Source organism: Neolamprologus brichardi, chromosome 6, assembly GCF_056152115.1.
Source record: "Neolamprologus brichardi isolate AB-2024 chromosome 6, ASM5615211v1, whole genome shotgun sequence".
In the NCBI taxonomy this organism is placed as follows: Eukaryota; Metazoa; Chordata; class Actinopteri; order Cichliformes; family Cichlidae; genus Neolamprologus; species Neolamprologus brichardi.
The window spans coordinates 4,173,860-4,318,038 of NC_142109.1; the positions used below are offsets into that span (position 1 = coordinate 4,173,860).

Here is a 144,179-nt window from a genome sequence, read left to right on the forward strand (position 1 = left end):
TGTACTTAAATCAATCAAATAATATATACTATGTCCAGCTCCCATACCTGTTTTATCTACCTGTTTGTTTATAACTGTTTTATTCTTGTCCTTTGTGTTTATGCTTGTGACGAAGTCGCAGCAAATAGAGGCTCGGACAGCGCCTGCATAGCTGTTACTGAGCTGAGTTATATAACTACCATACCACCCCCAACTCTCCACCTCCCCTCCCCGTCTTTTTTACGTCTGTGCGCTACCAGTGACGTGCGCATGCGCTAGGTGTGAAGAGGAAGGAAACATGTCGGTAGAAGACCCATTTTTCGTTGTGAAGGGGTGAGAAATGAAAACTAAATGAGACGTGAAAGTTCGCGTTGTTATAAACTAACTACAGCTTTTAGCGCGTTGAGTGTTAGTTACGCGGGGGTGTTGCTATTTTTCCCCTCAAAGCAAAGTTATAACAGAGAAGTTAGCCTAGCAGCTAGCTCTAGCTAGTTAGCATTAGTGCTACTGTAGCAGCTGCGCAGAGGGGCTCAGTGAGTTTGTTTTTTTAAATCAGAGCGACGCACTCAGCACTCACTGAAATCCGTTTCTACCCACACCCCACTTGGCTGTCAGTGAAAACACCGGGCCAGCTGTGGGACTGGCTGTGGTCAGGCACTTTAAAGTCGTTGCGAAGTTAGGAAGCATGGGAACTGGGGTTTGTTTTGTTTAACTGAGGGGCGTAGCTGCAGTGCTCAGGTCGGAAAACACCCCTGTACTTTAAATGATTAAAGGGCGAAGTCAACTGGCTATGATTTTCCGCGCTGATAATGTTCCTGTTGTGTGTTTTTGTTCAGGGAGGTGCAGAAGGCCCTGTCTCGAGCTCGGGGCCTGTTTGATAGATGGGAGGAGCTGTTGCAGGAGGGGACACAGGTGAGCCTCGTGGGCTGACTCACGTGGTACAAACATGCTGTCAGGATGGCACACAACTTATCAGGGTCATCAGGTGTCCATTATAGTTTTAAATATTGTAACTGGAAATAATCCTGCGTTTATCGAGTTATCATGGCATCTAATTCACTGCTGTTTGTGTGAGGTTTATTTTCTTGCAGTGTTTTTAATAGGATGTGTATACTGCCCAAAGTTTTGCAGGGCCTTAAGGTATCTTGGACACTTAAATATTTCATAGGAATTAAGGGGAACTGGTATGCACATGTCCAATTTTTTTCCATAAATGTTTGGACAAGTATTGCATTAAAATAACCCTTAAACCCCCGCCTTTAACCCAATTTATTTCTGCGGAATAAAATTATTACTCATTCTTATTGATTCGACTATAAAAATGTTTTCTCTGCTTTTGTTTTTTAAAGTTTTTTTCAAAGTAGTAGTTTTTTTGTTTGTTTTTTAGCATTTTAACCCTCCTGCTATGTTGCGGGTCAGATTGACCCAGAACAGAAGAGATGTCATCTGCATGACTTCAGAAAACGAGAAAAATCAAAATTATAAAAGAATAATAATAATAATGGATTGCATTTATATAGCGCTTTTCGGGGCCCTAAAAGCGCTTTACAGTTCCACTATTCATTCACTCTCACATTCATACACTGGTGGAGGCAGCTACAGTTGTAGCCACAGCTGCCCTGGGGCAGACTGACAGAAGCGAGGTTGCCATATCGCACCATCGGCCCCTCTGGCCAAAAACAAAATTGTAAAATAATCAATGCCAATTCTGACACTTTTGGATGAGTAAATTTGCCCTGGGTCAAATTAACCCAGGAGCATAATTGGTGTTCCTGGAAGCCAACATAACAGGAGGGTTAAATGTAATTTTAACTAGAATCTGCAGGCACTACAACAGTTGTCCTCAAACTCTTTGTGCACAAGGCCGACTGAACAAAAGTTCAACCACAGTATTTCTGTTTTACCTTCAGCTAAACTACTATATTGCTATTCATCCATCCAGGTTATATAAGACACTTTAACTCAATCAAACAAATATACCTGACTAAGCGTTAGATCCTGTGCTCTTTAAAAGTAGGCAAAGCGTCTCTCTGGGAGGATATTACAAGTTCCTGTTTAGCTTGTTTGGCACTGTGTAAGCATTAGTTAAGTCCCCTTAGCAAATGAAACACTATAGTAATATAGTAAATATAAATATAAAAATAAATGCTATTCGTTAATTTTTATGCAGTTATAGTGAAAAAGTTTGGTTGACAATCAATATAAAGCCATACCTGGAGTGGACACACCATTTGGGAACCACTGGGATAAAAAAGAAGCAAAACATCTGTTGATGATACAAATATGTAAAATGTTTTTTAGGGATGTCTCTAACATTTATACTCAATGCATTTCTTTTAATGTACTGCTTCAGGCAGTGGATGTAATTTAAGATTAAGTCGCGTCATTCAGTGTGAAATGTGTTTAAAAAAAGTATTTGCAGGTTTATTTGAGTTTCCGTCTGTTTGTTTCAGGTGAGTCGAGATGAACTAGACTGGAGCGCCAACGAACTGAGAAACTGTCTGAGGGCCATAGACTGGGACCTAGAGGACCTCAGTGAAACCATCAGTATCCTTGAAGCATGAACAAATGGCTTCCCAATGCCCCACAATGCCACTGTCATCATATGATGAGCAGTATTTTTAAAACAAACAGGCTCTTTGTGCACACTGTCTTCCTGTTTCCGTCCTGCTTAATCAGATTAATCTCCTAAACTGGAACCGTTTTAGTTACATAATAATTTACCATAGAAGTATTTAAAAAGTCGCTGTCAGCACTTAGGAACATATCAGGAAACACTGCTGATGGAAAAGAAGAGAAGGCAAGCTTTTATTAAATGCATGAACTTCTTGTGGGGTTTTTTGTCATCACTGATGGAGACGGATTAATAAGTGTGAAATGAATCCAGGGAATCAAGAGGTTGTCAGAATACCTGAAATTTAATGCAATACCTGGTCAGCACCATAACACAAGTCCTTCTAAAAGCAGGTGTAATTGCACAGCAGTCATACCAAAGCTGTCTCTAGACACTGGTCATCTGAACATTCATGTATGAATCAGCCGTCACATCTGATTTTGGTGCCATCTTTGCATTTGTGAAATTCTCCACAAGGTTTGCGTTAAGTACCATGTATCACTACACAAGAGGTGTAGCACTGATTGAGCCATTTTGTTTGTGGGTCCTTGACTGGTTCAGGCATCGTGGAGTCAAATCCAGGGAAGTTCAGACTGGGTGATAATGAACTTCAGGAGAGGAAAGATTTTGTGGAGCGAACCAGGAAGTCTGTCCAGGTAACTTCAACCTGAATTCATTTTTTTTCCTGTTTCCACACTCTTATATATTCAGATATCAAGTCCTGTGGTCTTTTTTTTTTTTGTTGTTTTTTGTTGTGTGCTCAATAAACATTTGTGAATGACATGAATAAAACATTGCAGATTGTAGATGGAACAACATAGTTGTCCTCTTCTTAATTTATAGCAGCTTTTTGATACGGTTGCTTTAAGTCTCAAAGGTGTACCTGATAAAGTGATATCTGCTTAAACATGATAATCTGGAGTTTTGTCAAAAATCACTCTGCATTTACCCTTGAATACAAAACATTTAGTATCCAACATGTTACACTGCTCACAAAAATGAAAGGAACACTTTAATCAGAGCACAGCATCAACTCATTTAAACTTGTGGGGTATTGATCTGGTCAGTTAAGTAGCAGCGGGGTTGTTAATCAGTTTCAGCTGCTTTGATGTTCATGAAGTTAACAACAGCTGCACTAGAGGGGCAACAATGAGACAACCCCCAAAACAGGACTGGTATCACAGGTGGAGGACACTGAGATTTTTTAGCGGTTAGTGTCATTACTGGAAGTATGAGGTGAGCCTGGACACTGCAGAGGTTGCACAGATAGTCCAGCTCCTCCAGGATGGTACATTAATATGAGCCATTGAAATTGCCAGACGTTCTGCTGTCTCCCAGCACAGTTTGACGAACGTGGTGGAGACGTGGTGTCCAGGAAACAGGCAGTTACTCTAGGAGAGTTGGACAGGAATGTAGAAGGTCCGTAACACATTAGCAGAACCAGTATCTGCTCCTTTGTGGAAGGAGGGACAGGATTATCACTGCCAGAGCTTCCAATGACCTCCAACAGGCTACTGGTGTGAATATCTCTGACCAAGCAATCATGAGGGTGGCCTGGTGCAGGATGTGGTCTAGTGGGTCCTGTGCTCTCTGCCCAGCACTGTGGAGCCTGATTGGCATTTGCCTTAAAAGACCAGAACTGGCAACTCCACCCTGTGCATTTCACCCTGAGTACACGTGACAGACGTGAAGCAGTCTGGAGAAGAAGAAGGAGAACATTACGCTGCCTGTAACGTCGTTCCGCATGATCGGTTTGCTGGTGGGTTAGTGATGGTTTGTCAGAACGTCTTTGAATTCAGCCCTTTGAAGGTTGATCATTTTTATTTCCATCAAACGATGGGGCGTTTTTTCATTCCTAACATGATACCCAGTATCAGTATAAACCCACATCCAGCAAGGTTTTTCTTTTTCTCGTTGAGCTCTGATGTAATTTTTTTGAGCCACGTAGTTTACTGTCCAAATTTACAAAAACAGTTTTGTATAATTCAGTATAAAGTGAGAAAAGGTGGACATGAGCTGTCTCTGATCATTACAAATAAGTACATTTTGTAATTTCAGAGTATTGTTCACTCTTGCCTAAACATAAAGTAAATGAAAATGAGAAACTAGATTTACCAGTATTTTCTTTGCTTTGATGACTCATAAGTTGTGCTCTAATCTTCTGCAACGTACAAACACAGTGTGACTAACAAACACTTATTTTGAACAGAGTAATCATTCAGTGGGGTTTTCCAAAAACTACTTGGCGTCAGGTGATCTAGACCTTATCTCATAAATGGTTCAGAAGTCGTAGTACTCCCAGATCCATCAGAAGCCTTTTTCAAAAGAATATTTTTCATCTAGTATTATAGTAATAATTAAAAACAAGCTATTCTTATTTGATTTTAATTAACAAGCTTTAGCCCTACGCTGAGGGTATAATGTTTTATTTTGAAATCGGTTTCCAGTAGCTACAAGTGTTCTTGATGGAGCACAGACAGCTGCTTCCCTGGAAGGCCGCCGCTGTCTTTGCAGCTCCAGTGTTGCCAATAAAGTAGAGGCAAAGTCAAACATTAGTCAAAGCAGCAGCTCCCAAAGCCGAGCAACACTTGTTTTTTCATTTCCCCTGTTTCTATTGTAACCACATACACAGTTTCTACCTGTCGACATATTTAACCGCGCTGCAGCTGTTGAGCTCCTGACTTTTAATTAATTTAAATCAGTGTCCAAGCTGTAGGCACAATGGAAAACATGAGTCAGTTTTTAACACGACTTAACGGCAAAGGTGGCATTCTTAAAATAGGCCTGGAGAACTGAGTCACCGGAGCCAAACAGAAGAGCTGCGCTGTGAAGGAACAAAAGACTTTCTGACGTTTCGATTTGCCTGACAGCGATTCTGGAGCAGCACAGAAAATCTCATTAATGAACATGTCTGCACTGAGGCAGCCTTTAAAAGGAGCTTTCTGCTGCTATTGGGACAAATTGTGAAATGAGAGGTGTAATTATTTGTGTTTTGCTTTTTGTGTGTGTGTCTGTATAGGACATGAAGGATCAGTTGTCCAGCCCTTCTGCTGTGGCTCAGGCAGAGAAGAAGAACAGACAGGTTGGTGAAGATGTAAACATGAAACAAAACACACACACTGTGTACACATAATATATATATATATATATATATATATATATATATATATATATATATATATATATATATATATGTGTGTATATATATATGTGTGTATATATATATGTGTGTATATATATATGTGTGTATATATATATATGTGTATATATATATATATATATATATATATATCCACACTACTGGGTAAAATGCAATTTGAGGTACAGGGTCTGAATTGTGGAACTCCAAATTAGCGTACTTCTACATCTACACCATCTGTTTTCACCTGTCGTGCACAGGACCAGGTAAAAATCTGGTCGTGTAATCTGAGCTACACTTCCCTAGAAATATGACTAAGCTATTGTGATTGTCTGAATCTTACATTGCATTTCCGTTTACTTTCTCACCTCAGTTTTTACCCCTCAGCCGTAAAAGGCTGATGGGGTATTGTCACCCCGCTGGGTGAGCAGGTGCTTGGCCCGAACTCCCAGGTTTGAGAATTCAATAACTCGAGAATGAGGTGATGTAGGATTTTGAACTTCATGTCATAGGTGCAGCTAGGGCTGGGCTATATCATACCGTTCACGGTAATACCGGTGTAATTTTGGGTAACGATAGGAAAATGAAATATCGCGATAGAATATGTGTAAAACGCGCATGCGCAGTGCCTTTGTTTACATACGCACATGGCGGCGACGCAGAATGAGAAGAGCGAAAGTGGATCGTTAAATGAAACGGATGAACCAGAATTGGTTCGTAAAAGTACTGCAACTTCAGTGGTGTGGAACTGGTTTAGCTTTTGTCCGTCAGATACACAACTAAGCACGATTTTTGGTAGAGCATGCTAGCGGGCCGTCGTTATTACTGTGTTGTTTGGAAAATACTGAACACTTAAAATCAATCCTTTGATTTTCCTGAAAGTCGACAGTGCCCCTTATAATCCCGTGTGCCTTATGTATGAATTCTGGTTGTGTTTACTGACCTTGAAACGATTTTATGTGTTACACGGTGCTCGAAAATCTGTCAAATGTTTTAGTACGACTTTGCTAAGCTACGAAGCCGCACCGCTTGATGGATTGTCGGAGCATTACGGCTATCGTAGGCAGGAGCCTCGCGGAGTGATACGTACTGTGCTTCAACATAATATTACCGTATTGTGTTTTAAGTTTTGTGGATATTATACATGGTTATGCTGAGGATATGTCGGCCAGTTTCCACTGGAAATGCCTTTTGGTTAAACTGTCAGCAAGGAATTTGCATTTGCACTGTTAAATTTTTATATAACTTTAATGCACATAAAAAAACAGCTGCTTGTTTAAGTGAAAATACATTGATGGGGGTTTTTTGCACTAATAAAGTTGTGGAATTGTAAAGCATTTTGTCTAGTGTCAATTTTATCGTCAGTTTTATCGTTATCGCAAATTTTCAAATGTATATCTTGATAAATATTTTTGGTCATATCGCCCTGCTCTAGGTGCAGCTACTAAAGATCTCAGATGAGTTTAAATCTCAGTGACCTGGACCTTAAGGTCTAAGGTCAACTTCTCCAAAAAATCTTTCGAACACACAAAATAAATCGTGAAAAATGTCACCTGGGATTTTTAAATTAATTTCATAGGTGTATTTACTAAAAGTTTCCACAATTTGTCTTTTTGGTAACATAAGACTGAAGTTTGTTACACTGATGTAAGGCGTCTGCTCTCTCAGTGTGTAAAAATGGGGGGGGGGGTTTAGTATTTTTCTGCTTCCTTCTTCTGGTCCTGCTGTTTTTTCTTACTGTTTTTCTTTCTACTCTATTAGTTTCTTAAACTTTGAAAACAGGATGAACAGGCACACACAGGAAACAAAATTTGCCAGTGTCCAAATATCACAAATGTGCTGGTTTTACATGTGTGCTAATTCTTTGAAGAAAGTAAGAAGGTTTCTATGAACCTGGTTAGGGATGTTCGATATAACATATATATCAGATGACGATATAAAAACGTCTATCGTTTCATTTTACGCTATCGTTTGTTTTGTGGTGTCGCAAAATAAACTGTTTACGGCAATATTTTTTCACCGTTTTGATGGTCACTGTAGTGGCTATATTAATTTCTTAAAGTTCTCTCTTTCTCTTATGTTTAATATAACCACACTACGGACGGACAAGCGCCTGTTTTTATGCGTTGTTGTTAGCAACAACGACGGTGTCCGCTTGTTTATGTTCCACATAAACCTTTCACAATTAAGCTCAAGATCCTGTTGAGACTTTTCAAAATAAACTGAATCACGTGAAAGAGCAGATTATTTACGGATGAGAAGTAAAAAAGAGCCGCCAGGTGCTAAAAAATCAACCTTAGACTCAAACGTTAGAACAGGCTTTTCCCCGCAGCACGCCGTGTGATAAATACTCACAAAGAAAACGGCGGCCGTTACAACTTATGTCTAAAAATGTATCGTTTCATGCATCGGTTAAAACACTCGACTCCAGCTACATGATGCGCAGCTGGAAACACTTCCCGCAAGACGAGCTGCCCGAGATTCACAGAATTTACAGAAAATGTTACATTTTTGTGATATCATTATCGGACGATAGAATTCTTATATCGGGATATGAGATTTTGGTCATATCACACAGCCCTAAACCTGGTAGTAAGTCCACTGCTAACTTTGGCTGCTGCAGCTTCATATTTACTTTCAATAACCTTGGAGTGTGTTTTTTGAGAGAGAGGACCTGACCCTTCACTTCAGTTTATTATGTTCTTTATGCCCGTTCATTCAACACGAGCCGCACCTTACATAACTCAGAAACGAGCCTCGCTGTAGTTCACACGGACACCGTTATCATGGAGGATTTCTTGTTTTTGTTCTATTGATGATAAAGCACGAGCTATATTAATGGAGCACAATGCTACTGCAAAAGTTGCTCTACATTAGCTGAGAAATCCTCGCTTTTGTTGTAACTTTAAAACAACACATTTCAAAGAGGCGTTTGTTGTTGCCCCTATTCAGGATTTTTTGGTCTTTGCTTCGTGAAGCGCTGACAGACAGATCAGTTTCCATCTGCCACAGAAAAGGAATAACTGCACCATCTTGTGTTTTGAAAAGCTGTCAAACTCCTATTGTTCCAACGATAATTCTCCTCTGGAAACTCCTACAGCACACAGACACACAAACATACACGTACACTCCCGATTTTCTGCAAAGGCTGAGTCTCGTGTCTGTGTTTGTCCAGGCTCTGCTGACTTCATCGGGCCAGGACAGGTCGACAGGATTGGAGGCTCATCTGGTGTCTGCAAACTCCAGATACATCCAGGAGCAGCAGGAGCAACAGCAGGTAAGAGACCAGCTGAAGCTGAACAGATGTAGAGCCAAAAAAGAGGAAAGCAAAAGCCTCAGGTGGGGGAAACGTGAGAAGAAAAAAGGGAAGGGACTAAAGGAGATATTGTTGTGTGACAAATGATTACATGTAAAACGAGGATTCATGAAAAGTCCCGTCAGAATATTTTGTTTGTTTGTCATGTGATAGATGACAGGAAAGCTTTAATCAAACGATCACACAGAAGGAGTGAAAGATAAGGATTGCTGCTGCAGCGTAGCAGTGAGGTGAAGGAGACGTGCTGCAAAGTGTCACACTGAGTGAAGTGAAAGACAGTATGAGCTGTGGGTTTCTACTTCCTGCGGTGTGCGCTGATATTGGTGATGAAAGTGTGTGATCACACATCCTGTGTCAAGTTGTGGTATTTAGTAAGAAATAGTGTTTCTTCACGTCTTTTTTTTTTTAATGAAAGAAAAGTTTGACCTTTTGTTTCATTACCTCAGCGAGGATGTGGTCTCCTCTGCGTTGACATCACTGCGGGGGTTTGTAGCAGTGTATGATTTGGTTCATTTTTTTTCTTTAAACTGTTAGTGTAGAGATTCTGAAAAGAAGCACCCTCGATAAAAACTGTTCACTGAGACACAAAAAACATGTTTTTGTGTCTCTCTGCGAGTTTCATTCCTCAGAAATGTGATTTAAAACACAGCGAACTATAAAAAGTAACTAAACTTTACCGGGAACACATTCATGGCCTGTATGTCTTTCTTGTGTCCCCACAAGTGTTGGCATCTACATCTAAGGGTGAAGATCTTTAGGCTAGGATTAGGTTCAGGTTAGTTGAAGGATTATGGAAAATCTTCAGTAAAGAGATGTAAGTCTGTCCTTTGAAGTGACGGGTGCATGTATGTGTGTGTGTGTGTAGTTGATCGTGCAGGAGCAGGATGAGCAGCTGGAGTTGGTGTCGGGCAGTATCAGAGTCCTCAAAGACATGTCTGGACGGATCGGAGACGAGCTCGATGAGCAGGCCGTGTGAGTACACATGCACACCTTTGAGAGCTTTTCCTCGGTTGGCTGAAAAAACACAATAACACATAAAGTCGTGTCCCAGTCATCATATGCTCTTTTTTTTTTAAGATGCCTATAAAAAATGTCACATGTGTGACCGCTGAGTTAGGACTGAATACTGAATGTATTCGTAGCCCCACAGTGTTTACATCCATGTTAAGCAGCACTTCAGGATTGTGGGTTTTGAACACACACACGCGCACCTGACAGTCTAAACCAGGTTCAGGTTTTTGTTTGATGTACTTGATCTAAATCCTGGCTGGATTACAGGCTGGGGTGTGTCCAACATCACCGAAAAGCACCTCTTCCACTAAACTTTTTACAGCTTTGTCCATTTATATAATAATGTCCTATCAAAAGCCTGCTGTAACTCCCTGTAATGAATCCAAATGTTTAAAACAAATCGCCAAAATTTGTTGAAACTCGAGCCGCAGTCCAGTTTGATCAAGACCAAGGTCAAATCTTTTGGTCTTGATCTTTCTCAAAAGCCGTCGTTTTGCCTCAAATTAAGATGATATGACTTTTAATCGCAAAGGCAGCTTTTCATTGATCCTCTTATAATCTCGTCCACATCCCTGCAACAGCCAGGCCTTTGTGAGGTCACAATGTGCAGACGCTGATGTTAAAGTTCTCGCGGTATCACTCGTTTTGTTTTTAGGATGTTGGGGGATTTTGGAGATGAGATGGACCAGACATCGTCCCGCATGGACTCTGTGCTGAAGAAGCTGGAGAAAGTGTCTCACATGACCAGCAGTGAGTTTACACACAAGCAGTTATATTTTCTACATTCACAGAAAATTTACCTTCAATTAATTTAGTTAAAGTGACACTGCCTGATTTATGAATTAAATCAGTCAGAAGTAATCAGAAGTGCATTTTAACTGTGACTCTGTAGACCCTGAAACAACAAAGAAAATAAGCCTGACAATAACTTGAGTTCCTTCCAAAAAAGAGCGGTGTGTTTACTGTCATATTTTATGCTGCCTAAAGGTCGTTTTAAGCTCTGCGACACTGTAGCGCAATGATGTCCTGTGCTGTGTCTGTCAGGTCGGAGACAGTGGTGTGCCATCGGTGTCCTGGTCGCCATCCTAATCGTGGTCCTCATCCTCTTCTTCGCACTCTGACATAAGCAGTCTATGACCTCTCGACCCCGTTCACAGACTCCTCCCTGTCTGGATGGCTGGACGGTTACAGAGCCCCTCCCATCACTCCCTTTCTTCGTGCTGAGGGGAAGCTGATCTGCAGGCTATAGCGAGGATGGATCCTCCACTCCACTTCAGCCATTCTAGTGGGGAGGGCGCTGCTGGTCTCTCATCAGCACAGTTTAACACGGGGAGGGGGGGGGGGGGGACCCTGGTGGTATTATGTCTTTTATTTTGATGCATTTTGGTTATCATTGGAGTTAAAGGTACTCGGGGAGGACTGCTCCTGTTGGGTTAAAATCACAAATCTGCTAAAGTTCACTTCGTTTTAAGCCAGCAGCAGTATCATGGGGGAGGATTTTCAGTGTTGCCTTAAATCTATTTTTATACCATGTTGAAATGTGCAGTTTGTTTGTGTGCCAAGATGTAAATCATGCTGGGAACTTACTCCTTACTAGCAGTACTCAGCATCGGGCAGGTGTGCAGGTTTTCCCTCCACTGATGAAGAGTTTAGTAAAAAGTGCTGCTGAACTGTGTGTGTGTGTGTGGGGGGGGGATCTTATGGATCCTGGTTTTGCCTGTCAGATTCATTCCGAGTCTCTTTTACTCAGCAGACAAATGATTCATTTCCTGCTCTGATAGTGATCTGCCACAGAGAGGCAAAGGCCACCTTCCTTCGCACCCCCGCAGACATTTGAGCACACGATTGGCTAAGGCTTTGTTACCCTCACTGGGTGAAGAGAGAAAACCTTGGCTTCAAGCGAATGGCTCTGCCTCTTTTTTATTGAAAAGCTTCAGCTAATGAGCAGAGGAATAGTTGCTGGGCAGGATGTCCCCACACAGCCTAGATTTAGGCTTAGAGCTCCCTCTGCTGGAGCCTGAGGCTCATTTCTATTCTTTTGTGTCACGTCAGGCAGCACTACCCACACTGAGGTGTGTTGCAGCGCTGTGTAAATGCTTCGACTTGCTTTTTGTGTGTAAATGGAAATTATTCTTGTACAGAGCATCTGATTTTTAATCCTGTGTGATCCAGATATCTTCACTCAAGCTTTAATCACCCAGTTACAGAGAAAATGAACTCTTTGTTTTGTAGGTCAGAGGTCAGGTGCCTTTGCCTGTTGCAGGAGTGGGTAAGGCTGAAAGCATCTTTACTGCCAGAGCTTTGTGTAAGTTAATGTGAGCTCTTGTCCCAACTTCAGAAGGGCAAGTAGCTCAAAAACCGGGAAACGTGTCAGTCTGAAACAACACGGAGGCGTTTGAATGTAAAGGCACAAGAAGAGAACACAGAGCGTCCGTTTACTGTTTCACTTAAACCTGGGAATTGTTTTTACATGATTATAATGTAACGGCACATCAGACACGTGCTTGACAGGTTTCATGAAGTGATGGTGCTGAATTGATTGCAAATCTGATTGTGCAATTACAGCACTCAGTGTGTTGGTCATTGTTAACTAATCTGATCTGTGCAAACTGAAGTATTAGATGATCACTCCCACCGATCCTGGTTTTTAAAGCTGGGTTAGGTGATATGGTTTTGGTTCATTACTCCAAAATAACTGTACAGCGTATTATAACTTGCAGGTAGTCAGAGAAGAGACTGGACCCATGCACGTCCTGTAGATGTGTTTTGTGCCATCAGGACACACGGGGGTAGAGAAGTGAGGAAAGGGACAGGAGGAATGAAATCTTCTGTGTTGGAAGTGGAATGTGGTGGACTCCTGTTGTCTTGTTTTTAACCCAAATGAAGCGCACACACCCGTGTGCCTCTGGTGGGAGGGGCTTTTGCCCAATGCAGCTTTAATGGTACTAGCAGTAGATTATTTCAGATTATAATAACTGCAGTTAACATCAGTGCTGAACTCCATCTAGCACACATTTACACTAATCAGCCACAATATTAGGACCCCCTCCCTAATATCACATAGACCCCCTCGTGTTGTCAAATCAGCTCTGACTCATCGTGGCATGGACAACGGGAGTCTGGGGGATTAGGATCTGGGGAGATTGAGCTCTAAGTCACTTTTTGTTGCCTTCTCAGAGTATCAAAAGGTGGATGGCACGAGTTAAAATATCAGCCACACGAGCAGCATGGCTAAAGGTTTAAACACGATTACGTCAGTGATTTTTACTAACCTTCGGTTCAAAACTGCTAATGAAAGTAAATATTCAAAGTGCCAAAGGTCCCATTTGTATTTATTCTGTGTGAATGACCAGCTATTACAACAAGTATGTTTTGGATTTTTGGATGTAAATGTGTAAAATACAGTACTGGAGCCATCGCGTTTTTCACACATGATGTTTGAGTATGTCATTGTGTTTTTACTGCCTCTGCTACAAAGAAAAAAAGGGCAACATTGGTGACAAAGTGTAAACTTTTCCTGTCATATACACTATATGTGAAGAACAAGTGAAGGGAAAAAGCAAACTGCATAAAGTGACTCACACAATTGTTCTGTTACTGGCATCCAGAGATTTTTTTTAAATTGCTGATTGTGGTTATAAGTTTCATTAAACTTGAAATGACCGAATAACATCCTGAGTGTTTATCTTCTTTGAGGTGCTCCCTCGGCGTCTCGGCTGTGTGTCTCGAGGACGGCAGTTTGGCTTCCCTTTTGTGATTTGTTCCTCTGATAAAAGCTTTCACTGGATTGCAGATGTTTGAGTTTTAATTGAGAAGCACTTTGCAAAATGGAAACATCCCTGCGTGTTATTCTGAGAGCCACACGGCCATCATTATGTAAAATTACATTTACTTTAACTGTGAGGAGCGCGCTGCTACTCCCCGGAGGCTCTGTGAACTGCACACATCTCTTAAAATAACCAGACGGCAGTCGGGAGACCGACACGTTCGTGCGTGTTTCAGACATCCTGTGAAACTGGGAGAGGAGCTGATGGGTTTTATTCGTCAAGCCGAAGCTGCTCAAACTGTGAGCACATTTTTCTGTGACAAATGCTAAGCCACCTTTCAAGATGGTGTTCTTTATCAATTGGGAGAGCTTACATTAAAAAAACACACAGGAAATGGGACACTTCAATGTTAGGGAGAAAAATATTAATTGTGCCTGTTCTTTCCACTGTAAGAAGTGCATGTCCATCTCATGTGTATAAGTGCAGCTCCAGATGCTTTTCCACCAGCCTGCAATATTAAACATACAATAGCACTTGCTATTTATCATTGTATTTCCATGACAACGAGTAATAAAAAGCATTGCCCCTCATGTTTGTGCATTTCAGGGGGTGCAGCTGCTTACCTGTGCACACAAAGGCCTCCTCCCACTTCAGATGCATCCTGGGGACTCTGCAGTTGCTGCTAAGATTGTTTATTTGAATTCATGTTTATTTTCAAAAGGCAGCCGTGGAGTCTGCCTAAACTTGGCTAAGAAATAAGGAGGAAAAGCCCTATGTTCATAAAATGTGTGCAAACAACTGAATTTTGTTGGAGAATAAGGTGTGGAGCATTTCTGTGGCGTAATGAGTTTAGTTTAGGGTTTATTTAAGACGTGTGGTAATAAAGTTGACCCCTTGGACTGCGTTCAAACCTCCACCCCGCAACTTGAATTTCATTTTCAGACGAGTACAGCGAAGGCTAGAAAACTTATGTCTGTCCAGTGTGCTCCATGTCTGCTCAACTAAATGCAGCTAAAGCGAATTGCATCGACCCCTTCAGAGGCATCACAGTGTTACACAACACCTCTGTGACAGTTTTAATTTAGCCACTGCACAAGTGTGTGGATCTGCTGAGGGATAGAACAGCTGTGAAGGCTGTGTTCTCTGAAGAAAGAAGTGTTTGCACATCTGTGGGCACACATCACACATCAAAGAGTGCAGATTCACTCAGTTATTTTTCCTCCTTCCTCAGTTGACCACAGGGGGGCGCCATAGGCAGTCACATGATTGTGTATGTTTTATTTGCCCACTGCTTAAAAGTTCAGTGTAAAACTGACTTCATTAGCAGTTTTGGGAAAATAAATTATTGTATGTTTCACTACCCAATGGCAGCACATCTTCAGCTGTGTCTGGGAAACTGTTTATTCGTTTCAGTTTCATTTAAAGACAACACTAAGAAGTAAAACGCAGCAGAAAAACAGTAAATAATCATGGATGTTGACCTCTGGTAGAGCAAGTTGTGATGTCATAAACTGTAGGTTTTACATCTGCATCTTATTACTGTCGCTGTTAGCATGCCCAGACTAGCATTTCGTTCAAAACGACCACTTTTACAGATGCACTCTCTCACATTATCTAGCACAATTGTTTGCTGAGTCTCTCACAAAACCCAGTACTCACATCATATTACTAATATGTATTTACTTGATGGAGCATATTTCTGTTAGTTCACTACCTAAGACTCCAAGCTTCTGCTTTTATTTCTTATTTCTAACCAAATGTAACCTCTTGAGCTGAGTGTCTGTCTGCAGTTCCTCTCATTACCACTTGAGGCTCCCCAATGACACCCATTATTAAATTAAAGTTTACATCCTGGTACAAAAAAAAGGTTTTCATCTCTAAAGCTAATTTCAAATATCATATTATGAGTAAAAGATGAGGTTTTTATTTGTATATAACTCACCTGTTTGGATTTTATTAAGGCAGAAAGTAACTGGTACCTGTGATTGACAGGTAAGCTACTACAGGCAGCTCAAGCTACTACAGGCAGCTCAAGCTGCTAGCTGCCAGCCTCACCTCTGCTATTTAAAGCCACCAACTGAACCTCTCGACCATTTTTGTAGGAGTCCTTGAAAAGAAGTCTGTGCTTCACTTTTGGTTATTAAGGTTTTATTATTTTAGCAGTCTGTTACTTGTGTTTGAAATTCAGAACTGTTTGGATTAGCTGATAACTTGGCACTCCACTCAAATCATGCCCTGCTTTATCTGTTTTACTCTAAATAAGTAATAATTTACCAAATAATCATACTGTAATGAGTAGGACCACAATAATGTTTACTGAGGGTTGAGAAGTGATGGCATGCGCACATTGCTCAAGAGTTGGCCACCATATTGGATGTGATACAGCCACGGCTGTGTCAAGGAGGTTTTTGCCACCTAGTTGGGGGCATACACGTTTTTCCTTAGCAACGCATGGTTGCCATGTTGTTTGACCAGTCTGTATGCCTCTTTAGCAGTCATTTTCCCAGCAGCTGCCATTAACATCCACCAACCACTCACAACCAACTGGAGAATACTAATTTTTCCTTCATGACTGGCGGTGGCCAGATGGTCATGGACCAGTCCATAACCCCTGCGTGACAGAAGCCTTATTCGCTGGTAGGATCACTACCACCATGATTGTCACGCATCCAAAACGGTAAATAAGGTCATTACGTTACTTTAAAAGGGACACACACAAGTGGCGCTCCCTGCTGACCGATTGCAGGTTTAAGGTACTTAATTTCAGACCCATGTCAATATGATAAACATGGGACCTGCATATACAGTAGTGGTCACACTGAATGAGGTCACATGTTTTTAAAGTAGCCACCTTTGTGGAATTTGATGCTTTTTGGACAAAAGTAAATCGCAGCGAATAAAGACACAACGCCGCTGTAAGGTCAGTCCTGTTTGTTACAAACCTTTTATTAAGATATTCAGATTTCTTCCTCATTTTTAATCAGTCTGGTTTCTTTTTCTCTTTACAGTAGTTAATGTGCAATTATCTTTATTACTGGGTCACAGTTAGGAATTCACAAAGTTATTGGCACTTGGAACACATGAGGGAAACACTGGCATGTACAAGGAGAGCAGGGTGGGGGTGGGGGCTGATTCGAGGGAGGATCTGGGCAATCATCCATATGGAGTTCAGGGGGAAGAGGGGGCAGGGCTTGGGTAAAGGTCTGTGGGGAGAGGTGTGTGTGTGGTGGGGTGAGGTTGGGTATTTTTCTTTGACATCAGTAGATGCTACTGCATTGTTTTTGTTATTTTTATATATTTATATATTTTTTTAAACTTCCAAAAGCTGTCATTTCACTTTTCCTTTTTTTTCTGGGCTATGAAGAATAATAAAGAATAATACCTCATGCTGCGAGTGCACATCTAACAATCAAACTTTGATAGTGCTTCTATGTCATAATGTACAGTTTATATATTTATATATTTATAGTGGAAGAAAAAAAAGGAGAAAAGAAAGATCTGCAGACTGTTTTCACCCAACAACACCAGAGACAAGAAATAAAACTTAAAAACAAAAAAAAAAGTCATTCACGGTTGCTATGATCATATGTAAGCCCCGCCCCCGTTTCTGAAGCATGATTCTGAGGTAAGACTGTGTTGACATGGACTCCCAGCTTGTGTCCCGTTTCTGTAAAAACCCTGCACTGTATGCATTCAAATGGCCCGAGAGCGCTCTGCTGAGGCTCCTGGGTTTGTTCCTGAAAAACAAAAAAAGTATGTACCTGCTTTAACGGCAGCCACAGCAGTTCAGAAGCTGCTCGCAGCACTGAGATATCTGTGGGGATTAAGGTCTGCTATGGCTGAGAGCTCCCGAGGTAAACTGGTACTTTTTCTTTTTTTTTCTTTTTTTTTTGAAAAACTGCATCAGCGACACGAAGACGCACACACGCACACGTGTCCTGCAGCACCTCCAGAGAGTGTGCAGGTGCGGGTGCGAGTTTCGGCATCTCAGAGGTTTGCCTGTTTTGTATTCATGTATACATATACAGTATATATATAGATATTTATGCATCTGTGAGCATGTGTGTTGTCTCTGGTGTGTGGGGATTTGGGGAAAGAGAAGAGTAAATGTTTCTGATAGACGACTACAGACCAGCAGACAGCAGGAAAAAGACTCGCGCAGCTCAAGGACCGAATCGGAGGTCGGGAGAGGGGGTGAGAGAGGTCAGGTCCGCTACGCCGAGGAAGAAGTGGAGGAAAGCTGGCTGAGCAGAGGGATGGAAGGCGAGACACAAACCAAGAGGCTTCACTTCAGGATTACAATCTTGTATCGTCTTGCGTCCACTTCCTGTTCACTATTCTCAAGTTTGGCCCATTTTTAACCACACAACAAAAGTGTCGACAGTCTCAGCAGGGCCCCTACACAGGAAAAATCCACCCTCGATTTCTACAACTTCGACTTATTAAGTGTTCAGACATCCTCTGTCTTTTGGGGGCTTCTGGCCTTTTGTCCATCAGTTTTTGTTTTCCTTTCTGGAATATGTTATGGCTTTGTACTTTGGTTTTGTGAGTCTATAATCCATACAGTTTAGAAAGAAAACTTTGCTCTTCAGCATTAAACCTGCACTAGTGCAAATTTGTTCAAATAGTGACAAACCATCAGAGAATTATCTCCCTGCTGGGAAGTAACTTATTTAATACTCTACTTTTTAACTATTTCGCTTCTATTTTGTATTCTTGCACCACAAAACACTTCTTCACATTTACACTAACAGGTGCACTCAAAACTGAAAACGAGTAGAGACACCAAACATTTGGTAGCCAAGCGGAGGATATGTTGTTAGCACAGATAATGACGCTACGGCTAGCTAGCTAGCTGGCGAACAGTAGCTAGCTTTTTTTCCCATGAGCATTAACATTTAACGTTAACATCACATGTGCAATGTTAATGCCCTGTTTGGTATTTATGTGTTAAATAGTCCTGACTGTAAAAGAATTTGGTTGTTAGCATCATTAGTGCAGATACTGACAATTGTGCTAGCTAGCTAAACAGTACTTTTTTTACTTTAATGCATTAATGCCTCGTTTAATTTTATGACTGTTAAATTGTTACAGTGACTGTAAAATAATATCATTTTTCAGCATTTCAACTATTTGTAAATATCTTTTTAAAAATATTCGACATATCATGGCAGCTACAGTGAAACACTGGAATCATCATTTTTGCTAACAGCCCAGACACAGGCTTTGTTTAGCAGTTATAAAGCCAAAATTTTCAAACAGTAGACCAAAACCAAAGCTAAGAAAGTTGGCACAAGGGAGGATTTTTCCTTTCGTATTTTGACCGCACATTAAACATTTGTTGAACAAAAAGTGAATACAAGTGTCAAAAAGATAATACAGTGTCCATGCATCAGATAAACTGGATGGAATTTTTAGCCCAAAAAGACACTCGAGTACATCTGAAAAAAACTTTCTTAAAAAGTTCTTATCAATTTGAATACATATAATTGGTTTTACTTTCAAGCTCAAAACTCTCGATTGACCCTGAACCAGTAAACCATCAAATTCTTGTTATACGATCGTTCCTCTATTGGTGATTTCTTTTGTTCATTTCCACTTCCATATACGTGTAGGAACCCTGTTTGAATCAGCAAGACCAGACTTCACCCTTTGTTGGTAACCCTTACCCAACTCCCACCCACCCACCTACCTACCCGCCTGCGTTCCATTGCAATCCATTCCCACATGGGTGAAGGATGATCATAATTTTTACACTTTACAAGAGAAAATAAACATACAAAATAAAAAGGGAAGTACAAAAATGTAAAAACAATTCAAATAAGCCCCCCCAACCCACCCCAAAAAACAAAACCAAACAAAACTCACATTACATCTACAATTGTCAACCTTACATCAACAAACGTCCCTCTTCTTATGCCGATATCCAAACCACAGACAGGAAGTGACACGGTGAGTGTGCTCGGAAAGGTGCAGAGGGCTTTGGCTCTACTTAACAATTGAGCTCTTGCCCAAAGGTGCTTTTCTTTTCTATTTTTAAGGGGGGAAAAGATGACTCCACTTTCTCCATGTCACTTTTGTTCCTCGCTGTGGATCGGACGCCGAGACAAAGATCAGGAATGAAAAACATGTGGAGTGACTCGTGGATGGAGGATGGAAGCAGGGAAACGGCTGCAGTGCTCTTTTCTTTTGGAAGTCATGTCGGCAACATTTCAATCTGCTGACAGCTTTTATTTGGCATCGCGGACATTTTGGCAGGTTTGAATTGGATTTGTAAAATGAGCAGCAGTAGCCTCCGGCAGGCCTGCTGTTAAGGTGCTCGGATAAAAACAGTGATCGAGACTCTTTGATTACAATCATAGCTTTTGTGGGATCACTGTTTCTTGGGATCCTGCCACCTGGTGGTTTTGGCACTTACTGCAGCTTCTGAGCCTCCCCCCCCCCCTCACCAATTCTCTGAAGCTGCAGTAGCTGTAATTAGCCCCCAGGTGGTGTTTTAAAGAGGAAAAAAACATTCAAGCAACAATAGCTTATTCTTTGTGGAAAAGCTGGTCCTAGAACCAGATCAAGTAAACTTACTTTGGGTCGATTTGTGGTGTAAGTTTATGCAGGCTTGGCAAAGACTCTGATCTGAATTATGCAAAGACAACAGCGAATAAGATTTCATCCATGAAAGGACAGTTTTTTTAAACAGACATTCAGACGCATTGCCTTAAAATGATGTGAGCCCACCACAGTTTTGTTTGCCTCAGCTCTCCATCCATTTTTCAGTCCGTCCTGATCATGTCCCGACAACGGCTGCAGTACAGTAAAAAACAAACATCTGGTCCAGCATTACACCGCCTCTCCAACCCTCCCCGCCCACAGCACCTCAATCATACAACAATCGCAATGCAAAAATATGTGGTTCTCTTTCTCTAAACTATTTTACAGCTAACCAGCTTTGACTCTTTTTTAACACAACTTGGCAACTCTACATACAGGTGTTAATGTCTTATTAGTAGCATCTCCTTTAAAAATAACTTTCAAAAACTACAGTACGCTTGCTCGAATGTAAAAAACAACAACAACAACAAAAAAACAAACAAACACGATGAAAAAAAACCTGTAAAACTCAAACAACCAAACTTTTAGCACTTTGCTCTGGCCCCGCTCAACCTCGAGTTAGAAAACTGTGCTCAGGCATAGCTGCCCTACAAAGGGGCAAAAACTGCAACTGACTTTAAAAGGTCAAAGGTGACAGATGAGCTTTAAATCTTATATGCCAAAGAAAAACAACAATAATAAAAAAAGATATTCTGTGATATACAGCCTATCATACTAGGACGTCCAAGGCTTACTGTTCAGGTTCACACAGTTTTTTTCTCTTTGCACATCTAAGAGTGTTCAAAACTTCTGTCTCGTCTCTCCGTAGCACTCGGCTACTTGCTTGTAACATTCCCTCCGAAACGAAGAGTAAATAAAACAGATATGAATAAAAATATTCCTTAGCTCTGCTCGCTGGAAGTACGCCAACTTTACAGGGACTGTGAAGTTCTGGACCGATACCCAATGACCCATTCAGATATTTTTTTCCAACTGTTAATGTTTTTTTTTAATTATTTCAATCTTTGTGCCAAAAATCATTATAAAACATAACTTCCCTCTTTTAGAGCCTTTCAGCTCTTCGGTGTCTTTTTGAACATCTTACCAACGGAAATTAATCGGACAACAAATAAACATCGATCACTGATATCTGTACCTGCTGTCACCAGTCAACAGGGTTGATATCAACCATTATTTGTATATTTTAGAGCATCCATATGAATCTATCTTGAGAATCCTGGTTCTGAAAGCCAACTCGAGCCTCTGTGCACCCAGCTGACTACCCAAACCTCCAGATGACCAGGTCAAGCACCATCAGACAGCAGTAACTCCATCAAAAAGCTTCCCTCTAATCACGACTCCTGCACTTTGTTCTCCTGCCTGCCTCTGTGGAAAATTTAAGACATGCAGACTGTTGTGTTAAAACAACGCTGTAGGCTAACGGCTGCCTCAGTAGCTGCTTTTGGACCAAACCAGACCTACCAGTCTTTGATCTGGTTGCATTTGCACCAGTAATACAAACTCTGAAGGGATGTATTTCCCAGGCCAGTGCTTGGTAATTTCCAATCACCTCCTGTTGTGGTCTTTTCATTTCCTGTAATCTCGTTCTATCTAGTTTATCACTTCTATGCGGACGCCCGGCAGCAAGTTGAAGGGAAATGCTAGCAGAGACTATGTATTCACTTCATGTTCTTTGTTTCAGAGAGGTTCGAGACAGCCTGGACTTCACTGTCAGTTCACTTCTCTGCATTTTGGTCCATTTTTAAGGCTAATATAAGGAGCTGTTCTTTACATGCCAAACCTTTTACCACCATTTACTTTTGCTGGCCCTGCATTTGCATGTTCAGCTGCTCAAAGTACACTTACATCCTGACTAATCACATTACATTTTCCTCACTGAAAGTTCCCCGAATTTTGAGGAAGAACTTAATTCCCAGGAGGACATAAAGAAAAAAGACCCTAAAAATGGAGCTCTATGAGCGACGAAGGCCCCGCAATTTGTGTAAAAAGTGGGGTACATCATCCGTTGTTCCCAAAACTAAGGTACAAAAGCAACTAGTATCTCCCAACCTATGATCCTGTGTAGGATGTTCTTATATGAAAAGGATACAAAACCTCTCTCTGCTACATAATTACACATATTATTGCTTTTTTCCAAATTCTGAATCATTCAAGGACTACGTCTAGAGTTCTCCTTTTTGATGCCACTTCTGGGACAGTCTTGATGTTTCTACAAACAATTTGAAAGATTTTTTTTTATTTTATCCAATTTGTGTCAGGAAAACAAAGAACTCTTCATTACAAACTTTCAGCTTGTTATCTCATCTTTTAACATTTAGCCAGTGCAAGATTGATGGAACGACAGATAAAGATTGGCCGGTGCCATCGGGAAATGTCATCTTATTTGTCGATGGGCCAATGGCGGTCAGCAAGGCAAATATTGATACAGTGGTGCATCCAGAGCCCTTTAAACTGCCTTGTTCAAACAGTCCAAACATCCAATGATATTCAATTGAGCATCACCGAGGAAAGGATGAAAACAAGCAAATATTTACATTTGGAAGCAGAACAGAAGTGGGAACCAGTGATCCTGATGATTCAGCTGATAAACTGATTCATGCTATGGTGATCGATTGATCATGTCAGCTCTGGTTCTTGCACACAGTTTGCCATATAATGAATATGGAGGTGATATTTTGCTTAAAGAGGTCACATGTAGAAAATAAAGTTGTGTTTCAGTGTACTGTGAAACACTGTAAACTCACACTGCCCCTTATTACGAAGCTCAAATGGCCTCACGCTGTCACACCATCACACTGCAGTGCTTTAAAAGAATTCAGCCAAATCTGTTTCTGGACATTAAAGGTATTACTTAAATATTTTAAAAATTAGTGCAATTTTAACTTTGTGGGGTTAAAAAAAAAAAAGGCGCTGAAAGCTCACGTCTTTATCTGGATCCCCGTTGGCGTCCACTAACTGGGTGCTCTTCTTATCAAGCCTTTTAAAGAGATTTAAGCAAATCTACCGTTTATTCATTCAAGCCCCAACCCCACCCTTCTGCAAAATGTCACGCTACATAAACAAACAAGCACCTAAGTATTTATCGTGGTGGCACAGGGCCACGGAGAGACAATCACCACGTCCTCCTCCCTGTCATTAGTCTCCTCTCTCTTCCTCTCTCCTCTCACTCCTGTGTCTTTGTCTGGATTGAGGCTTTGCTCGTGTGACGGCAGAATGCCGCAATGCCTCGTCTGTCCTGGGAGATTCTTAACAAACATCTCCTCCTCAAGAAGAACAGCAGCACCGCCGCCGCCTCCCCCTCCTCCTCCTCCCCTTACCGCTCAAGTCTTAGATAATTATAATTATTTCTCACTTGGTCACTTGGTTCAACGGTCTGGTTGATATTCACCTCATGATTGGCTGCGTCTCTCATGTGGACACTCTGATTGGCTGGCCACAGCAGCCAAGGGAATATGGGGACAGATAGACCTTCCTCATCAATAGTGTGATTATTAAAAGGTGCAGTTAAAACAAAAGAAGACAGTCGGACCACAGCGTCCACGCGCGCACATACACACACACATACACACACACACAGCACTGACGTGCCCGGTCAAATGTACCTACGCCCAATTAGTTTCAGATTTGCATTCGAATAGCTCATATGTATGCACACACGCACGCATGCAGCAACATATTTGGCAGCCTGTTCTCTTGTTGTTATAGACAGCTCACCCACACACACACACAAACACAGATTTACACACACAGACCCACACACAGAAGTGGATACAGATATACAGGAGGGGAGAGTTTGGCAGGGATTTGCATTCTGTGAAGAAAATGGAGTCGAGACAGAAATGAAGCAGTGGTCGATGGAAAATGATGGTTCACGTAATGAAGCAACAAGGGACCCACACTATTTAGCTGCTTCCTTTGTGTGTGTATGTGTGAGAGCGACCTAGGGCGGCAGCAAAGAAGAGAGAGAGAGAGAAATGTATACATAAAGAGGCGGCGAGACAGAAAGATGTAAACAAAGAGAATGGAAAACAGAGAGACAGGCGAGGACACGGAGAAAAGAGGGAGGGAAGAAGACGAGAGAAAAAACAATCGAGAGATGAAGAGAGGGGTGGGGAGAGGAAGAGAGGGGGGTGGGAAGTGTCAGAGTCCTGGCTGCAGTTTTGCTGCTGTCCCATGCAGGAGTACAGGATGTTTAAAAGGCAGCAGCAACTGGACATCTGGGAGGAAATTTGTAGATTAAAAAAATCTGAGTGTTGGAGATTTGCGTTACTTAAAAGTGATTTTTCTGTTTTTAAAAAAATATCCAGGAAGAGTCGAGCTGTAGTCATGACATGCAGCGTGCCCGCAACACATCTGCACGTTTGATATCATACACACATACAGACTCTGTGCTGTGTATATGTCACTCTGCAGGTGTGTGTGTGTGAGACAGGGGGAAAAAGAAAGGTATGCCGCTCTTGGAGGCAGACAAAAACAAACAGCCACTCATCTCAACCTCTGTGCACATACCACCCACACACCCACACACACACACACACATACACACACACAGACCTTGCAGAGCTGAGCACCCAAACCACCCACACACAGTGACAGACATGCGCAGTCGCCCCATGAAGCCAGACACACACGTATGCAGCACATAGATCGAGACGCAGACCCAGCCTGGCATAGGCATGCGCATTACACACACACACACACACACACACACACACACACACACACACACACACACACACACACACACAGTACCACTGTCAAAAGCTCTTTCTAGTGAGGAGGCAGACATTAACATGCCATAAATGGAGATAGAGGGAAGCGAGAGGAGAGGAAAAAAACTGCATACATACATTAATATGCGCACACACACACACATTAAAAGCACACCCACACATTCTGTTCGCCCACAGATACACACACGCACACAAAGCCTTTACAAACAGCTCCCCAACCCACCCTGCAAGAAACCACACACACACACACGTACATACACAGCCGTATGCATGCATGCATTCACACCAAATCATCCGAGCGTCCCAGCCACCACCCTCCCCGCCCTCCCCCGCTCTTCATCCGTCCCTCTTCTCTACGGAGGCTTACACTGTCCTCTCCTTCCCTCTCCATCTCTCCCAGATTTTCTTTGATTCCCTCATTTAAGACTGTGCTCTTACACAAAACACTGCGAATGAGCCAAACCACGGAAAAAGAAAGCAAAACAAAAAAAGTGCAAACTGCCCCCCCCCACCCCATCCTATATCTTTCTCTTTTTCTTTCCTTGTTTATATCTCACACTTGTTCTGTCCCCAGGTATCGAACTTGGTAGAGTCTCTGTGGATCGTACCATGTGGTCCATCACAGAGGGTGGGGCAAGGCGCCTCCCCACTTCCTCCTCTTGGCCTTTAGGTGCTTGTCTCAAGACTAAGGGTTCTTTGACTAATAGCCTTTGATTTACATCTAAATATGTATATTAAAAAAACAAACAAACACGTAAAAACATCTTTCCTCATAAAACAGGTTTTAAAAAGCAGACAAATTTTTTTCATAACACTGATCTATAAAAACTGATTTTCGTTGCTTTTTTTGGTTCCACACTAAGATCTAAGGGTTGTTTCTGCGTTTCGCTTAAGAGACAGTCTGACTACAGACTCTTTGCTTTGCGTGTGCGAGCGTGTGTCTGTATGTGTGTGGGCGGTGGGTAGAGTCACAACAGCAATATGAAACTGTGACAATGATATTAAACAGTTCAAATGTCTCCACTTGCCCACTTCACTAGCATTAAGGTGCTTCAGGTTTCTTCTATCGCAAAAACACGGGCCACGTATGATTAGGAAAAAGAAATAAAACCTGTGTCCCGTTTGGGTTTTGCCGTGCTCAAAAAACAAAAAAATCCACATTTTTGATGTGTCTGTCACAGTGGAAAATTGAAAGTAACGCACGCAGGAAGACAGGAATTAAGAAAGGGGGAATATTTAAAGTGACAAAAGATTTTAGCAAAGCCTGACTGACACTGGGATTTAGAGGAACAATGAAAACTGAGATCAAAGATGCATTAATCTGCTATTTAGGTTTGATACTGGTCTGATCGTGGGCTGATCCATTTGGTTCCATTCTTAATTGCTCTGTGTTTCGAGCCTGCTACTCTTAACTTTGACTAAATCTAATAAAAAGTTCTTCCGTCACTCTCATTAGGTTTGCTTTAACAATTGTTAGAAAGCTTTTATTAAACTTGGAGTAATGTAATTTGACCTCACCTGTCTCTTGTCAGCACCAGTCGCAGCACTATTTCAGTCTTGATTCAGTCTCAAGACTGAAAGAGTAGCATCAGTGCACGCCTGTGCTGTCTATTCAATTACAAGTTATAGCAGGATAAAGATTTTCACATATTTCTCTGGATGTGCAGGTATATACAGTCTCAGTCCTCTCCATTGCAGCACCAAATGTCACACTGCAGTTCACCTCACTGCCAACTTAGTGACTTTGCTGGAACAAAAGAACCACCTACAAGAACTCCCCTCAGAGAGTCAGATGCATCTCTCTCCTCCTGCTGCTTAGCGAACCACCAACCAAAGTCTGCGCTCTGCGTGATACAACAATGCATTTCACAAACTAGCTAGCACTGCGCTCTGAGACCGCTAAGAATATTGTAAACAATAAAGTGGAAGTCGCTCTCTTTCCCTTTCTACATCGCTTCAAGGATGATTTTCTTTTTCAATAAAGAATAACATATATGGAAATACAGATTCACCTGTGAGGCCAATATTGCCCAATCAATATGTATCAGTCAGGCTCTAGTCATTAGTTCATTGTTATTGATTGCCACTGCTTTGATTTGAACAGGCAAGATTAAAGGACTGAAATTAAAAGCTGGTTATAAAACAGACTGAACATCCATTTCAGACAGCACAGTGGCATTGATGATCAGAGTACCAGTGGGACTAAATCAAACGTTCCTCTGGACCTGCACTCAACTTCAAACTGAACAAGAGCAGAAAGCCCTTTCCAGGGTTTTCTTGATGACTGTATTCAGCTGCGTTGCCAAAGCTGAAGGCCAGTTTTTTTTTTTGAAAAGAAAAGATCTACTTCTGCACTCTTGTTCTTTTTTTTTCTTGAAAGCTACCACTCACACACGCAAGTACCAAAAGCAACCATGACTGCAACGACTTTCAGGGTTGTTTCTATGCCAACATTTTTCTCTGATTTCTATCATTTAGCAGCTTTCCTTTTTTTTGTCATTGTAAGCACTTATAAAGCCAGGAATTTCACTTTCAAACAGACGCGCACAACTTTGAGCCACTTTTCTATCTGCTGCATTCTCCTCAAACACAAAATGTATCTGAAACGTATCGCTTCGATGCGATTCCCCTTTAATTCCCACGTCGCTCTGGTGTACTGTAGCTGATGCAGCTGACAGCCCCCAAATGCGTATTAGCGCATGTATGTGTGCTCACTGCAGTGATGGGTGAATGAATCGCCCAAGCGTGTGTGAAACGCTCTGTCTGGCCTCCCTCTCTCTCTCACACTCTCTGCGGCAGCACAAACTGTGCGGCCATTCAGACGCACACCTACACGCGCGCACGGAGCCGTGCTGCTCGCCATGTACCGCCGCCTGAATTAGCACCTTTGTCCGTGCCAGGCGAGCACATATCCAGGCGGGCAGAGCCTGAGGAAGCCCGTTCCGTTAATATTCTCAGAGAAATCAATTTAAACATGAGCTGACATGAAAAGAGCACCGCCGCTGTATCCTCTCTCTCTCACACACACACACACACACACACACACACACTCAATTTGTCACTAAGCTCACAGGCAGAAACTTGCTTTAAGACAATTCTCGACTTTCGTTCAGATTTTTTTTTAAAAAGGGGGGGGGGGGGAGTTAAACAAACTTAGAAATTGGATTCTAGCTTTTTCTTATTTTTCTCTTTTTTAAAATAAAGCCACACCGTTTTCTCAGTCTGATACATACAAAAACTTAGTTCGATTGTACTCATACCGCAGGAAATAACACAGTGCATTTATCACACGCAAACTCTTTTACAATCATCGGTAACAAATTTCCTCTCCTTCAGGAGTCTCGGCAAACATCACACACAAAGGTGACAAAAAAAACAGAAAAAGTAAACAAACTGATATTTTATTTTTTGTTTTTTTAGAGTTTAACGGCCAAAATGTGGGGAAGGTTTGGGAGGGGGGGGGAAGGTTATTGATTAGCCTTTAAACTCGCTAACAAATCTGAACATATCACCAGCCAATCGAAAAGCTGCTGTCCAAGTCAGAGCATTTCTCTGAAGACCAGTAGGTCAGCTTCCCGGCATGGCCAGCTGGGGTTAAAGAGCAGGCTGAGGTCGAGGAGATCATAAACCATGCCAATATACATATTAATATTCATTTCAACCCCTGACCTCACCGAGCCCAAACTCTCAGAGAAGCTTTCATCTGGCAGATGAAACAAAGCAAACCAAAACAACAAAACAAAAAGGGCTCGGCGCAACCTCACTCAGCTGCATTTCGAATGCTTCGCCACGCATACATTCAATATCAAAAACAACAGTGTTACCGAAGTTTGGAGAAGGAGCCGTCGCCTTCTCCAAACTGGATTACCCCTCCCCGCCCCCCTTCCCCTAGGGAATGTCTGTGATTATGGTAAGAAAAGGTTTTTAGTGACAGTACACACTCTTAAAAACAAAAAATAAAGGCTGAAATCAGGTTTCTAAAGGTTGCAGAAGGATGAGGAACTGGGGGGGAGTGAACCTCCTTCTGCTACCTTTCACCATGGTTTTCCATCTCTCTCCACAAGAGCATTCAAGAACAAACTGCAGAGATTCATTCTAAGCTGTGGAGACAGACAGAAACGTGGACAAACAAAGGAAGGCAAGCAGAACAAACTGAAGAAACAGATCCCCAAACATATAGCGGGCTAGGGGAGGAGTGATTACTGTCATCAAGACCAGAGTGGCCATCGTTCTGTTCTCATCACCCCAGAGATATTCCACCCCTCCTTCCATCAATCTGTCCATTCTATCTATCTGTCCGTTCACTCACTCAAAACAAAGTGCTGCTATCTCCCCCTGCCCCCTGCAGGCCGTCTGCCGGCGTGGCTCCGCTTCCCGCTTCGCTGTTGTTGGCTGCTGCCGCTGCAGCCACGGCTTCCAGTGAGGCGGGGTCAAAACCTTGCTCCGTCCCCAACGCGTCGGCCTCCATCTTCACGCTGTCGGCCAGGAACGCGGAGTAGGCGTCGCTGTCGGCCATCAGCAGTTTCAGTTTGGGGATCCAGCTCTTGCGGACAACGCGGCGGGCGTTGGTGCACATGTCGGCAGCGATGGCGTTCATTTCGCTCTCCTTGAAGCTCGGTGCGAAATTCTGGCAGTAGACTGGAGCGAGGCAAAGAGTAAGTAAAGGGACAATAAGAGGAAATGAAGGGAGAGAAAAAACATATGGCAGAAACGCATTAGAGGCTAAATTCTAAAGCTGCAGCTTTGCATACCTGCAGCTTCAAGATCTCACTGACATGTAATCATAGACTGTATATAAACATAGGCCAGTGTGATGTCATTGATTTGTAGACTTTAATTTTGAACAAAGGGCAACCTCTGGGTACATCATCTCTGGCTCTCTTCCACAGCATGTTTTTTGTTCTCTCTTCCTTCTCTCACCTTGTAATGCACTTTATTTTGGGGTTAGTGATGCGTCCATTAGGTGCCTGCAGGTTGTGCAAAATGCTGCAGCACGTCTTTTAATTGGAACACTGGAACAAAAGTCTGAGCACATTACCCCAATTTTAATTTCACTCCACTGGCTACCTGTACATTTTAGGATTGTTTTTAAAATTCTCTTATTTGCTTTTAAATCTCTTAATGGCCTGGCCCCCCCCTACCTCTCGGAGCTACTACAACCATATACACCTGCCCGTTCCCTTAGGTCCGCCAATCAGCAGCTCCTTAAGGTACCGAAAACTAAGTATAAATTTAAAGGTGATCGTGCTTTTGCTGTAGTTGCTCCAAAGTTGTGGAATGATCTACCTTTGCATGTTAGGCAGGCCTCTTCTCTTTCTGAATTTAAAAGTCTTCTTAAAACATATTTATTCGCTGAAGCCTTTGGCATTGATTAGAGGGGTTGACTCAATTTGTTTTAACATGTTTCAATTAATTTTGGTTTTTTATTTTATCTTATCTTATCTCATTTTAATTTTTATTTGCTTATGCTATTAGCATGTACAGCACTTTGTGAACTCTGGTTTTATGTTAAAGTGCTTTATAAATAAAGGTGGTATGGTATGGTATGGTACCCAAACTGGTCCCTGAGCCTGGTCCTGCTGGAGGTTTCTTCCTGTTAAAAGGGAGTTTTTCCTTCCCACTTTCACCAAAGTGCTTGTTCATAGGGGGTCATATGATTGTTGGGTTTTTTCTCTGTATGTATTATTGTAGAGTACCTTACAATATAAAGCACCTTGAGGCGATTGTTGTTGTGATTTGGCGCTGTATAAATAAAATTGAATTGAACTGAACTGAACTTGAGGCTGCCTCCAAAAGCAATATCATAGACTCCCAAGCCCAATTTGTCTTCTGTAGCTAATGTACATTTTCATAACAACTGTTATAGTTTGCCCTCATATTTATTAGCGTTTAAAGCTCTGGGTGTGCTTGCTTTATGTGACTATTTGATGCTGGTAAAGGTGACTGTAGCATCCAGCTCTCTGCTAGGCCTCAGAGCCACTAATTTGAGTCACTTAACTGGATGTCCAGACATGGAGTTTTGGTGTTGGTGTACTTTGAGGAAATTCTACTATAAATATCTGACAAGTCTCCTTGCTTTCTGTGCAGTCAATTCAGTGAATTGAGTGAAATTTTAGTGCGTTATTTGTAGGCTATTTAGCATTAATTAGCAGGTATCTGTATCTGGGCCATGTCCAGTGTTGGTCAAGTTGAAAAAAGTAATCAGTAACTAATTACTGATTACTTCCTCAAAAAAGTAATCCCGTTATTTTACTGATTACTTATTTTCAAAAGGAATTAATTACTTAGTTCCTTAGTTACTTAGTTACTTTTTAAAAACACTTAATAGGTGATAAAGCGATAGATCTTTCAGCCCAATTCTACTTTTTCTGCATAATCCATCATACAAAATGTAATCAAATGGAAAAGTCGCTTTTTAAAACTTGTTTTATTGGTTTTAATCTTTTAACTTTTAACATCAAGCAAAAATTTAATTATATGCAACATTCTTTGACTTGAAGAAATTAGTTTAACATTTAAACCTATTTTCTGCACATTCCAGCACATAAAATAAAATATTTTTTGTGTTTACACTCAGTCTTTCAAATAGATGCAAGTAAAACACAGCAGAAAATAAATAAAATCAGAGACTAGCGGTCCTGTTGCTCTATTTTCAACTGTAAAGCAGGAGTAGGGCAGGCGGAGGTTTACCCTGGTGCAGGTGTGCCGCAGCGGTCAGTGGAAGAATCCGCGAGTTTCTCTGTGAGTTTCCCATTACGTCGTTGCGCACTCGGTGCTTGCTTGGAAGTTTAGGGGTTTTTTTCACTGTAAAAAGAAGTTTTCTTCCCACGCACAACGGACGCTAATGTTTTTGTCACTTTTTATGGAATCAAACTCAAAGTAAGGTCAGTACTTCCAGGCTTTAAACGCTGCATGCTCATACTCTCTCCTGCACTCGATATATTGTCCGTTGTTGATCTGCACACAGCTGTTGTCACGAACGTCGCACTCGCTTACGTCACTGTCATGAGACATTCTCGCAAAAAAATCACGGTTTTAGTAACGCAGTAACGCAGCGTTCCTACGGGAAAGTAACGGTAATCTAATTACCGTTTTTGCAATAGTAATCCCTTACTTTACTCGTTACTTGAAAAAGTAATCAGATTACAGTAACGCGTTACGCGTTACTGCCCATCTCTGGCCATGTCAATGACAATCCTTTGTGCTAGCGTTAGTTTATAACTGAGCACATTACCCTCTTGTTTAAATGTGGTCACTTCTTGCTTCAAACTGAAACAGACAGCGGTGACCAAAAAAGCTAACATAACATTTCAAAATGGCACTTCACAACACAAAAGGTTACAATGGGTTGTGTACATCTTTTATATACACTCTATGATGCAGAAGCCTGAACTTTGACATTTTAGTCACCAGAAAGCATCGTGGTCTAGCACATTGAGGTTTAAGGCAATTTCATTTCGGCTTCACTTTTCCAACCCGACGGCTACGTCCATCTTCCTTATACAGTCCATGTTTGTAACTCTCAGTATACATACACTGTACGTCTTCTGTATGACTCACATTTGACAGCATGCAGCACTCTGTTGTCCAGAGGTTTACGACTGGGATCATTGGTTGAGGAGCGGATGCCGGTTCCACAGCTGTTAGCCAGAGTGCTCCTGAGCAAGTTAAAACAAAACAAAAATACACATCAACACATAAAATACTTGAATGGACAATGCACATCTTTGTCTGCTGTCAACAAGCGCAAAAATGATCAACCATAAAATCTTTATTATATCAGTCTTACAAAAATAACCCCCCAAAATCAGACACTGACCTGTCGAAGAACGCCGCCAGAAGGCGTCTGAGCAGCACTTTGTGGCGGGTGCCGGCACTGACGTGGCAGTTCATGAGCTGGGCGCGGGAGATGAACACAGAGGTGCCGCTCACCAGTTCCAGCTTCTCAGCCGGGTCTCCTTCCTCATACAGCTTTGGGTGGCAGCGGTTTCCGATCTGGCTGATGAGCTCGGCGGGCAGCGATGCTAGTTCCTGCCGGGACCGCCCCCCTCTGCCCCCCCGCCCACCCCCTGAGTCTGGGGCTAAGTCTGGCAGAGCCTCCACCCGCTCCCCGACAACTGAAGAAGGGAAAGATCGAGTGTTACCTTTCTTTTTTTTTGCAATGAGGGTTAGGGATCATTTAAAAATGTAATATAGTAGCAACAGCTTTTCAGCAGTGATACAAAACTTCTAAAGGGAATTACAAAGGTGGCCAGCTCTCAGATGTTAAAAAACTGGATGCAGGCCGTTCAATCATACACGTTAGCCATAAACTTTTAACATCCAGTTCTAAATGTACTTCTGTTAATGGTCCTTCTTGTTTGAAACCACTGCATATTTACTGTAAGCACATGATGCTGCTCCTTCGAACTTTTCAGTCTCAAGTCTGATCCTAAAACATTCAATAAACAACAAACCTCGCTGTGCCCCAGTTTCCAATTCCTGCATGTAACAAAATACCGTTCGACCAACTTTATACACCATCCATTCAAACCTCCATGTGATTGTCCTCAAACTAGTGATCAAGCAGACCATAAACAGCTCACAAACTTAAAGCAGGACCACAGCTTTCAGCGGTTTCAGTGTTTTGAACATTTCGCTCTCGCTAACATCCTCCACTATTGAGAAAGTTGGATAAACAAACTTTCCACCATTCGTATTCGTAAACACACTACAAGCGCTGCAGAGATCAGAGGAGGAAACTTTTAGACGGAGCTGCACAGTAACCCTGGAATGAACTCACCCGCTGATGCGTTTATCCTGCTGTCAGCGCTTACCTGCTGCTCCGGCGTTCAGCATGCTGTACATGGTGTACATGTTGCAGATCTGTCTGTACTGCTCTTCAGTCTCATCTGCTATATCATCCTCCTCCTCATCGTCGTGGTAACTGATGGGCGAGTCGCTGGTGTACATGCTCAGGGTGCCCGGGCTCGTACCCTCTGGGGTCCCGCCGTTGTTGTTGTTATTGTTGTGGTTACTGTTGAGCACAGCTCCTCCCACTAAAGCGCTGCCTCCGCTGCCCACCAGAGAGGCGTTAGCGGCAGGTCCGCGGCCAGAGACGTCCTGGGTTAATGTATTGGAAGAGGACGAGGAAGAGGAGGAGGAAGAGTAGCGTGCGGCCTTCCTCAACCCGCCGCCCCCGCCCCCTCCTGACCCCCCTCCCCCATCACGGTTACCCCCCTCCCATAGCCGCTTGGCCACAGGGGTGCAGACCACAGAGTAGGGAGAGCCCTCCGGCTGAGGAAGAGAGAGGGGGAGAGAAACATGCTGGTTATAAACCAGCGCCTGACTGGAACACTCAATAAAACACAGCAATAAACAAATGTCATTTCATGGTTTCGTGGCTTAGAGTACAAATGGTACGTTTCCCATCTCAAGCAGCATCAAACAAATATCACTGGAGGTTCTGGCAGCACGTTTTTAATGCACATATTGAACAGAGGTGCCGGCCTCAGCTGAAACAGAGCACACATGCTCGTTATTAGAAATGATTTGACTGTAATGAAGCGAGATGGGTTTGAGATAAAACATTCATTCAGCCACTCATTGTCAGTTCGTCAAACGCCTCCCGCTGACCATCTCAGACAGGGGAAGATGTACTTCTTACAAGTACAAAATTCCAGGTCGCTACGGTCATAAGTTTATCAAAAAAGGATTTCAATAGATGAAGGTGGGTTTTCTTTTTAGTACAATAGAATTCAGCTATGTAGAAATGATCTTCGAGCTTCTTTCTGTGAGGCAATATTGCTAACCACTGCACCACCATGCTACCCTGCATCCCCGTTTGTAATTCAAAAATTCACACTGAGAAAATGACAATAAACACAAATCACAAATTCTGTATATATTATGAATGGAGTTGTTCTGGTAAATGGTAAATGGCCTGCATTTGTATAGTGCTTTTCTAGTCCCTAAGGACCCCAAAGGCTTCACACTACATTCAGTCATTCACCCATTCACACACACATTCACACACTGGTGATGGCAAGCTACATTGTAGCCACAGCTGCCCTGGGCCACACTGACAGAGGCGAGGCTGCCGAACACTGGCGCCACCGGGCCCTCTGACCACCACCAGTAGGCAAACATGGGGTTAGTATCTACATGGTACATGGTGTCATACCCTGGGAATGTCACACTGATGGTGGATGCTTTTTTCTCTATTCTAGCTTTAACATCTCTGAAAGTCTTTATCAGTTTTCAAGAATATTATATGCCTCGTGTGTGCGAAGCTGTGAATTCAATATCAGTCATCTAAAGGCCCCCAGATCTGCTGATAATGATTGGACATCCTAATATTTTAGGGATTCTCCATACTCATGAAGATACAGTATAATACCAGCACCACACCCATCTCTTAGTATTTTTTAATGACAGCATAGATCTGAAATTTTGCATAAGAATTTTCCCAGGAATTTTTCAGGTCAAGTTAAGATTTTTTTTGTTTTGTTTGTTGCTTTTTTAATTGAGATGAATTGAGATGGAAGGGCACAAAGGCACAATTTCACACAGCCAATAATATGTAACTGAGCTATCAGGAGTATCAAATATATGACCCAAAGGCCAGAATCAGCCTTGGAAATCCAGTCCACTGAAGGCTTTGCAGAGAATGAGAGCATGAAAATGAAAGATGCGGTTACATTTTCTGCAATCTACGACACGTGTTCAACTGTGGTACTTTCTGGAATATAATGTGTTGCAAACCCTCAACCTTATTCATCGGCCTGCCTCTGCTATCTCTGCATATCTATGGAAAACTAATGCCCATTGCCTTGGTACATGATACATTATCATCCAAAGATCGTTAAATACAAGAACAACAAAAATAAAAGGCTGTGCGGACACGTTTCTGTGATCTATGACTGTGGCGTGTAGTTTTGGCAGCGGAATGACTAAATGCAAATCTCAGGGTGTTCATTTGCTTTATATAAAGTTTATTATTTAAAATTCCATCCAGCCATCCATCCATCTTCTTCCGCTTTATCCGGGGCCGGGTCGCGGGGGCAGCAGCCTAAGCAGAGAGGCCCAGACCTCCCTCTCCCCAGCCACCTCCTCCAGCTTATCCGGGGGAACACCAAGGCGTTCCCAGGCCAGCCGAGAGATATAATCTCTCCAGTGTGTCCTGGGTCTGCCCCGGGGCCTCCTCCCGGTGGGACATGCCCGAACCACCTCAGCTGGCTCCTTTCAATGTGGAGCAGCAGCGGCTCTACTCTGAGCCCCTCCCGGATGACTGAACTTCTCACCCTATCTCTAAGGGAGAGGCCAGCCACCCTTCGGAGGAAGCTCATTTACGCCACTTGTATCCGCGATCTCGTTCTTTCGGTCACTACCCACAGCTCGTGGCCATAGGTGAGGGTAGGGACGTAGATCGACCCGTAAATTGAGAGCTTCGCTTTTACACTCAGCTCTCTATTCACCACGACGGACCGGTGCAGCGTCCGCAGCACTAATCCGTCTTTCGATCTCCAGCTCCCTTCTCCCATCACTCGCGAACAAGACCCCGAGATACTTGAACTCCTCCACTTGGGGCAGGAACTCACCCCCGACCCGGAGTGGGCACTCCACCCTTTTCCGGCTGAGAACCATGGCCTCAGATTTGGAGGTGCTGATCCTCATTCCCGCTGCTTCACACTCGGCTGCGAACCGTTCCAGTGCGAGCTGGAGGCCCTCATCTGATGAAGCCAACAGAACCACATCATCCGCGAAAAGCAGAGATGAGATTCTGAGGCCACCAAAGTGAAAGCCCTCCACCACTTCGCTGCACCTAGAAATTCTGTCCATAAAAATTATGAACAGAATCAGTGGCGGAGCCCATCATCCACCGGGAACGGGTCCAACTTATTGCTGGCAATGCGAACCAAGCTCTTGCAACGGTTGTATAGGGATTGAATGGCCCGTAGCAATGGGCCAGACACCCCATACTCCCACAGCACCTCCCACAGGACACCCCGAGGGACACTTATTATTTAAAATTAAAATTAATTACATGAAATGTGTCAATAAATAATCAAAATGTACTTCTTTACACTAAAAGAAAAATGGGAATATTTGTCTCAAATATGAACTCCAATGACGTTAACACTCCTGATTTAACAATCACATAAATAAATCATAACAGAAGCTGTAACAGAAACTGATTAATTGGGCCCAACTTTTATTAAAATAATTATATTTAATAACCAGCCCTCTTGCTATTTTTCTAAATCGTCTGAAAATATCTGATGATCTGCTTTCTTGGCACTATTTCAATATTCAATATTTCAGTCTCTGTTTGGTTTTTTTGTTGTCGTCTTTTTAACTGTGAAAACAAATCAGTGGTGGAAAAAGGCTGACGTCTACAGGTTAACAATTCACTTACAGAAATGTTAAGTGAAAATAAGAAGTAACATGTAATATATCAGCTTTAACAAGATCGCACGTCTCACACGCAACTAACGTTAAATCTGCCACTGATGGGGAAACGCTACACCTGACAAATATGATGATGTTTGCTTATCTATACCAAAAGGGTGATGATGATCACACTGCCCCTAAAGAGATATGCAGATTAGCAGCACTTGACATCACATGAAAACTATTTTTGGAAATCACAACAGATGCTTTCTTCCATTTTCAATGAAAAGAAATGAACATATCCAGTATATATACTTCGTTATTAGGGTAATCTGACTCTACCTGAAGCTGAAGTAACCGAATAAGGAGTCTGACCTTTAAAAAAAATTCATGTTCCTCCCTCAGAAAGTTTTTGGACTCTTACTTCATTTCAAGATTATGATTCGTCTGCCAAAAAAGAAAGAAACGACAAAAACATGTTTGTGTAGCAAGGCCCAGAGCAAACCTACCTGCTGTGGCTGTGGAGCTGGCTGAGGTGTTGTGGCTATATGTTCAGTCTTCACCTTGGACACGAGGGGAAGGGGTGTCAGGCAGGAGGCAGGCCTCCCTACAGTGGCAGCACCGATGCCAACTCCGCCCACTCCCACTGTTTGAGTGACGGGGCTCTGAGGCTCAGAGGATGGGGTCTCCTCGGTGTGGAGACCCTGGGAGTCACAGCTTGGAGAGGAGACCTGGTGTGGGGCAAGTTTCATGAATATGAGCAAAACATATTATGCCATTAGAAGGGTAAATCTCCTGTAAACATAATGTATGTCTGATATTTACTCAAATCTGACGGCAGCACTGAAGACAGGTAAAAAGAGACAGCACTATTAAATATATACATATATTAAATATTTACTGAGGGAAACTTGGTTGTTTGATGGAGCTGGGCTTAACATTTCTCAAATAAGGTATCAAAAATGTGTCTAGCACTTAAATCTCAGGCAACACATGGCAGCAGTGGTGTAATAATTTAGTAATAAAGAACATAAATGATGACATTAGGAAGCATCCTGAGCTTGAACAAATGAAACCAACACTTGTATTACAAAACCTGCAGTTCCTCTAGTGGACAGCAGAGGCTCGCTCCAAAATTGAGTTGATCCTCTGTCCTAACATACCCAAATATTAAATTTCTGAAAACAATCCTTAAAAGGGCGATTCAAAAAACAGAGCTGGAGTCTTTGCATCACTGTTTTTATGAGGCGGGGGGAAAAAATCACTGATCTATTCTTTTTCTTTAAGGCTTAAAATTAGGGGTGTAGCTTATGTTATCAGAATATTTTGTCATTTTATTAGAAGTAACTAATAAAAAGTCTGTCCAAGAAGTTTGCACTTGGCCTCAGTTAAGAAGAAACTTCTGTTTTATTTGTATGTTACTTAGCACTAGCTAGCTAATCTTCTATACACGATCTATGGAAATGAAAAAAGTAATTCACACCTGAAGTTCATGTATAATGGTACAAAGAAGCCAGAAACAAATGACCATACAGCATTTACTGTAAAGCCATCAATGAGGCAGTTAACGCTACAGTAATAGTTTATCAATAAAATAGTAATATCTGAAAAATATGTGCTGATTAAAAGGTTAATATGTTCATGTTATTGTGGTTACAATCTAAAGCAGTATAATCAAATTAAGCGAAAAGTCCTGGAGTTCAAAATTAACAGTCTCCATATTATAATGCTGAAAATAATTCTCCTTAATGTATGAAACATTCACTTTAGTTTCACAGAAACCAAGGGGAAGAAAAAACATAAGGCAACTTTAAATCTAGTAATCATGAATCAAACATGGGCATCCTGGCTATTTAACATCACAACACTACTGGGAACTAAAAGATCGTTCATTTTTAGCACTATTTGGTCATTGTATTAACAATTCTATCAAAAATTTCTGCCAAAATAGCTGATGGAGTAAGAAAACTACAAATAATGAACATTTTAGGAACAGTAAACTGATGAGATTGCACGATATGACTGTTCTAGTATCAAATCTTGTTGTATTGATTGTTTTTCTACTGGTCTACTAGCACATCGCTGGCATTTTATCAACTCTGTGTCTAGAGGTGTTAAGTGGAACTTTCAAGGAAATCAGTCCCGCTCATTAATATGCTAATTTATGCAGCCAGGCACTCCAGATCTAATCAGATCATCTGCTACTATAGAGGGAACCTGTAGTGTCAGTACGACGTTTCAATTATTCTCGATTCACGAGAACGTGTCTACAAACAGAGACGCCCCCATCACAACATAATGCCACGCATAATGTCACGCACAACAGGTAACACGGCGGCAGCACACAGAAACGGCTATTTTTACATCTGCTTCATTTTGATTACATTTAAATAATCCTCATATTCACAGAAGTGTTCCTATGGATGCTCTGCTACATTTGCATTCAACTTTAACAGATGTTTAAATGACTCGATTTGTGATTGCTTCATTATCAGCTTACCTTAAGGAAAAACTCAGTGCCTTTCTCCATGATCTGTTGGATCTGGAGGAAGCCGGCGGTGTACATGAGCAGAAACTGGTCTCCCACATTCATGCTGAGGCGCCCCGTGTAGCAGAAGGCCAGGATCTGCTGGAAACTCTGCGGCTGCACGGCCGGGGGTAGCTCCACCACCGAGCTCTTCCCCCCAGCATTGAACAGGTCCCGGAAGTAGGAGCTGCTGGCTGCCAGCACTGCACGGTGGGCCTGAGGGGTAAACAGCAGGGGTAGTGAAGTCGTAAGGGTTTAAAAATACATCGACTCCGATGCAGTAAACAGTATATATCAACATCCTTATCCGGAGATTTGCACTTGCTCATGTTTGTTGTCAGTAAGGTAGAAGACATAAACAAACAGGAAAGTAGTAACAGAAGAAGACTAACACATTTTTATTGTTAATCTCTGGTTGAATTTATTTTAATGGAAAGCATGAAAATTGCATTCTGTTGTAAAGGAAACTTCACGTATTGCTCAACAGTAACTTTTGAAGCACTGCCAAAATTAGTGTCTTCAGGTTACGATGTCAAATTGCACTAAACAGTCCAAAACTAACAATTTATTGACTGATCAGGAGAGGCAGACAAAGGAAGCTCAAAAAATGTTGAGACTATTAGTTTTTGACCTGAGGCATCGTTTTTTTTATCCTACCAAGAGATTCTCACCAAAATCCTGACACTACATGCACAAACAGTACTCCAGGCAATTCATCTGCACATTCTGGCAACAAGGAAACACGAGGACCTAGAATTACCAGCTTGCCGCTGTGTCTCTCAGTGAACAGAGTCAAGCTGCATTTTACATCCGTGCTTGTCTAGACTCATACGTAGAAGACTAAGGTTGCAGTGGCTGAGATTTTTCCAGTTCAAATACGACACCTTGGCTTGGGTTATCTTCCAGTTAGTGAGTAGCTGTCAGACACCAATGTCAAAATAATAAGCTGTATTCACTCTGAGGAAGAGGCTGGGAGTCAGTCTTTATGTGTAAGCCAACATCAGGCTCTACTTAAACACTAACTTTGTAAAACAAACTGCGGCAAATAAATACACCCAAGAATAGAAATGTATTGAATTGGTATGTCATAGTAATTATAAGCATGTGGAGTGGAGCTGACAAGAGACAGATAATGTGGAAATATATTCATGTGCAAAAAAAGCTCCCCAACAAGTGTTACACTGAACATAGTGAGAGAGAAGGGACGGCGATAGCAATGTCGCTGTCAAAGCTTCTCAGTCCTGTCAAGTTATATGTCCATGCTGTGCAGTTTGCATTAAGTCAAAAGTTACTGCAAACTTAAAAGAACACTTACTGGTGAAACGTGTGAAATACCTCCAAACATACTGCCAAAAGTATTCGCTCTTCTGCCTTCACATGCATATAAAAAAGAGTTCTTAATCCATAGGGTTTGATATGATATCAGCTAGGGCTGCACGATTAATCGTTAGAAAATCGCGATCTTGATTCATACTTATGTGCGATCTCATTTCCAAATGACAACGATTTAAAAAAAAAAAAAAAAAGACGACGACGATTCGCATTTTGATCCGGGACGTAATCTGCATGAAAACAAGCGCTCACTCTTCCTGCTCAACAAATGACAAGGGCGGAGCCTTATACCACGTGATACAGAAGCTGTGCCGTGTGACGCTAAAATTAGCAGGGAAAAAACAACAGAGAGCACGTCAGGGCTGACGAGAAAGTGACTGGAGAAAATCCGTCCCGGTCAACCACCCAAACATCAATAACGGGAACCTTATACAGCGTTCCCCATACCCGTCGAACTCCCGCAGGCACAAAGAAATTACGGAGGCTATTACTTATCACCTGACCAAAGATATGGCTCCATCAACACTGTGCAAAACAAGGGATTTAGGAAAATGATCAACACGCTAGACAAACGCTACACAGTGCCGTCCCGCAACTATTTTTCTATTGTTGCACTACCTGCTCTATACACGCAGTGTCGAGCAACGGTGGAGACGCAATTTCAAGCAGTACAACATTTTGCGGCAACGACAAAATGTGAGACATTTGCTGTTTTTATGTTTATTTACTGTTTTTATGTTCAGTCTCAACTGTTACAAAGTTGATGTGCAGTTAATAAATGCAATAAATATTTATATTGGAAAAGAAAATCGTGAGAGAATCGTGATCTCAATTCTAAGCAAAAAAATCGTGATTCTCATTTTATGCAAAATCGTGCAGCCCTAATATCAGCTTCAATTTATCTGGGAGGGCTTTCCACAATATTTAGGAGTGTTTATGGGAATTTTTGGCCATTCTTCCAGAAGTGCATTTGTGTGTTCAGACACAGATTTTTGGATGATAAAGCTCACAGTCTCTGCTCTAATTGTAAAGGTGTCCTACGAGGCTGAGGTCAGGACTCTGTGCAGGCCAGTCGAGTTCTTCCACACCAACAGGAGCAAACAGAACAACACAGAGTTGACTGCAAAGAATAGATGACTCCCACAGATCAGTTCGCTCACCTTGATAACAACTCACTAACAACTACATCCCTAAAAACAACTATAAAGGAATGTGATATGTGACATCAGTGTCATTATCTGTCCATTGATGAAATATGGCCACAATCTCTTCTTCTCTTTTTCACTTATGATGTTGAAAAATGAATAACACTAGTGCTTTTGCATTTGGGTCATCCGACATAAATGTTGTCATAATCAGTAAAAGTTTTCTTGAGTTACAAGCAAAAACATCTTTTGAAATGTCACCGTGACATTGAGATCCTTTCATACTTTAGTGAGAGTGCACATTTCTGCCAAATTTGGAGAAATTCAAAGTAAATAGATTACAGTAGAGAGTTGGCAATGAGAGTAAGCTAAGTGGAGACATAAAAAGATAAATTACTTTTAACTTTAAATATGCGCTTTTGATTCTGCCTGTATTCAGGTCAAACAAAAACGTCGTTAGCTATATTAGTTTGAATGAAGTCGTCAAAAAACTGAATTCTGACCTTGAAGGCATGTCCCTTGACGACCACGGAGACGTCACAGTAGAGGCCCTGCAGCCGCTGCTCGTTCAGACACTCCAGGACATTGTTGCCAAAGTTAGGGATCGCCATCTGCAGCGTCTGAGCCATAACGCTCTGCCCAGCACCACAGGGTCTGCAGGAAGTAGAAACAAGTTAGTGTGTGGATAACAGGAGCACTGGAAGGTTAAAAAGGAAGGAGTGGAGGAAAGGAATTATCTGGAAGGAAGGTAGATGAAGGGATGATGGGGACATACAGGTAATTGGCAGGAAGGTCAGGAGAGTTGGGAATTGGTACAGGAAAAAAATGAGACGTGATGGAAAGGAGACGATAAAATGAGGCAGCGTAACAGGAGCAAAGGAAACCAAATAAATGAGTTATGAGATAAGAGCGCAAAGAAGAACTGGAAAATATGCAAAAACACAAGCAAGGCAGAGTTAAGGAGGGACGACAGAGACTTAAAATAAAGAAATGGGGTAAGTAAAGTGTATGATGATTAATGAATTAAGTATTTGGTAAACAACTTTAATTCAAAACTCTATCTTTCAAATGAAACAGAATTTGGGGCCACCAGCCACAGTTACATAAGCCTTTATCTTTTTTTCTTTAAAAAAATCCCTTGTTTCATGACATCTAATTCTCAGTTAATAAACTGTTTTGGTGGTTTTTGGCCTACTTTGTTATTTTCTTGTCGTTGCTTCCCAGTCAAAACACAGCCTCTTACATAACTCGTCTATTTCACTCGTCTTCGTCACATCCAACAAAGAAGCTTGTGATCAAAAGTGGAGGAACTGTCAAAGTACAGAAAAGGAATAAAATAAAGCAGGACTTTATCTCTAAAATCGGTGTTTCTCATGACTGAAGTCAACACTTTTTTGGTTTTGTTTAAAAATGCACAATACAAACACAGAACGACTCGAACGCCAAGTATGACAAAGCAGAAGTAAACAGACGAGAGCACAAAGGTGAGTCACGACTCCACTGAACAAATACGTTATATAGAGGATCGTGGCCTCCGAGTGATGGATGGTGGCCAAGCTTAGCTGACACGACAAGTATTTGGAGCGCAGCTTGTGGTAAGGAGCTCCTACCCTGGCTACAAACCCAAACAAACCACTAATAGGAAACTGATTAGCCTCGTTCCTCCACTAGGAACGAGGCTCGCAGACCAAGCCTAGAACCTACACACCAGCTTTCTAACTCCAGTTCTCCTCATACATTTGCGGGAGTGTGTACAGTGATGCAGCAGCAGACACATAAAGGTTAAAAAATATCATATATACAGCTTTTCTTGAGGTTGCTCCCTTCTGGGGCTGCACCAGCAGATGATCTGCTTCCCTCTCACCCTACTCCTAAAATCCTCTTCTGTCACACAAATACACAAACTCCATGTCCTCTTTCACTACATCCATGAACCTCCTTTGTGGGATTCCTCTTTTCCCCCTGCCAGGCACCTCTATATTCAACATCCTTTGTCCAGTAGATCCACTGTAGGTGTTGTTCAAACAAAGACTTCTTGGGATTCCCAAAGGGTAACTACTTGAGGTCCACCGATTTTTCGGCGGGCTGATATTATCGGTCAATATTAGCCATTTGGTCATCTATTGGCAGACAAAGGAAAATACACGAAAACTAACTGATCTGCGAAGCATGGGACAGAGCATTACAGAATAAATAAATTTAACATGTTTTGTTAAGATGTGTCTGAAATAATAAAAAACATACTTGCAGATATATCAGATTTTTAAATCACCAAATCCATATCAGTCTTAAAAATCCTTCACTGGTGGGGATCTAGGAGCTGTTCCAAGACCTACTTACCTTGGACAGCGTTTTTTCTGTTTTCATTTTAACCACTAATAAAAATGCTAACATGACAAAATGGCATTTGACACTGCAGCAACAACAACAACTGCAAGGAGATAAAGCGTGAAACACCCAGTATAACGTCACTTTGCTACATGTGGCGTGGACAGAACAGTGCAGCTGCAGCAGTTTCTTCATTTTCTCGCTGCATTGCTTTACCCAGTGCAGAAACCCAACATAGCAATTTAACATGAAATGCAAGCTAAATTTTTAGTCAGTGTTGCATGCTTTTTTTACTTCGGTCAGCTACATGATGATTCGCTGATATTACACAACTAAACTTTACGTGGATTATTTTTGTCAGTCATCAGTGCTGCAGCAGTGTGCAGTTGACCAATCACTATATATGTATGTATTTTCTTTTTTAGTTCCAACTTTAGGGAAATTATTTTACATCACAAGCGAGACCTTTGAGTAACTTAGGCTACGTTCACACTGCAGGCGAAAGCGCATCAAATCCGATTTTTTTGACCCTATGCGACCCATATCCGATCATGGTATGACAGTGTGAACGGCACAAATCCGATATTTTCAAATCCGATCTGGGTCACTTTCGTATGTGGTACTGAATCCGATACATATCTGATGTTTTAGAAAGCGACTGCTGTTTGAACGGTCATGTCGCATTAAATCTGTCTTTTACGTCACTGACACAAGACAGACGCCAATTATCAGCGCCGGAAAGCGCCCGAGAAGACATCGCAAACACTTCCTGGCCATGCCGTGTAGATGTTAGTGAAACTGTTGGGAAGACAACGTGAACATTTTATTTGTACTGTATAATCTGCAGATTCTGACAGAAATCTGCAACTATCCTTTGAAGCCCCGTCCTCTCTAAAACAGCAATAAGGATCATTATTAGGTTATTTACATTATCATGTAAATAACAAAATAACTTAAAGCAAAAATTGGGAAACGTAAAGTCCGAAGTCTTTATATTAAGGGCCATCAGTCAAACAATACTGTTTGCTCTGGGTCTAAACAGAGCGCATTGTGTGTGACGTCTTCTTTTGCGCATGCAGGCCGCTTTGAGCGTTCACACTAGAGCGCGTTTGCTGTCGCATTTTATTTGTAGTGTGAACAAGCAGACAAAAAAATCGGATTTGATCAAAAAATCGGAATTGAGCATTAAGACCTGCAGTGTGAATGTAGCCTTAGACTTCAGTCATACAGGCCTAGAGACCAGTTGGCAACAACCTGGCAACCTCTGCTTGTAGTTTGCAGATGTTTGTCATTTGATTTCAAAGCTGCAAATAAAGTTGTGTTGCAAACTGGAAAGCGAGAGGGTGATTTCAAAGCAAAGGTTGTAGCACTGAGGAACAACTTCTAAGGCACTTTTTTTTTTTTTGATTGTCTCCTGCTTTGTGAGTAGCTTGAGTAGCAAGTCAACATCTTCCACACAAACTATTGCCAACTGCAACAACCTGCTAGCAACCAAAACAACAGCACCACATGCCTCTTTGAAGCAAGGTTCCCATTAAGAACTGCGAGAAAAACCTCCCCAGCTTGCCATAGAATACACATTTTTTCCTTGCGACTAGAAGTTACCAGATGGTTGCCTAGTTGGTCTCTAGGCCTGTATGACTGAGGCCTTACTCAAAGGTCTTGTGATGTAAAATACTTTCCCTAAAGTTGGAACTAAAAAAGAAAATGCAAGAGGTTCTCAAGGGAACTAAGAACCAGTGCCACTTGAGAAATACCTTCAAATGTTTTAAAGTATCAGATTTCTATGCCTCTTAGCTTATCAATTCCTTTATCAATGCCTGCAGGTGCTGGCAGTGTGCACTTTGATTGCAAAACAACCTCATACACATGTCTAGTGTTACCACATAAAGGAGTTATGGCAGAGAGGAAGAAGTGGCTCAGAGCATGACTTGATTTCACTAATAAAAATGAGAACAGTTCTGGTTGTTGCAATGACTGCAAAGTGATTATTTCAAGTAGGGATGGAAACACCAGCAACATGCTGAAACATCTCACACACAACGTGAGCTTCACTTCCATGTATGTGACGCTCTAAATACATGCAGAACAAGTGCTATTGCTACTGTCGCCCAACAGTGCTGCTTAGTGGTAACTGGCACTAAATAAGCTGAAATATAATAACATTAGCACCGTGCTTAAAGCTTAAATTGTGGGGCGACTGTGGTTCAGAGGGTTGGGAAGCTCATCTTTAACCGGAAGGATGCCGGTTCGATCCCCCTGCTCTCTCTGTCCTGGTCCTTGGGCAAGACCGCCTACTGGTGTTGGCCAGAGGGGCCGATGTTGCGATATGGCAGCCTCGCTTCTGTCAGCCTGCTCCAGGGCAGCTGTGGCTACAACTGTAGCATCAGTGAGTGAATGAATAGTAGAATTGTAAAGCACTTTGGATGCCCAGAAAAGCGCTATATATTATAAATTAAAACAAATGCCACACAAACATGCTCTCATTCCCTCCACCTCAGACGCTGATGGATAGACTGATGTTACAGCTAGCATTAGGCAGTACTCTGTTTGGGACTTTAGATAATGAAGTTGTTCTGACAAAAAAACCTCACTTTACTCATTTTCTCACATAAAATTGAGCCAAGAATTGATAAAGAACCGGATCAATAAGCACATCACATTAAAGAAATCTACAAAATCTTATCAATTCCCATCTCTAGCCTTGACACAAAAAACTACCTGCCATTCAGAACGGGAAAAGCGTGACTGATCCATGTTGCTTATTTGAACTGTCACAGGAATGTTAATGGAAACCTGGATGTAATAGCATTAATCATCAAAGTGCGCCGATGCAAAGAGCTTCTAGGGTAGGTACTTCAATTTCTGGTAAAAGTTTTCAATATCTGGATTCAGATTTTTTCATAACAACTTACTGCCAAACACGCCTGTCCCTAGCACGTTTCAAAGCCTTTCAGTGACTTTTTAAAAAGTCAAAATCATTGTCTCTGGGACAATGAATCATGTACTATTCTAGTCTTCTTAACTCTGATCTAATATTCATCACACATCTGACAGAACTGTTGGATCACTTCATCAGCTGGAATCAATAGAAAAAACATCTTGATAATAAGAAATTGCTCACCTGACGTATATTGTAATCTTGAAAAGGTCTAGAACGCTGTAGGTCATTATTTCTTAAAGTCTGATTAACCTCCCTCACTTGAGGTCATAAACAGATTGAGTACAGTTTTATTATGTAGACACATCATCAAATCACAAAGAGCTCATGTTATAGAAGCATATTTATTCATCTCTGGTTTACAATAAAAGAAGACAATTTGACTGTCATTAGCTACTTTATAATACAGGCTCCTTCACCACCACGCCACATGGCCTGCTAATTGTGGCTTTCTTTATTCATTTATATCACCTGACTTACTGTTTACTTTACCAAGGAATGGCAGAACTGGCTTTATGCCTGAGTACACACCGTACTCAGGTCTTAGGTAAATGTTAAAGGATTCAAAATGCCACCATCTCACAATACAAAATGATTATTTGGAATGTAGGGTATTTTGCCTTAATAACCAAGAACAAACTTCTGGCAGACTAAATTAAGTTTAGCTTTTATATGACAAAATGGATCACATGTGAAATGTTAAAACTGCAATAAGTAGAAATCAAAAACAGGCAACCCCCCCCAAAAAACAACAACAACCACAACAAAACCAACATGAGAAAAACCAATAAGAAAGACAACAAACATAAGAACCACAGCTTTTCTTCACCTTTGTCTAGTAAAAAGCCATGGTTATGCACATGCTCTTATGCCATGTCATTTGCCTTCGAACAGGATTCGAAGCCATTCTGCATTAAGTGAACTTAAAAAATGTCTTTGCACAGTGGATTTTATTAAAATTTTCTAGTTAATGTCAAATATTCTACAGCCTGGTCAGAAGTGAATGTGGGCTTTTAGGAAGTGAAAAAAAGCAATGGACAAGGGGTGCACTGGATTATCATACTGTTTTCATAATTGATGAAGGCCAAAGTGAAGTTTGATTCATTCCCCAGCCTTACTTTTTGCTATTTACTCTCAATCTGGGTTTGGCCAAAGTATTCCATCTAGATTTTCTAAAGCCAGAGGCCAGGCTTAAAACAGTAAGTCAAACTCCAAGTATCTCCAGTGATTACAGTCATGATCTGATTTAACAAGTGATTTGTTGTGCAGCTGTAGTGAACAATATTAAGTCAGCAAAGACAAATGCCGAATAAGAAATGCTGATGCATAACTTCCCCAGCACTACACTTTGGTAGTTATCCATTCAGCCACGAGTGAACAAAGAAGGGCAGAGGGCTTATAGCCTTATAGTATAGTTTTTTTTATTTCACATTTCTGTATACTTTTTCATATTTATATTATGTTCATAGCCTGTACATAGCTTGTACTCACTACAGCCTGTACATACATATAGTTATATTCATAACATACTTCATACCGTGTACATTATAACATACCATAATAGACCCATTTCTGTAATATACTCACATATCTATATTATTGCTAATATATATTTGTAATATATCTATATCATGGCTAAAGCACTTCTGGATGGATGCAAACTGCATTTTGTTGCCTTGTACCTGTGACATGTGCAATGACAATAAAGTTGAATTCTATTCTATTCTATCATAAACAAAATGTATCCCCTTACAGGAAATTCCATCGCCACTTAACTCAAGCACAATAGCCCTTTTTAATGCTCATAAATGGCAAATACATGTTTAGTGGGTGGAGCTCAGTTGGTGACAGAAAGTGAATGTTTTCCAGTTTCATATCTTGTGGGAAAACCCAGCAAATGTACTGGAGACAATTCACTGACGTACCAAATACAGCAGGAGGCAAGGCCATAGCATGTAGCTGTAAAAGACGTAGGCTATGGACTTTCCACACACTACCTCTGTTCTGAAGAAGTAACAGTGAGGGAACAAATTGTGGACTTTTAGATCCCCTGAGAGAAATCCTCTATAACCACATAGTCACGTATCACATTGTTCAGTCTACTGAAAGTGGCAGCTTTGCAGTTGCTTTACTAACTACATTTCTAACTGTGCCTTTCTGTGTGTTTAAGATCTTCTATCTTAAAAATGCACTCAAATTCTGAATAGACGTGTTCACTTTAATCTGCTTATTTAAGCGACTAGCAGCAACATGGCAACCAGAGACCAGAGAAAGTCAATGACATTCAGCGACTTCAAACAAAAGGAGCAAAATAGCAGCTACAAAGGGGGGAGGGGTGGGGGGGTGGGGGGGGGCGGCTCTCAAATAAGGTTGTCTAAAGTTCCCAACATCAAAAGTTTTATGACAAATGACATTTTGTTGTTTCAATTTCAATGACAATAACATATTAAACAGATATCATAACCTGGCCAGTACACATACTGATGGCACCTAGTGCCTATGACTAATAATAATGTAATATTGTTAATGTTGGAACTAACATTATTCCTCATCGCTAACATTAAGATATCACAATGCTCTTTGTCTAAAAAGTGTTACCTTTCTCGTGAAGTCCCAGACTGAAGCTGAGAAAAGGCAACAATGGCTTACACTCCAAATTGGTCTACAAACACAGATGGAAATCTTACAAGCAAGCACGACATGGTCCCAAGTCTGTAACTGACAGACTGTTGTGACTATGCTGGACAGCTTTTTCCTTTGGGTAATGCTGCTAAAGCAAGCCACCATCAGTTCGTTCTTTCTACAGGAAACCAACAACCAACTTGATTTGGTTCAAATGCAGTGATCCGAGTGTAAAACAATCTGCCTACTTCACAGTGCACTTTATTCCTGAAAAAAACTATCATGCAACAAATAAACCTACAAACGGATTGGAAGCACCACTTTGCAAGGAAACTGGACATAAACTGATGATAAATGGGCAGAAAACCCCCAAATACTCATACAATACTGATACCATATATATGTCCATGTTTTTCTCTTGTAGATAAAAAAAAAGCTGACCAACTGTCAAAGTGTCAACAACAAAGTTTACATAAATTAAAAGTGAGTGTGTAAAAATTTGACTTACACCTCCCAATTCAACTCCATGATCCAAGCTGCTGTAGGACAAACATGTTTTAATCAGCCAACATATCAAGAACATTAAATTTAGACTGTACCCCATGAACGCTGCGGCCAGCTGGCATGTTTCTGTAACAGTTTGGACCCGCTCTGCCCCGCAGTTTCTCCCTATCTATGAAAAGCTATCAATCCATTGTTTACCTCAGCTGTCAATGCTTGTTGAAAAGCATCTACCCTTATTTAATCTAAACGAGGCTGTAAAACGTTGTGAAAAAATATGGTCAGTGTTTCAAAGAAGCTCACTTCTATCTGATGACAGCCATACCGCCGTATTGTGGTTTTTGCCACAATAGCCGCTGGTAGTCAAACTATCCCTGAAGTAACTTTGTTGGAGTCTCTGGAGAGAATAAACTTCCATGAGATAGGAAAGTGTGATTTTTAGGGTATTGTGAGGGAACATGGTGACTTCCACAAACCACAAACCTACTCCTATGTATTTTAAATTTATATTAATGATTTTTTTTAATTGACTGATGTAAGTTTTTAAGTTTAGGAGAATGCATCAATTAGTTGGAAGACATAATTGTTCACTAATGTATGTATATTGATGAGTACAATTTTTTTTTCTATTAAATAACCTCAAAAAATGACTAACTCCACTGTTAAGGGGTGGGTTGTTTTTTGTTGACTTGCTCTCTCACAATAACACAAAGTGGGTAAAAGGCAGACATACAGATTTCTATGCAACCAGATTCAGCCCAAAAATCGGATCTGCAGCAATACCTCTAACTTTGCTGAAGTGGTGACAACAGCTATAACTTTGTCATAAGAACAAGCCAAGACACATGACAATGCCTCTAGTTCCAAACCCACTTAATAACTGCACATTCAGCATAGAGCCCAAAAGTGACTAACGCTTTAATCACCGGGAGTCCTTCTGGGAAACGTTGACAAAGAAGGTTTTGCAAAGGTTAACAAAACAAGAAAATTACAACTTTTCACAAACTAACCTCACTCCTGGAATGGCTTCCATCGAAATTACAAAACAATACCATATCTGGAGGTGGATTTTTCCCTTTAAACCATAACTCCTTCAGTTGAGCTTCTCCTTGGCCGGTAATAAAAGGCAGTGGCTGTACTGTGTGAAGCTTCCAGGTGTGAATGTGAAGCAGGGTGCTGCTCTGGCATGCACGCTCAGCAAACCTTCACTGGCTGAAAAATAAAGGGTGAACAAATTGGACTAAAGCAGTCCTGAGCTCCTGCCTTCCGCCTACATAAGGGCAGCGCTGAGAATAAGGGGCCATCATAATTAATTATGTTTATAGTGACTAATTAAATCTGATTGATGCAGGCATGAAAACTATGACAGTGGACTGAAAGGAAAGAGTAAAATGTGATTACTTACAACTCCACTGCCACACATTACATCAAAAGCATTTTAATTTTTGTTTTAATGAGGCTCGATCTAACCTGCACAGATCAGCCTTGGCTATCAGCATTTTTATATACAGATAGACAGAGAGATAGATTTCAACAATAGCCACCACATAAAGTGGAATATAATGCCTTAAAATTTCAAAATATTACTATGTTTATTAATTGTGTAAACTGCTCGACAATATAATTACACTTAATTAATTGTGCAGTCCTGTTCTGTACGAGGACAATTATGATCACAAACGGATTATTGGATTGGGAGCACTCTGTACAATTTGTTCTGTAAAAAACAGTCTCATTATATCGGGTCTCTGTTACAGAGTGCATTGTATATAGGTTAGTTTTCTCCTACCTTTTCTTTTTGAATCGATAAAGCTTTGGCAATAAGAAAGTTCGTTTCTGCCTTGCTATTGTACCTGGACACGTTATTGTGGCTTGACAGCTTGTGTCGATGTAAAGAAATCAATATGCATTGAATAAGTACAATTAAAATTCAACTGTAGAGGCTCCGAGTGATATTTACTCAGCGCAATTTGGGTCCTATACAGGATTTGTTTACACGCATTATTTCTACTTTAATCAGAACACAACGATCTTACTGGGAAATGTGGGTCGTTGTCTTTACAAAACAGTGTTTTGATAGCGAAGAAAGTCTAAAAATGACTGTTTCTGATTCTATGGCACTAAAAATGCACGATCTGCTCCGCTAACATCTGCACTTCCCATGGCCTTGAGCAAGCAATTGAACTGACAAATGTCCCAGTGGAGCATCTCAGCGACCAATGGTGAGATGTCTGTGGCTGTTTCCAGGTGTAAATATGTGCAGTCGTATGAATAATAAGCAGCTGCCAAGACAAAGCATGTCTGCTGAAAAAATAAATAAATAAAATCTCCCCACAGTATTCGAAGACAAAAAGAATAAAAATAAAGCAGCGAACGCATCGAGTGACAGTGTGCACAGTTGCTGATAATGACAATAATATGCTGGCGATGCTGATAAAAGTTTCAACATTTTAAAAGCAGAACAGTTTTTTCATGCAAGCTGGTTTCCATTCACACTGCTTCATTGACATGTCATGTCACACAGGGATATGGTACCAGGCACCTTTTGCTCCTCACAGGTCAGAGGTCACAATAACTTCCAAGAAACAGAAAAGGAGAGTTAACTCACACTACTTGACCCTTGCCCTGTATTCCCCATGTGCCCCACTATGTGCTTTGACTCCACAAGAAAAAAAAGTGTGTGACTGCGTGTGTTTCAATCATCTGCAACTTTGAAAATTGTTTTCCAGCACCAAAAATAAAGCAATATATATATATATATATATATATATATATATATATATATATATATATATATATATATATATTCAGGTTTATGCAAACTAACCACATGCTGCTGCTAATACCAAAACACCAACATTAGATTACCGCAGTCATTTTTCTGCCTGATAATAAACCCGAGCAACCACGTGAACACGGGCTTTTGATATCAATACCAATCACTGCCTAATCATATTCAGTTTCCTGGTTTGGGGAGGTTAAAGGTGGCCTGTTAGCAAGTAGCAGGCTAAAGCTAAGGCTAACACTGGCAGAAGTAAAACAGTTCACACATGCACACAACTCACAAACAAGGCTCCAAATCACGTGTAATAAACGCCAGCCTTGGGTGGCCTTTAGTTTGCAGCCGTTTGGGGCTAGAAATCCTGTATTTGCCGAAACTCGTGAGCAGACAGGCATCACAATGTGGCTATAGTCGTAGCCTCCCTTGAGCACGACTAGAGCAGAAACTTCAAAACCGAGATATCATTTATACACATTAATTATACATCAATTAATCTCACATGAAAGTCTCGCAGAGTCTCGCTGGCGGACGCCTCGGAGAGAAACAGCCCGCCGCCACCAGCGGTGCAGCAGGGCAGTCAGAGCGGGCAGAGAGCTCTCGGTGCCCCGCCGTGTGCCAGCCTCGATGCCCGGTAGAATTTGGGAGTCCTCAACTGGCCCGGGCCGGTGTGTGCGTGCATTCAGCGGAGGGAGGGGGCGAGGGAGGGGGCGGCAGCGGAAAATGGACAAAAAAAGGAGAACGAGAGAGCTCCTCTTTTTTATTTTTGAATGTCAATGATGGTTTTTAACTGCCCTCAACACACACGTTTATCGTCTGGGGGACCAGGGGTACGAAATATGGCACAAAAATAGTCGGGGGAGGGGGGGTAAAATATTCAGCAGTTCCCGTCTCCCCTCCGCTCCGTGTCAGCGCGGTGTGATGTCCGTTAAGACCGAGTTCCCTCCTCCTCCGGCCGAATGGCAGCTACCGACATGGGACAGACACGCGTTGTTCCCCCTCCAAAATGTCGCTTATGCTATATCACAGCGAATAAATGCTTTATTGCATCTCCACCAAAAAGCGGACTCGGGAACCACGCGGGGCTATCTTCACTCTAAGGAACTAAGATTCTTAAGGTATTTTTTAAAGGAGAAGCGGGGGGTCTACAGCGGAGGGCGATCCTGGCACTCCATCTTTAGCCGACATCAACAGGTCATCCCGGGACACAAATGCGCTGCAACTGTGGACGAGACAGACGGATGGATCCGGCATGGCGAGAGAGGAGAGGAGAGGAGGGGAAAGGAAAGTAGGGGGCTGGCTGTAAAATCTTAACCCATTTACCGACAGCAGCCTATGCCATGAGATTACACAAATAAGCAACTACCAGCGTCGTTCAAATGCAGCAATGTCTAAAAGGAAGAGGGGAATAAATGCACGCCTCGCTCAAACCTCAGGTAGTTTCTGAGAAAGTTCAGGAATGCTAGAGAAAGAGGAGCACAGGTCTCAGGAGAAGACAGTCGCCCAGGGGCAGCCCGAGGCGACGAGTGAGTGGTGCCGGTGTGAAGTGGTTAAAGTTTTGGTCTGTCCCCAATCACCCATCCCCCATAGGAGCCAGCACAACTTTACCACCCCACTCCCCTAAAAAACAATAGCCTAACCTCCACTTCAACAAAACGTCTAAGTCCCATACACCACCCCTCCATCTAAATTCACCCACAGAAATGTAAGCACATACAAACACGCAGTGGTGGGCACGGGCAACTAGCAAACCCGGCCCCCCAACCACCCTCCCCAACGGGCCGAGTCCGAACCGTTACACACGGTGACCCGCCGAGCTTCCACTCACCCCTCGGCTGTGTTCGCTGGAAAGTGTTTCAATGGAGGAGCAAAGCAGAAGCGGTCTAGTGTCTCCCTCCGCCTCACTACAGACACTCATTCACTGTGACTGTACGCCGTGAACCAGCAGCGGAGCACGCATACACATACATTACTTTGCGAGCGCGCAGGATGTCGGGGGTGCACGCACGCACACACACGTGCCAGCGAGAAGAGCGCGGAGCTATCGAGGAGGACGCAGAGGAGCAGAGCGGGGATTTTTTTTGAAACTCTCCCTGGGGTTGCAGACAGATCGCAGAGCTACCGATGGACAGACAGACACACAGAGGCTGTATGCACTATTTTATTGGGCACTTTGTTTACTGTGTGCTATATTGTCAGCAGTTCACAGGTGCCTAATCTAAAACGACTAGCCCACCTATTGATGTATTATTAGTGTCTTTACATCAAAAAAGTCAGAGTTGCATGATGTCATAACTTCAAACCAAAGTAAAATAAAAAAGTTTACCTCAGTGGTAATCAAAATAAACCTCACCAAATCTTTAATTTGTCCCCAAAGCCTTTAAAAACAAGTTAAGGGGTAAATTATAGGCTCGCCCACACACTCACTCTGTTTTCATTCAGTGCAGACAATGCAGAGCAAAGTTTACATTTTTCTGCATTTAAAGATATAGCGATTTTTTTTCATGTCAAAATGCATAGATATTTTTTCATCGCTTTTATTCGTTTTATGCAAGGCTAAACTGTTTTGTTTTTTCGTTTTGAAAGATGGTTAAATAAGACAGAAATAATTTAGTAAGCCGGTAGAAATGCATAGAAATACAGAAATAGTCACACGGGTAATGTAAATACAGATGTAGCCCAACAGCAATAAAACTGGCGGTAATCAGATTACATCCGAAGGAATAACGGATCACGGGTTCGAGCCCACGCGCCGCTGCGGGCAGGTAGACTGCCAGCGTCCCCAGCCGACCCGACCGTCTGAGCCCCACCCACCAGTCCACCCACTCAACCCCACTCACTCACCGGCGTGTCTTTGGTGCTGGAACCAATTCCCCTCCGATGCCCGACACCGCACGGACGTGAAGCCTGCCGGGCCGGCGGTTCGATCCCCGATGTCTGATCTGTACTGAGAGTGCGTCTAGACTCCGGGCAGGTGAGCCCTCCGGGGCCTCCAGGCGCTGCGCACAGTGAATACTAAACAGGATGAGACTGCATTCAGGCACGGCACTGCGCTCCCCGCTCTCTCTCCCTGTCATGCCAAATACTATTAACTCTATAATTCTCCTGTGTCAGATGTATAGCGCCACGCTCTCTGGGCATTCATTGTCACAGCGCCCCCATCCAGATGTTCAGGCTCGTGTGCGTACAGTAGAAGCAGAACCCTCTATTTTTTATTTTTCCTCTCATTTACAGTCAACCATGTCCCATTTTGTGGAAGCTGGCTGCAAACCGCTCAATAAGCAGATGGTAGATATTTGATAGTGAATATGAGAAAGCCTGCTGTATAAGCAATATATTGCTTTTCAGTGTAACTCATTCGCTCTACTGTTCAAGTTGTAACCTATAAAATATTTGTAGCCAGGTGAAATACAAACAGCACAGAAAACAAAAAACATCTTTAGGTAATCATGTATAACTTACACTTCACCGGGAGAGCTGGAGCTCTGTTTCAGGAATAAAATGGTAACCATTGCTGTACTTATTTTATTTTAATTTCAGGTTGTTGGGTCCCCCCCCCCCCCCACCACCACCACCACCACCATCCCAAAAAAAAATTGCTTACATTAAAACACAGCGTGAAATCTGTGCCGAAAGCTCACATGCCCTCTCTGCATGTCAGCTAAAGGACAATCTCAGGATTGAGTTTGACAGTGTGTTCATTTAGACTGATGTAACAGTTATATAAATGAATAAGATTGTGGGAATTGTATCAGATATTTATATATGGCATAGATGTTGCCCGAGGCAGTGTTTATGCAAAGTTTCATCAAGATTGGTTCACTTGTCTAGGATGCAATAGTGAACACACAAACATACATATACTACAATCATCATTATCATAATTATTTATATTATTTTCATTATCATTATTATTAGTAGTAGTAGTATTAGTAGGATTGTTGTACAATGTATTACGATGCAAAATGTGCAATACTGTAATAATTCAGTTCAGCTATTTTATTGTTAGCACATGCAGAAGACTTGTTAATGTAAAAAAATATAGTGAGAGAAACTGTACTTAAACCAGTAATGGCTTTAACAGTTGTTACAGTACTCTTATAGCTACAAGCTACAACTGTGGTTTGCCTTCACCAGTGTATGAATGTGAGAGTGAATGGATAGTGGTAAAGCGCTTCGAGGGGTCCCAAAAAGCGCTATATAAATGCAAGCCATTATTATTATTATTATCATATAGCATGCTGTAGTGTACATTTCCATACATCTTATGCTTCAGTAGAGCTGTAGGTGTAGCAGAGCACCTTGTTGAAACCTGAAAAAAACATGCAAGTATTTTATCAAAATAATCTTGGCCTCAATGCGGGCTCGTAGTAAGACTCATAAAAGTTGTTTATACTTGCAATCAGCTGATTTTGAAGGCATTTTCTATGGCACACATTCAACAACGTGTGGAAACATTCCTCTGAGATTTTGGTCCATATTTGACATGACAGCATCACACAGCTGCACGTTCATCATGTCAGCCTCCCATTCCACCAATCCTGAAAGTTGTCTACTGGATTGGGATCTGGTGACTGTGGACACTACTTGAGTACAGTGACGGATCTGAAGGATGGATCCATGCAAAGATGCCTCACACCAGACAGCATTTTTCCAATCTTCGATTATCTCAATTTTGTGAGACCCTGTCAACTGTAACCTCAGTTTCCTGTTCTTAGCTGACAGCAGTACAGTCTGCTGCTGCTGTAGTGCACCTTCTTCAAGGTTTGACATGTTGTGCATTCAGAGATGCTCTTCTGCATACCTTGATTTTAACAAGTGGTTATTTCAGTGCTGTTGCCTTCAGCTTGAAGCAGTCTGGCAATTCTCATTTGACCTCTGACATCAACAAGGCATTTTCACCCAGAGAACTGGGGCTCACTAGATATTTTGGACATTGAACGTGAGCAGGCTATCTTGACCATATCTACCGGTGTGAATGCACTGAGCTGATGTCATGGGATTGACTGATTCAAAAACTGAATTTACAAGTAGATGAAGAAGTGTAGCTGATAGAGGCCCAGTGAGTTTATGAATTACAATGTTTTCAGCATGTTTTATGCTTTTAAATAATGAGTACAAAGTGATAGGATTTCTGCAGTGGCAATAAAAGATAATCGAATAAAGCACAAGCATCTGAAATAGGACATAACTGTCTAGGAAGTCGGGCTTATTGTAGGGGAGATCATGCTTGCTAGGAACTGCTGGGTTCTAATGTTCGCCACATTATCTGAATAAAAATGTCGTTTTTATCTACTGAAATATTAACAGACCCGCGTTTGCTGTGTGGTAATTAGATTGCCACAGAAGCACAAAACAGAGACAGTGACACAGTGACCCTCTTCAGGACTGCACTGCTGATATTGTGCAAAAAGCCCTTGTAGTTGGTGCAGCTACAGCTTTCCAGCATTGTTCTCTATAATAAAAAATAAGACAGGAAATACATACTCACAGTACCCTGGGTGTGACAGCATTGTCATCTGCAAGAAAATGGCAAGAGCAGCACAAATGCAAGCTTTTAATTGTCTCATCATTGTCACACAATAACGACCTACATTTCATTAACCGCTCCTGTACAACGCGTACAGCCGCTCGGCACTGACCCGAGCTGACCTTATTCTCTCTAAGGCAGTTTTTTATCTCCTCACATCATAGGTCTGAGTTAATCCATAGGCTATGTTTAGCCTTTTCATCAGAATGCATCACTAACTTCGGGCACGGTGAGATTAAATTAGATTATTCATGATGTGTTTTCTAGTTTCCTCGCATGTTCACTGCGGGGGAAAGTAGGCCACTTTGCGCAGCGGCAGAGCGATAGACCCTCTCTCTCATGTGTCCTCACGTTACACTGTTTCCCTTACATTACACGGCTGTAGGCGGAGGTTAGGGGAGGGGGCGGGGAGCAAGCCTTTTTAGCGCTCTCTTTTCTGCCCGCGCGGGCCTCCGTAGAGTCGCTCGCGTCAAACATGGCAGCTTCCATGTGTTAACGTGAGAGCGAACCGCAAGCGGTGTGTAACAGAGAGTAAACAGCTAGCACAGGGGTGCCCGTTGCTTTGGAAACAAAATAATAAAACTTCCGAGAAAACAGGAGAGCCAGTGTCCACGCAAAGGAGGTGACACGGGTAAAAGCACTTAACCTTTTCTTATTTAGCCTAGCTAGTCAACATGCTAATTAGTTTGCGGCGATAACGTATGTTGTCTGCAGAAACGTTACCGTAGTAACATCCGTTTCTGCTCCGTTTCAACAGAGCAGAGATTTACTCACTGTTATTTTATTGAACGACTGAACTGTAGAAGCTACAAAGGTGAGTTAAAAGTACATTTTAGAGGATATTTCATATTCAAGTGCTGAAGGAGTCTTAATCCATCAGTGACTGGGCGAACCTGTACTCGGCAGCAGCTGTGTAAGCCATTTAAAAAGTTAAAACTTCTTTGGGGACTCAAAGGATACCATTAACGTTTTGATGGGCACGATAAACCAGTGTGCTAACATGCATATGAATGTGTTCATTCACACTCCAGTGAAAGGAAAGGCTCGGGTATGTGGCTTTTTGTCACATCACAAATGAAATATGAGTTTCTAAGTTCGGTCAGAAAACCTATTTACCGTTTAAAGCTTTTCTAAGAACACTAAGAAAATTGCACCTCTCACTTTCATTTATTTTTGTTAATCAAAAAAGTGATTAACAGCTGCTTAGCTGCTCATTCAAAGAAATCAGCTAGAGATCATCTGGTTAATGGCAGAACACCCATTGATTCTTCAAAAGCATGAACTCCAGACGAGTCAAGCTCTACTGATGTGGTATTGTCATGGTTGTAGTGTGTGCTGTCTCACACAAAATCACCCATATTTTTTTGAGATCTGATGACTGCCAAGGCTGTAGTGTACCATTAAGAATTGCATGTAACGGCTCTTTATTGAAGGTGTGCGTGATTCAAGTCTGTATTGAGGAAACTGTGAGGTTGTTCTTTTTTTACGCCAATATATTACTTAAGACATTTTAAATGTGTGTTTCCTTGCAGCCGTTGTGGCTTTATGCTGGTGCGGACAGCCCGGCTGTTCCCCTTCATCATCTCCCATCACCTGCATCCCTCTCGCACACATTCAGCCGGACAGGGATTTCGGTGGAGTGCAGCTGCTGCTAGCAGGGGAGTGAGATTCATGGAAACTGAAGTTCCTGCCTCTAACCCTCCAGCTGCATCTGCTGAAGATTCAGCAGATGGCACGGGCCAGTCCGCCACTAGCTCTACAGGTGACCAGGAGAAGATGCCTTCTGTGGGACTGTTACCAGGAGAGACAGTGGTTAAAGAGGGAAAGGCAGCCATCTTGTTCCCCAGTGCCAATGAGGTGTTTTATAACCCAGTGCAGGAGTTCAACAGAGATTTAACGTGAGTATGAACTTCGCCTTTATTGCCACTTGCAAATTATCCACAACTGTCTCCATGTTAAAAGAAAAACTGATTTCAGGTGGAACAGTAACAGTCAGAGTGTGATTTAGATAAAATAAGGTGTCTAAATCCAGGGTTTTCCAGGCTCATTGAGATGTGATATAAGCATGTTTTGACTATGTCATTGACACTTTATGAAACATAGTGTGTATATTAAAGAGAGACAAGGCCCCTACTTGTTGGGTCTATATGTCAGAGAGTTGGACAAGCTAAACTCTGTAGGTATGTAATTAAGACTGATTTTTGTAGCTCTGATTAAATCTAATAATAATAATGGATTGGATTTATATAGCGCTTTTCAAGGCACCCAAAGCCCTTTACAATGCCACTATTCATTCACTCTCGCATTCACACACTGGTGGAGGCAAGCTACGGTTGTAGCCACAGCTGCCCTGGGGCAGCCTGACAGAAGCGAGGCTGCCATATCGCGCCATCGGCCCCTCTGGCCAACACCAGTAGGCAGTAGGGTAAAGTGTCTTGCCCAAGGACACAACGACCAGGACAGAGAGCCCGGGGATCAAACCGGCGATCTTCTGGTTACAGATGCGCTTCCCAACCCCCTGAGCTGCGGTCGCCCCTAGAATGCAGCTCTGTACCTACTCCTGTAACCTGTGCGGTAGCCTTAAGTATACCCTCCTAACATTGACACTAAAGTGACTCAATGAACTGTGACATGTGCGTTTAGTAGGAATATGTGGTGTAAATAGAGCGTTTTGTTTAGCACAAGGATATTACTTCTGTAAAACAAATTACAGCAGGTGGTAATTGTGTCTAGCATGGCCATTATACTAATAAAATAGCTTGTATTCCCCAAACATATGCACTGTGAACATATGCAGTTTCTTTATTTTCATGGCTCACATGATCCATGCATTGACTCTGTCCTGAAGTCTCACTTCTTCCTGTGTTTCTGTTATAGTAACTAGTGTTTAATTAATTATCCAGAGCAACACAGACACAAACCAGTATACTATCCCAAGTGCAAAAAGTTGGGACCCTGTGTAAAATGTAAATAAAAACACATTGCAGTGCATAAACTGAGACATTTTATTAAATTATTTGCTCATTTTGAATTTTATGGCAATTGCACGTCTTAAACGTTGGGCTGTGGGGAATAAAAGGCTGGAAAAGTAAGTGATACTATAAAGCAGGGGTGTCGAACTCCAGGCCTTGAGGGCCGGTGTCCTGCAGGTTTTAGATCTCACTCTGGGTCAACACACCTGAATCAAGTGATCAGTTCATTTTCAGCCTCTGGAGAACTTCAAGACATGTTGAGGAGGTAATTTAGCCATTTAAATCACCTGTGTTGGATCAAGGACACATCTAAAACCTGCAGGACACCGGCCCTCGAGGCCTGGAGTTCGACACCTGTGCTATAAAGGATCACTCGGACAAACATTTTTCAACTAATTAGGTTATTTGGCAACAGGTCAGTAACATGATGGAGAATCAATAAAGCATCTTAGAGAGACAGTTTGTCAGAAATAAAGTTGGCCACAGGTTCACCAATCTGAGAAAAATCAAAATCCAAAAAATCTGTAAAATTACAGAAATCTCTGTGCGGACTGGACAAGGCCATAAATCATTATTGGATGCCCTCAGGCAGCACTGCATTAGAAACAGGCATGTTTCTTTTATGGAAACCACTGCGTGGGGTCAGGAAGACTTCCAGAAATCAGCGTCAGCGGGCTATCTACTGGCGGTTAAATCATGGGATGAACATGCTCCCAAAACGCTGCCGTTTTAGGGGCCAAAGCAAATGGGCTGAGCCAAAGTGTAAAACTGTTCATAATGTGCAATTCTGTTTGGGAAAACGTGAACGCTGCATCATTTAACATGGTAGTAGAAGAGTCCCTGTGCTGAAGTGGCCTGCCTCGGGGCAGGATTTCACTTTCATCAGACGGTGACGTCGCTGTGGCTTCATCCATCCTTTATGTACAGTAATAATCTGTGCTTTTCCTGTCATTTCATTAACAAAAGTGTGTTAATTAATAGAAAAAAGTCACAAAAACCCCTGAAATGCTGGTGACTTTCCCTGGTCAGGGAGAAGATTGTTAAAAATCGCTTCTGCAGTGGCCTCAAAAGTATTTGCAATGTTAAACAATCAACAAACTTCCTGAGCTTTGTTGACCTTTCTTTTTTACAGGATGAATTTTTAAGAACTTGCCATTAAAAAACAAAAAAAAAATACCATACCATAACGTATATTTTTTACTACTGGCCACATAGAGGCACAATCAAGACCTGCTCTTTGTTCTCAAGAAACCATCTAGATTCATTAAATTTGTCTTTTTGCAAGGTAGTTTTGAGAGACGAACACTTCAGAGCAACACTCAAGACTGAAAGCCTAAAACCTTCAGCAGGACACGGCTGCTCTCTTTACATAGAAAACTCATCACTCAGTTGCAGTTTGACAACCTTGTTTGAGCATCTTTGGAAAGATCCAAAACTACAAGAAACTACAGGATTTGTGATTTTTTTTTTTTTCTCAAATTTTCTTATTGGTCTTTCATCCGTGTGGACACATCTCCCATGTCACAGGAGATGTGTCTGAAGTCCTGAGAGTTACTGCTCTGCCTGGACTCCGTTCTCATTTTTCTCTCACGTGTGCGTTTATAAGTAAACATTCCCTTTCTTCTTTCCAGATGTGCTGTGATCACAGAGTTTGCGAGAGAGCTGCTGGCTCAGCGAGGGGTGAAGGTGGTGGTGCCAGGCGAACAGGAGAGGGTGGTGGTCTCTCTGTCAGAGGAGACAAACGAGGCCGAGGCACAGACGGAGGAGAAAAACGGATCAGAGGAGCCAGCTGTAAAGGCAGCTGCGGGGGAGAAATGTGAGGTATGTAAGAGTGATTTATTTATGTATTTTTTAGTGCAGTTGCACACCAACAGGCTTTTATTGCTATGTATGAATACAAATGCAGGATTTTAATGGTACGTGTATCCAGCTTCTAGTTTAGAAGATTTTGTTCATGCTTACGATCCAGAACCTGATTTATTCACGTGTGGAAGTTAAATTAAATACCATCTGAAAACATTTGGCTCCAATAAAATGACCTGTTGACCTGTAACATCACTCCTCACACAGGAAATGACATTAAAGACTTTAGGATGATAATGAACATGAACAAGGCAGAACAAGTGGTGTACTTGTATTTCTATGTGAATGGTTCTGTATCTAAAAGCCAGGTATTATTACTGCCCAGAGGGACCTCCCATGCTAAAATCATATGCACTGGTTCCAGTGGAAAATCCTTCATAAAGGCCAATTTCACACTTTGGGGGCCACAAGTGGTTGAGAGGCAATTGGATCATTTTCAAGAAACTTCAAAACATGTCATGAAGTTGAAATAATCTCATTAGTGTCATTAGACTGAAGGTTTTTGTCTTTGTTTTGTTAATTAGAACAGTTGCTGTTGATCCCAGCTTTCCCTGAATACAGCTCTCACATTTTTTAATTAGTTTCAGTTTCACTTTGAGTTGATTAATTCTCAATAAGGAAGGAAAAACCTGAGAGCAGCGACCAGCTTCAAAATGAAAATGTTTTTTTGAGGGAATATGTACACAGAGGGAGCAACGTTTTCACATTTTCTGTTCCAGCAGTTGTGAATCGACCTGGGAAAAATAAAGAGTTGTTCCACATAAGTAAACATAAAATCCTCCTCAGCACTGTTTCTGTGTCTTCCAGTCAGAGTCGATGATCAATCATGAGCTCGGTGAAGAATGTTGTTGTTAAAGAGTTGGATTCTTTTTTTTTATTGTTATTATCGAGTTATTGGAGACCAAAATGAAGCGAAATGAGAGTAAATGTAGTTGTAACTGTAAACTTGCTCTATTTTTTAGCATTCTTATAGAAGTGTATTGTGAGGTGAGACACAGATATTGGATGAGAAGCCCTGGCTAACAGTCTCCACTCTAATTCATCCCGAAGGTGTTCTGTCGAGTTGAGGTCAGGATTCTGTGAAAGCCAGTCAAGTTATTCCACACCAAACTCGCTCATCTATGTCTTTATGGATTTTGCTTTGTGCACTGATGTGCAGTCATGCTGGAACAGGAAGGGGCCATCCCCAAACTGTTCCCACAAATTTGCTTGTTTTTATACACCTGTGGCCATGGAAGTGATAGGAACCCCTGAATTATATCAGAGACTACTACACCATATATCTGGAAGATGTGGTGTATATTCAAAAATGTAAAGCAACTCTTTGATTAAAGAGCTCGTAATTTTTGGTCAGCAATGTGTAATTTTCGTTTTCAGGACTTGTTTCTGTTGCTGCCAAGAGGCCAAAAAGTGCGTGTGTGTGTCTTTGTGGAACGTTAAGTGTGTTTCCCCAAACTTTTTGTGTCAGCGTGGTCTGCGTGTCCTGGAGGGCCTAGCAGCATCTGGTTTGCGCTCGGTGCGTTTTGCTCTGGAGGTCCCAGGCCTGCAGAGCGTCACTGCCAACGACTTCTCTGCTAAGGCGGCGGCTCTGATCGCCAGGAATGCCCAGTACAACGGAGTGAGCCACCTGCTCCAGGCCAGCTGCAGAGATGCCAGGTATGACTAGTCAGCATGTTCTGCTGCTTTACTTCCCACTTTGATCAGCTCCACTGTTCAGTACCATCTTCTTTCCCCCCATACTTTTCTTGTTTCATTGTTCTTCACTTTTTACCTTTGACCTCCCGTTCACATTTCTCATGAGCATCTTTTTTTGTTGCTTTCATCCAAATTTACCATTTAAAATAGATAAATAAAAATTTCTCTCCCGGGTTTTAAACACAGCATGCTGATGTATGACATGCGAGCGAAGAAGGATCGCTATGACGTCATTGATCTGGATCCCTACGGTAGCCCGGCCTCTTTCCTGGATGCTGCCGTTCAGTCTGTCAGTGAAGGAGGTGGGTAGTTCACCGTAGCAGCTCCTCTAGGTTTCATCACTTTCAGGGATGTGGAAAGTTTCAGATCACTGTTGTAACCGCAAGTATTTAACTAGTGCAGAGGCTGCTGACACATGCATGTATGCAGTCTTTTAGAAAGCCAACAGCATGGTGCATGTGTGTGATAGACTAAATGTTAACTGGCTGAAAGTTTCAATTAAATGTGATTTTTATAGGAACAAATCACAACAACAGCCACCTCTAGGTGCTTTATATTCTAAAGTAAAGATCGTACATTTAGGAGCTCGGTCAAGTGCTCCTTGCCAGCGTAATGGCCTGTTGTATGTAACCCAATACTGGAGGTAGAAGCTGACACCACACGGAGCTGTTTTCAACACTGCGTTTCATCTGAATTCAGATTACTTTTCAAAATTCAGCATAAAATCAATTTGGCAGCTGATCAGAAGTGGGCGAGAGATTGTTAGCGAAATAATTCTTGTTTGGTTTGATCCACTTTAAGTGTCAAAATCACAAAGCAAAGAATAGTGTGTGTGTGTCTCTCTTTTTGTATATATGTATGATGTCTAATCTACACAGTTAAGCCGCCACTGCAGGTTTATAAATTCCATTCTTTTAGATTTCGATTTCGATTTCTCATCTTCTCGTCTTCTCCCCCCCCCCCCCCCCCCCGTCTCTCAGGTCTTTTATGTATAACCTGTACAGACATGGCGGTGATGGCAGGAAACAGTGGAGAGACTTGCTACAGCAAATACGGTTCAGTCTCCATCAAAGCCAAATATTGTCATGAAATGGTGAGGGCACGGAGTATACACACACACAAACAAACACACACACACTCTCCACGCTCACTCTCAGAAATGTGAAAGTGACACATTGCAGTACATGTACAGTCATGTTTGCATTAGTGTGTAAGCATGCAGAATGTATCTGAGTGAGACGGTGACGCTGTAAGCAATCGTACGTTCAATTTAGCCAAGTGAGTTTTCGTGACGTCAAAAACAAATGATATTTTATTCTCGTTGCGATCGTCTGAGGTTATAATCCTTCAGTGTGTACACTTTGGGAAAAGAAATAGCAAAGCAATGATTGGCTACCTCCAGAAGTTCCTCTTCTTGTGGATCATCTCCAGCTCCTCTATTTTGGACCGCAGATGGTGACTCTACTTTCTGTTCAACCTGAAGGCATCAGGCCTGCACTTGCTTCAGGTACAGCCGTCACCAGCTGCAGTCAAAGATGCTGGAGTCAGAGGATGAGAGACTCAGAAGTGACTGTTTTATTGTTTGTAATTAGAAAACTCCCTGAAAAGCCTTCAGTTGATCCAGAATGATGCAGCGAGAGTACTGACAGGGACCAGAAAGGAAGAGCATATTTCTCCTATTTTGGCTTCTCTTCACTGGCTCCCTGTTGAATCCAGGACATAAAAGATCTTTAATAATCATCCCCCATCTTATCTTAAAACTTTCCTTTTTGATAAGGGATAAAGTTAGGGTTGGATCAGGTGACCCCGAATCCTCCCTTATATATGCAGCAATAGGCCTTGGCTGCTCGGGGCTTCCCCTGATCCACTGGGTGTTTCTTCTAAACTCATTATGTGTTTAATTATTAGTAATTGATTAATCTTTGGATCACGTTCACACTATGCCTTTGTCTCGTCTCCCCTCATCCCAACGGGTCACAGCAGATGGCCCCGCCCCTCCCTGAGCCTGGCTCTGCTGGAGGTTTCTTCCTGTTAAAAGGGAGTTTTTCTTTCCCACCATCGCTAAGTGCTTTCTCATGTTTTGTCAGATTTGTGAGTTTTCTCTGTATTATTGTAGGGTCTTTACCTTTATAATATAAGGAGACTGTTGTTGTGATTTGGCACTATATAAATAAAAATGAATTGGATTGAAATTAAATATTAGCAAAATAACAAAATATATGCAGAAAATACAGAAAAAAGTAAAAGACACGTAAAATATCTCTATATACCACACAATTTTATATGTTTGAAAAGCAGAAGGATAAATTTTACACTTATTTGATGAGTGAAAGTCACGACTGTTACCTGCCTGTAGGGAAACATGAGACAGGAAAACCTGTAGGTGGCTTTTTAAAATAAGGGTGAAGAGCTTATTGAGTCATCTAAGTCAAACATGCAGCTGTCTCAGTGGGATCCAGATGGATAACAATAAATTACACAGTATACTTGGGCAACCATCCAAAGAGTCGTCATGTAGGCAACGCCGTTCGTGTTGAATATTTTCTTTGGCAGAAATACAAGAAAAGAGCAACTGGTGAATGTGTTTGCACCACAGCCAGAACATGTGTGGTGTTCTCATGAAGGTCTTTTCTTCTTTTTCCCACCTTCTCATGTGCTCTCATGATCTGATTTCATGCTGCATATAGCACAAGTAGTTTTCCACACAGTAGTAGAATTCACACTTTCTCTAGCTGTGAGTGGCAGTAATGGAACATAAATGCAAGGATCATTAAAAAAAGCTCATAAATCTATTTGATCTGATGAAAAAGAAACCCCTCTGCAGCCGAATAAAACTTCTTATCCAACATAATTTCCTCACATCCCTGTAAACGGATCCGAGATGTTTTCCAGATTTTCACAGCAAGAGAAAAAAAGTGCTGAATACATGCCTCTCTCCATCTTTGAACTCCAGGCTCTGCGCATCATCCTGCACAGTTTGGACCAGAGGGCAGGAGTGTACCAGCGATACATCCAGCCCCTGCTGTCCGTCAGCGTCGACTTCTACATTCGAGTCTTCGTCCGCGTCTTCACAGGACAGGCTACAGTCAAAAACTCAGCCAGGTGCTCGCTCACACACACACGCATGCACTGTCTGCTAACAAAGGCTGATCTATCCTGTGTGATGAAAGATGAATGATCCTGAAACTGGGTCACTGCAGGAACAAATGCACAAAGTAACAGCAGCAGGGGGATTTGTGAGGGTAAAAGTAAAGTGCTAATAGAATAATAGAAATCTGGGTACGTGACACTAAAAGATGATATTGTGACTGATGTGCTCAGTATTGAAACACAAAACGACACTGCAGTTGAGTCCTGTCTCTCTTTGTTGCAGTAAGCAGGCGCTGGTGTACAACTGTGTCGGCTGCGGGGCTTTCCACTTGCAGAGAATGGGCAGGAGAACGAGCAACGGAAAACAGTGAGACACTAAACACGCTGCTGCTTCTAATGAGGTTCTGTGTGTGATGGTTCAGTCGAGGTGCGCTCATCAGCGAACTGGCGGCTTGAAATAAAGTCCTCAGTTTATGGTGTTTCTGTAAAATAACATTCTTTTTGGATGTAAAAATCTTAGGTTGAACTCAATCAAAAGGTTGAGTTCAAGGAGCCGTGGATGGACACGTTTGGCTAAATGCTTTACTATTAAATGTGAGGTTTGCTGTTCAGAGAACCCCTCTGTGTTACTTGATGATCACTGCGTGCGGTAAAGTCGATGTCTGTTTGATTTCAGCATGAAGTATTCTGCTGCCACCGGGCCACCGGTTGGACCAGAGTGTGAGCACTGCGGACAGAGACATCAGGTGATGCACAAACACGTCACGTCATTCGCTCTGGGTTACAGTTTTTGTTTTGGTGGTTATGGCAGAAATGTCCCACTTCTCAAGCATATGATCACTGATACATTCACAGTACTTGGCTGGGCCTCCTCCTTACCACATATTACTGTATGGAGGCGATCAGCTTTTGGCCCTGCTGAGGTGTTACTGAAGCCCAGGTTGCTTTGACAGCTGCCTTCAGCTTGTCGGGTGGATCTTCCTCTTGAAAATACTTCACAGATTCTGTGTGGGGTTTACGCTAATCGAGCACAGTAATAACATGGTTGGCAAACCATTTGGTACTAGTTTTGGCACTGTGGGGAGGTGCTAAGTGCTGCTGGGAAGTGAAATTAGCATTTCTATAAAATGTGTTAGCAGATGGAATAATGAAGTACTCTAAAATTGCCTTCATTGACTTTGCAGCACAAGTTATCAGAGTGTGGAAACTGTGGATTCACTTGAAAAACATCAGAATGTCGAGTGTAGTGCTGGTTCATGCACCAATCACATCAGCTGATCTTATGTTTGTAATACAGAGCACAGTTTTGAAGCTGTTTTGTCCCACCTAAAGTTTGTGGGCATCTGTAAGTTGCCTAGCAACCCAACTCCACCTGTTGTGCTGTGTCCAGTCAAATCAGTGTGGTTGTGTTGTCATTTATGGCTGCTCTGTTCTCTCACCTGGGTTTCCACATGACCGGTCCCAGAACAGCACCAAGTGGCCACATAAATGACTGCTGATGGAACAAAACAGTCTGACTGTAGAGGTTCTGGCTGAAATGTGATTCTATTGTATTTGGGAACAAATGTAAAGGTAGCTGACTTTTTTCCCCATTAAAGTTTTGTTAAAATGACTTTAAAGTCAAGGGTGCAGTGGCCCACTTAAAACCAGAAAAATCCCACAGGGACCTCCCAAACTTCAGTTTTCACTCTAATCTAAATACAAGAGAGAAAGATGGATTCATTGAAATTTTCATCCAAGAAACATAAACGACTCTGGCTGTTGGCTATTAGTTGCTAATGCTACCCAGTCACATGCACCGTGTTAAAGCAACACACCTGCCAAACGGCATCAACTTCAATATAATAGCAGTGAATTTAGGTTGGAGTAATGAGTAATATCACAAACTAACCACCTGCTATTACCAGCTTTAATTCACTTTTTTATTGAAATAAATAAATTAATATAAATGTATTACTGTACATACACGTAAGTTCAAGCTGACTACCTGCAGTACCCTTGCAACTCACCAGGGGTCCCCAGCACACACTTTGGGAATCACTGACTTAAATGGTTTAGATGTCCATAAACTGGCCTGCTTGTTTCTGGTTGTTACTGTGTGGGCATGCATAAAACTCCAGTTGAAGCCTCTACCTCTCCTCTTTGCAGCTGGGCGGTCCGATCTGGGCAGAGTCCATCCACGACCTGGAGTTCGTCCAGAAGGTTTTGTCTGCCGTGTCGGGGAACCCTTCCAGGTTTGGGACATCTAAACGCATTGAGGGCGTGCTGAGCATGGTGACTGAGGTACTCATTCCCTTTCTTATATATGCTCTCACTGCTGGAACAGGTGCTATTTAATGGGATTGTCCCGTGGGTGTGGTTGGTGGCGTTAGCCGGCTTTTTGTTGTGTGAGATAGACTGTGATCACGTTTCAGTCGTAGTTTCCTGTCAGACTGAAGCTTCATTGCCTGTGACGTGCTCTGTGTTTCAGGAGTTGGAGGATGTGCCGCTTTATTACACCGTGGACAATCTGAGCAGCACGATACACTGCAATACTCCACCCCTGCTCCAGTTTAGGTACACACACACACACACACACACAGTTTGCATCAACTGATGGTCTGTATGCATTTCTTAAAGACTTACAACTCATGCTTTCTTAACTACAAAATTAGTTGTAGGTTGTAAGCTGCGACCACACAGGAAGTGAGCACTCGATGCATATCACTTTGAAGCAGTATGCAGCGGTTATTTCACCCGCAGTCATTTTTGATCGTGTTGTTGTCGAGTGTTGTTCACGCGCTCTCTGACAGACGATGAACTCGGCTGCTGCACCAAAGCCCTGGATCAAATTAATAAGAATATTTTGATTATTTTAAACTGTCAATCATACAAAGCTCCAGTATAATCCTTAAATAAAAAATATAGAGTTGGAAATGAGCATAGCTGCCCCCGCTTTAAAGCTCTCATCCATTTATATCTAACACTGAGTCTGTGGCACCTTGTTGTTTAGGTTATTCTCCTGCTGTGCATGTGTGAATGTCCACATTTGTTTGTTTTCAGTGATTCCAGGAGGAAAAAAATATCTTACCCGTGGCTTTCCGTTTGTCTGTCTGTAGGGAAAACCTTCCTCCTCTCACATTTGTCACAAACTGAATCATCAGAGCATCCTTCCTCTATCTCACTCTTTTCAGGTCTGCTCTCCTCCATGCTGGCCACAGGGTCTCCCTCTCTCACGCCTGTAAAAACGCCATCAAAACAGACGCTCCTCCTGCAGCCATCTGGGACATCATGCGATGCTGGGTAAACTTTACAGGAGAAAAAGAAAAGCTATTTTTAGTCATCCTGAACACAGCCACACGCTGTTGTTGCTTAAACATTTCCATGTCCACCTGGAAATGTCGACACTAAATAAAAAATGAACATGCTTATTCAGAATCGTGTAACACATTTAAAGTCACACATGCACGTTTGATGATCTGCTGCAGGAGAAAATTAACCCTGTAAAGAGGGAGAAATTATCTCCGACCAGCCCCGCATTCAAGATCCTCTCCACTGAGCCCAGGTGAGCCACTTTGAACCATCAGGAGCACATTTACCGCTTTAAAAGATTTCACTGTCTCTGAAAAATGCACAGCCTTAACCTGCAGATCTTTGTGTGTTTGTAGCTTTGAGGCCTGTTTCACTGTAAGGGAGGACGCCAACCCTCAGTCCCGTAAGCGCCACCTGACCCGGTTCCAGGAGAATCCTCAGGCCTTCTGGGGACCCAAAGCTCGCGCCAAAGCTGGGTAACCATAACAACAAGTTTGTTCGTTTTTTTTAATAGTCCAGAGGTCACAAGTGTCACATGCTGATGTTTCCAAAGCAGCTAAAATGTGTGTCAGTTGAATCAAGAAGTACGGTGGCCTTGAGTGGTCAAACACACTGCAACTTCAGAAAAAACACAACAGAAATACGAGGGCAATCCCAAAACTAAGATCTCCAAAGCAGTGGTAACGTAGAGAAACTGTTCATACGGCTGTTTGCCACACTGTTGTGATTGGTGCTTCCTCCACTCCCGAACAAGCATGCGCAGCTTCGCTGGGACGCTCCATCTTGGCTTGGCAGCCCTATGAAAATGGAGCTCTTGCTGAACGCTTCCACCAAGTGCGTGCAGTGCACAACTGTGTTTTGGGACTGAAAGGGGGTATTGTTGGTTGACTTTCTGCCACAATAAATGCTGACAGGTACTGTGAAACACTGAAAAAAAAACTCAGAAGGGCAATTCAGAACCAGAGAAGAGGAATGCTGAGCAAGGGCGTAAGCATTCTCCACGACGACGACGCGTCTGCACATTGCTCGCCAAATTGTCACTCTCCAGCAAAACTTTGGTTGGAACTTCACCCACCCATCCTACAATCCGGACTTGGCACCCAGTGACTCCCACCTGTTGCTAAAGTTGAAAGAATATTTGTCCAGAAGGTGATTCTGTGGCAGCAGCAAGCGGGTACGACATGGGCATTGTAAAACTGCCACAGCGTCTACAAAAATGCAGGGAGTGAAATGGTGATTATGTAGAAAAATAAATAATTCTTTAACCTTTAAAATGATGTAAATATTTCTAAAACGATAGGTGACCTTACTTTTGAGATTGCCCTCGTAGGAAAAAAACCCCAAACCTTAAATACCCCGAATTAGTTTAATTAGTTACTTAAAGTAGTCCTGAGTTTCTCTTTGGAGAGGAAAAAAAAAGCGGTGTTCATGTTCTTCCACTGTTCTTTGTTTCTTGCACATGTTGCTCCTTCTATCATCTCCACTTATTTATTTTTTTATTCTCTTTTCTCTGGTTTCCTGTTAATCTTTCTCCTCATTTGTTCCACAGTGGTGGAATCTCTGCTGACCTGCAAGACAAGAGGAAAAAGTTCCAGAACAAGAGAAAGAACCAGATCACAGACTCTTCTCAGCTCAAGACTTTCCCCTGCAAGAAGTTCAAACAGGTCAGATTTACTAAACACGACCTAAATACACCTTTTTTTTTAACATTAAAAACTCTTAAATAGCGCTTTTACCTGCATCCCACTAAACTGAAGGTGAAGATGGTGACTAGCTGGTGAACATAGCATAACATTTTAGTGATGACTTGGTGGAGACCAAAATGATGCTGTTCTTGTGGCTGCTGGGCATTTAAAGCTAAGAGGCCATCTTTGCAAAAGGCTGCCCACCCCAGGCATGCTCAGAGGGGTTTTCTCTGTAGTGCTGTAGGATCTTTACCTTGACATATAAAATGTCATGAGGTGACCGTTGTTTAAAATAAAAAAAATCATAAATAAATTATTTTCTCACAAACTAGGAGTACGTGAAAAGGGTTTTTGCCTGTTTAACATTTAGAACTATGTTTGTGCACAGCACAGTAAAATCGTTACTGTTGCAGCAGCTGACGGAGTCGCTGCAGGTGAGGATCGCTTCAGCAAGTCGGGTTCTTTATCATACTGTTGGCACACACAAGTCCCTCTGAATTAAAGGCAGGCAATTACCTAAATACTAATTAGTCCCGTAAAGTCTCGATGTCCTGGGCGGAAAATGAAACGGCAGACTCGTGCTGACGAATTAGTCTTCTCCATAGGTTGCTTTGGCAGGTCGCCACACACTGCTGGTTTCCTGCCAGAGAAGCTGCGCGCTGCCTCGGCAGCCACAGCCAAAACATACTGCTGGCTGTTCAGACGTTACTACATCAGAATCCAACAGCTTTTATGAGTATTTCTTTATTTTTGTCTTTCAGGGAACATGTACCCACGGAGACGAGTGCTGCTACTTCCATGACTCGGAGCAGACAAATGAACAGAAAACAGAGTGATGACTCTATATTTTTCCTTTATTTTAAAATAATCTTATTTGTGGAATTTGAATGGATGTTTGAATGTTGCACAGCAGACTGTTTTGGCTTTTAAAAGTTACTGTACATAACATTTCCATGATTTAGTTCTATGCCAGAGGGTTTTTTCTTTTTGACTGTCAGCCTGTGTTCACACCAATAAAGTCATTGCTGTGAGCCTGTTTTTGATATTCATAAATAACATCAGGTGGACGATTATAATCTGACACACCTTTGTCACTCAAAAGGTCAAATCGTTATGAAAAGCACCTCTTTGTTTAGGTTGTTGTTTAGCACCTCAGCAGCCATTTAGCTTCTCACACTAAAAGGGGAAAAAACCCCATCAAAAAACCCTTTTTGATCATCCGAGGCTTCACATCGCTGCATGGTTGAAGACACGCTGGAGACAGCAGGCACAGATGACTGTCACTGACAAAGGTCTGTAGCAGCAACAGCACAACATCTGTTCTGATGACAGATTATCAGAAGGTAAATGCTGCTTCACTGATTATACACAAGATTTGTGGCACAAACACGAGGGCAGGACAGTAATGATGATTGATTTTTATTATTAGCTGCTTCTTGATAAGTAGAAAAATCAAAGTATATACAACATGGCAGAAATGCAAAGATTATATTTTATTGCACATATCACTTTGTGGGAGACGATATTCTGTTACTGCAACAGCACAAAAAAAACCCCACAAATATAAATGTTCTCAAAAATGTTAAAGGCAGCTTTAACAAATTCAGACATTCTGTATCAAAGTCTGAAGGCATCCTTAAATGACTTTTGCACAGGTCAGTCCGGGCTACAGCTGTGATCCGATTTTAAGTCCTAGGCAGCGTGAATACAACTTCTCATTCATCTTTTTTTCCCCTAAAAATCCTCAATTAATTAAATCAGCCACGTAAACAAGCCACAGGAATGTCAATATACGATAATTCATCTTATAAAATCTCATGTGTGATTGGCTATCTAAGGTTGACTTTGAGAAGGAACGTTCGGATCTCCATTGGCCTTAAGGTCACCTCCCACGTGGAGGGGTCTTGAAATGTCTTCAGCAAGGGCTTTTCTCCTGGAAAACAGACACATTATGTGAGCACAACTACAAACGACACAAAGTGGTTTTAGTTGGTTAATCTTTAAACACGGCTCAGTGATCAGCAACCCAATAACATGTTGAGCTCCAGAAACACCTTGTAGTATACACCACATTATAAAGCATATCAATCTGTTTATGACTCTTTATGGCTCCCTGCTGGCTTAATTAGCACCTGCAGGGAAACTGTTAAGTCGATGACTACAATCAGAGATTTAAAAGGCATCAGCAGATTTCTATCAGCCCAGCGCTCCTTCAGTGCATGGTCACCTGCCAGATGTTGAAAAATCCAGATGTTGCCAGTCTTTATATTACTACACCGACAAATGTTCCGATATAAATAATGTAATGAAATTCTGACAACAGTAAACAAAGGCAAATATCAGGGAATCCTCACTATGGAAGTGTGATTGAAGAGCAGCGAACTACAAAGCCAGAATAACGGATTACTGAATTATATTAAGTGCAGTATATGTTTGCAAATAAGTTTCGTATTGAAGCCATACATTAAAAAACAAAAACACTGAAGCGCAGACTGTGCACTTCATTGTCACTGGATTATAAATGTATTCAGTTGGTGATACAGAAAATGTGTAAATGTTTATATACTTTATTTTGCTGCTGCTACATTTCTTTCACACAGCTGGAACTGCAGTTACGAGCGCACAGAACACGTATCATTTAATCTATTAAATTATTTTCACTTTGATCTGACAACGAACCAAAGTGATTTCCACAGAAGTTCATACTTTGTCTCTGAGATTTTACCACCGACCTCCAAAATGCACAAAGCGCAAATCAGACTGGAGAACACATCCAGCTTTGAATCTAGGGTGACATTCAAAACTGCAGTGGTGTACTAACTGACACAACACTGGTGTCCTGTACCTTTCTCAGGAGTCCAGTCAAAACGTTTCATCTCATCTTTCCACTGATTGGCCGACAGGTTCAACTCAGCCACACCCAGAACCTCCAGAGTTGAAAACAGTTTCTGCACAGACAGGAAAGACGATGGGATTAGTTACAACAAAATGACAATCCACTGCATTGACAGATGATCGTACGGTCGCTTTGAGTGTAACAAGGTTTAAACTGTTTCTGAATGTCTGACCTGCAGGTTGACTGTGACTGGCTGAGAGCTCACTTTGCTCTCTGAACTCTGGTACTGATGCTCCAGTCTCAGCAGCACTGAGTCTTCATCCCACTGACTGAGTGTCAGCAGGTGGACAGCAGGGGGCAGTGCAGCCAGGAGCCCTGAGAACTAAAAGACAAAGACTCCTCACTCACAGAAACCATGCCTTTAAAAAAAAAAAAAATTTAATGTATTCCAACCACATTTTCTATAAAATTACTACATAAAGTTGATATGAATTTCGACCAATCACTGGCTCTGAAAACATGTCAGCAGCAGTTGGCGCTAAAGGCAACACAGCTTAACTCAGTTCCCCTGAGAGCGAGTGAATCTATGTCTAAAAAATGCAAATATGTACACAGCAGGACAGAAATGGGTTATAACCAGCAGCATAGACAGTTGGAGACAATGACTCAAAACAAGCAGCAGACTCCCACAGGAACAGCCTGCAGTTTGTCTGCAGGTCACAGCACTGTACAAAGCTTTTCTTAAGCTTACACACAAGAGTTTAAGGTGTTTGAACAGGAACCTGCAAGATGGAGGCCAGCTGGTTCTTGCACTGCTAATATTTCAAACACAGATCACATCACCGGGAGTCTTGAGACCCGATTAGTGAAGTGTGTTAATAACATGTCTTTAAAATACATGCAGTATTTGTACAAGTACTGTACGCATGTCCACGTGATTGGGTGAATGAGTAGAAAGGCGCTATACAAGTACCAGTCCGTTTACCATTTACATACCTCCAGCTGAGTGTTTGGCTTCAGATCTCCATCAGTAAACGTAAGCAGCGGCTGCAACACCATCCCCTCTGCAAGGGGGCGGTGCGTGTCGGCAGCAGTCTGCGGGGGATCGAGGGTGAGCAGGAGGCGGCCGCGGACCACCAGCCCGTCTGGGAAGATGCCAGAGATCTCGTTGAGAGGTTCACCAACACCACGGAAATCATCGTGGAGCAGCCGGCGGTGGAGCTGAGGGTGAGGAGGTCGGATAGAGAGACTTTAATAAGAACTCCTTGTGTGCGCTTAGATGGGGTCGACATGCTAATGGCGATGAGCTACGACTTTATGCCTCACCATGATCTCCAGTGAACCATTCTGGATGCTGCCTCCACCCTGAGAGCGATCCGTTACCACAGTGAGTTGGTCCGCATCATCCTGAAGATACACAAGTGAAAGGAAAACATCACTTGTGATAATTCATAGAACTAACAGTCAATGCTTTTTGTTGCTTGTCTCTCCAAATGGAAGCTAACAAACACACAAACCTTGATATAAGCGCGAGAGTTGATTGGGTAGTAGTTTCCAGCAATGGGCTCTGACTGTTTCAGGTTCCAGGTGGGCCGGAAGTCTTTCCTGTTTGGGGGGGATGGGACACACACACACTAAGTGTACGGAATTGGATTCTTTTAATGTAAAACTATCACATAACTGTACAGCTGTCTTACTTTGTATATAATCTGTAAAATACCATCCAAAACAACTGCAACAACTTTAAAAGGTTAAAATGCATGCAACTCTTACTTCCTCTGCAGAACTTCTCTGCCGTTGGAATCAGTGTAGAAATATTCAGAGGTTTTGATACTGGTGTCCAGACGAGTGATCACCTCCTTCCCCAGGCTGTCACTAAAAGGTCAAGACAGCAAGTGTGACGTGGGTTAAAGGTGGGTGGTGTGGGGAGTATTTTGGCCAAGATTCCTCACTTTTCCTTGAATTTATTTCTCTCGCTCACAAATAAAAAAATAAATAAATGACTAAAATAGACCTGAAATTATGAGCTAAAGCTATTCCCCAGTGGGTGTGCATGGAATCTTATGGTCTAAAATTCCCTCTTTCCATGTATTTATAATCTGACATGGGGAAAAGGATAACAGCGATCTAAGCCAATCACTTGCTATGATATGAGGAAATATTTAGAAGGGCAAAACTCTGCCACAATATTGCCCCATATGAGGTTTTTCTCCCCTGGAAGATCAATTGACATTAAGGCACTGAGCTTTTAGAAAGGTTGAAGAGAACAGAAATTTCAACAACCACTTATCTCTAAAAACATCTCCATCACATATGTAGTGTGCATGTGTTAAACTCACTCTATCGGCACAGGTCCCACAGTCCACTCGAGCTCCAGAGCTCTGCTGTCAGCATAGAGACGAACCACCTGAGACACCCAGGGAGCAAACCACTGCCTCACCTCCTGCACCACTGACGTCTGAGGATGAGAGCATTGCAGTACAAAATTAGACGCTGCATATTAGCCTCTAAACAGGGAGGTAAAACATGTTGGCACGTTCATTCTGACACCCACACATATAAAATGACAGCAGCCTATAATTTAGAAGTAAACTGAATAACAGTGTAAAAACAAAGCTTTGCTATGAGGAATCTACGTCCGGATATGAGCAAACATCTCTACCTTAATGATCTCCGTCTTGGCCGTCCGGCTGATGATGAAAGGTGTGGAAGAGTTGGGTCTGAAGATGTAGGCTCCAGAAGGCTGCTTGCTCTCTACGTTGTTACCGTCACTGGCGTTGTACCTGGGACGTTTTAACAACACATCATTTGGAAGCTCAACTTCAAAAAAAGGGTGTTCATTTTGTTATTTTTAGAAACACTAACCAGTAGAAATTCTGTGTCAGTTTGATGCTCTGTTTGGTCTCCAGATTGTTGAGGCTGCTTATCAGACCTGTCTCAGGGTCAAAGGTCACTTGTAGGTACTAGAGTGCACGAAAACAAACAAAAACAGTTCCTTTTTCAGAAGATTTTGTTTATTTATTTGAATATTTTGGACTTATATGCTGTGTTCTGACCTTATTCTGGATCACTGGGGGTGCGCGCTGCTGTGCAGGTGCAGGTGGAGGTCCGTCCTGGATCAGGGCCACCGTGTACGTGGTGTAGCCCAGAGGAGGTGCCTGAACCTGGAACACCAGCTCATTGACTGCAAAGCCTCGTTGTCTTCTAACTTCATGAGTGGCCTGTGACACGTGAACCACCTTCAACGCAAACACATTATCGAGTGTTATCTTTGTTTATATTGAACATGTTGTTGAATGATACAAAAAAACAGTGCTGTGAAAAAGTATCGCAGACTTCATTCTCTGAGATGAGATCCATCTATATCTTGTGTCTGACAACTGCACAGCTTGTTTTGGATCGTCTCATACTTGCTGCTGGCACACATACTGACCTGGCAGTCCACCGCTTTGCCACTAGCATCTGACACGCTGTACGCTGTTCCATTGACCGGCAGCCTGACGGGCCAAGTGACGGGCCGAGCGAGAGGGTTGTACACATTGACTGAGAACTGAATGACAGACAAAAAGACAAGCGAGAGAAAGGCAGCGTGAGCATTCAGTCTTATCTGTAATTACACAGAATGTATTTACAATAACTGTAGCCCAGGTTTTTTAGGCTGTACACCTTGAATACGCTGTTTGTTCCGAGGATAAATCTCAGAGGGTCAGAGTGTTCAGAATTACATTTAAGATGACATATTATGTTTTTTTTTTATTATGTTACCGGTGGATGGTTGTTTAACATGGTTAAACATGGTTTAAATGACAGGATCAGTGCATGTACAAGTAATGCTTATGAGCCAAACCTTCAGATTTTAAATGCTCACTTTCAGACAGGATAGTGACTCGGGCACGCAGCTGTGACTCTACCCACTTGCTGTTCAAATGTCTTGATGCATCCTCAGTCATCCAGGTAAGGAAACTTTAAAAATTAATTCTGTTCATCTGGACGTAGAGTTTTCAGTGGGAGAAAGATTTCGTCACTCATCCAAGTGACTTCTTCCGTTTCAGCTGACCGCAGGTTTCACTGATCACATTAACTGGGTGGACCATCACATTAGGTTCACCTGGGAGGTTATGGCAGGTTAGCCTTCTTAGACTGTGAGATTTACACCAGTAAAGGGGGACATTTAAAGTTAATGTGTACTGTAAACAAATGCTCATGGGTGAGTATTTAAGGTTTGACTCTCATCATCCACTGGAGCACAAACTGGGTGTCATCAGGACGCTACAACAGACACAGCGGCTTTTAAACCCCAAAACACACTATGCAAAAATTGGTCCACCCCAAGGATCGGGTCCCCCGACACAAACAGAGTAATATTGTGTACGCTGTTAAGTGCCAGGAGGATTGCCAGGATTTATACATCGGGGAAACCAAACAACCTCTGGCGAACACAGAAGAGCTACCTCGTCAGGCCAGGACTCTGCAGTCTATTTACACCTACAGGCCAGCGGACACTCTTTCAATGATGTACACATCCTGGGACATCCTGAGGAACGCTGGTTTGAGCAAGCAGGCCAGGAGGGGGCCTAAGGGTACATCTTTCACCATCTTACAATGCTGTGACTGCAGCCATTCCCCAACTTTCTGTGAATGGTACTCATGGTCATTGATCAATGATCAAAGGCCGTTGATCAGTGGTTGTTGATCAATGGTAATGACAATTTGCATGTTAATGATCAAGAAACTGACCTCACAGCAGATTGTCCCTTCAGTGGGCTGGTTTCAGTCATTATGCAAATGTACTGTTTATAAGATTGAGGAAACCTGCAGTCAGCTGAGTCTGAAGAAGTCACCTGGATGAGTGACGAAACGTTTCTCCCACTGAAAACGTCACGTTCAGATGAACAGAATCAACCTTTTTGGGATTGCTGTTCAAACCTTTTACCAGTGGGTGGTAATCAGACAGATGACTCTAAATTGGGCTGCACTAGTGCAAAGATTACTAAGGATTTCACTGTAAATCATGCAAATCTACTTTAGTCAATTCCAAAAATAAAGATGAGTTGGAAATGAGTAAAGCGGGTCCCCTTCAAAGTCTATTTTCTGTGTTTTTTACCTTCTTGCTGGATTCAGTGAGAGGACACACGCTGACGTTGAGGTTATCACAGTAGATCCGCTCAGCAGACAAGCCGCTGAGAGCAGCCAGACTGTTACTGACTAAAACCTGAAAGAGAGACAACAGTTAGACAAGAAACCTGTGCAAGAAAGTTTGGACTGAAGAACACTTTCTGCTAAAGACATGATAATATATTTTCCTGTACAGAAAATGACAAATTTAGCACAAGTAACTTCTGTTGGGTAAGATGATGTACTGTGAAGCCTGGAGTACCTGACAGTGTTGCCAGCCGTTAGCAAGCTTCCTGGCGTAGTCATTTGCTACGTGTTGCTTTTCTGTGCCCGACACAGCGTCATGGTGCTGAGCCACAGCCATGGCTTTCTCTACCAATGAAAGCAGCCGTCACTCAATCTCTCGTCTGACATCCAATTGGTCTTAGTAACACAAATACAACTTTTAAAAAGGTATCCATATTCTTAACCGGTTCACCACTTCACAGTTGTGGGGAGGCTGGAGCCCATCCCAGCTCTCCTACATCCTGGACAGGTCCATCACAGGAGTTGCACATGAAGACAGCCAACCATTTATGGTCATGCTATTACATGTTAACCTAATACTTAAGTCTTCAGACTGTGGCAGGAAGCCAGAGTACCTACAGTATGCCTGTGCAGAACCCACTAAGGAGACACAAAAAAGATTAAATCAAATCTTACTCATCGTCTGGCTTTCACCTTCCCCAAAGGGTCCTTTCCTGGAAGCTGGACCACCAAATACCTCCAGCTGGTTACAAGTCTATTATGAGGAAAAAAATGTAAACACAATTTAAAAAGTCACACATGTATAAATTTTCCACCATTAAACCTACATTTCCACATCTTAAGGTAGTTCTATAGACGCAGGATACCAGTGATAGCTTTATTAAGTGCCAGCTAACACTGTGTTTCATGCTATATATTAGCATTTATTTGCTTACAGTTCATGTTAAGAGTTAGACAAACTTTGTTTTCACAGAACAAAATTTAAAGCTTGTTAGTGTAATGTGACAATGTTATACTTATCTAGCATATGTCATGCTAGCATTCTTAAAGTTTGAATGTTAGCATGCTAACTAGCATCTACACTAAAACAATAAAAGTTTTCTGAAAGCTCTAATGTAGTGGGACAGGACTTACAGTTACAGAGGTAATTACAAAAAAGCAGAAGTTTGAATGTTGTGATGTTGTCAACACAAAGTGTAATGCCGAGCACACTGTAAAATCAGCTGTAAAATCGCCCCGCACAAAGTAAATCTCAGAGTACCTGCAGGTTGCTGTTGCTGATCCTCTCATATCGCTTCAGCGCTGGTCTGCTAGTAAAGTAGCCAGTCCAGAAATCATGAGCGTCGTCTGCATAGGGGAAGAAATCATCTGTCTTCAAAGGCCTGGATAGAAAACCAATGGATTTAGCTGACATTAAAATGCACAAGACGACACTTTTTACAATAGCGTTTAACACCAACAGTGCTGCTAGAACAAGAAAACATTATCCTGCCCCTTTAAAGTTCACAGTACCAGGTGAGGTTTGCTCGGTGCAGCTCCTGCAGGTAACAGGACGGTGTAGAGTAGAGCACGTTGACTTTGCTGCCATTTGCCTGCCGGGCGTTTACATAGCGGATCAGCTTGTCCAGGTTCTTGTACCACAGGTTGGCGTTCTCATATTGAAAGTCTGAGCCCATGGTCATGATGATGTGGTTGGTCTTATAGACCGTAGACTAAAAAAGGAAGAGGAAATAATGCTTAACAGATTAAACTAAACAAAAAGGAAGAAAAGGGAAGAGAAGAGTGAAATTAAACAATTGACACATCTCTTCAATCACACACACCTCACACTATTCAAAGCACATTTATATGATGGCTAAAGTGGTGAATGTGGATTATTAAAGGAGGACATTGCATTACACTATCTGTAGATCTCTTTATTATTGTGATCATGACAGGTTCATTAAATAAAACCAGACAGGATGAGAAAAGATTTATGGGGACCTGCATGAAGATATGCTGACATTACTTGAAACAAGAGGTTCCTACTGAAATTTTACATGTCATGTTAGCTAGTCACAGCTGTATATGAGCTGGGATAAAAAGCACAGCATCCCTTCTGCTTCCTCTTTTTCTAAATCAGAAAGCGTTGTTTGTTTTCTTTTGATTTAACATGAGCATTTTTTTCATAGTGTTAGTTAAACATGCGGTGTTAAGAACACCACGTGACTGATAAATCAGTGTCTCTGTGCGCCAGTGTGGACTTGTATCCAACCTGACTGTTGGCGATGACGAGGAAGCGTCCCACCACATCATCAACATTATAGTCTTCAAGATCAGGATCGTCTCTGATAGGTGGGTCACTGCAGAGCTGGTCCCAGCAGAAGCCCTCAGGAGGGTTGTAGCCATTAGGAAGGATCCCTGTTGGTTAATGGCGGCAAACGGTTAAAAAAAATAATGTGACACCGTCCTGTTGCTGAGTCCAGAAGTTATTAACATAAAGGGATGAAGAAAGAAACTTTGCATACCAGTAAAGAGGTCAGCCATTGGAGGAGTGAGGCTGTCGGAGGCTCTCCACAGAAGCTCCTGCTCCTTATTCCTCATCCTGCGAGCCCGGTCTTGATAATCTAGACGACCAAAGAAGAAGCCATCAAATCCCATCTGCAGCAAAAGACAGACAGGTAATGGTTAAAGGAAAATCCAATGGAAAGCCAGTGAACTAAATTGTGCCTTCATGTAATAATGCAGCATTCTGGAAATAAGCCCATTTGATTCATTGCAGAGCAGCAAATCTGATACAGCCAAAAATTTGTTTCTCGACGTGAACGCTACCTTCTAACTCTAATTAGCCTCAACTTTCTTCTTTAACTGATAAATTCTCCCATTTTAAGTCTCACTAGAGATCAGGCCTTCCTTAAGGTGACCAATTATGCTCATCCTTCTATTCTGCCCTGTACTGCTGATATGAAACATGGCCAAAGTTTGAAAGTGTGACAGTGAATGAGCTGAGCAATTCTGAAGTGTGACTCGTGCAAAACTTGAAGAATAAACATAAAGAGCTATGCAACCTGTGCAAACATGGAGGCATGTTCCCGGGCGTGGCCAAAGGGGTCGATGTGCCAGGCGACGCGGGGACGGCCACAGGCTCCAAAAGTCTCATTAAGGAACCTCAGACCAATGGTCATCTGGTCAATGACGGCGCTGTAGTGTGTGGCAGCCTCGTCGCTCATACACCAACCACCATTCACAAATTCCAGACGGCCTGCGGGAGGAGCAGCTTTTGGTAAGGATGCACTGAAACACTTAATGCAGCTGTATAGTACTGAGTGGGTATTTACCTTCGTTAACCAGCTGTTTGACTGTCTGCTGCATGCTGGAGCTCTGACTCTTCCACCAGCGGTAGAAAAAGGCCGTCTCCACATAGATGAACCTCCTGTCTGGATTCTTCAACAACTGATCCACAACTGAGTCCAGGATGTACTGAACACCAGCGTGCTGGATGTCATTACGATCTGCGCACACAAATGTGCACAGATTTAGGACAAAAGAGATGTTATTTTGTAAGGCAGGAGTCAATGCTTCAACAAGTGGTCAGAATTTAGTTGCTGTGTGTCACAGTTTGAAAAATATTTATTTACACTAACGTATCTAAACAGCAAGAAAGTAAATGTGCTCATCTGCATTCATGCATATGCCCAAACAAACCACCCTCAGTGCAGATGACTTCTGCTTACATATTAACCCAGACTGGAAATCAATATCAGATGATGGTCACCTGCACAACACCTGGCCTTACAACTTACTATAAACAACATGTGACATTAAAATATGCAAGCTCGACAATCAATTGCACTAAAAGCATAAAACTCTAAAGCAATGAAGAAGTAAACTGTTGCAGTAAACAGTACATTATGAGGCAGCGTGAAATACACGACAGAGTATAAAATGAAACGAAGATGTTTTAATATCGTCTTCTGATACATCTCGACAGTGGCTCGGGCCCCTTCGGGAGTGGGGTGCCCTCGGTCTCTCGGCCTGGGGCTCGGTCACTCTAGCACAGCTGGCTGCCGGCAGAGCTCACGGGCACGTTACTGCAACCCCCCCTGGCTTCTGCTCCGCGGCTGCTGAGTGACCCCTCATCTGGACTCTCCTCAGCTCTTTCTGGGATGGTGGTGCAGCTGCCCCTTTGTTGGTCTTCCTTGGTCTCTTGTGTTCTGAGGGTCTCTGGATGTCTGGGGCCTGGATCTCCTCCATACCTGCTTCATGTACTGGAGGACGGGGCTGTGGCTCCCCACACCCTCTAGCAGATCATTACATGAAGGAACCTTTTAAATACAAGCGCGCTCATGCTCACAGGTGTACACACGGGTGATCACACACACAGTACACCCTTTTTGGCTCCTACCTTAAAGCACACTGTGCGCTGTCGATCTTACGTGCTGCACAGTAATATTTAATATTTAGTATTTACTGTTATATTCACATAGATCATCGTGATGTTGTTTATTCTATTACTCTCATTTTCTTCTGCTTGTTTTCTTTTTTCTTTCTCAACAGGTGATCCAGGAAAAGAAAAAGAGAAAAAAAAAAAAGGCGATGAAGCAGATTTTCATTGTCTCTTCTCTCTATCTCTTTTCTCCTTTTTATTTCCCTCTCCTTCTGTTAACTTTCTTCTGAACATTTCTTCTTGTTTTTCTTTCCCGTCCCCGAGTTCAGTCTGGCCTGATTACAATAACTTAGAATAAAACTAACTAATAAAGATCAAATAAACTATGACAATCAAGTGGACCAGTATAGCAAAAGGCCCACTTGGGAAAGTAAATCTGTTGGGCATTTTTCTTGGCCTTCAGACAATAATTCTGATTGCTACAGTGCCAGACAGGACACACAAAAAAGAAGAAAAAAAAGATACATTTCGACATTTTGCACATTCCCAACAACAGACAGTGGTTCGAACATGAATGATGGCTGTCACTCCAGTTCACATTCAAATCAAATCCAGAGATTATGTGCATGAACCACCATTAAAACACATCACAGGGCTTTAAAGCAGGAGGAAAACGCTGCTGGTCACAAGACCCACAATCACTTGTAGCAGCAACCAGGAAGATATTTAGAACCAGTCAATAGAACAGATTAACTTGCATCAGCAGAACTACTGGAGTAAATAGAAACATATGCAAACATTTGACAGAGTAAACACAGAGCAGGAGGTTGGCTAATAGCTTCACAGTGTTCTGTATGTGTCACACTGACCTCCATAGAAGTACTGGTCCACAGTCTTGAGCCAGCCAACGTCATCATGTGTGTGCGGGACCAGGTGGACATTCAACATGCCCGGCTTGGTGGCATGACATGACTGCACACAGACACACACTCTATGAATACAGCTGTGCTGCTCTGTCGGAAGAGTCATAATGTCGACAAATATTCACTCCAAAAAGTGATCGTTTGCCAAAAACTGATTTCTGGTATTTACCAAAAAAGGATTGCTCGTATTTAAACTGCTATACATAACTTGTTAGTCTATAATATGTGAAACCTTTATCAAATGTATCCCTCATGAATGATACAAGTCATCTTGAGCCACAAACAACATTCCTGTAACAAAGTAGAAGCTGCAATCAGTTTTTGGCAGTGACTTTTATATATCCTTTATTTATGCAGTAAAAAAAGCTTGTTGACATTAAAAATGTGTTTTTAAGAAGAATCTGGCCAAGAGGACAGCAGATATTGAAAGACATCTAACAATAGTTCTGTAAACATATTTTAAGTGGACAAAAATGATGGAATTGCTGGTAATGTAAGTACAATAAGACAGAGTTGAAAAAGATGTAACTTTAAAATGTTATATCTAACCCCTTTGTAAAGCCTGTTGACCGACGTCTATTTACCAACATAGGTAAAGATATTACACATAAAAACACAGGTAGACATTGGAAATCAGTTTTTGGCAGGCGGGCACTTCCTTGTATGTGAGCACAGTCATGTGAGTGAAACAGAAAGTAGCGCTAACAGCTGCACTGAGCTTTTTGACATGTACCTTAACCCTAACACATGTAAATAAAATACAAAAGCGCGACATAAAGTAGCTAACCTCGTATCCGCAGGTTGGAACGTCTGTTTTCTTCTCGCCGAGAGGAAAACTTAAAACCACGCTGAGGATAAACAGGAGAGCTGTAGCCAGCTGCTGCAACCTGCCCGCCATGTTGGAAAACAACCCGAAAATCATGTGACATCTGTTTATGTTGAGGTGGGTCACGTGACCGTCACCCTGTCTACCGCATGGCTGTGGAAGCTGGAGAGCACAGATTTGTTTTCCCTCCAATCTGACTTGAAGGCACTGGGAAAAGTAAGCGACAAAACGTATCGGCGGAATGAGAGGACTCAGCGAAAATAAACATAAGTTAACATGACACACTAAAACACTGACATTTTTTAAATTAGTTTCATATATATATATATATATATATATATATATATATATATATATATATATATATTCATATATATATATATATATATATTCATATATATATATATATATTCATATATATATATATATATTCATATATATATATATATATATATATGAATATATATATATATATATATATATATATATATATTCATATATATACATATATTCATATATATATATACACATATATTCATATATATATATATATACATATATTCATATATATACACACATATATTCATATATATATATATACACACATATATTCATATATATATATATACACACATATATTCATATATATATATATACACACATATATTCATATATATATATATATATATATATATATATATATATATATATATATATATATATATATAGATAGATAGATAGATAGATAGATAGATAGATAGATATAGCTATATATATATATATATATATATATATATCACTGTACTGTTTATATGATAATAAACAGAACAGTGATAATAAACAAAGAAAGGTAAAAAAAAAAAAAAAAGAGTACTGACTCAGGACTCAGCGAAAATAAACATAAGTTAACATAACACACTAAAACACTGACATTTTTTAAATTAGTTTCATATATATATATATATATATATATTCATATATATATATATATATATATTCATATATATACATATATTCATATATATATACACATATATATATATATATATATATATATATATATATATATATATATATATATATATATATATATATATATATATATATATAAAAACTAATTTATATATATATATATATATATATATATATATATATATATCTATATAGATAGATAGATAAAGCTATATATATATATATATATATATATATATATATCACTGTACTGTCTATATGATAATAAACAGAACAGTGATAATAAACAAAGAAAGGTAAAAAAAAAAAAAAAGAGTACTGACTCAATCAATTTGAAAAATTGCTTATTCAAAAAGATAGGTAAGTTTGAAAATAGACATAAGAATTTAGGGAGAAAAACCATTTGGATTGCATTTATGCGACTCACCATGGAAATAGGGAGAGCCCTCCATTTCTCAATGTCCTTTTACAGTTTTTCAACTTGTTCAAGATAATTCAACTTAAAGATCAATTTAGGATCATTGGGCAAAAGAACACCAAGGTATTTTAGTCTGTCTGTAATTTTCTTTCTTTCTTTCTTTTTAAATTATAAATATTTACCATTTACCATTTACCATAAATATAATAATAATAATGGATTGGATTTATATAGCGCTTTTCAAGGCACCCAAAGCGCTTTACAATGCCACTATTCATTCACTCTCACATTCACACACTGGTGGAGGCAAACTACGGTTGAAGCCACAGCTGCCCTGGGGCAGACTGACAGAAGCGAGGCTGCCATATCATGCCATCGGCCCCTCTGGCCAACACCAGTAGGGTAAAGTGTCTTGACACAACGACCAGGACAGAGAGCCCGGAGATCAAACCGGCGACCTTCCGGTTACAGATACGCTTCCCAACCCCCTGAGCCACGGTCGCTCAAATAAATATGTATTTATTTGATTTTCGGTTGTTACAGACGGGACAGACATGACTGGGGGATAAGACAGGGAGAAATAAGGAAAGAAAGAGAAGAGGACAAAGAAAAATAGAGGGTAGAAGAGATAGTGAGAAAGGTACGCAAGATCAACAGCGCACAATGTGCTTTGAGGTAGCAGCCAAGAAAGGTGTAGTTTGTGTCTGTGAAAACCCGTGTGCACACAGGTGCCTGTGTGCACACCTGTGTGGATCGGCACGCTTGTATTCAAAAGGGTTCTCCATGTAACGATCTGCTAGGGAGTGTGGGGAGCCATAGCCCCGTCCCCCAGGGCATGAAGCAGGTATGGAGGAGATCCAGGCCCCAGACATCCAGAGGCCCCAGAATACGAGGACCCAAGGAGGACCACTAGGGGGGCAACCGTGCCACCCTCCTGGAAAGAGCTGAGGAGAGCCCTAAACGAGAGGTCACCCAGCAGCCAAGTAGCAGAGGCCAGAGGGGGTTGCAGTGGCATGCCCGCGGGATCACCGGCAGCCAGCTGTGCCAGAGAGGATTGGGCCTCAGGCCCAGAGGCTAGAGGCCTGAGGGGACCCCACTGTTATGTAGGAAGGGAAGGCTCAGGGTTGAGTAATCGGCGTCATGGGCTCATCCGATGAGAATAAGAATAAGCAGTCATCTAATAATTCACGGGGTTCTCATTTTATTCTCAAATCAATAATTCTCAATCAATAAAGCAAAGAAGGAAGGAAGGAAAGACACACATGGACTGCCAATGCTGAAAGAAAACAGAGATTTAAGTTACTAATTACCTTAAACAATACATAAAATACAAAACCTAAACAGAACCTCACCTCTGCTGCCGCCCTGTGTGGGAGTGAAGAAAGAGTGAGCCAAAAGTAAATGTAGTCCTTATATAATGTGTGACAGGTGAGTGCAATTAAGGACCAGCACCACACCCAATCAAAGGTGAGAGAACTAAACAAGGTGCATCTGGTGAAGTGAGTGGGTGTGCTGGGATGTGCTAAAAGGTGGGTATTTACAACAGCCGCCCCCATATTTCTAGTGAGAAATATGTTGATATGATCAGAATCAGTCTTTGTCTGGAAGCGGGGGCAGTGGGATCAGACAGGAGACAGGGCGGATATAGGTTTTATCCTGTGCTAAGACTTCCACGGTTCTGATGTGGTCATCTGGGCTTTTCAGGAGGCGTGTCACTCTTCCTACGGGCCAAAGGGCACGTGGAAGGTGTGAATCCATGATCATTACGACAGAGTTCAATGTGAGATCTGGGTTTTCCTTCTGCCATTTGTGTCTTCTTTGGAAGGATGGTAGATAGTCTTTTATGAAGTGCCGCCAGAAGTGATCTGCCAATATTTGGGCATGTCGCCATCGTCGTCGACCTAGGAGGTCAGAATCAGAATAGGATACCAAGGGAAGTGACGAATCATGTCGGCCCATGATGAGAAGGTTTGGGGTTATGGGATCAATATCCGCAATGTCTGAGGATACATAGCCTAGGGGTTTTGAGTTAAGAATACCTTCAATCTCAATTAGGACTGTTCTTAAGACCTCTTCAGTGACCATTTGTGCACCAATGGTTCTCTTCAGAGCATTCTTCACAGAACGTATCTCCCTCTCCCAGGCTCCACCGAAATGGGGTGCATGCGGGGGATTGAATTTGAAATGGATTCTTTTAGTCATCAGGACCGGCTGTAGAGTCGGAGCAAGGTTGTTAAAAGCTGCCCGTAGTTCCTTATCTCCTCCTTTGAAGTTAGTTCCTTGATCACATATAATTTCCAGGGGTGTTCCTCGTCGACAAATGAATCGTTGGAGGGCCATGAGGAAGGAGTCTGTATCCATGCTGTTTAGGAGGTCAAGATGTATACACAGAGTCGTGAGACATTTGAATATTATTCCCCACCTTTTCTCCGATCTGCGGCCGATCTTGACCATGTATGGTCCAAAGCAGTCTATTCCTGTGGAGTAGAAGGGTGGTTTGAATAACCTAAGACGAGCAGCAGGCAAGTCTGACATTTTTGGAATGATGGGCTGTGCTCTCCATTTCTGACATGCAGCGCAGCTATACTGATGCCTGCGTACTGCTTCCCTTCCTCTGAGTATCCAAAATTTCCGACGTATTTCAGCAAAAAGTCTTTCTGAACCAGCATGATGCAGTTTTTCATCATAATTTTGTATGATCAGTTTGGTCACTGGATGAGCAGGATCAAGTACTATTGGGTGAATGACATTCAATTCCAAGTCTGGGCTTTGCCGTAGTCGGCCTCCTACATGGATAAGTCCAGAATTCCTGCACAACACTGGTGACAAACACAATAGACGGCTGTCGGATGAGAGGGGTTTGTCTGACTGTAAACGGGCTAAATCTTCACCGAAGCTGTCCAGTTGTGCCTGACGAAGGATTTCTTTAACTCAGTGTGATCATCATCAGGATGGAGATCTGTAACTGTGGGCCAGTTATTCGGAGGTTCATGCAGAAACGAGGGACCCTCGGTCCACCTGTTTGGGCTAAGGAACTCCTTCAGAGATTTACCTCTCGTAACATCATCAGCAGGATTTGTGGCTGAATTGATGTATCTCCAGTCTTGACTGTTTGTGAGGTTTTGAATTTCTGAGACTCTGGCTCCTACGAATACCTTGAAACGGCAGGAATCTGACTGAAGCCAGTGAAGTACAGTTGTCGAGTCAGTCCAAAGGGTGGTAGTCCTGACTGGTAAGGTGAGTTCTGTTTGTATGAGCTCACAGAGGCGTGCGCCTAGTAGGGCTGCGCATAGCTCCAGTCTGGGTATTGTTAAATTCCGTTTAGGAGCAACACGTGAGCGAGCTAACAAGAAACTCAGTTCCACATGACCTTCAAGATCATCTGATCTCAAATATGCGACAGCACCATATGCTCGCTCCGAAGCGTCACAGAAGATATGAATGTCTCGAACTGTGGTAGAAACATCCATTTCCTTAGAAGTATAGCAACGTGGGATGGCAATTTGAGGAAGATAACAAAGTTCTTCTTCCCAGGACTTCCATGCCTCTAAGAGGTTGTGTGGAAGGGAAGGGTCGTCCCAATCTCTCTCTTTTCTCCATAGCTCTTGCACCAAGGTTTTGGCGCGTGTTGTGAATGGGAGTAAGTAGCCTAATGGGTCATACAGACGGGCAAGTACTGCATAGATACGACGCATTGTGGTGGGGTGTGAAGCTAGAGTTCTGTATTTATAGGCAAACAAGTCAGTCTCACAATTCCACAATAATCCTAATGTGCGTTCATGTGGGCCGGATGGCTTGTCTTCAGTCAGGCAAAGTTCATTACTCGCCGTTCTTACCTCAGATGGTAGATGGCTAATCACAACAGGATTATTGCTGGCCCACTGGCGAAGGTCGAAGCCTCCTTCTGATAGATGGTTTCTTAATTTGTCTAGGAGTGTTCGAGCCAACTCTGCTGATGGAAAACTCTGCAAACAGTTATCAACATAGAAACACTGCATTACTGAAGACTGCACATCTTTGTCAGATTGATATTCCTTCACATGTTTCTGCAGTGCATAGATTGCACAACAAGGGCTGCAGGTCGTACCGAAGGGGAGTACCTGCCACTCATACACTGAAGGGGGAGCTGCTTTGTTCATGTCACGCCACAAGAATCGGAGGAGTGGTTTATCAGGAGGCAGAAGATGGACTTGGTGAAACATGCCTTTGATGTCGCCACTTATTGCCACTGAATGTTGCCTAAAACGCAACAAAACACCGAGAAGTGTTGGCCCAAGGATTGGTCCTGGCAATAGGTACTTATTGAGACACTGACCTTGAAATGTGAAAGAGCAGTCAAAGACTATGCGATCTTTATTGTTGTGACTTGTCATATGATGAGGAATATACCAGGCTTCTTTGCTGTTGTGCATCTCCTCTGGGCTAAGTTTAACTACATAGCCTGCTTGCTCCAATTTCAAAATCTGATCCTTGTAAGACATGGCTTTGTCAGGATCTTTAGCTAACCGAGCCTCAGTGTTGCGGAGTCTAGACATGACTACAGTCGGAGGGACATTCAAAGGAGGAAAGTTTGCCATCCGAAGAAGAGGAGTGGCGTAGCGATTAACACCATTGATCTCAACCCTTTTTGTGGCCTGTTCAAGGAGTTCCAGTGCCAGTTGATCTTGCTTTGATCGGATCACAGATTTCTCACTGTATTCAGGTAAAGTGTCTAGTTGCCATAGCTTCTCAACATGATAACGCAGTACGTCTGCAGATGAACTGAGAGATGTGAACAAACACTGCACATGCTCTGTTCTGCTCTGGGGCTGAAAATCTGTGATCGGACCTTGAAGTGTCCATCCTAATTGGGTTTTAACTCCTGCAGGAGACCCATATGGTCCCTGTCTCAATGGAGCAGTAGGCGTGATGAGGTGAGTATGATCTGAGCCTATGAGCAGGAGTGGCGCTGCTTTATTAATAATGGGTAATGGGATACCTTGAAGATGTTTGTATCTCCGTTGGAGAGATGATACAGGGTAGGTGTGTTCTGAAAGTGCTAGGTGACTTGCAGTGAAGGCATTATTAATCGTGTAGGTTTTCTCTGGGTGTGCGATGGGTGAGATTTTGAAACTTACGGAAGAACCTTGAATAGTTTCAACTTCTTGACGGACAGTTCTAAGTGATAATCTCTCTGCTTCCCCAGTCAGGTTGAGATGCTGCGCAGCTGATGTTAGAAGAATGGTACGCTGGGAGCCATCGTCAAGTACTGCATATGTTTCAAGAGTTCTTTTGCCATTTCGCAGGAGCACTTTCACAACCTTTAACAGGACACTAGGACAATCACTAGGTCTATCAAAGTACAGTGTCCTCACTACAGGATTAGTTTCAGTTGTCGATCTCTTATTTACATCACATAGGATCTGTAGATGTCGTCCCATGCAGGTGGCACATGCTTTCCTCAGGTCACACTTTGCGGCCTGATGAGTCCTAGCACAACGCCAACACCGTTTGTTTGCTTTTATCCAGTTTATTTTCTCATCCTTTGTCTTCTGAATGAAATCGGGACACTTACTAATGTGGTGTTCAGGTGAGCGGCAATATGCACATGTTGCCTTAGTTGTTATGATCGGTTGTGCTGCCTGTCCAAGATCATCAGATGTATTTGCCCCATGTAATATTGTTGTAAGTGGAGAGGTGTACTTACGGGCAGGTCGTGGCTGGTTGAAGGATGAAACAGGACTGGCCTTTCTGGGTTGACACTTGCATTCCATTTGCAACCAGGATGAGAATAAAGGCAAGGTATATGTCATTTCTCCCTGTTCCCTGTAAACGTGCCGTTTGAAGCGACTGAAATGCTCTGCAGGCAACTTCGCTAACAAGCGATCAACATGGGAGCCACAGTCTAGTTCTGCACGTCCTTGTTCTCCCATAGTGCTAAGCAACCCAACTAAAGCCTGTACACGAAGAGCAAAATTATCAAGACTCTGACCATCACCTGATCTGATAGGAGGCAGTTCCAGTATATTCTTTAGCTCTTTCAATGCCAGCTGTCTTGGTTGCCCATAACGCTCATCAAGGGCTTTGATGGCTCGAGTGTATGGGTCAGGAGCGTAGGAAAAGGCAAGAGCTAATCGTTTAGCTTGGTCTACTTTGAGGTGATCAAGAAGGACATGATATTTGAAGTGCTCTGTCTCATGAGGATCAAGAAGGTTTGTAAGGGCCATCCGTAACATCCTGTATTGCATTTCGTCTTCTCTACTAAGGTCTGGAAACGAAGGACCTTCAAGCTTATATACATGTGTTCTCGTGCTAGAGGAGTGACCTGAGCTAGCAGTAACAGGTATCAAAGGTTTCTGTTCATGTGAGGCATTGGATGTAGCTGGTTGCTGCTCTAGAGGAGGGCAATACTTGTGGTCAGATATGCAAATGAGAGGTTGAACAGGGTCTTCAGCTAAAGGAACAGCAGGTTGAACACATGAGATCTGGTGGGGATCCTGCCGTGATAAGGCCAGGAAATCAAAGGGAGTCTCATCTTCTGTAGCAAGGACTGGTCTAGGCAAACCAGTTGAAGGGACTGCAGCATCTAATATGGTTGAATTAGGTAAAGGAGGGCTGGCAGCCGGAACTAAGACAGACTGACGGCTAATCTGTGGGGGCTGGAAGGGTGATTGACAGGTTGCTGTATCAATCACTGGGAGCTGCTCATGTTGTTGATGTGTTTGAGGACTGGCTCGTAAACTGCATACAGAAGATCTGATTCCATCAGATGAGGCAGTGCGAATCGAAGATCTGGAGCTACGAGAATGGGAAGGAGATGATTGAATCATGAATTGCTTAATCTCCTTCATCGTTGTCAGGAGTTCCCTCATGACCTCATCTTGGTTGGTGGGTAAAGGAGCAGGGGATGTCTTTGGTCGACTTTCTGACTCTCTGACAGGATCCTGCAGCCCATGTGTGTCTTTGTCACTGTGCTGGCATTCGGTTTGACTCTCTGTATCACATGTATCACACGGGAGAGGAGGGCTCGTGTTTACTGATGTTTGTTGCATTTGAAATTATCTGACAGTTAAAATTTTTATTATTAGTATTGCTCAAAATGACAGCGTGTAATCTGTTATCAGACTCAACTGGCTTCTCTCAAAAAGTAAAATAACCCACCCACCAATTTAATCACACTCTAGATCTTGTTTTAACATACGACATAGAAACTGAACATTTAACAGTTTCCTGAAAACCCTCTCTTGTCTTATCATTTCCTAATAACCTTTAAATTTACAATAAGTGATTACACAGCAGTGGGGAGTAGATTTCATCACAGTAGATGTCTTTCTGAAAGTGTTGTAATGAAGTTTAAGAATAAAATTCACCCACTGTTATCATCTTCAACACAGAGCAGAGCAGCCACCTGAACGCTACTCCAACAGAGGTCGATGATCTTCTTAATAATTTTACCTCCTCACTAGATACAACTCTGGATACTATAGCTCCTGTGAAAAAGAGAGCCTCAACACAGAACTATTGGACTCCCTGGTATAACTCTCAAACACATAGCTTAAAGCAGATAACTCGTAAGCTGGAGATGAAATGGCGTGCAAAAATTTAGTAGATCATCATTTAGCCTGCTTTATTAAAAATGCCCTCCGTAAAGCTAGAACATCTTACTATTCATTACTGATTGAAGAAAATAAGAACAACCCTGAGTTTCACTTCAGCACTGTAGCCAGACTGACAAAAAGTCAGAGTACCATTTAGCCAACCATTCCTAGCCTCCGTTTCTTGATGGTTTTGAGATAGAAAGGCTTCAGACTGACCTCCTAGTGTCCTTCTACCGTGCCACTATCAAGAGTGTGCTGGTGCACGCCAGCCCTGTGTGGTACGCTGGTTGCACAACAGCAGACAAGAAGAGAGTACAGAGGGTCATCAGAACTGCAGAGATGGTGATCGGCTGTCCACTCCCCTCACCAGACTTAATTGCCAGCTCAGAGCCAGAACCATTATAAAGGACCACCTCCATCCTAACCACCACATCTTCAACATCCTGCCCTCTGGAAAAAGGCTCAGATCCATCAGGTGCAAAACCAACAGACTAAAGAACAGCTTCTTCCCGTGGGCTGTCAGAACTCTTAATGCAAACTAAAAGTATGAACTGATTTCCCCAGTACATCCACTCTGATGCTGCTATTGATTAGCTATGTGCAATATCTCAGTCTTTCCATGTTCTGTGCAATATTTTTGGCTCATGTGCCATATCTTTAGTGTGTGCAATATTTATGGTCCTGTGCAATATTTTGGTTTCAGTGGTATTACCATCCCCACCCTAAACGACCATAGCCCCTCCATCCAGCCAGAGATCGTGGCTCAAGAGTTGGGAGGTTGCCGGTTCGAGCCCCGGCTCGGACAGTCTCGACCATTGTGTGCTTGGGCAAGACACTTCACCCGTTGCCTACTGGTGGTGGTCAGAGGGCCTGGTGGCGCCAGTGTCCGGCAGCCTCGCCTCTGTCAGTGCGCCCCAGGGTGGCTGTAGCTCAGGTGGTAGAGCAGGTCATCTACTGATCGGAAGGTTGGTGGTTCGATCCCTGGCTTCCCCTAGTCTGCATGCCAAATATCCTTGGGCAAGATACTAACCCCAAATTGCTCTCCGATGCATCCATCGGAGTATGAATGTGTGTGAATGTTATCTAGAAAAGCACTTAGAGAAATGTGCTTGTACGAATGGGTGTGAATGGGTGAATGCACAAGTTGTGTAAAGCGCTTTGAGTGCTCAGAAGAGTAGAAAAGCGCTATATAAGAACCAGTCCATTTACCATTTACAATGTAGCTTGCCATGACCAGTGTGTGAATGGGTGGATGACTGGATGTGTAAAGCGCTTTGGGGTCCTTAGGGACTAGAAAAGCGCTATACAAATACAGGCCATTTACCATTTCACCCCTATTTATTTATTTTATTATATAACTGCCCTTGTATACACCCACAATGTTTCTGTTTCAATGTTTCTTACGCATATACCATGTATATAGTTGGTTATTTTTTTTCCCTCGTTGTACATTGTTTTCTCTTCTTTACTTTCATTGCATCTCCAGCCCACATCTCCAGCCACTGTACTTAAGGGAAGTTGGGACAATGTAAAAGACTTTCTTTAGGCAATTGCATTTGAATGACCTAAATTCATGACAGGCATTCAAGCAGTAATGCCTGGACTGAGAAACAAACACACCAAGCTTCTGTGTTGTTTGAGCCAGAGACTGCACTTGTGGGTGAACAATGCAAACATTTTATGTTTATTATGTCAGTAATGTAACTTGCAATAAAAAGTTATGGGAAGCTTAGACTTAGTTTTAGAATAATTACATCTGATACTTTGTTTTATTGAAAAGGTTATTAAAGTTTTAAATTGTATGACAAATAAAATAATAAATTACTAAAAAACACCAGCATATTGGTAATATGTGTGTTGTTCAGCAGAACGGTGTCCAGTATGTTAGTTGATATACTTATAAAACAAAGGTTGGCATTACAAGGAGTGTTTTTAATTCGTAATTTTTAAATAAACATACAGTGTTTATATTAAGTGTTGAATTAGACAAAGATTCAAGGATATTATGTCAGACAATGGCAGTAAGAAACATAGTGTTAAAATAGCTGTATATAGCATTATCTCTTTGACCTGAAGATTAATCTTGAGAAGAGGTCAAAGGTCAGTTATCGTTATGGGGTCTTGCTATATGCTATGACACAAACATAGCACAGTTGTAAGTATCATAGTTTCTAGGCTCTAAGGCTTTTTGTCAGTTTAATAGTGAGCTTTACAAGATTGATTTTCGTGCTAAAGGTTGGCACAGGCCTAAATTCGCTTATGACCACTAGAGCTGGAAACAACCTCAAGCAATCCTAAGGCTAATTAGCGCGGCTAGCATTTTAATATCTGTTAAATGTTGTCATTGCTAACATATATACCTGTTTTACAGCATGGTGAGTAGCGAGAACGCTAAGTTATTGTTAGCTTTGATAAGAAAAATGTGAAGATGTAATATTACCATGAGCTATATGCTAATGTTATTCACTCAAGCAAACATCTCAGTTACTGATTTGCTGCTTTCTAATATCTATGTTTATTTCTGGATATAGCTATACCTACGTGCTTATATTACATCCCACATAGAGGGTGACAACGGCAGTAACTGTAAATGACCATAAATTAACTGTAAATTACATTGCAGTGAGCTCCATTCAAATAGCTTTATTACGTGCACACGCAGTTGGCAACCGTAACCATAGCCCGAGTATTTAAGTGTTCCACAACGTTCCATTCGTTCTTTTGTGCTTGCGCTTGAACTTGTCTTGACCTGCTTGAAACTCAGCTTGTGGAAAGATAACTTTTGGATAATATTTCTACAGAAAGCGAAATTTATTAGAAAGCGACAGTACAAACGACGTCTTTGAGTCGTTTGTACTTGTGTTTCCTCATAACAGCAAAGCTGGCTGGCTCGTCGTGGATCCGGACTCATCGAAAGTCACCTGGTACATTTCAAAAATTCTTCAATTATTTTAAGAGTCACTAGACAACTATAATAATTTAACAAGTTCCAGTGTGAATATCAAATTTTAATGTGATCAAAATATGTGTATTCCAAGATTTTTCCCCGTAAATTGTTTGTATGCTTTCAATTTTGCGGGACAGCTGTAGAATTTATTAAAGACTGGCTATGAATTTGAAAAAAGGTGTTACTTTGATTGAAGGCTTCAAATTTGACACCGCCCCCCAATAAAATGGTTAAACTAGCTTAATGGACAAAAATTAGTAAAATGCTCCCAAAAAAAAGAATAAAAATAAAATCAGTTTCTATGGTAACAGCATTTCGTCACAATGATAGAACATACAGGTGAACACACCAGATCCCCTGCAGCTCCTAACATCATTTTCTTCTCTGGATCAAAAGCTTCATTAGGTAAACTATAACGTTTTTTCCCAGCTACATAACGCAGTGATAAAAAATAATAATAATCAAAATAAAATCATATAAAAATAATATTGAAAACATTAAGCATAGTCAAAATAATCATGAAGTCCAACCTTTATGTATGTGTTTTATTTTGTGTTTTATTTTAAAAAATATATGCTTGGAGTTCCACTGCCTTTGTTTGTACTGGGAACATTTAGGACATGGAATTGGTACATTAAACCTCTGATGCTGTTTCAAAATGTGTTACATTGTTAATGAAAGAATTGTAATATATAAATAAATAAATAAGAGAATGAGCTGCCTAGTTAGTTATACATTTCCCCTTAGTATATTTATGTAACAAGCTATTCATGTCCAGTTATTTACAAATGAGTACCTATCATCCATTACCTACTCCAACGTAGTGTTTGCATAAAGGTTTAAAAAGGACAAATAAAACAAAATGAATGTATACAAAATAAAATAGTGTTACCTTAAAAGTGTAGTGTGCACAGAGTGAGCTGCCTTGGTGGAGGTTTGGTGCTCTTCTATTAAAAATGGATGCTTCACTTAATGATGTGAACTTAGATGACATCTTTTGATCTCACATGAAAAAGTCGAAGTGTCACTCAGTCTGACATAAATGTAGCCTAAAATGCTCTACTGTCATCATCTGCTCAAACTAACAGATGTAGGTCTGTTGCTTTAGCACTGGGTGTTTATTACATTCCTAATGTTATTTTAAACTTGTTTCCTTACAGACTGTCTTGACTATGGGGTTGAGCGTCCTGCAGAAAAAGGCCTTTCTCAAGTCATCAGGATCCTGGATGACAGGCTCCTGAACGCCATCTCTTCTGATAAAGCACAGGACACTGATGCCCAGCGTGTCGGTGACGGTGAGTATATCCCTCCCTCACTCTTCGCCTTTTCTCATAAAGAACTGGATGCTGATGCGTGTCAGCGATATGCAAGATGAAAACCCTCCCTGAAGAGGAGGATTCAATGCTGGAAAGTCACTTTTATTAATCTGAGGTCTGTTTGTTGCAAATATATTTGACTTGTTTTTATGTCTTATAATGTCTATGTGTGTATTTATGTCTTGTATTGCTGGTAAGTAACTTTCTTGCACTTAGGTCTGTTTATTGCAAATATCTTTGACTTGTTTTTATGTCTTGTAATGTTTATATGTGTATTTATGTCTTGTATTGCTGGTAAGTAACTTTCTTGCACTGATGCAAATATCTTTGACTTGTTTTTATGTCTTATAATGTTTATGTGTGTATTTATGTCTTGTAATGTTTATGTGTGTATCTATGTCTTGTAATGTTTATGTGTGTATTTATGTCTTGTGATGCTGGTAAGTAACTTTCTTGCACTGATGCAAATATCTTTGACTTGTTTTTATGTCTTGTAATGTTTATATGTGTATTTATGTCTTGTATTGCTGGTAAGTAACTTTCTTGCACTTAGGTCTGTTTATTTCAAATATCTTTGACTTGTTTTTATGTCTTGTAATGTTTATGTGTGTATTTATGTCTTGTATTGCTGGTAAGTAACTTTGTTGCACTGATTTCTGTTTGTTGCAAATATCTTTCACATGTTTTTATGTCTTGTAATGTTTATATGTGTATTTATGTCTTGTATTGCTGGTAAGTAACTTTCTTGCACTTAGGTCTGTTTATTTCAAATATCTTTGACTTGTTTTTATGTCTTGTAATGTTTATATGTGTATTTATGTCTTGTATTGCTGGTAAGTAACTTTCTTGTACTGATGTCTGTTTGTTGCAAATATCTTTCACTTGTTTTTATGTCTTGTAATGTTTATATGTGTATTTATGTCTTGTATTGCTGGTAAGTAAGTGACTTGCACTGAGGTCTGTTTGTTGCAAATATCTTTGACTTGTTTTTATGTCTTGTAATGTTTATATGTGTATTTATGTCTTGTAATGTTTATGTGTGTATCTATGTCTTGTGTTTCTGGTAAGTAACTTTCTTGCACTGATGTCTGTTTTTTGCAAATATCTTTCACTTGTTTTTGTGTCTTGTAATGTTTATATGTGTATCTATGTCTTGTGTTTCTGGTAAGTAACTTTCTTGCACTGAGGTCTGTTTGTTGCAAATATCTTTCACTTGTTTTTGTGTCTTGTAATGTTTATATGTGTATCTATGTCTTGTGTTTCTGGTAAGTAACTTTCTTGCACTGAGGTCTGTTTGTTGCAAATATCTTTCACTTGTTTTTCTGTCTTGTAATGTTTATATGTGTATTTATGTCTTGTAATGTTTATATGTGTAATTATGTCTTGTATTGCTGGTAAGTAACTTTCTTGCACTGATGTCTGTTTTTTGCAAATATCTTTCACATGTTTTTATGTCTTGTAATGTTTATGTGTGTATCTATGTCTTGTATTGCTGGTAAGTAACTTTCTTGCACTGATGTCTGTTTTTTGCAAGTATCTTTCACATGTTTTTGTGTCTTGTAATGTTTATATGTGTATCTATGTCTTGTAATGTTTATGTGTGTATCTATGTCTTGTGTTTCTGGTAAGTAACTTTCTTGCACTGATGTCTGTTTGTTGCAAATATCTTTCACTTGTTTTTATGTCTTGTAATGTTTATGTGTGTATCTATGTCTTGTGTTGCTGGTAAGTAACTTTCTTGCACTGATGTCTGTTTGTTGCAAATATCTTTCACTTGTTTTTGTGTCTTGTAATGTTTATATGTGTATTTATGTCTTGTAATGTTTATGTGTGTATTTATGTCTTTTAATGTTTATATGTGTATCTATGTCTTGTGTTTCTGGTACGTAACTTTCTTGCACTGATGTCTTTTGTTTGCAAATATCTTTCACTTGTTTTTATGTCTTGTAATGTTTATGTGTGTATTTATGTGTTGTAATGTTTATGTGTGTATCTATGTCTTGTGTTTCTGGTAAGTAACTTTCTTGCACTGATGTCTGTTTATTGCAAATATCTTTCACTTGTTTTTGTGTCTTGTAATGTTTATATGTGTATCTATGTCTTGTGTTTCTGGTAAGTAACTTTCTTGCACTGATGTCTGTTTATTGCAAATATCTTTCACTTGTTTTTGTGTCTTGTAATGTTTATATGTGTATCTATGTCTTGTGTTTCTGGTAAGTAACTTTCTTGCACTGATGTCTGTTTTTTGCAAATATCTTTCACTTGTTTTTCTGTCTTGTAATGTTTATATGTGTATTTATGTCTTGTAATGTTTATATGTGTAATTATGTCTTGTATTGCTGGTAAGTAACTTTCTTGCACTGATGTCTGTTTTTTGCAAATATCTTTCACATGTTTTTGTGTCTTGTAATGTTTATATGTGTATCTATGTCTTGTAATGTTTATGTGTGTATCTATGTCTTGTGTTTCTGGTAAGTAACTTTCTTGCACTGATGTCTGTTTGTTGCAAATATCTTTCACTTGTTTTTATGTCTTGTAATGTTTATGTGTGTATCTATGTCTTGTGTTGCTGGTAAGTAACTTTCTTGCACTGATGTCTGTTTGTTGCAAATATCTTTCACTTGTTTTTGTGTCTTGTAATGTTTATATGTGTATTTATGTCTTGTAATGTTTATGTGTGTATTTATGTCTTGTAATGTTTATGTGTGTATCTATGTCTTGTGTTTCTGGTAAATAACTTTCTTGCACTGATGTCTGTTTTTTGCAAATATCTTTCACTTGTTTTTGTGTCTTGTAATGTTTATATGTGTATTTATGTCTTTTAATGTTTATATGTGTATCTATGTCTTGTGTTTCTGGTACGTAACTTTCTTGCACTGATGTCTTTTGTTTGCAAATATCTTTCACTTGTTTTTATGTCTTGTAATGTTTATGTGTGTATTTATGTGTTGTAATGTTTATGTGTGTATCTATGTCTTGTGTTTCTGGTAAGTAACTTTCTTGCACTGATGTCTGTTTATTGCAAATATCTTTCACTTGTTTTTGTGTCTTGTAATGTTTATATGTGTATCTATGTCTTGTGTTTCTGGTAAGTAACTTTCTTGCACTGATGTCTGTTTATTGCAAATATCTTTCACTTGTTTTTGTGTCTTGTAATGTTTATATGTGTATCTATGTCTTGTGTTTCTGGTAAGTAACTTTCTTGCACTGATGTCTGTTTTTTGCAAATATCTTTCACTTGTTTTTGTGTCTTGTAATGTTTATATGTGTATTTATGTCTTGTAATGTTTATGTGTGTATCTATGTCTTGTGTTTCTGGTAAGTAACTTTCTTGCACTGAGGTCTGTTTGTTGCAAATATCTTTGACTTGTTTTTATATCTTGTAATGTTTATATGTGTATTTATGTCTTGTAATGTTTATGTGTGTATCTATGTCTTGTGTTTCTGGTAAATAACTTTCTTGCACTGATGTCTGTTTTTTGCAAATATCTTTCACTTGTTTTTGTGTCTTGTAATGTTTATATGTGTATTTATGTCTTGTAATGTTTATATGTGTATCTATGTCTTGTGTTTCTGGTACGTAACTTTCTTGCACTGATGTCTTTTGTTTGCAAATATCTTTCACTTGTTTTTATGTCTTGTAATGTTTATATGTGTATTTATGTGTTGTAATGTTTATATGTGTATCTATGTGTTGTAATGTTTATATGTGTATCTATGTCTTGTGTTTCTGGTAAGTAAGTGACTTGCACTGAGGTCTGTTTGTTGCAAATATCTTTGACTTGTTTTTGTGTCTTGTAATGTTTATGTGTGTATCTATGTCTTGTATTGCTGGTAAGTAACTTTCTTGCACTGATGTCTTTTTTTTTACAAATATCTTTCACTTGTTTTTATGTCTTGTAATGTTTATGTGTGTATCTATGTCTTGTATTGCTGGTAAGTAACTTTCTTGCACTGAGGTCTGTTTGTTGCAAATAACTTTCACTTGTTTTTATGTCTTGTAATGTTTATGTGTGTATTTATGTCTTGTAATGTTTATATGTGTATTTATGTCTTGTAATGTTTATATCTGTATTTATGTCTTGTGTTTCTGGTAAGTAACTTTCTTGCACTGATGTCTGTTTGTTGCAAATATCTTTCACTTGTTTTTATGTCTTGTAATGTTTATATGTGTATCTATGTCTTGTGTTTCTGGTAAGTAACTTTCTTGCACTGATGTCTGTTTGTTGCAAATATCTTTCACTTGTTTTTGTGTCTTGTAATGTTTATATGTGTATCTATGTCTTGTGTTTCTGGTAAGTAACTTTCTTGCACTGAGGTCTGTTTGTTGCAAATATCTTTCACTTGTTTTTCTGTCTTGTAATGTTTATATGTGTATTTATGTCTTGTAATGTTTATATGTGTAATTATGTCTTGTATTGCTGGTAAGTAACTTTCTTGCACTGATGTCTGTTTTTTGCAAATATCTTTCACATGTTTTTATGTCTTGTAATGTTTACATGTGTAATTATGTCTTGTATTGCTGGTAAGTAACTTTCTTGCACTGATGTCTGTTTGTTGCAAATATCTTTCACTTGTTTTTATGTCTTGTAATGTTTATATGTGTATTTATGTCTTGTAATGTTTATATGTGTAATTATGTCTTGTTTTGCTGGTAAGTAACTTTCTTGCACTGATGTCTGTTTTTTGCAAATATCTTTCACATGTTTTTATGTTTTGTAATGTTTATATGTGTAATTATGTCTTGTATTGCTGGTAAGTAACTTTCTTGCACTGATGTCTGTTTGTTGCAAATATCTTTCACATGTTTTTATGTCTTGTAATGTTTATATGTGTAATTATGTCTTGTATTGCTGGTAAGTAACTTTCTTGCACTGATGTCTGTTTTTTGCAAATATCTTTCACATGTTTTTATGTTTTGTAATGTTTATATGTGTAATTATGTCTTGTATTGCTGGTAAGTAACTTTCTTGCACTGATGTCTGTTTGTTGCAAATATCTTTCACATGTTTTTATGTCTTGTAATGTTTATATGTGTAATTATGTCTTGTATTGCTGGTAAGTAACTTTCTTGCACTGATGTCTGTTTGTTGCAAATATCTTTCACATGTTTTTATGTCTTGTAATGTTTATGTGTGTATCTATGTCTTGTATTGCTGGTAAGTAACTTTCTTGCACTGATGTCTTTTTTTTTTTTACAAATATTTTTCACATGTTTTAGTGTCTTGTAATGTTTATATGTGTATCTATGTCTCGTGTTTCTGGTAAGTCACTTTCTTGCACTGATGTCTGTTTGTTGCAAATATCTTTCACTTGTTTTTGTGTCTTGTAATGTTTATATGTGTATCTATGTCTTGTGTTTCTGGTAAGTCACTTTCTTGCACTGATGTCTGTTTGTTGCAAATATCTTTCACTTGTTTTTGTGTCTTGTAATGTTTATATGTGTTTTTGTGTCTTGTAATGTTTATATGTGTATCTATGTCTCGTGTTTCTGGTAAGTAACTTTCTTGCACTGATGTCTGTTTGTTGCAAACATCTTTCACTTGTTTTTATGTCTTGTCATGTTTATATGTGTATCTATGTCTTGTGTTTCTGGTAAGTAACTTTCTTGCACTGATGTCTGTTTGTTGCAAATATCTTTCACTTGTTTTTGTGTCTTGTAATTTTTATATGTGTATTTATGTCTTGTAATGTTTATATGTGTATCTATGTCTTTTGTTTCTGGTAAGTAACTTTCTTGCACTGATGTCTGTTTGTTGCAAATATCTTTCACTTGTTTTTGTGTCTTGTAATGTTTATATGTGTATTTATGTCTTTTAATGTTTATATGTGTATGTATGTCTTGTAATGTTTATATGTGTATCTATGTCTTGTATTGCTGGTAAGTAACTTTCTTGCACTGAGGTCTGTTTGTTGCAAATATCTTTCACTTGTTTTTATGTCTTGTAATGTTTATATGTGTATCTATGTCTTTTATTGCTGGTAAGTAACTTTCTTGCACTGATGTCTGTTTGTTGCAAATATCTTTCACTTGTTTTTGTGTCTTGTAATGTTTATATGTGTTTTTGTGTCTTGTAATGTTTATATGTGTATCTATGTCTCGTGTTTCTGGTAAGTCACTTTCTTGCACTGATGTCTGTTTGTTGCAAATATCTTTCACTTGTTTTTGTGTCTTGTAATGTTTATATGTGTTTTTGTGTCTTGTAATGTTTATATGTGTATCTATGTCTTGTGTTTCTGGTAAGTAACTTTCTTGCACTGATGTCTGTTTGTTGCAAACATCTTTCACTTGTTTTTATGTCTTGTCATGTTTATATGTGTATCTATGTCTTGTGTTTCTGGTAAGTAACTTTCTTGCACTGATGTCTGTTTGTTGCAAATATCTTTCACTTGTTTTTGTGTCTTGTAATGTTTATATGTGTATTTATGTCTTTTAATGTTTATATGTGTATGTATGTCTTGTAATGTTTATATGTGTATCTATGTCTTGTATTGCTGGTAAGTAACTTTCTTGCACTGAGGTCTGTTTGTTGCAAATATCTTTCACTTGTTTTTATGTCTTGTAATGTTTATATGTGTATCTATGTCTTGTATTGCTGGTAAGTAACTTTCTTGCACTGATGTCTGTTTGTTGCAAATATCTTTCACTTGTTTTTGTGTCTTGTAATGTTTATATGTGTTTTTGTGTCTTGTAATGTTTATATGTGTATCTATGTCTCGTGTTTCTGGTAAGTCACTTTCTTGCACTGATGTCTGTTTGTTGCAAATATCTTTCACTTGTTTTTGTGTCTTGTAATGTTTATATGTGTTTTTGTGTCTTGTAATGTTTATATGTGTATCTATGTCTTGTGTTTCTGGTAAGTAACTTTCTTGTACTGATGTCTGTTTGTTGCAAACATCTTTCACTTGTTTTTATGTCTTGTCATGTTTATATGTGTATCTATGTCTTGTGTTTCTGGTAAGTAACTTTCTTGCACTGATGTCTGTTTGTTGCAAATATCTTTCACTTGTTTTTTTTGTCTTGTAATTTTTATATGTGTATTTATGTCATGTGTTTCTGGTAAGTAACTTTCTTGCACTGATGTCTTTTTTTTGCAAATATCTTTCACTTGTTTTTATGCCTTGTATTGTTTATATGTGTTTTTGTGTCTTGTAATGTTTATATGTGTATCTATGTCTTGTGTTTCTGGTAAGTAACTTTCTTGTACTGATGTCTGTTTGTTGCAAACATCTTTCACTTGTTTTTGTATCTTGTAATGTTTATATGTGTATTCATGTCTTGTATTGCTGGTAAGTAACTTTCTTGCACTGATGTCTTTTTTTTGCAAATATCTTTCACTTGTTTTTATGCCTTGTAATGTTTATATGTGTATTTATGTCTTTTAATGTTTATATGTGTATGTATGTCTTGTGTTTCTGGTAAGTAACTTTCTTGCACTGATGTCTGTTTGTTGCAAATATCTTTCACTTGTTTTTGTGTCTTGTAATGTTTATATGTGTATCTATGTCTTGTGTTTCTGGTAAGTAACTTTCTTGCACTGATGTCTGTTTGTTGCAAATATCTTTCACTTGTTTTTGTGTCTTGTAATGTTTATATGTGTATCTATGTCTTGTGTTTCTGGTAAGTAACTTTCTTGCACTGAGGTCTGTTTGTTGCAAATATCTTTCACTTGTTTTTGTGTCTTGTAATGTTTATATGTGTATCTACGTCTTGTGTTTCTGGTAAGTAACTTTCTTGCACTGATGTCTGTTTTTTGCAAATATCTTTCACTTGTTTTTATGTCTTGTAATGTTTATATGTGTATCTATGTCTTGTATTGCTGGTAAATAACTTTCTTGCACTGATGTCTTTTTTTTACAAATATCTTTCACTTGTTTTTATGTCTTGTAATGTTTATATGTGTATCTATGTCTTGTGTTTCTGGTAAGTAATTTTCTTGCACTGAGGTCTGTTTGTTGCAAATAACTTTCACTTGTTTTTGTGTCTTGTAATGTTTATATGTGTTTTTGTGTCTTGTAATGTTTATATGTGTATCTATGTCTTGTGTTGCTGGTAAGTAACTTTCTTGCACTGATGTCTGTTTGTTGCAAATATCTTTCACTTGTTTTTGTGTCTTGTAATGTTTATATGTGTTTTTGTGTCTTGTAATGTTTATATGTGTATCTATGTCTTGTGTTGCTGGTAAGTAACTTTCTTGCACTGATGTCTTTTTTTGCAAATATCTTTCACTTGTTTTTATGTCTTGTAATGTTTATGTGTGTATCTATGTCTTGTGTTTCTGGTAAGTAACTTTCTTGCACTGAGGTCTGTTTGTTGCAAATAACTTTCACTTGTTTTTATGTCTTGTAATGTTTATGTGTGTATTTATGTCTTGTAATGTTTATATCTGTATTTATGTCTTGTAATGTTTATATCTGTATTTATGTCTTGTGTTTCTGGTAAGTAACTTTCTTGCACTGATGTCTGTTTGTTGCAAATATCTTTCACTTGTTTTTATGTCTTGTAATGTTTATATGTGTATCTATGTCTTGTGTTTCTGGTAAGTAACTTTCTTGCACTGATGTCTGTTTGTTGCAAATATCTTTCACTTGTTTTTGTGTCTTGTAATGTTTATATGTGTATCTATGTCTTGTGTTTCTGGTAAGTAACTTTCTTGCACTGATGTCTGTTTGTTGCAAATATCTTTCACTTGTTTTTCTGTCTTGTAATGTTTATATGTGTATTTATGTCTTGTAATGTTTATATGTGTAATTATGTCTTGTATTGCTGGTAAGTAACTTTCTTTCACTGATGTCTGTTTTTCGCAAATATCTTTCACATGTTTTTATGTCTTGTAATGTTTACATGTGTAATTATGTCTTGTATTGCTGGTAAGTAACTTTCTTGCACTGAGGTCTGTTTGTTGCAAATATCTTTCACATGTTTTTATGTCTTGTAATGTTTATATGTGTATTTATGTCTTGTAATGTTTATATGTGTAATTATGTCTTGTATTGCTGGTAAGTAACTTTCTTGCACTGATGTCTGTTTTTTGCAAATATCTTTCACATGTTTTTATGTCTTGTAATGTTTATATGTGTAATTATGTCTTGTATTGCTGGTAAGTAACTTTCTTGCACTGATGTCTGTTTGTTGCAAATATCTTTCACATGTTTTTATGTCTTGTAATGTTTATATGTGTAATTATGTCTTGTATTGCTGGTAAGTAACTTTCTTGCACTGATGTCTGTTTGTTGCAAATATCTTTCACATGTTTTTATGTCTTGTAATGTTTATGTGTGTATCTATGTCTTGTATTGCTGGTAAGTAACTTTCTTGCACTGATGTCTTTTTTTTTTTTTACAAATATCTTTCACATGTTTTAGTGTCTTGTAATGTTTATATGTGTATCTATGTCTTGTGTTTCTGGTAAGTCACTTTCTTGCACTGATGTCTGTTTGTTGCAAATATCTTTCACTTGTTTTTGTGTCTTGTAATGTTTATATGTGTTTTTGTGTCTTGTAATGTTTATATGTGTATCTATGTCTCGTGTTTCTGGTAAGTCACTTTCTTGCACTGATGTCTGTTTGTTGCAAATATCTTTCACTTGTTTTTGTGTCTTGTAATGTTTATATGTGTTTTTGTGTCTTGTAATGTTTATATGTGTATCTATGTCTTGTGTTTCTGGTAAGTAACTTTCTTGCACTGATGTCTGTTTGTTGCAAACATCTTTCACTTGTTTTTATGTCTTGTCATGTTTATATGTGTATCTATGTCTTGTGTTTCTGGTAAGTAACTTTCTTGCACTGATGTCTGTTTGTTGCAAATATCTTTCACTTGTTTTTGTGTCTTGTAATTTTTATATGTGTATTTATGTCTTGTAATGTTTATATGTGTATCTATGTCTTGTGTTTCTGGTAAGTAACTTTCTTGCACTGATGTCTGTTTGTTGCAAATATCTTTCACTTGTTTTTGTGTCTTGTAATGTTTATATGTGTATTTATGTCTTTTAATGTTTATATGTGTATGTATGTCTTGTAATGTTTATATGTGTATCTATGTCTTGTATTGCTGGTAAGTAACTTTCTTGCACTGAGGTCTGTTTGTTGCAAATATCTTTCACTTGTTTTTATGTCTTGTAATGTTTATATGTGTATCTATGTCTTGTATTGCTGGTAAGTAACTTTCTTGCACTGATGTCTGTTTGTTGCAAATATCTTTCACTTGTTTTTGTGTCTTGTAATGTTTATATGTGTTTTTGTGTCTTGTAATGTTTATATGTGTATCTATGTCTCGTGTTTCTGGTAAGTCACTTTCTTGCACTGATGTCTGTTTGTTGCAAATATCTTTCACTTGTTTTTGTGTCTTGTAATGTTTATATGTGTTTTTGTGTCTTGTAATGTTTATATGTGTATCTATGTCTTGTGTTTCTGGTAAGTAACTTTCTTGTACTGATGTCTGTTTGTTGCAAACATCTTTCACTTGTTTTTATGTCTTGTCATGTTTATATGTGTATCTATGTCTTGTGTTTCTGGTAAGTAACTTTCTTGCACTGATGTCTGTTTGTTGCAAATATCTTTCACTTGTTTTTTTTGTCTTGTAATTTTTATATGTGTATTTATGTCTTGTAATGTTTATATGTGTATCTATGTCATGATTTTCTGGTAAGTAACTTTCTTGCACTGATGTCTGTTTTTTGCAAATATCTTTCACTTGTTTTTGTGTCTTGTAATGTTTATATGTGTATCTATGTCTTGTGTTTCTGGTAAGTAACTTTCTTGCACTGAGGTCTTTTTTTTGCAAATATCTTTCACTTGTTTTTGTGTCTTGTAATGTTTATATGTGTAATTATGTCTTGTATTGCTGGTAAGTAACTTTCTTGCACTGATGTCTGTTTGTTGCAAATATCATTCACATGTTTTTATGTCTTGTAATGTTTATGTGTGTATCTATGTCTTGTATTGCTGGTAAGTAACTTTCTTGCACTGATGTCTTTTTTTTTTTTTACAAATATCTTTCACATGTTTTTGTGTCTTGTAATGTTTATATGTGTATCTATGTCTCGTGTTTCTGGTAAGTCACTTTCTTGCACTGATGTCTGTTTGTTGCAAATATCTTTCACTTGTTTTTGTGTCTTGTAATGTTTATATGTGTTTTTGTGTCTTGTAATGTTTATATGTGTATCTATGTCTTGTGTTTCTGGTAAGTAACTTTCTTGCACTGATGTCTGTTTGTTGCAAACATCTTTCACTTGTTTTTATGTCTTGTCATGTTTATATGTGTATCTATGTCTTGTGTTTCTGGTAAGTAACTTTCTTGCACTGATGTCTGTTTGTTGCAAATATCTTTCACTTGTTTTTGTGTCTTGTAATTTTTATATGTGTATTTATGTCTTGTAATGTTTATATGTGTATCTATGTCTTGTGTTTCTGGTAAGTAAATTTCTGACACTGATGTCTGTTTGTTGCAAATATCTTTCACTTGTTTTTGTGTCTTGTAATGTTTATATGTGTATTTATGTCTTTTAATGTTTATATGTGTATGTATGTCTTGTAATGTTTATATGTGTATCTATGTCTTGTATTGCTGGTAAGTAACTTTCTTGCACTGAGGTCTGTTTGTTGCAAATATCTTTCACTTGTTTTTATGTCTTGTAATGTTTATATGTGTATCTATGTCTTGTATTGCTGGTAAGTCACTTTCTTGCACTGATGTCTGTTTGTTGCAAATATCTTTCACTTGTTTTTGTGTCTTGTAATGTTTATATGTGTTTTTGTGTCTTGTAATGTTTATATGTGTATCTATGTCTTGTGTTTCTGGTAAGTAACTTTCTTGTACTGATGTCTGTTTGTTGCAAACATCTTTCACTTGTTTTTATGTCTTGTCATGTTTATATGTGTATCTATGTCATGTGTTTCTGGTAAGTAACTTTCTTGCACTGATGTCTTTTTTTTTGCAAATATCTTTCACTTGTTTTTGTATCTTGTAATGTTTATATGTGTATTCATGTCTTGTATTGCTGGTAAGTAACTTTCTTGCACTGATGTCTTTTTTTTGCAAATATCTTTCACTTGTTTTTATGCCTTGTAATGTTTATATGTGTATTTATGTCTTTTAATGTTTATATGTGTATGTATGTCTTGTGTTTCTGGTAAGTAACTTTCTTGCACTGATGTCTGTTTGTTGCAAATATCTTTCACTTGTTTTTGTGTCTTGTAATGTTTATATGTGTATCTATGTCTTGTGTTTCTGGTAAGTAACTTTCTTGCACTGATGTCTGTTTGTTGCAAATATCTTTCACTTGTTTTTGTGTCTTGTAATGTTTATATGTGTATCTATGTCTTGTGTTTCTGGTAAGTAACTTTCTTGCACTGATGTCTGTTTGTTGCAAATATCTTTCACTTGTTTTTGTGTCTTGTAATGTTTATATGTGTATCTATGTCTTGTGTTTCTGGTAAGTAACTTTCTTGCACTGAGGTCTGTTTGTTGCAAATATCTTTCACTTGTTTTTGTGTCTTGTAATGTTTATATGTGTATCTACGTCTTGTGTTTCTGGTAAGTAACTTTCTTGCACTGATGTCTGTTTTTTGCAAATATCTTTCACTTGTTTTTATGTCTTGTAATGTTTATATGTGTATCTATGTCTTGTATTGCTGGTAAATAACTTTCTTGCACTGATGTCTTTTTTTTACAAATATCTTTCACTTGTTTTTGTGTCTTGTAATGTTTATATGTGTATCTATGTCTTGTGTTTCTGGTAAGTAACTTTCTTGCACTGATGTCTGTTTGTTGCAAATATCTTTCACTTGTTTTTGTGTCTTGTAATGTTTATATGTGTATCTATGTCTTGTGTTGCTGGTAAGTAACTTTCTTGCACTGATGTCTTTTTTTGCAAATATCTTTCACTTGTTTTTATGTCTTGTAATGTTTATGTGTGTATCTATGTCTTGTATTGCTGGTAAATAACTTTCTTGCACTGATGTCTTTTTTCTACAAATTTCTTTCACTTGTTTTTATGTCTTGTAATTTTTATGTGTGTATTTATGTCTTGTATTGCCGGTAAGTAACTTTCTTGCACTGAGGTCTGTTTGTTGCAAATATCTTTCACTTGTTTTTATGTCTTGTAATGTTTATGTGTGTATTTATGTCTTGTAATGTTTATATCTGTATTTATGTCTTTTGTTTCTGGTAAGTAACTTTCTTGCACTGAGGTCTGTTTGTTGCAAATATCTTTCACTTGTTTTTGTGTCTTGTAATGTTTATATGTGTATCTATGTCTTGTGTTTCTGGTAAGTAACTTTCTTGCACTGAGGTCTGTTTGTTGCAAATATCTTTCACTTGTTTTTGTGTCTTGTAATGTTTATATGTGTATTTATGTCTTGTAATGTTTATATGTGTATCTATGTCATGTGTTTCTGGTAAGTAACTTTCTTGCACTGATGTCTTTTTTTTGCAAATATCTTTCACATGTTTTTATGTCTTGTAATGTTTATGTGTGTATCTATGTCTTGTATTGCTGGTAAGTAACTTTCTTGCACTGATGTCTTTTTTTTGCAAATATCTTTCACTTGTTTTTATGTCTTGTAATGTTTATATGTGTATTTATGTCTTGTGTTGCTGGTAAGTAACGTTCTTGCACTGATGTCTGTTTGTTGCAAATATCTTTCACTTGTTTTTATGTCTTGTAATGTTTATATGTGTATTTATGTCTTGTGTTGCTGGTAAGTAACTTTCTTGCACTGATGTCTTTTTTTTGCAAATATCTTTCACTTGTTTTTATGTCTTGTAATGTTTATGTGTGTATTTATGTCTTGTAATGTTTATATGTGTATCTATGTCTTGTGTTTCTGGTCCGTAACTTTCTTGCACTGATGTCTTTTTTTTGCAAATATCTTTCACTTGTTTTTATGTCTTGTAATGTTTATATGTGTATTTATGTCTTGTGTTGCTGGTAAGTAACTTTCTTGCACTGATGTCTGTTTGTTGCAAATATCTTTCACTTGTTTTTATGTCTTGTAATGTTTATATGTGTATTTATGTCTTGTGTTGCTTGTAAGTAACTTTCTTGCACTGATGTCTGTTTATTGCAAATATCTTTGACTTGTTTTTATGTCTTGTAATGTTGATGTGTGTATTTATGTCTTGTAATGTTTATATGTGTATTTATGTCTTGTAATGTTTATATGTGTATCTATGTCATGTGTTTCTGGTAAGTAACTTTCTTGCACTGATGTCTTTTTTTTTTGCAAATATCTTTCACTTGTTTTTATGTCTTGTAATGTTTATATGTGTATCTATGTCTTGTAATGTTTATATGTGTATCTATGTCTTGTATTGCTGGTAAATAACTTTCTTGCACTGATGTCTTTTTTTTGCAAATATCTTTCACTTGTATTTATGTCTTGTAATGTTTATATGTGTATCTATGTCTTGTAATGTTTATATGTGTATCTATGTCTTGTATTGCTGGTAAATAACTTTCTTGCACTGATGTCTTTTTTTTGCAAATATCTTTCACTTGTTTTTATGTCTTGTAATGTTTATATGTGTATCTATCTCTTGTATTGCTGGTCAATAACTTTCTTGCACTGATGTCTTTTTTTTACAAATATCTTTCACTTGTCTTTATGTCTTGTAATGTTTATATGTGTATCTATGTCTTGTGTTGCTGGTAAGTAACTTTCTTGCACTGATGTCTGTTTATTGCAAATATCTTTCACTTGTTTTTATGTCTTGTAATGTTTATATGTGTATCTATGTCTTGTATTGCTGGTAAGTAACTTTCTTGCACTGATGTCTTTTTTTTGCAAATATCTTTCACTTGTTTTTATGTCTTGTAATGTTTATATGTGTATCTATGTCTTGTATTGCTGGTAAATAACTTTCTTGCACTGATGTCTTTTTTTTGCAAATATCTTTCACTTGTTTTTATGTCTTGTAATGTTTATATGTGTATCTATGTCTTGTATTGCTGGTCAATAACTTTCTTGCACTTATGTCTTTTTTTTACAAATATCTTTCACTTGTCTTTATGTCTTGTAATGTTTATATGTGTATCTATGTCTTGTGTTGCTGGTAAGTAACTTTCTTGCACTGATGTCTGTTTATTGCAAATATCTTTCACTTGTTTTTATGTCTTGTAATGTTTATATGTGTATTTATGTCTTCTAATGTTTATATGTGTATCTATGTCATGTGTTTCTGGTAAGTAACTTTCTTGCACTGATGTCTTTTTTTTGCAAATATCTTTCACTTGTCTTTATGTCTTGTAATGTTTATATGTGTATTTATGTCTTGTAATGTTTATATGTGTATCTATGTCATGTGTTTCTGGTAAGTAACTTTCTTGCACTGATGTCTTTTTTTTGCAAATATCTTTCACTTGTTTTTGTGTCTTGTAATTTTTATATGTGTATTTATGTCTTGTAATGTTTATATGTGTATTCATTTCTTGTATTGCTGGTAAGTAACTTTCTTGCACTGATGTCTTTTTTTTGCAAATATCTTTCACTTGTTTTTATGTCTTGTAATGTTTATATGTGTATTTATGTCTTGTCTTTCTGCTAAGTAACTTTCTTGCACTGATGTCTGTTTGTTGCAAATATCTTTCACTTGTTTTTGTGTCTTTTAATGTTTATATGTGTATTTATGTCTTGTCTTTCTGGTAAGTAACTTTCTTGCACTGATGTCTGTTTGTTGCAAATATCTTTCACTTGTTTTTGTGTCTTGTAATTTCTATATGTGTATTTATGTCTTGTAATGTTTATATGTGTATCTATGTCACGTGTTTCTGGTAAGTAACTTTCTTGCACTGATGTCTTTTTTTTGCAAATATCTTTCACTTGTTTTTGTGTCTTGTAATGTTTATATGTGTATTCATGTCTTGTATTGCTGGTAAGTAACTTTCTTGCACTGATGTCTTTTTTTTGCAAATATCTTTCACTTGTTTTTATGTCTTGTAATGTTTATATGTGTATTTATGTCTTGTGTTTCTGGTAAGTAACTTTCTTGCACTGATGTCTGTTTGTTGCAAATATCTTTCACTTGTTTTTGTGTCTTGTAATGTTTATATGTGTATCTATGTCTTGTGTTGCTGGTAAGTAACTTTCCTGCACTGATGTCTGTTTGTTGCAAATATCTTTCACTTGTTTTTGTGTCTTGTAATGTTTATATGTGTATCTATGTCTTGTGTTGCTGGTAAGTAACTTTCTTGCACTGATGTCTTTTTTTTGCAAATATCTTTCACTTGTTTTTATGTCTTGTAATGTTTATATGTGTATCTATGTCTTGTGTTGCTGGTAAGTAACTTTCTTGCACTGATGTCTGTTTGTTGCAAATATCTTTCACTTGTTTTTGTGTCTTGTAATGTTTATATGTGTATTTATGTCTTGTAATGTTTATATGTGCATCTATGTCTTGTGTTTCTGGTAAGTAACTTTCTTGCACTGATGTCTGTTTGTTGCAAATATCTTTCACTTGTTTTTGTGTCTTGTAATGTTTATATGTGTATTTATGTCTTTTAATGTTTATATGTGTATGTATGTCTTGTAATGTTTATATGTGTATCTATGTCTTGTGTTTCTGGTAAGTAACTTTCTTGCACTGAGGTCTGTTTGTTGCAAATAACTTTCACTTGTTTTTATTTCATGTAATGTTTATGTGTGTATTTATGTCTTGTAATGTTTATATGTGTATCTATGTCACGTGTTTCTGGTAAGTAACTTTCTTGCACTGATGTCTTTTTTTTGCAAATATCTTTCACTTGTTTTTGTGTCTTGTAATGTTTATATGTGTATTCATGTCTTGTATTGCTGGTAAGTAACTTTCTTGCACTGATGTCTTCTTTTTGCAAATATCTTTCACTTGTTTTTATGTCTTGTAATGTTTATATGTGTATCTATGTCTTGTATTGCTGGTAAGTAACTTTCCTGCACTGATGTCTGTTTGTTGCAAATATCTTTCACTTGTTTTTGTGTCTTGTAATGTTTATATGTGTATCTATGTCTTGTGTTGCTGGTAAGTAACTTTCTTGCACTGATGTCTTTTTTTTGCAAATATCTTTCACTTGTTTTTATGTCTTGTAATGTTTATATGTGTATCTATGTCTTGTGTTGCTGGTAAGTAACTTTCTTGCACTGATGTCTGTTTGTTGCAAATATCTTTCACTTGTTTTTGTGTCTTGTAATGTTTATATGTGTATTTATGTCTTGTAATGTTTATATGTGCATCTATGTCTTGTGTTTCTGGTAAGTAACTTTCTTGCACTGATGTCTGTTTGTTGCAAATATCTTTCACTTGTTTTTGTGTCTTGTAATGTTTATATGTGTATTTATGTCTTTTAATGTTTATATGTGTATGTATGTCTTGTAATGTTTATATGTGTATCTATGTCTTGTGTTTCTGGTAAGTAACTTTCTTGCACTGAGGTCTGTTTGTTGCAAATATCTTTCACTTGTTTTTGTGTCTTGTAATGTTTATATGTGTATTTATGTCTTTTAATGTTTATGTGTGTATGTATGTCTTGTAATGTTTATATGTGTATCTATGTCTTGTGTTTCTGGTAAGTAACTTTCTTGCACTGAGGTCTGTTTGTTGCAAATAACTTTCACTTGTTTTTATTTCATGTAATGTTTATATGTGTATTTATGTCTTGTAATGTTTATATGTGTATTTATGTCTTGTATTGCTGGTAAGTAACTTTCTTGCACTGATGTCTGTTTTTTGCAAATATCTTTCACTTGTATTTATGTCTTGCAATGTTTATATGTGTAATTATGTCTTGTATTGCTGGTAAGTAACTTTCTTGCACTGATGTCTGTTTTTTGCAAATATCTTTCACTTGTATTTATGTCTTGCAATGTTTATATGTGTAATTATGTCTTGTGTTTCTGGTAAGTAACTTTCTTGCACTGATGTCTGTTTGTTGCAAATATCTTTCACATGTTTTTATGTCTTGTAATGTTTATGTGTGTATCTATGTCTTGTATTGCTGGTAAGTAACTTTCTTGCACTGATGTTTTTTTGTTGCAAATATCTTTCACTTGTTTTTATGTCTTTTAATGTTTATATGTGTATTTATGTCTTGTGTTTCTGGTAAGTAACTTTCTTGCACTGATGTCTGTTTGTTGCAAATATCTTTCACTTTTTTTTGTGTCTTGTAATGTTTATATGTGTATTTATGTCTTGTGTTTCTGGTAAGTAACTTTCTTGCACTGATGTCTGTTTGTTGCAAATATCTTTCACTTGTTTTTGTGTCTTGTAATGTTTATATGTGTATCTATGTCTTGTGTTTCTGGTAAGTAACTTTCTTGCACTGATGTCTGTTTTTTGCAAATATCTTTCACTTGTTTTTATGTCTTGTAATGTTTATATGTGTATCTATGTCTTGTATTGCTGGTAAGTAACTTTCTTGCACTGATGTCTTTTTTTTACAAATATCTTTCACTTGTTTTTATGTCTTGTAATGTTTATATGTGTATCTATGTCTTGTATTGCTGGTAAGTAACTTTCTTGCACTGATGTCTGTTTATTGCAAATATCTTTCACTTGTTTTTATGTCTTGTAATGTTTATATGTGTATCTATGTCTCGTGTTTCTGGAAGTAACTTTCTTGCACTGATGTCTGTTTGTTGCAAATATCTTTCACTTGTTTTTGTGTCCTGTAATTTTTATATGTGTATTTATGTCTTGTAATGTTTATATGTGTATCTATGTCTTGTGTTTCTGGTAAGTAACTTTCTTGCACTGATGTCTTTTTTTTGCAAATATCTTTCACTTGTTTTTGTGTCCTGTAATGTATATATGTGTATTCATGTCTTGTATTGCTGGTAAGTAACTTTCTTTCACTGATGTCTTTTTTTTGCAAATATCTTTCACTTGTTTTTGTGTCTTGTAATTTTTATATGTGTATTTATGTCTTGTAATGTTTATATGTGTATCTATGTCATGTGTTTCTGGTAAGTAACTTTCTTGCACTGATGTCTTTTTTTTGCAAATATCTTTCACTTGTTTTTGTGTCCTGTAATGTTTATATGTGTATTCATGTCTTGTATTGCTGGTAAGTAACTTTCTTGCACTGATGTCTGTTTGTTGCAAATATCTTTCACTTGTTTTTGTGTCTTGTAATGTTTATATGTGTATCTATGTCTTGTGTTTCTGGTAAGTAACTTTCTTGCACTGATGTCTGTTTGTTGCAAATATCTTTCACTTGTATTTATGTCTTGTAATGTTTATGTGTGTATCTATGTCTTGTGTTGCTGGTAAGTAACTTTCCTGCACTGATGTCTGTTTGTTGCAAATATCTTTCACTTGTTTTTGTGTCTTGTAATGTTTATATGTGTATCTATGTCTTCTGTTTCTGGTAAGTAACTTTCTTGCACTGATGTCTTTTTTTTGCAAATATCTTTCACTTGTTTTTCTGTCTTGTAATGTTTATATGTGTATCTATGTCTTGTGTTTCTCGTAAGTAACTTTCTTGCACTGATGTCTGTTTGTTGCAAATATCTTTCACTTGTTTTTGTGTCTTGTAATGTTTATATGTGTATTTATGTCTTGTATTGCTGATAAGTAACTTTCTTGCACTGATGTCTTTTTTTTGCAAATATCTTTCACTTGTTTTTGTGTCTTGTAATGTTTATATGTGTATTTATGTCTTGTATTGCTGATAAGTAACTTTCTTGCACTGAGGTCTGTTTGTTGCAAATATCTTTCACTTGTTTTTGTGTCTTGTAATGTTTATATGTGTATCTATGTCTTCTGTTTCTGGTAAGTAACTTTCTTGCACTGATGTCTTTTTTTTGCAAATATCTTTCACTTGTTTTTATGTCTTGTAACGTTTATATGTGTATCTATGTCTTCTGTTTCTGGTAAGTAACTGTCTTGCACTGATGTCTGTTTGTTGCAAATATCTTTCACTTGTTTTTATGTCTTGTAATGTTTATATGTGTATCTATGTCTTCTGTTTCTGGTAAGTAACTTTCTTGCACTGATGTCTTTTTTTTGCAAATATCTTTCACTTGTTTTTATGTCTTGTAATGTTTATATGTGTATCTATGTCTTCTGTTTCTGGTAAGTAACTTTCTTGCACTGATGTCTGTTTGTTGCAAATATCTTTCACTTGTATTTATGTCTTGTAATGTTTATATGTGTATCTATTTCTTCTGTTTCTGGTAAGTAACTTTCTTGCACTGATGTCTTTTTTTTGCAAATATCTTTCACTTGTTTTTGTTTCTTGTAATGTTTATATGTGTATCTATGTCTTGTGTTGCTGGTAAGTAACTTTCTTGCACTGATGTCTGTTTGTTGCAAATATCTTTCACTTGTTTTTGTGTCTTGTAATGTTTATATGTGTATTTATGTCTTGTATTGCTGATAAGTAACTTTCTTGCACTGATGTCTGTTTATTGCAAATATCTTTCACTTCTTTTTGTGTCTTGTAATGTTTATATGTGTATTTATGTCTTGTAATGTTTATATGTGTATCTATGTCTTGTATTGCTGGTAAGTAACTTTCTTGCACTGATGTCTTTTTTTTTTCAAATATCTTTCACTTGTTTTTATGTCTTGTAATGTTTATATGTGTATTTATGTCTTGTAATGTTTATATGTGTATCTATGTCTTGTATTACTGGTAAGTAACTTTCTTGCACTGATGTCTGTTTATTGCAAATATCTTTCACTTGTTTTTATGTCTTGTAATGTTTATGTGTGTATTTATGTCTTGTATTGCTGGTAAGTAACTTTCTTGCACTGATGTCTTTTTTTTTACAAATATCTTTCACTTCTTTTTGTGTCTTGTAATGTTTATATGTGTATTTATGTCTTGTAATGTTTATATGTGTATCTATGTCTTGTATTGCTGGTAAGTAACTTTCTTGCACTGATGTCTGTTTATTGCAAATATCTTTCACTTGTTTTTATGTCTTGTAATGTTTATGTGTGTATTTATGTCTTGTATTGCTGGTAAGTAACTTTCTTGCACTGATGTCTTTTTTTTACAAATATCTTTCACTTGTTTTTATGTCTTGTAATTTTTATATGTGTCTTGTATTGCTGGTAAGTAACTTTCTTGCACTGATGTCTGTTTATTGCAAATATCTTTCACTTGTTTTTGTGTCTTGTAATGTTTATATGTGTATCTATGTCTTGTGTTGCTGGTAAGTAACTTTCTTGCACTGATGTCTGTTTATTGCAAATATCTTTCACTTGTTTTTATGTCTTGTAATGTTTATATGTGTATCTATGTCTCGTGTTTCTGGTAAGTAACTTTCTTGCACTGATGTCTGTTTGTTGCAAATATCTTTCACTTGTTTTTGTGTCTTGTAATTTTTATATGTGTATTTATGTCTTGTAATGTTTATATGTGTATCTATGTCATATGTTTCTGGTAAGTAACTTTCTTGCACTGATGTCTTTTTTTTGCAAATATCTTTCACTTGTTTTTATGTCTTGTAATGTTTATATGTGTATCTATGTCTTGTGTTTCGGGTAAGTAACTTTCTTGCACTGATGTCTGTTTGTTGCAAATATCTTTCACTTGTTTTTGTGTCTTGTAATGTTTATATGTGTATCTATGTCTTGTGTTGCTGGTAAGTAACTTTCCTGCACTGATGTCTGTTTGTTGCAAATATCTTTCACTTGTTTTTATGTCTTGTAATGTTTATATGTGTATCTATGTCTTGTGTTTCTGGTAAGTAACTTTCTTGCACTGATGTCTGTTTGTTGCAAATATCTTTCACTTGTTTTTATGTCTTGTAATGTTTATATGTGTATCTATGTCTTGTGTTTCTGGTAAGTAACTTTCTTACACTGATGTCTTTTTTTTGCAAATATCTTTCACTTGTTTTTATGTCTTGTAACGTTTATATGTGTATCTATGTCTTCTGTTTCTGGTAAGTAACTTTCTTGCACTGATGTCTGTTTGTTGCAAATATCTTTCACTTGTATTTATGTCTTGTAATGTTTATGTGTGTATCTATGTCTTGTGTTTCTGGTAAGTAACTTTCTTGCACTGATGTCTTTTTTTTGCAAATATCTTTCACTTGTTTTTGTGTCTTGTAATGTTTATATGTGTATCTATGTCTTGTGTTGCTGGTAAGTAACTTTCTTGCACTGATGTCTGTTTGTTGCAAATATCTTTCACTTGTTTTTGTGTCTTGTAATGTTTATATGTGTATTTATGTCTTGTAATGTTTATATGTGTATCTATGTCTTGTATTGCTGGTAAGTAACTTTCTTGCACTGATGTCTTTTTTTTTACAAATATCTTTCACTTGTTTTTATGTCTTGTAATGTTTATGTGTGTATTTATGTCTTGTATTGCTGGTAAGTAACTTTCTTGCACTGATGTCTTTTTTTTTACAAATGTCTTTCACTTGTTTTTATGTCTTGTAATGTTTATATGTGTATTTATGTCTTGTATTGCTGGTAAGTAACTTTCTTGCACTGATGTCTGTTTATTGCAAATATCTTTCACTTGTTTTTATGTCTTGTAATGTTTATATGTGTATCTATGTCTTGTATTGCTGGTAAGTAACTTTCTTGCACTGATGTCTGTTTATTGCAAATATCTTTCACTTGTTTTTATGTCTTGTAATGTTTATATGTGTATTTATGTCTTGTATTGCTGGTAAGTAACTTTCTTGCACTGATGTCTGTTTATTGCAAATATCTTTCACTTGTTTTTGTGTCTTTTAATGTTTATATGTGTATCTATGTCTTGTGTTGCTGGTAAGTAACTTTCTTGCACTGATGTCTGTTTATTGCAAATATCTTTCACTTGTTTTTGTGTCTTGTAATGTTTATATGTATCTATGTCTTGTATTGCTGGTAAGTAACTTTCTTGCACTGATGTCTGTTTATTGCAAATATCTTTCACTTTTTTTTGTGTCTTTTAATGTTTATATGTGTATCTATGTCTTGTGTTGCTGGTAAGTAACTTTCTTGCACTGATGTCTGTTTATTGCAAATATCTTTCACTTGTTTTTATGTCTTGTAATGTTTATATGTGTATCTATGTCTCGTGTTTCTGGTAAGTAACTTTCTTGCACTGATGTCTGTTTGTTGCAAATATCTTTCACTTGTTTTTGTGTCTTGTAATTTTTATATGTGTATTTATGTCTTGTAATGTTTATATGTGTATCTATGTCATGTGTTTCTGGTAAGTAACTTTCTTGCACTGATGTCTTTTTTTTGCAAATATCTTTCACTTGTTTTTGTGTCTTGTAATTTTTATATGTGTATTTATGTCTTGTAATGTTTATATGTGTATTTATGTCTTTTGTTGCTGGTAAGTAACTTTCTTGCACTGATGTCTGTTTGTTGCAAATATCTTTCACTTGTTTTTATGTCTTGTAATGTTTATGTGTGTATTTATGTCTTGTATTGCTGGTAAGTAACTTTCTTGCACTGATGTCTGTTTGTTGCAAATATCTTTCACTTGTTTTTATGTCTTGTAATGTTTATGTGTGTATTTATGTCTTATATTGCTGGTAAGTAACTTTCTTGCACTGATGTCTTTTTTTACAAATATCTTTCACTTGTTTTTATGTCTTGTAATGTTTATGTGTGTATTTATGTCTTGTATTGCTGGTAAGTAACTTTCTTGCACTGATGTCTGTTTGTTGCAAATATCTTTCACTTGTTTTTATGTCTTGTAATGTTTATATGTGTATCTATGTCTTGTGTTGCTGGTAAGTAACTTTCTTGCACTGATGTCTGTTTATTGCAAATATCTTTCACTTGTTTTTTTGTCTTGTAATGTTTATATGTGTATTTATGTCTTGTAATGTTTATATGTGTATCTATGTCATGTGTTTCTGGTAAGTAACTTTCTTGCACTGATGTCTTTTTTTTTCAAATATCTTTCACTTGTTTTTGTGTCTTGTAATTTTTATATGTGTATTTATGTCTTGTAATGTTTATATGTGTATTTATGTCTTGTGTTGCTGGTAAGTAACTTTCTTGCACTGATGTCTGTTTGTTGCAAATATCTTTCACTTGTTTTTGTGTCTTGTAATGTTTATATGTCTATTTATGTCTTGTGTTTCTGGTAAGTAACTTTCTTGCACTGATGTCTGTTTGTTGCAAATATCTTTCACTTGTTTTTGTGTCTTGTAATGTTTATATGTCTATTTATGTCTTGTGTTTCTGGTAAGTAACTTTCTTGCACTGATGTCTGTTTGTTGCAAATATCTTTCACTCTTTTTTGTGTCTTGTAATGTTTATATGTGTATTTATGTCTTGTGTTTCTGGTAAGTAACTTTCTTGCACTGATGTCTTTTTTTACAAATATCTTTCACTTGTTTTTTTTGTCTTTTAATGTTTATATGTGTATTTATGTCTTGTGTTTCTGGTAAGTAACTTTCTTGCACTGATGTCTGTTTGTTGCAAATATCTTTCACTTGTATTTATGTCTTGTAATGTTTATATGTGTATTTATGTCTTGTGTTTCTGGTAAGTAACTTTCTTGCACTGATGTCTGTTTGTTGCAAATATCTTTCACTTGTTTTTGTGTCTTTTAATGTTTATATGTGTATCTATGTCTTGTGTTGCTGGTAAGTAACTTTCTTGCACTGATGTCTTTTTTTTGCAAATATCTTTCACTTGTTTTTGTGTCTTGTAATGTTTATATGTGTATTTATGACTTGTAATGTTTATGTGTGTATTTATGTCTTGTGTTTCTGGTAAGTAACTTTCTTGCACTGATGTCTGTTTGTTGCAAATATCTTTCACTTGTTTTTGTGTCTTGTAATGTTTATATGTGTATTTATGACTTGTAATGTTTATGTGTGTATTTATGTCATGTGTTTCTGGTAAGTAACTTTCTTGCACTGATGTCTGTTTGTTGCAAATATCTTTCACTTGTTTTTATGTCTTGTAATGTTTATGTGTGTATTTATGACTTGTAATGTTTATGTGTGTATTTATGTCTTGTATTGCTGGTAAGTAACTTTCTTGCACTGATGTCTTTTTTTACAAATATCTTTCACTTGTTTTTATGTCTTGTAATGTTTATATGTGTATCTATGTCTTGTGTTGCTGTTAAGTAACTTTCTTGCACTGATGTCTGTTTATTGCAAATATCTTTCACTTGTTTTTATGTCTTATAATGTTTATATGTGTATTTATGTCTTGTAATGTTTATATCTGTATCTATGTCTTGTGTTTCTGGTAAGTAACTTTCTTGCACTGATGTCTTTTTTTTGCAAATATCTTTCACTTGTTTTTGTGTCTTGTAATTTTTATATGTGTATTTATGTCTTGTAATGTTTATATGTGTATTCATGTCTTGTATTGCTGGTAAGTAACTTTCTTGCACTGATGTCTTTTTTTTGCAAATATCTTTCACTTGTTTTTATGTCTTGTAATGTTTATATGTGTATTCATGTCTTGTCTTTCTGGTAAGTAACTTTCTTGCACTGATGTCTTTTTTTTGCAAATATCTTTCACTTGTTTTTGTGTCTTGTAATGTTTATATGTGTATTTATGTCTTGTCTTTCTGGTAAGTAACTTTCTTGCACTGATGTCTGTTTGTTGCAAATATCTTTCACTTGTTTTTGTGTCTTGTAATTTCTATATGTGTATTTATGTCTTGTAATGTTTATATGTGTATCTATGTCTTGTGTTGCTGGTAAGTAACTTTCTTGCACTGATGTCTGTTTGTTGCAAATATCTTTCACTTGTTTTTGTGTCTTGTAATGTTTATATGTGTATTTATGTCTTGTAATCTTTATATGTGTATCTATGTCTTGTGTTGCTGGTAAGTAACTTTCTTGCACTGATGTCTGTTTGTTGCAAATATCTTTCACATGTTTTTATGTCTTGTAATGTTTATATGTGTATCTATGTCTTGTGTTGCTGGTAAGTAACTTTCTTGCACTGATTTCTGTTTGTTGCAAATATCTTTCACATGTTTTTATGTCTTGTAATGTTTATATGTGTATCTATGTCTTGTGTTGCTGGTAAGTAACTTTCTTGCACTGATGTCTGTTTGTTGCAAATATCTTTCACATGTTTTTATGTCTTGTAATGTTTATATGTGTATTTATGTCTTGTGTTTCTGGTAAGTAACTTTCTTGCACTGATGTCTGTTTGTTGCAAATATCTTTCACATGTTTTTATGTCTTGTAATGTTTATATGTGTATCTATGTCTTGTGTTGCTGGTAAGTAACTTTCTTGCACTAAGGTCTGTTTGTTGCAAATATCTTTCACATGTTTTTATGTCTTGTAATGTTTATATGTGTATCTATGTCTTGTGTTGCTGGTAAGTAACTTTCTTGCACTGAGGTCTGTTTGTTGCAAATATCTTTCACATGTTTTTATGTCTTGTAATGTTTATATCTGTATCTATGTCTTGTGTTTCTGGTACGTAACTTTCTTGCACTGATGTCTGTTTTTTGCAAATATCTTTCACTTGTTTTTGTGTTTTGTAATGTTTATGTGTGTATCTATGTCTTGTGTTGCTGGTAAGTAACTTTCTTGCACTAAGGTCTGTTTGTTGCAAATATCTTTCACATGTTTTTATGTCTTGTAATATTTATATGTGTATCTATGTCTTGTGTTTCTGGTACGTAACTTTCTTGCACTGATGTCTGTTGTTTGCAAATATCTTTCACTTGTTTTTATGTCTTGTAATGTTTATATGTGTATTTATGTCTTGTAATGTTTATATGTGTATCTATGTCTTGTGTTGCTGGTAAGTAACTTTCTTGCACTAAGGTCTGTTTTTTGCAAATATCTTTCACTTGTTTTTATGTCTTGTAATGTTTATATGTGTATTTATGTCTTGTAATGTTTATATGTGTATCTATGTCTTGTGTTGCTGGTAAGTAACTTTCTTGCACTGATGTCTGTTGTTTGCAAATATCTTTCACTTGTTTTTGTGTCTTGTAATGTTTATATGTGTATTTATGTCTTGTAATATTTATATGTGTATCTATGTCTTGTGTTGCTGGTAAGTAACTTTCTTGCACTAAGGTCTGTTTGTTGCAAATATCTTTCACTTGTTTTTGTGTCTTGTAATGTTTATATGTGTATTTATGTCTTGTAATGTTTATATGTGTATTTATGTCTTGTAATATTTATATGTGTATCTATGTCTTGTGTTGCTGGTAAGTAACTTTCTTGCACTGATGTCTGTTTGTTGCAAATACCTTTCACTTGTTTTTGTGTCTTGTAATGTTTATATGTGTATCTATGTCTTGTATTGCTGGTAAGTAACTTTCTTGCACTGATGTCTTTTTTTTGCAAATATCTTTCACTTCTTTTTATGTCTTGTAATATTTATGCGTGTATTTATGTCTTGTAATGTTTATATGTGTATTTATGTCTTGTGTTTCTGGTAAGTAACTTTCTTGCACTGATGTCTGTTTGTTGCAAATATCTTTCACATGTTTTTATGTCTTGTAATGTTTATATGTGTATCTATGTCTTGTGTTTCTGGTAAGTAACTTTCTTGCACTGATGTCTGTTTGTTGCAAATATCTTTCACTTGTTTTTGTGTCTTGTAATGTTTATGTCTGTATTTATGTCTTGTAATGTTTATATGTGTATCTATGTCTTGTGTTTCTGGTAAGTAACTTTCTTGCACTGATGTCTGTTTGTTGCAAATATCTTTCACTTGTTTTTGTGTCTTGTAATGTTTATGTCTGTATTTATGTCTTGTAATGTTTATATGTGTATCTATGTCTTGTGTTGCTGTTAAGTAACTTTCTTGCACTGATGTCTTTTTTTTGCAAATATCTTTCACTTGTTTTTATGTCTTGTAATATTTATGTGTGTATTTATGTCTTGTAATGTTTATATGTGTATTTATGTCTTGTGTTTCTGGTAAGTAACTTTCTTGCACTGATGTCTGTTTGTTGCAATTATCTTTCACATGTTTTTATGTCTTGTAATGTTTATATGTGTATCTATGTCTTGTGTTTCTGGTAAGTAACTTTCTTGCACTGATGTCTGTTTGTTGCAAATATCTTTCACTTGTTTTTGTGTCTTGTAATGTTTATGTCTGTATTTATGTCTTGTAATGTTTATATGTGTATCTATGTCTTGTGTTGCTGGTAAGTAACTTTCTTGCACTGATTTCTGTTTGTTGCAAATATCTTTCACCTTTTTTTATTTCTTGTAATGTTTATATGTGTATTTATGTCTTGTATTGCTGGTAAGTAACTTTCTTGCACTGATGTCTGTTTGTTGCAAATATCTTTCACTTGTTTTTGTGTCTTGTAATGTTTATGTGTGTATTTATGTCTTGTAATGTTTATGTGTGTATTTATTTCTTGTAATGTTTATGTGTGTTTCTATGTCTTGTGTTGCTGGTAAGTAACTTTCTTGCACTGATGTCTGTTTGTTGCAAATATCTTTCACATGTTTTTATGTCTTGTAATGTTTATATGTGTATCTATGTCTTGTGTTGCTGGTAAGTAACTTTCTTGCACTAAGGTCTGTTTGTTTCAAATATCTTTCACTTGTTTTTGTGTCTTGTAATGTTTATGTCTGTATTTATGTCTTGTAATGTTTATATGTGTATCTATGTCTTGTGTTTCTGGTAAGTAACTTTCTTGCACTGATGTCTGTTTGTTGCAAATATCTTTCACTTGTTTTTGTGTCTTGTAATGTTTATGTCTGTATTTATGTCTTGTAATGTTTATATGTGTATCTATGTCTTGTGTTGCTGGTAAGTAACTTTCTTGCACTGATTTCTGTTTGTTGCAAATATCTTTCACCTTTTTTTATTTCTTGTAATGTTTATATGTGTATTTATGTCTTGTATTGCTGGTAAGTAACTTTCTTGCACTGATGTCTGTTTGTTGCAAATATCTTTCACTTGTTTTTGTGTCTTGTAATGTTTATGTGTGTATTTATGTCTTGTAATGTTTATGTGTGTATTTATTTCTTGTAATGTTTATGTGTGTTTCTATGTCTTGTGTTGCTGGTAAGTAACTTTCTTGCACTGATGTCTGTTTGTTGCAAATATCTTTCACATGTTTTTATGTCTTGTAATGTTTATATGTGTATCTATGTCTTGTGTTGCTGGTAAGTAACTTTCTTGCACTAAGGTCTGTTTGTTGCAAATATCTTTCACATGTTTTTATGTCTTGTAATGTTTATATGTGTATCTATGTCTTGTGTTGCTGGTAAGTAACTTTCTTGCACTGAGGTCTGTTTGTTGCAAATATCTTTCACATGTTTTTATGTCTTGTAATGTTTATATGTGTATCTATGTCTTGTGTTTCTGGTACGTAACTTTCTAGCACTGATGTCTGTTTTTTGCAAATATCTTTCACTTGTTTTTGTGTTTTGTAATGTTTATGTGTGTATCTATGTCTTGTGTTGCTGGTAAGTAACTTTCTTGCACTAAGGTCTGTTTGTTGCAAATATCTTTCACATGTTTTTATGTCTTGTAATGTTTATATATGTATCTATGTCTTGTGTTTCTGGTACGTAACTTTCTTGCACTGATGTCTATTTTTTGCAAATATCTTTCACTTGTTTTTATGTCTTGTAATGTTTATATGTGTATTTATGTCTTGTAATGTTTATATGTGTATCTATGTGTTGTGTTGCTGGTAAGTAACTTTCTTGCACTGATGTCTGTTGTTTGCAAATATCTTTCACTTGTTTTTGTGTCTTGTAATGTTTATATGTGTATTTATGTCTTGTAATGTTTATATGTGTATCTATGTCTTGTGTTGCTGGTAAGTAACTTTCTTGCACTGATGTCTGTTTGTTGCAAATATCTTTCACTTGTTTTTATGTCTTGTAATGTTTATATGTGTATTTATGTCTTGTAATGTTTATATGTGTATCTATGTGTTGTGTTGCTGGTAAGTAACTTTCTTGCACTGATGTCTGTTTGTTGCAAATATCTTTCACTTGTTTTTGTGTCTTGTAATGTTTATATGTGTATTTATGTCTTGTAATGTTTATATGTGTATTTATGTCTTGTAATGTTTATGTGTGTATCTATGTCTTGTGTTTCTGGTAAGTAACTTTCTTGCACTGATGTCTGTTTGTTGCAAATACCTATCACTTGTTTTTGTGTCTTGTAATGTTTATATGTGTATCTATGTCTTGTATTGCTGGTAAGTAACTTTCTTGCACTGATGTCTTTTTTTTGCAAATATCTTTCACTTGTTTTTATGTCTTGTAATATTTATGTGTGTATTTATGTCTTGTAATGTTTATATGTGTATTTATGTCTTGTGTTTCTGGTAAGTAACTTTCTTGCACTGATGTCTGTTTGTTGCAAATATCTTTCACATGTTTTTATGTCTTGTAATGTTTATATGTGTATCTATGTCTTGTGTTTCTGGTAAGTAACTTTCTTGCACTGATGTCTGTTTGTTGCAAATATCTTTCACTTGTTTTTGTGTCTTGTAATGTTTATGTCTGTATTTATGTCTTGTAATGTTTATATGTGTATCTATGTCTTGTGTTTCTGGTAAGTAACTTTCTTGCACTGATGTCTGTTTGTTGCAAATATCTTTCACTTGTTTTTGTGTCTTGTAATGTTTATATGTGTATTTATGTCTTGTGTTTCTGGTAAGTAACTTTCTTGCACTGATGTCTGTTTGTTGCAAATACCTTTCACTTGTTTTTGTGTCTTGTAATGTTTATATGTGTATGTATGTCTTGTAATGTTTATATGTGTATCTATGTCTTTTGTTGCTGGTAAGTAACTTTCTTGCACTGATGTCTGTTTTTTGCAAATATCTTTGACTTGTTTTTATGTCTTTTAATGTTTATATGTGTATTTATGTCTTGTAATGTTTATATGTTTATCTATGTCTTGTGTTGCTGGTAAGTAATTTCCTTGCACTGATGTCTGTTTGTTGCAAATACCTTTCACATGTTTTTATGTCTTGTAACATTTATATGTGTATTTATGTCTTGTATTGCTGGTAAGTATCTTTCTTGCACTGATGTCTGTTTGTTGCAAATATCTGTCACATGTTTTTATGTCTTTTAATGTTTATATGTGTATTTATGTCTTGTATTACTTGTAAGTATCTTTCTTGCACTGATGTCTGTTTGTTGCAAATATCTGTCACATGTTTTTATGTCTTTTAATGTTTATATTTGTATCTATGTCTTGTATTGCTGGTAAGTAACTTTCTTGCACTGATGTCTTTTTTTTGCAAATATCTTTCACTTGTTTTTATGTCTTGTAATGTTTATATGTGTATTTATGTCTTGTATTACTTGTAAGTATCTTTCTTGCACTGATGTCTGTTTATTGCAAATATCTTTCACTTGTTTTTGTGTCTTGTAATGTTTATATGTGTATTTATGTCTTGTAACGTTTATGTGTGTAACTATGTCTTGTAATGTTTATGTGTGTATCTATGTCTTGTGATTCTGGTACGTAACTTTCTTGCACTGATGTCTGTTTGTTGCAAATATCTGTCACATGTTTTTATGTCTTTTAATGTTTATATTTGTATCTATGTCTTGTATTGCTGGTAAGTAACTTTCTTGCACTGAGGTCTGTTTGTTGCAAATATCTTTCACTTGTTTTTATGTCTTGTAATGTTTATGTGTCTATTTATGTCTTGTATTGTTTATATGTGTATCTATGTCTTGTGTTTCTGGTAAGTAACTTTCTTGCACTGATGTCTGTTTGTTGCAAATATCTGTCACATGTTTTTATGTCTTTTAATGTTTATATTTGTATCTATGTCTTGTTTTGCTGGTAAGTAACTTTCTTGCACTGAGGTCTGTTTGTTGCAAATATCTTTCACTTGTTTTTATGTCTTTTAATGTTTATATTTGTATCTATGTCTTGTATTGCTGGTAAGTAACGTTCTTGCACTGATGTCTGTTTGTTGCAAATATCTGTCACATGTTTTTATGTCTTTTAATGTTTATATTTGTATCTATGTCTTGTATTGCTGGTAAGTAACTTTCTTGCACTGAGGTCTGTTTGTTGCAAATATCTTTCACTTGTTTTTATGTCTTGTAATGTTTATGTGTGTATCTATGTCTTGTAATGTTTATATGTCTATTTATGTCTTGTATTGTTTATATGTGTATCTATGTCTTGTGTTTCTGGTAAGTAACTTTCTTGCACTGATGTCTGTTTGTTGCAAATATCTTTCACATGTTTTTATGTCTTTTAATGTTTATATTTGTATCTATGTCTTGTATTGCTGGTAAGTAACTTTCTTGCACTGAGGTCTGTTTGTTGCAAATATCTTTCATTTGTTTTTATGTCTTGTAATGTTTATGTGTGTATTTATGTCTTGTAATGTTTATATGTGTATTTATGTCTTGTAATGTTTATGTGTGTATCTATGTCTTGTATTGCTGGTAAGTAACTTTCTTGCACTGATGTCTGTTTATTGCAAATATCTTTCACTTGTTTTTGTGTCTTGTAATGTTTATATGTGTATTGATGTCTTGTAACGTTTATGTGTGTATCTATGTCTTGTAATCTTTATGTGTGTATCTATGTCTTGTGATTCTGGTACGTAACTTTCTTGCACTGATGTCTGTTTTTTGCAAATATCTTTCACATGTTTTTATGTCTTGTAATGTTTATATGTGTATCTATGTCTTGTGTTTCTGGTAAGTATCTTTCTTGCACTGATGTCTGCTTGTTGCAAATATCTGTCACATGTTTTTATGTCTTTTAATGTTTATATGTGTATCTATGTCTATTATTGCTGGTAAGTAACTTTCTTGCACTGATGTCTTTTTTTTGCAAATATCTTTCACTTGTTTTTATGTCTTGTAATGTTTATATGTGTATTTATGTCTTGTATTACTTGTAAGTAACTTTCTTGTACTGAGGTCTGTTTGTTGCAAATATCTTTCACTTGTTTTTGTGTCTTGTAATGTTTATATGTGTATTTATGTCTTCTAACGTTTATGTGTGTATCTATGTCTTGTAATGTTTATGTGTGTATTTATGTCTTGTAATGTTTATATGTGTATCTATGTCTTGTGTTTCTGGTAAGTAACTTTCTTGCACTGATGTCTGTTTGTTGCAAATACCTTTCACTTGTTTTTGTGTCTTGTAATGTTTATATGTGTATCTATTTCTTGTATTGCTGGTAAGTAACTTTCTTGCACTGATGTCTTTTTTTTCCAAATATCTTTCACTTGTTTTTATGTCTTGTAATGTTTATATGTGTATTTATGTCTTGTATTACTGGTAAGTAACTTTCTTGCACTGATGTCTGTTTGTTGCAAATATCTTTCACTTGTTTTTGTGTCTTGTAATGTTTATATGTGTATCTATGTCTTGTGTTGCTGGTAAGTAATTTTCTTGCACTGATGTCTTTTTTTTCCAAATATCTTTCACTTGTTTTTATGTCTTGTAATGTTTATATGTGTATTTATGTCTTGTATTACTGGTAAGTAACTTTCTTGCACTGAGGTCTGTTTGTTGCAAATATCTTTCACATGTTTTTATGTCTTGTAACGTTTATATGTGTATCTATGTCTTGTAATGTTTATATGTGTATCAATGTCTTTTGTTGCTGGTAAGTAACTTTGTTGCACTGATGTCTGTTTTTTGCAAATATCTTTGACTTGTTTTTATGTCTTTTAATGTTTATATGTGTATTTATGTCTTGTAATGTTTATATGTGTATTTATGTCTTGTAATGTTTATATGTGTATTTATGTCTTCTGTTTCTGATAAGTAACTTTCTTGCACTGATGTCTGTTTGTTGCAAATATCTTTCACTTGTTTTTGTGTCTTGTAATGTTTATATGTGTATTTATGTCTTCTGTTTCTGGTAAGTAACTTTCTTGCACTGATGTCTGTTTGTTGCAAAAATCTTTCACTTGTTTTTATGTCTTGTAACGTTTATATGTGTATCTATTTCTTGTGTTGCTGGTAAGTAACTTTCTTGCACTGATGTCTTTTTGTTGCAAATATCTTTCACTTGTTTTTATGTCTTGTAACATTTATATGTGTATTTATGTCTTCTGTTTCTGGTAAGTAACTTTCTTACACTGATGTCTGTTTGTTGCAAACATCTTTCACATGTTTTTATGTCTTGTAACATTTATATGTGTATTTATGTCTTGTATTGCTGGTAAGTAACTTTCTTGCACTGATGTCTGTTTGTTGCAAATATCTTTCACTTGTTTTTATGTCTTGTAATGTTTATATGTGTATCTATGTCTTGTGTTTCTGGTAAGTAACTTTCTTGCGCTGATGTCTGTTTGTTGCAAATATCTTTCACTTGTTTTTATGTCTTGTAATGTTTATATGTGTATTTATGTCTTGTAATGTTTATATGTGTATTTATGTCTTGTAATGTTTATATGTGTATTTATGTCTTCTGTTTCTGATAAGTAACTTTCTTGCACTGATGTCTGTTTGTTGCAAATATCTTTCACTTGTTTTTGTGTCTTGTAATGTTTATATGTGTATTTATGTCTTCTGTTTCTGGTAAGTAACTTTCTTGCACTGATGTCTGTTTGTTGCAAAAATCTTTCACTTGTTTTTATGTCTTGTAACGTTTATATGTGTATCTATTTCTTGTGTTGCTGGTAAGTAACTTTCTTGCACTAAGGTCTGTTTGTTGCAAATATCTTTCACTTGTTTTTGTGTCTTGTAATGTTTATATGTGTATTTATGTCTTCTGTTTCTGGTAAGTAACTTTCTTACACTGATGTCTGTTTGTTGCAAACATCTTTCACATGTTTTTATGTCTTGTAATGTTTATATGTGTATCTATGTCTTCTGTTTCTGGTAAGTAACTTTCTTGCACTGATGTCTGTTTGTTGCAAATATCTTTCACTTGTTTTTGTGTCTTGTAATGTTTATATGTGTATTTGTGTCTTGTAATGTTTATGTGTGTATCTATGTCTTGTGTTTCTGGTAAGTAACTTTCTTGCACTGATGTCTTTTTTTTACAAATATCTTTCACTTGTTTTTGTGTCTTCTAATGTTTATATGTGTATTTATGTCATGTAATGTTTATATGTGTATTTATGTCTTGTATTGCTGGTAAGTAAATTTCTTGCACTGATGTCTGTTTTTTGCAAATATCTTTCACATGTTTTTATGTCTTGTAATGTTTATATGTGTATCTATGTCTTGTATTGCTGGTAAGTAAATTTCTTGCACTGATGTCTGTTTGTTGCAAATATCTTTCACTTGTTTTTGTGTCTTGTAATGTTTATATGTGTATTTATGTCTTCTGTTTCTGGTAAGTAACTTTCTTGCACTGATGTCTGTTTGTTGCAAAAATCTTTCACTTGTTTTTATGTCTTGTAACGTTTATATGTGTATCTATTTCTTGTGTTGCTGGTAAGTAACTTTCTTGCACTAAGGTCTGTTTGTTGCAAATATCTTTCACTTGTTTTTGTGTCTTGTAATGTTTATATGTGTATTTATGTCTTCTGTTTCTGGTAAGTAACTTTCTTGCACTGATGTCTGTTTGTTGCAAACATCTTTCACATGTTTTTATGTCTTGTAATGTTTATATGTGTATCTATGTCTTCTGTTTCTGGTAAGTAACTTTCTTGCACTGATGTCTGTTTGTTGCAAAAATCTTTCACTTGTTTTTGTGTCTTGTAATGTTTATATGTGTATTTATGTCTTGTAATGTTTATATGTGTATTTATGTCTTGTAATGTTTATATGTGTATTTATGTCTTCTGTTTCTGGTAAGTAACTTTCTTGCACTGATGTCTGTTTGTTGCAAAAATCTTTCACTTGTTTTTATGTCTTGTAACGTTTATATGTGTATCTATTTCTTGTGTTGCTGGTAAGTAACTTTCTTGCACTGATGTCTTTTTGTTGCAAATATCTTTCACTTGTTTTTATGTCTTGTAACATTTATATGTGTATTTATGTCTTCTGTTTCTGGTAAGTAACTTTCTTACACTGATGTCTGTTTGTTGCAAACATCTTTCACATGTTTTTATGTCTTGTAACATTTATATGTGTATTTATGTCTTGTATTGCTGGTAAGTAACTTTCTTGCACTGATGTCTGTTTGTTGCAAATATCTTTCACTTGTTTTTATGTCTTGTAATGTTTATATGTGTATTTATGTCTTGTAATGTTTATATGTGTATTTATGTCTTGTAATGTTTATATTTGTATCTATGTCTTGTATTGCTGGTAAGTAACTTTCTTGCACTGATGTCTGTTTGTTGCAAATATCTTTCACTTGTTTTTATGTCTTGTAATGTTTACGTGTGTATTTATGTCTTGTATTGTTTATATGTGTATCTATGTCTTGTGTTTCTGGTAAGTAACTTTCTTGCACTGAGGTCTGTTTGTTGCAAATATCTTTCACTTGTTTTTGTGTCTTGTAATGTTTATATGTGTATTTATGTCTTGTAATGTTTATGTGTGTATCTATGTCTTGTGTTTCTGGTAAGTAAATTTCTTGCACTGATGTCTGTTTGTTGCAAATATCTGTCACATGTTTTTATGTCTTTTAATGTTTATATTTGTATCTATGTCTTGTATTGCTGGTAAGTAACTTTCTTGCACTGAGGTCTGTTTGTTGCAAATATCTTTCACTTGTTTTTATGTCTTGTAATGTTTACGTGTCTATTTATGTCTTGTATTGTTTATATGTGTATCTATGTCTTGTGTTTCTGGTAAGTAACTTTCTTGCACTGAGGTCTGTTTGTTGCAAATATCTTTCACTTGTTTTTGTGTCTTGTAATGTTTATGTGTGTATTTATGTCTTGTAATGTTTATGTGTGTATCTATGTCTTGTAATGTTTATGTGTGTATCTATGTCTTCTGTTTCTGGTAAGTAACTTTCTTGCACTGATGTCTGTTTGTTGCAAAAATCTTTCACTTGTTTTTGTGTCTTGTAATGTTTATATGTGTATTTATGTCTTGTAATGTTTATATGTGTATTTATGTCTTGTAATGTTTATGTGTGTATCTATGTCTTTTGTTTCTGGTAAGTAACTTTCTTGCACTGATGTCTTTTTTTTGCAAATATCTTTCACTTGTTTTTATGTCTTGTAATGTTTATGTGTGTATTTATGTCTTGTAATGTTTATATGTGTATTTATGTCTTGTAATGTTTATGTGTGTATCTATGTCTTTTGTTTCTGGTAAGTAACTTTCTTGCACTGATGTCTTTTTTTTGCAAATATCTTTCACTTGTTTTTATGTCTTGTAATGTTTATGTGTGTATTTATGTCTTGTATTGCTGGTAAGTAACTTTCTTGCACTGATGTCTGTTTGTTGCAAATATCTTTCACTTGTTTTTATGTCTTGTAATGTTTAAATGTGTATTTGTGTCTTGTAATGTTTATGTGTGTATCTATGTCTTGTGTTTCTGGTAAGTAACTTTCTTGCACTGATGTCTTTTTTTTACAAATATCTTTCACTTGTTTTTGTGTCTTCTAATGTTTATATGTGTATTTATGTCATGTAATGTTTATATGTGTATTTATGTCTTGTATTGCTGGTAAGTAAATTTCTTGCACTGATGTCTGTTTTTTGCAAATATCTTTCACATGTTTTTATGTCTTGTAATGTTTATATGTGTATCTATGTCTTGTATTGCTGGTAAGTAAATTTCTTGCACTGATGTCTGTTTGTTGCAAATATCTTTCACTTGTTTTTGTGTCTTGTAATGTTTATATGTGTATTTATGTCTTCTGTTTCTGGTAAGTAACTTTCTTGCACTGATGTCTGTTTGTTGCAAAAATCTTTCACTTGTTTTTATGTCTTGTAACGTTTATATGTGTATCTATTTCTTGTGTTGCTGGTAAGTAACTTTCTTGCACTAAGGTCTGTTTGTTGCAAATATCTTTCACTTGTTTTTGTGTCTTGTAATGTTTATATGTGTATTTATGTCTTCTGTTTCTGGTAAGTAACTTTCTTGCACTGATGTCTGTTTGTTGCAAACATCTTTCACATGTTTTTATGTCTTGTAATGTTTATATGTGTATCTATGTCTTCTGTTTCTGGTAAGTAACTTTCTTGCACTGATGTCTGTTTGTTGCAAAAATCTTTCACTTGTTTTTGTGTCTTGTAATGTTTATATGTGTATTTATGTCTTGTAATGTTTATATGTGTATTTATGTCTTGTAATGTTTATATGTGTATTTATGTCTTCTGTTTCTGATAAGTAACTTTCTTGCACTGATGTCTGTTTGTTGCAAATATCTTTCACTTGTTTTTGTGTCTTGTAATGTTTATATGTGTATTTATGTCTTCTGTTTCTGGTAAGTAACTTTCTTGCACTGATGTCTGTTTGTTGCAAAAATCTTTCACTTGTTTTTATGTCTTGTAACGTTTATATGTGTATCTATTTCTTGTGTTGCTGGTAAGTAACTTTCTTGCACTGATGTCTTTTTGTTGCAAATATCTTTCACTTGTTTTTATGTCTTGTAACATTTATATGTGTATTTATGTCTTCTGTTTCTGGTAAGTAACTTTCTTACACTGATGTCTGTTTGTTGCAAACATCTTTCACATGTTTTTATGTCTTGTAACATTTATATGTGTATTTATGTCTTGTATTGCTGGTAAGTAACTTTCTTGCACTGATGTCTGTTTGTTGCAAATATCTTTCACTTGTTTTTATGTCTTGTAATGTTTATATGTGTATTTATGTCTTGTAATGTTTATATGTGTATTTATGTCTTGTAATGTTTATATTTGTATCTATGTCTTGTATTGCTGGTAAGTAACTTTCTTGCACTGATGTCTGTTTGTTGCAAATATCTTTCACTTGTTTTTATGTCTTGTAATGTTTACGTGTGTATTTATGTCTTGTATTGTTTATATGTGTATCTATGTCTTGTGTTTCTGGTAAGTAACTTTCTTGCACTGAGGTCTGTTTGTTGCAAATATCTTTCACTTGTTTTTGTGTCTTGTAATGTTTATATGTGTATTTATGTCTTGTAATGTTTATGTGTGTATCTATGTCTTGTGTTTCTGGTAAGTAAATTTCTTGCACTGATGTCTGTTTGTTGCAAATATCTGTCACATGTTTTTATGTCTTTTAATGTTTATATTTGTATCTATGTCTTGTATTGCTGGTAAGTAACTTTCTTGCACTGAGGTCTGTTTGTTGCAAATATCTTTCACTTGTTTTTATGTCTTGTAATGTTTACGTGTCTATTTATGTCTTGTATTGTTTATATGTGTATCTATGTCTTGTGTTTCTGGTAAGTAACTTTCTTGCACTGAGGTCTGTTTGTTGCAAATATCTTTCACTTGTTTTTGTGTCTTGTAATGTTTATGTGTGTATTTATGTCTTGTAATGTTTATGTGTGTATCTATGTCTTGTAATGTTTATGTGTGTATCTATGTCTTCTGTTTCTGGTAAGTAACTTTCTTGCACTGATGTCTGTTTGTTGCAAAAATCTTTCACTTGTTTTTGTGTCTTGTAATGTTTATATGTGTATTTATGTCTTGTAATGTTTATATGTGTATTTATGTCTTGTAATGTTTATGTGTGTATCTATGTCTTTTGTTTCTGGTAAGTAACTTTCTTGCACTGATGTCTTTTTTTTGCAAATATCTTTCACTTGTTTTTATGTCTTGTAATGTTTATGTGTGTATTTATGTCTTGTGTTTCTGGTAAGTAACTTTCTTGCACTGATGTCTGTTTGTTGCAAATATCTTTCACTTGTTTTTGTGTCTTGTAATGTTTATATGTGTATTTATGTCTTGTAATGTTTATATGTGTATTTATGTCTTGTAATGTTTACGTGTGTATCTATGTCTTTTTTTTCTGGTAAGTAACTTTCTTGCACTGATGTCTTTTTTTTGCAAATATCTTTCACTTGTTTTTATGTCTTGTAATGTTTATGTGTGTATTTATGTCTTGTGTTTCTGGTAAGTAACTTTCTTGCACTGATGTCTGTTTGTTGCAAATATCTTTCACTTGTTTTTGTGTCTTGTAATGTTTATATGTGTATTTATGTCTTGTAATGTTTATGTGTGTATCTATGTCTTGTGTTTCTGGTAAGTAAATTTCTTGCACTGATGTCTGTTTGTTGCAAATACCTGTCACAGGTTTTTATGTCTTTTAATGTTTATATTTGTATCTATGTCTTGTATTGCTGGTAAGTAACTGTCTTGCACTGAGGACTGTTTGTTGCAAATATCTGTCACATGTTTTTATGTCTTGTAATGTTTATATGTGTATCTATGTCTTTTGTTTCTGGTAAGTAACTTTCTTGCACTGATGTCTTTTTTTTGCAAATATCTGTCACATGTTTTTATGTCTTGTAATTTTTATATGTGTTTTTATGTCTTGTATTACTGGTAAGTAATTTTCTTGCACTGAGGTCTGTTTGTTGCAAATATCTTTCACTTGTTTTTGTGTCTTGTAATGTTTATGTGTGTATTTATGTCTTGTAATGTTTATATGTGTATTTATGTCTTGTAATGTTTATGTGTGTATCTATGTCTTGTATTGCTGGTAAGTAATTTTCTTGCACTGAGGTCTGTTTGTTGCAAATATCTTTCACTTGTTTTTGTGTCTTGTAATGTTTATGTGTGTATTTATGTCTTGTAATGTTTATATGTGTATTGATGTCTTGTAACGTTTATGTGTGTATCTATGTCTTGTAATCTTTATGTGTGTATCTATGTCTTGTGATTCTGGTACGTAACTTTCTTGCACTGATGTCTGTTTTTTGCAAATATCTTTCACATGTTTTTATGTCTTGTAATGTTTATATGTGTATCTATGTCTTGTGTTTCTGGTAAGTATCTTTCTTGCACTGATGTCTGCTTGTTGCAAATATCTGTCACATGTTTTTATGTCTTTTAATGTTTATATGTGTATCTATGTCTATTATTGCTGGTAAGTAACTTTCTTGCACTGATGTCTTTTTTTTGCAAATATCTTTCACTTGTTTTTATGTCTTGTAATGTTTATATGTGTATTTATGTCTTGTATTACTTGTAAGTAACTTTCTTGTACTGAGGTCTGTTTGTTGCAAATATCTTTCACTTGTTTTTGTGTCTTGTAATGTTTATATGTGTATTTATGTCTTCTAATGTTTATGTGTGTATTTATGTCTTCTAATGTTTATATGTGTATCTATGTCTTGTGTTTCTGGTAAGTAACTTTCTTGCACTGATGTCTGTTTGTTGCAAATACCTTTCACTTGTTTTTGTGTCTTGTAATGTTTATATGTGTATCTATTTCTTGTATTGCTGGTAAGTAACTTTCTTGCACTGATGTCTTTTTTTTCCAAATATCTTTCACTTGTTTTTATGTCTTGTAATGTTTATATGTGTATTTATGTCTTGTATTACTGGTAAGTAACTTTCTTGCACTGAGGTCTGTTTGTTGCAAATATCTTTCACATGTTTTTATGTCTTGTAATGTTTATATGTGTATCTATGTCTTGTATTGCTGGTAAGTAACTTTCTTGCACTGATGTCTTTTTTTTCCAAATATCTTTCACTTGTTTTTATGTCTTGTAATGTTTATATGTGTATTTATGTCTTGTATTACTGGTAAGTAACTTTCTTGCACTGAGGTCTGTTTGTTGCAAATATCTTTCACATGTTTTTATGTCTTGTAACGTTTATATGTGTATCTATGTCTTGTAATGTTTATATGTGTATCTATGTCTTTTGTTGCTGGTAAGTAACTTTGTTGCACTGATGTCTGTTTTTTGCAAATATCTTTGACTTGTTTTTATGTCTTTTAATGTTTATATGTGTATTTATGTCTTGTAATGTTTATATGTGTATTTATGTCTTGTGTTGCTGGTAAGTAACTTTCTTGCACTGAGGTCTGTTTGTTGCAAATATCTTTCACATGTTTTTATGTCTTGTAACGTTTATATGTGTATCTATGTCTTGTAATGTTTATATGTGTATCTATGTCTTTTGTTGCTGGTAAGTAACTTTGTTGCACTGATGTCTGTTTTTTGCAAATATCTTTGACTTGTTTTTATGTCTTTTAATGTTTATATGTGTATTTATGTCTTGTAATGTTTATATGTGTATTTATGTCTTGTATTGCTGGTAAGTAACTTTCTTGCACTGATGTCTGTTTGTTGCAAATATCTTTCACTTGTTTTTGTGTCTTGTAATGTTTATATGTGTATCTATGTCTTGTGTTTCTGGTAAGTAACTTTCTTGCACTGATGTCTGTTTGTTGCAAATATCTTTCACTTGTTTTTTTGTCTTGTAATGTTTATATGTGTATTTATGTCTTGTAATGTTTATATGTGTATTTATGTCTTGTAATGTTTATATGTGTATTTATGTCTTCTGTTTCTGATAAGTAACTTTCTTGCACTGATGTCTGTTTGTTGCAAATATCTTTCACTTGTTTTTGTGTCTTGTAATGTTTATATGTGTATTTATGTCTTCTGTTTCTGGTAAGTAACTTTCTTGCACTGATGTCTGTTTGTTGCAAAAATCTTTCACTTGTTTTTATGTCTTGTAACGTTTATATGTGTATCTATTTCTTGTGTTGCTGGTAAGTAACTTTCTTGCACTAAGGTCTGTTTGTTGCAAATATCTTTCACTTGTTTTTGTGTCTTGTAATGTTTATATGTGTATTTATGTCTTCTGTTTCTGGTAAGTAACTTTCTTACACTGATGTCTGTTTGTTGCAAACATCTTTCACATGTTTTTATGTCTTGTAATGTTTATATGTGTATCTATGTCTTCTGTTTCTGGTAAGTAACTTTCTTGCACTGATGTCTGTTTGTTGCAAATATCTTTCACTTGTTTTTGTGTCTTGTAATGTTTATATGTGTATTTGTGTCTTGTAATGTTTATGTGTGTATCTATGTCTTGTGTTTCTGGTAAGTAACTTTCTTGCACTGATGTCTTTTTTTTACAAATATCTTTCACTTGTTTTTGTGTCTTCTAATGTTTATATGTGTATTTATGTCATGTAATGTTTATATGTGTATTTATGTCTTGTATTGCTGGTAAGTAAATTTCTTGCACTGATGTCTGTTTTTTGCAAATATCTTTCACATGTTTTTATGTCTTGTAATGTTTATATGTGTATCTATGTCTTGTATTGCTGGTAAGTAAATTTCTTGCACTGATGTCTGTTTGTTGCAAATATCTTTCACTTGTTTTTGTGTCTTGTAAT

The 144,179-nt window shown here is 38.3% G+C and overlaps 4 protein-coding genes across 8 annotated transcripts; 2 read left to right on the forward strand and 2 right to left on the reverse strand.

The window, feature by feature from the left end:
- The first annotated feature begins 238 nt into the window (after window positions 1-238).
- On the forward strand, window positions 239-13,729 carry stx10 (syntaxin 10). The gene is made up of 9 exons (XM_006808940.2): window positions 239-312; window positions 816-891; window positions 2,433-2,526; window positions 3,155-3,249; window positions 5,613-5,675; window positions 8,908-9,009; window positions 9,914-10,020; window positions 10,715-10,809; window positions 11,104-13,729. The coding sequence occupies exons 1-9, from the start codon at window positions 278-280 to the stop codon at window positions 11,178-11,180; spliced, it is 744 nt and encodes a 247-aa protein (XP_006809003.1). The 5' UTR covers window positions 239-277; the 3' UTR covers window positions 11,181-13,729.
- A 3,022-nt stretch (window positions 13,730-16,751) lies between these two features.
- nacc1b (nucleus accumbens associated 1, BEN and BTB (POZ) domain containing b) lies at window positions 16,752-56,789 on the reverse strand. Of its 3 annotated transcripts, none has more exons than XM_087841520.1 (8): window positions 56,557-56,789; window positions 43,045-43,195; window positions 40,038-40,280; window positions 38,047-38,268; window positions 33,982-34,441; window positions 32,985-33,282; window positions 32,726-32,823; window positions 16,752-29,803 (listed from the first exon to the last, which is right to left on the reverse strand). In XM_087841520.1, exons 1-8 carry the CDS (start codon window positions 56,787-56,789, stop codon window positions 29,475-29,477), a joined length of 2,034 nt encoding a protein of 677 aa, XP_087697646.1. In that variant the 3' UTR covers window positions 16,752-29,474. The 3 variants fall into 3 exon arrangements, with proteins under 3 accessions (XP_087697646.1, XP_087697648.1, XP_087697647.1); XM_087841522.1 differs by lacking the exon at window positions 56,557-56,789 and adding an exon at window positions 55,541-55,756; XM_087841521.1 differs by lacking the exon at window positions 56,557-56,789 and adding an exon at window positions 54,215-55,498.
- Window positions 56,790-59,704: 2,915 nt separating this feature from the next.
- trmt1 (tRNA methyltransferase 1) lies at window positions 59,705-74,869 on the forward strand. 2 transcript variants are annotated; one of them, XM_087841523.1, is made up of 16 exons: window positions 59,705-59,873; window positions 60,775-61,140; window positions 63,846-64,035; window positions 65,546-65,733; window positions 65,959-66,074; window positions 66,753-66,865; window positions 68,726-68,874; window positions 69,146-69,229; window positions 69,539-69,608; window positions 71,011-71,145; window positions 71,333-71,418; window positions 72,036-72,144; window positions 72,330-72,406; window positions 72,510-72,629; window positions 73,703-73,817; window positions 74,600-74,869. In XM_087841523.1, exons 2-16 carry the CDS (start codon window positions 60,788-60,790, stop codon window positions 74,672-74,674), a joined length of 1,980 nt encoding a protein of 659 aa, XP_087697649.1. In that variant the 5' UTR covers window positions 59,705-59,873; window positions 60,775-60,787; the 3' UTR covers window positions 74,675-74,869. The 2 variants fall into 2 exon arrangements, with proteins under 2 accessions (XP_087697649.1, XP_087697650.1); XM_087841524.1 differs by lacking the exon at window positions 59,705-59,873 and adding an exon at window positions 59,962-60,056.
- Window positions 74,870-75,244: 375 nt separating this feature from the next.
- Window positions 75,245-88,034, reverse strand: man2b1 (mannosidase, alpha, class 2B, member 1). 2 transcript variants are annotated; one of them, XM_087841525.1, is made up of 23 exons: window positions 87,893-88,034; window positions 87,052-87,195; window positions 85,134-85,307; window positions 84,864-85,057; window positions 84,324-84,456; window positions 84,071-84,216; window positions 83,329-83,528; window positions 83,078-83,198; window positions 82,492-82,570; window positions 82,052-82,161; window positions 81,779-81,886; window positions 80,108-80,224; window positions 79,731-79,913; window positions 79,540-79,637; window positions 79,337-79,457; window positions 79,014-79,132; window positions 78,448-78,549; window positions 78,192-78,279; window positions 78,001-78,081; window positions 77,671-77,895; window positions 76,907-77,056; window positions 76,684-76,786; window positions 75,245-75,771 (listed from the first exon to the last, which is right to left on the reverse strand). In XM_087841525.1, the coding sequence occupies exons 1-23, from the start codon at window positions 88,032-88,034 to the stop codon at window positions 75,668-75,670; spliced, it is 3,042 nt and encodes a 1,013-aa protein (XP_087697651.1). In that variant the 3' UTR covers window positions 75,245-75,667. The 2 variants fall into 2 exon arrangements, with proteins under 2 accessions (XP_087697651.1, XP_006809006.2); XM_006808943.3 differs by having other exon boundaries at window positions 87,052-87,154; window positions 87,893-88,027.
- Between the last annotated feature and the right edge of the window lie 56,145 nt (window positions 88,035-144,179).

What these genes read in the sequence shown, in the direction of transcription:
- nacc1b (XM_087841520.1), bottom strand. Translation starts at nt 56,789, where the DNA reads ATGACAGGGAGAGAGAGCGGGGAGCGCAGTGCCGTGCCTGAATGCAGT. An exon ending in CCAGCACCAAAGACACGCCG is followed by an intron (nt 43,196 to 56,556) that starts GTGAGTGAGTGG and finishes TACTTCCTGCAG; the next exon opens with ACCCTGTGGTGCTGGGCAGA. An exon ending in GCACTGAGTTTTTCCTTAAG is followed by an intron (nt 38,269 to 40,037) that starts GTAAGCTGATAA and finishes GCCCCACACCAG; the next exon opens with GTCTCCTCTCCAAGCTGTGA.
- trmt1 (XM_087841523.1), top strand. Translation starts at nt 60,788, where the DNA reads ATGCTGGTGCGGACAGCCCGGCTGTTCCCCTTCATCATCTCCCATCAC. An exon ending in TGCTGAGCATGGTGACTGAG is followed by an intron (nt 71,146 to 71,332) that starts GTACTCATTCCC and finishes TCTGTGTTTCAG; the next exon opens with GAGTTGGAGGATGTGCCGCT. An exon ending in CCTGCAAGAAGTTCAAACAG is followed by an intron (nt 73,818 to 74,599) that starts GTCAGATTTACT and finishes TTTGTCTTTCAG; the next exon opens with GGAACATGTACCCACGGAGA.
- man2b1 (XM_087841525.1), bottom strand. Translation starts at nt 88,034, where the DNA reads ATGTCACATGATTTTCGGGTTGTTTTCCAACATGGCGGGCAGGTTGCA. An exon ending in ACGGCTGGCAACACTGTCAG is followed by an intron (nt 81,887 to 82,051) that starts GTACTCCAGGCT and finishes TCTCTCTTTCAG; the next exon opens with GTTTTAGTCAGTAACAGTCT. An exon ending in GCAAAGCGGTGGACTGCCAG is followed by an intron (nt 79,914 to 80,107) that starts GTCAGTATGTGT and finishes TTTGCGTTGAAG; the next exon opens with GTGGTTCACGTGTCACAGGC.
- stx10 (XM_006808940.2), top strand. Translation starts at nt 278, where the DNA reads ATGTCGGTAGAAGACCCATTTTTCGTTGTGAAGGG. An exon ending in GGACCTCAGTGAAACCATCA is followed by an intron (nt 2,527 to 3,154) that starts GTATCCTTGAAG and finishes TGACTGGTTCAG; the next exon opens with GCATCGTGGAGTCAAATCCA. An exon ending in CAGAGAAGAAGAACAGACAG is followed by an intron (nt 5,676 to 8,907) that starts GTTGGTGAAGAT and finishes GTGTTTGTCCAG; the next exon opens with GCTCTGCTGACTTCATCGGG.